Source organism: Prunus avium, chromosome 3 (assembly GCF_965620075.1).
Source record: "Prunus avium chromosome 3, drPruAviu1.hap1.1, whole genome shotgun sequence".
In the NCBI taxonomy this organism is placed as follows: domain Eukaryota; kingdom Viridiplantae; phylum Streptophyta; class Magnoliopsida; order Rosales; family Rosaceae; genus Prunus; species Prunus avium.
The window spans coordinates 4,098,768-4,207,453 of NC_142286.1; the positions used below are offsets into that span (position 1 = coordinate 4,098,768).

At 41.6% G+C, this 108,686-nt stretch overlaps 7 protein-coding genes and 2 pseudogenes across 10 annotated transcripts; 5 read left to right on the plus strand and 4 right to left on the minus strand.

Moving 5' to 3' along the window:
- The first annotated feature begins 1,992 nt into the window (after nucleotides 1-1,992).
- On the plus strand, nucleotides 1,993-4,806 carry LOC110769874 (transcription factor bHLH87 pseudogene; annotated as a pseudogene). The gene is made up of 3 exons (XR_015834653.1): nucleotides 1,993-2,250; nucleotides 2,453-2,645; nucleotides 2,837-4,806. The product of XR_015834653.1 is annotated as a transcription factor bHLH87 pseudogene (transcript).
- A 21,534-nt stretch (nucleotides 4,807-26,340) lies between these two features.
- LOC148295466 (homeobox-DDT domain protein RLT3-like) lies at nucleotides 26,341-38,584 on the minus strand (annotated as a pseudogene). Its single transcript, XR_015834694.1, has 14 exons — nucleotides 38,470-38,584; nucleotides 38,284-38,361; nucleotides 38,005-38,218; nucleotides 37,788-37,888; nucleotides 37,080-37,166; nucleotides 36,863-36,996; nucleotides 30,807-30,938; nucleotides 30,109-30,231; nucleotides 29,554-29,992; nucleotides 28,422-28,866; nucleotides 27,704-28,316; nucleotides 26,994-27,098; nucleotides 26,688-26,905; nucleotides 26,341-26,528 (listed from the first exon to the last, which is right to left on the minus strand). The product of XR_015834694.1 is annotated as a homeobox-DDT domain protein RLT3-like (transcript).
- A 109-nt stretch (nucleotides 38,585-38,693) lies between these two features.
- LOC110769908 (transcription factor bHLH87) lies at nucleotides 38,694-50,229 on the plus strand. The gene is given in 7 exon segments (XM_088250189.1): nucleotides 38,694-38,711; nucleotides 38,832-38,999; nucleotides 39,089-39,446; nucleotides 39,449-39,513; nucleotides 49,999-50,042; nucleotides 50,044-50,192; nucleotides 50,195-50,229. Coding segments are annotated over 7 exon segments (837 nt in total).
- Nucleotides 50,230-53,194: 2,965 nt separating this feature from the next.
- Nucleotides 53,195-54,843, plus strand: LOC148295467 (uncharacterized). The gene is made up of 2 exons (XM_088250163.1): nucleotides 53,195-54,375; nucleotides 54,666-54,843. The coding sequence occupies exons 1-2, from the start codon at nucleotides 53,388-53,390 to the stop codon at nucleotides 54,698-54,700; spliced, it is 1,023 nt and encodes a 340-aa protein (XP_088106289.1). The 5' UTR covers nucleotides 53,195-53,387; the 3' UTR covers nucleotides 54,701-54,843.
- A 12,408-nt stretch (nucleotides 54,844-67,251) lies between these two features.
- On the minus strand, nucleotides 67,252-71,471 carry LOC110769872 (LRR receptor-like serine/threonine-protein kinase IOS1). The gene is made up of 13 exons (XM_021973912.2): nucleotides 71,306-71,471; nucleotides 70,657-71,194; nucleotides 70,095-70,570; nucleotides 69,861-69,993; nucleotides 69,712-69,783; nucleotides 69,534-69,605; nucleotides 69,379-69,459; nucleotides 69,030-69,193; nucleotides 68,689-68,906; nucleotides 68,473-68,599; nucleotides 68,315-68,383; nucleotides 68,036-68,225; nucleotides 67,252-67,921 (listed from the first exon to the last, which is right to left on the minus strand). Exons 1-13 carry the CDS (start codon nucleotides 71,388-71,390, stop codon nucleotides 67,513-67,515), a joined length of 2,634 nt encoding a protein of 877 aa, XP_021829604.2. The 5' UTR covers nucleotides 71,391-71,471; the 3' UTR covers nucleotides 67,252-67,512.
- Nucleotides 71,472-72,819: 1,348 nt separating this feature from the next.
- LOC148295468 (putative F-box/FBD/LRR-repeat protein At4g13965) lies at nucleotides 72,820-74,631 on the plus strand. Its single transcript, XM_088250192.1, has 3 exons — nucleotides 72,820-74,025; nucleotides 74,124-74,306; nucleotides 74,407-74,631. The coding sequence occupies exons 1-3, from the start codon at nucleotides 72,820-72,822 to the stop codon at nucleotides 74,629-74,631; spliced, it is 1,614 nt and encodes a 537-aa protein (XP_088106318.1).
- Nucleotides 74,632-76,847: 2,216 nt separating this feature from the next.
- LOC148295469 (putative leucine-rich repeat receptor-like serine/threonine-protein kinase At2g04300) lies at nucleotides 76,848-78,462 on the minus strand. Its single transcript, XM_088249758.1, has 5 exons — nucleotides 78,304-78,462; nucleotides 78,089-78,215; nucleotides 77,935-78,003; nucleotides 77,656-77,845; nucleotides 76,848-77,541 (listed from the first exon to the last, which is right to left on the minus strand). The coding sequence occupies exons 1-5, from the start codon at nucleotides 78,349-78,351 to the stop codon at nucleotides 77,133-77,135; spliced, it is 843 nt and encodes a 280-aa protein (XP_088105884.1). The 5' UTR covers nucleotides 78,352-78,462; the 3' UTR covers nucleotides 76,848-77,132.
- On the minus strand, nucleotides 78,384-81,021 carry LOC148295470 (LRR receptor-like serine/threonine-protein kinase IOS1). 2 transcript variants are annotated; one of them, XM_088249760.1, is made up of 9 exons: nucleotides 80,906-81,021; nucleotides 80,261-80,798; nucleotides 79,708-80,174; nucleotides 79,487-79,619; nucleotides 79,338-79,409; nucleotides 79,160-79,231; nucleotides 78,992-79,072; nucleotides 78,643-78,806; nucleotides 78,384-78,521 (listed from the first exon to the last, which is right to left on the minus strand). In XM_088249760.1, the coding sequence occupies exons 1-8, from the start codon at nucleotides 80,988-80,990 to the stop codon at nucleotides 78,758-78,760; spliced, it is 1,497 nt and encodes a 498-aa protein (XP_088105886.1). In that variant the 5' UTR covers nucleotides 80,991-81,021; the 3' UTR covers nucleotides 78,384-78,521; nucleotides 78,643-78,757. The 2 variants fall into 2 exon arrangements, with proteins under 2 accessions (XP_088105886.1, XP_088105885.1); XM_088249759.1 differs by having other exon boundaries at nucleotides 78,387-78,524.
- Nucleotides 81,022-89,717: 8,696 nt separating this feature from the next.
- Nucleotides 89,718-91,379, plus strand: LOC148295471 (uncharacterized). The gene is made up of 3 exons (XM_088250193.1): nucleotides 89,718-90,773; nucleotides 90,872-91,054; nucleotides 91,155-91,379. The coding sequence occupies exons 1-3, from the start codon at nucleotides 89,718-89,720 to the stop codon at nucleotides 91,377-91,379; spliced, it is 1,464 nt and encodes a 487-aa protein (XP_088106319.1).
- The last annotated feature ends 17,307 nt before the right edge of the window (nucleotides 91,380-108,686 follow it).

Here is a 108,686-nt window from a genome sequence, read left to right on the forward strand (position 1 = left end):
TTCATCTGGGCCAGCAATCCATACACAAATAATACTCCAACGCAACGTGCATATAAATGATACAAAGTTTGGTTCAAATATAGTTGGTGGTGCGCAGCACTAATTTGACATCCTAAATAATTCGAACTGCCGAATTTCAAAGGCAATCTCTCCAGCCTATTTTCTGGCAGATGGTTATATCTTTTTCGCCTAAACGAGGTAGTCTCATGTCACTTCCCCTGCAATTTGTCATATTATTTTGTTTTTTGGCAGAAGTAGAAACCCTGCTTGTATCATGAAAATTATATATATATATATATATATGAATCATATATAATTTCTGTTCTATTATTATTATTATTTGTTACCTGTTGTGTATGTTTTACTTCATCTCTTACGGTTTCAATGATATCTTTCAAGAAATCTGATGTTTCACTTTTATATTTGCAACTGATAATCTGCAGAGGAGGTGAAGAAAAACATGAGAGTTGACAAATATATATAAATAGATATGAGAGAGAGAGAGAGAGAGAGAGAGAGAGAGAGAGAGAGAGAGAGAGAGAGAGAGAGAGAGAGAGAGAGAGAGAGAGAGAGATGTAGCAAATGCTATGGGCTATGGCGACCCATTCACTGAGCTGTAATGATGATGGGGCGCATGTGGGTTGGACTCAGAAGTCCCTGCTCCTCATTCTCTCTCTCTCTCTCTGTGTAACAAGAAGGAGAGAATTTAAATAGTAGTGAGCAGAAATATATGTAAGGGAAGGAAGTTTATATATATGTACTAACTAGGATGAATGTGATGAGACAAAATTCTATTTTGCAACTTGCTCTTTGCTATCTTCTCCCCTGATCTATCTGACTGTTTATATATGTATATATATGTCTAACTCTTGCGATTGCCTGCCAACAACTGTCATGTTCTAACCCACTACTAGTTTTTATGCATGCCCAACTAATTTTTTTTTTTTGGCACCAGTGTCAAGTAAAGTAAGAAAGAAGCCAACTATTTTTCATAATGAAAAGGTAAAAAAGTTACTACTTGCCATTCTTTTCATTAGGGGTGAGCATCGGTTCGAAACCAATGGTTTTTTACCAATCCAATCCAATCCAATCTTCCATTGGATTACAAATTTTACAATCCAATCCAATGTGTTTGGATGTCAGGATCCAATCCAATCCAATCCAATGTACATTGGATTGGATGATCGGTTTGTATGAAAAAATAATTATGATAAAAAAAACTTCATAATCTTTCATAACATTTAATTCAAAATTCAATATGATGAAAGATATGACATTAATATATTAATTTTTAATATAAATTAATATAATATTATATTTAATGTGTTAATGTTTTGATTTTTTCGAAAGTAAGATTAATATATTAGTGAGAAACAAGATGAAATGTAAATATTATACAATATGAAAGTATATTAATGTGTATATTGGATTGGTTCGGTTTAGGTTGGATTTTCAATTCTTGATCCGCCATCCGATCCAATCCAATTGGATTTCTATTTTTCTAATCCAATCCAATCCATCAATGTTGTCAAAACCAATGAAAATTGGATTGGATTGGATTGGATTGGTCGGTTTTAGTGGATTGGTTTGGATCCTGCACAGCCCTACTTTTCATGGTAGCTAGAGATAGAGACTACACAGCTAGATTAGAATTTAAGTAAGACTATCCATAAGGTTATCTTGGTGGTGGCATGGCACCATACCAGAGATATGACATGTATTTTTAGCAAGAAAAAAAGTAGACGTAGTAGAAAGTGAAAACATTAAAAGTTGTTATGATTAAAACTATGATTAATAGAAATCTTTTTAGAAAGACAGTGGTGTAAAAGATGCTCTGATCACTCTCTATTCACTCTCTCACTGGAATTAATTTTTACTGCAACTTTACAGTGCGCATGGAAATGGCATAAGCAATTCCAAAAGGGTGTCAGAGCTTTCCCACTAAAAGTCTAAAACAATACAAAAAAAACACCAAACAACAATAAACAATTGAATTAGTTAGGATTCAAAATGCTTCTCTCTCTGATATCTCATGCTCCCCATCTGCAAAAATATACTCTTACACCCCCACCAAACTGACCAAAAGCCTTATCTTTTCCAAACCCATTATACTTTCTTTTCAAACTCTCTTGAAACTATATTTTTTTGGTTTATAAAATTAGAGCTAGCCTTTGTTTCCTCCTATATATCTATTTAAGCATGCCACAACCAACTAACAAAACACTGTGTGCTCCATGGCTGATCATTAAGGTGGGGAAAAAAAAGGGCCTTCTTTCTTTGCTCTCATTCTTTTGTTCTTTGAATCTTTTGCATGTATGAATTTAATTGTGAGCTGCTTCTGCTTCTTTGAGTCTCTCTCTCTCTCTCTCTCTCTCTCTCTCTGTGGTGGCAAAGTTTTATAGTTGCCCAAAACTGACGTTAGATGGTTGTTTTGTTCCCCTGGTCATCACAGTTTTCATGATACAGAGCTGAATTCAAGATGGCAGTTATTGGAAGTGCCAAAATTGCACACAAAATATAAAGCTGAAGCTGAGGTAACTTGATTTCGTTTCTGTTGAGAGATCATCAGCTGCAACTAATTCCCTGGTCTTTGTTTGGCTCCTTCTTTGATATATCAATTTGGTTGGCAGCTGGATCTGAAATTGGTATGTCATCATGTAATTTCCTTTTATTTTACTTCAATATATAAAACTATATTCATCATCCTCTGCAATAATATTATTGGTCTCTGATGACATACATACACATATAAATATATTTGTTTAATATCTCATATATTTTGGATTTATGAAGTTTCAAGAATTATTACATCATTATTTGTACTCCTTCTGAACAGAAATCTGCAAAACTACTTACTTAAGGTTTTTAATCAATATGAACGGTTCGGATTGGGACGTTTCGGATTGGGACGGGTCATACATCACAAACACATCAACCTTATTATGGAACAACCATCAAGCACATGATCTTGAAGAAAGCTTGTTGGTTTCGAGCTCAGGTCCCAGTGCTTTCATTCCAATCCAAGAGTTCCAAAAAGTCCAAACATCGCATGCGATCATGAACTCAAATACCGAAAGAGCGAGCAAGAGTGCTCAAATTGTTCATCAGCAAAATCCTTGTTTGCTAGACTCAGTGCATGCTATGCCAACTTTGAGAGCTGATCAATTGTGTCAAGCCCCTTTGATGATCAACAAGCCTAATTATAATTTGATGGGTTCACTGAGCACTGGTATTTTCATGGCTGCTGATCATTATGGAGATACTGGGAAACATGTACAAACACAAGTCATTCATGGCTTACAAGATCATGGCAGGGCTAAGCCAGCAACGACACGCTCCGTTGAGTCCTTCGATTGCTTGCTCTCAGGTACTAATAGCAACACTGACACATCTGTGGAAGATGATGATGGAATTTCTATGCTTTTCTCGGATTGCAGAAGAAACTTATGGAACTTTGGAGCAGGCAATAATAGTGCAATCTCATCCGGAGAGTCTGAGAACAACGAAACAGTAGTCTCTCAAAGTTCATCAGATTTATATGTCCAAAGCCAGGGTAAGAAAAATTCCACAAAGAGAAGCCATGACCAAAGTGAGCTACATGGAGCCAATCATAGTCACTTTGGTCTTCTTCAAACAGATTCTTCTACTACGGAAGGTGGTTTTCGCCTCATCTCCGAAAACCCACCAAACCCGAAGAAGCCCAGATCAGATAAGCGTCCAAGCTCATCCAACATCAACTTTCAACAGCCAAGTTCATCTGTATCAGCTTCCTCTATTGAAGAGCCCGATCCAGAGGTCATTGCACAAATGAAAGAGATGATTTATCGTGCTGCGGCTTTTAGGCCTGTGAACTTGGGGATGGACATGGTTGAAAGGCCAAAGAGGAAGAATGTTAAGATCTCATCTGACCCACAGACCGTGGCTGCAAGGCAAAGGAGAGAACGGATCAGTGAGAGAATTAGGGTTTTGCAAAGGCTGGTTCCTGGTGGAAGCAAGATGGACACTGCATCTATGCTTGATGAGGCTGCAAATTATCTCAAGTTCTTGAGGTCACAGGTGAAGGCACTTGAAAATTTAGGCCAAAAAATTGAGTCCATGAGTAATTCTAATATTCCTCCTACAAGCTTTGCTTTCTCTTTCAACCCCTCTTTTCCCATGCAAACCCATCATCATGTCCCACTCCACAACCCTAATCATATCCACCAACCCCACAGTTGAAAAACTAATCCAAGACCATAAAAGAAGCCCTAACCCAAAGTCCTTTGTCCTTTAATCATTCTCATCATCATCATCATTTCATCCCCAATGATTAACTTCCCAAAAAAAAAAAAAAAATTTTAAGTAGCAAATTTTATATCCAAGATCCAAATCATTCTCTTCATCATTACATGTAATCCTGAGTTATTAAGGCTCATTCCATGCCATCATAACACCCACCACCCAAGAGCTCCACAAGTAAGACTTTTGGAAATGAAATTCTATTTCCACTACTATTTTTGCTGCTTCCACTATCCATATGTGCATGCTTAGTGAAGGGAATTTGTTATATTGCATAGTGGAAGTAGCAAAACAACGATTGGAAAGAGTGTAGCTGCACATGATTTTGCTTTTACACAAAAGGGATTAGCAAATAATAACACCTATGATTAAGATCAAGGGCTAGAAAGCGATTACCACTTTAAGCTTTTGTTGTGTAGTTATTTAATCTGTTCTTGTACTTGAAACTCAGCTTTCTTGGAGATCTTTGTATAGTGTAATTTTTTAATTTCATTGTTGGGTAACCAATGCAAGGGACATTCTCTTAAGACTTGTGAATCCTAGTCAGTGGTCCTGTCTCCTTGATTCAACCCAAAGCGTGCACTCGAAAATCACCCCAACCTCATTGCTTAGCACATGTTCTGGTTCTTTTCCTTTGGTCCTTTGGGCAGGTGGGTTTTTTACTTTGCACAAAACCCTTCCTTTTATCAAGAAAACTTGGCTATCCCAAGGATTAATTATGCAAGTAATGATATTCTTCATGATGACGCTGATATCGGTTATTCTGGTGATAATGATGTGTGTTTATGAATTTTACGATTTTGGCACCTTTGCAAATGGCTTATAATAGTTTGGATTGTAGGTAAAGTTCCTAAACCCAATGGTCAGCACCGTAATTTTATAGTTGCTTTTTAGTTACATAGAGAAAATTTGTGTATGCATTCTTTTATGCACTGCGTTGGATTCTCACACATTTTGTTTGAAGTTGCTAAATGTGTTTTTCGTGGCTATTGAACAACAAGCCGTGGTGATCCATGTGCCTTTTTATTCAATAGACATGGAAAACACCTTTAACAACCACCTATAAAGGCGCGGATGATTCATGGGAAAAAATTAAACTTCGATTTAAAACTACAAATTCTAGATTCATACCACTAATGATGTTGTCCTTGATGATGGTGATGATGATAGTGACCGTGTGATGTAAATTTGATTATAAGGAAGGGAAAATTCGAAAAGAGAAAAGGAAGTTCCAATAAAGAAGATAAAGAGCTGGTAATGCATTTTGTCATGGATATGAGTTGCGGGTATTATTTGGCTTCGTCTTGTAAGGAATGGAAAAAAGTTGGTTGTTGGAGAAGGATTTCTTTCAAGAAGAAATACGTCCATAGGTTCTTTATTAGAGCTGGACCCCAATTGGAAGTGTGCCAGTGAGAACGCTGGGCCCCAAGGGGGGTGGATTGAAAGACCCGCGTCTTGGGCACTACTACATTTTTTAGTTTGCGCGACAAAGATTTGCGCGACGAAGACATATTCGTCGCACTATGATGTTTAGCGCGACGAAAAAATCAATACGTCGCACAAACTTCCATGGATAATAATTTTATAATTTTTTACGATCGCGACTAATATATTTGTCGCGCAAAGTACACTTTGCGAGACAAACAGTTTTACGGTCGCGCAAAGATGCGGAAAAAAAACCCGGGAAAATCGCATTTGGAGGCAAAACTTGCGCGACAATATATTCGTCGCGCGAAATGTGTTTGCGCGACGTAAACAATCATAGTCGCACAAAATAAATAGCGGGAAAACAAACAGTGTTCTAGATGTTTCGTGCCACAAGTTTGCGCGACGAAATGGTGTATTAGTCGCGCAAGGTGGCTATCGTGGCTGTGTGCATGTCAAACTGGGCTTTTGCGCGACGGAAATTCACTTTTGCGCGACTAACATTCTCTTGCGACGAAACGCTTTGTTCGTCGCGCAAAGGTGTGATGTCGGCACGTCTTTGCGCGTCGCTGAAGTGGAATTTGCGCGACGGAATTTGTCTTTTGCGCGACTAATTTATTTGCGCGACGAATTAAGCCTTCGTCGCGCAAAGCCGTCTTCTTTAACAGATTCATTTCAGCCATTGCAGAGGCAAACTGAAAAATCAGTTTTGCTTATGCTTCTGCCCCTCTCTCTCTCCGTTCTCTCCATTTTCTCAGCTGCAAATCAGTTCAGGACATATTGAAGAAGGTATTTTATTTGTTTTATATTTATTTAAAATATCAATTTAATTTCTTTGTATATTGTTTTTGTGAAATTATATTTGTATTCTGTTGTTAAATTATGCACGGTAATGTACGAAGTTAATTGAAATTAACTTCGTACATTTTTTGTTGTAAAGCTTAGTTCCCGTTCGAGGTTAGTTGGACCGCGCATGGGTGGGTAAACCACGACTACGGTCCAATTAATTCTTGAATTGTCCCATATTTTGGACAGTTTGGAAATGTATAGTCGTGTCACGTGGTTTACAGCTACATGATTAGGTTTCGATTGTGGAGATTTCGGTGTCATCTCGGTACGTTCTTCGGGTGGTCCATAGGTATTTGATATCTACGGTACACCTCAAGAACTGTACCGAGATGCTGCCGAAATTCATCCACGTCGAAATCTAATCTCATGTAGTTGTAAATTACGTGGCATGACTATGCATTTCCGAATGGGATAGGGCCCTTGCCGGAGGCATAAGGTGACGTTATGATTTTCTAAGAATACAACATAATTGTTGTATTGTGATTGTGGTTCCAGGAATTATGAGCAGAAGGTGGATACAGAATCCTAACAGGTGCGTAGACGAATACTTGGATGAAATCGAGGAATTTATTCACTTTGCACGGTCACACAACCCGGGTGCAACTAGAATCAGATGTCCTTGTAGGAGGTGTAACAACATGTTGTGGGATACAATTGAAAATGTTCAATTTCATTTAGTAAGGAATGGAATGATTGAGACATACAGCAGGTGGAACCATCACGGGGAACAATTAGACATTGGTTCATCTTCAAGGGCCACAAGAGTGGACAATGTTGAACCTATTGTGGATCCTAATGAACAAGTCATGGATATTATACATGATGCTTTTCCATTTGCATCAACCAGCAGTAATCAGGAAGTGGAAGATGACGTGCCTATACCAATGGATAGTGCAGAGTTCGAACAGTATGAAGAACTGTTAAGAAATGCCAACCAAGAGTTATATCCGGGATGCGAGAGCTTTTCCGTTCTGACGGCGATTGTGGAGCTAATGCACGGAAAAATAAAGTATCGTATGTCGAACCTGTGTTTCGATTACTTTTTGGGGGTTTTCAAGAGAATGCCTTCGACGGACAATTGTTTGCCGAAAAACCACAGACAGCCACATAAGATGTTGAGTGGTCTTGGATTGGGTTATGAAAAAATCCATGCTTGCAAAAACAATTGCATGTTATTCTACAAAGAGTATGAAACATTGGATACATGCCCTATATGCAATGAGTCGAGGTTCAAACAGACGTCTCAGAATAGAATGACTAAGGTTCCACAAAAAGTCATGCGTTATTTGCCCCTGAAGCCAAGATTGCAGCGATTGTATATGTCGACGCATACTGCCACAGACATGAGATGGCATAAGGAAAAACGGGTAGACGACGATGTCATGCGGCATCCTGTAGATAGGGAGGCATGGAAAGAGTTCGATCGAACGTTCCCCGAGTTTGCTGCTGATCCTCGAAATGTTAGGTTGGGACTTGCCACTGACGGATTCAATCCGTATGGGGTTCTAAACCAACACCACAGCACTTGGCCGATTTTCGTATTCCCATATAATTTGCCGCCTTGGAAATGCATGAAAAAAGAGTACATGATGATGACTGTTTTGATAACTGAGGATCCTGGCAGGTCAATCGATGTGTACTTAAGGCCGTTGGTTGATGAGCTCAAGGATTTATGGACAAACGGTGTGCGTACGTACGATAAATCCACTGGGAAGATGTTCACTTTGCGGGCGGTAGTTATGTGGACTGTGAATGATTTTCCCGCATATGCAATGGTGTCGGGGTGGAGCACAAAGGGTTATATGGCATGTCCTGTATGCAAGGAAGATGTAACTTCTGGTTGGCACGCTGGAAAAGTGTGTTACCTTGGACATTGAAGATGGTTGCCATGGGACCACGAGTGGCGGGAAAAGGATAAAGAGTTCGACGGGAACAAAGAGCGTCACGCAAGACCTAGAGAATCGTCTGGTGATCAGATCTTGGAACACCTTAACCATTTGGATTTTGCTCCGTTTGGGAAAACAGTTACTCGGACCAGACCTGCTACACATATGAACTGGACGCACAAGTCTATGTTTTTTGAGCTTCCATATTGGTCGAAACTAAAATTGAGGCACAATCTCGAGGTTATGCATGTTGAGAAAAATGTGTTTGACACATTGATGGGAACGATTCTAGATATCAAGGAGAAGACAAAGGACACGATAAAAGCTCGTCTTGATTTGGAAAGAATGGGCATACGAAGGGGTTTATAGCTGAAAAGGGGCAGTGATAAAGCTATAAGAGATCTTGCATTTTTTTCCATGAAACCGAATGACAGAAAAGAGTTTCTACAGTTTGCATCGTCTGTAAAGTTTCCTGATGGATATGCTTCTAATATCGCACATTGCGTGAATGTTGACGAGGGTAAATTTACTGGACTCAAGAGCCATGACTGCCATGTGTTTATGCAACGCCTACTTCCTGTGGGGATTCGACACCTATTGTCGGAAGATGTAGTCAAGCCAATCATATTGTTGTCCAAATTTTTTTCCCAACTGACGGCAAAAACATTGCGAAAGACGGACATTGATCAGTTGCGCCATGACATTGTCCAAGTCCTATGCAAGTTTGAGATGATATTCCCTCCAGCTTTCTTCACAAGCATGATTCACGTGATGGTTCACTTGCCAGAAGAGGCATTGCTTGCTGGTCCCGTCAACTATCGCTGGATGTATCCAATAGAAAGGTATATAATTGTCATCATTTCTATTGTTGCTTCTTTATCACATGCTTGCTACTTGCTAATTTGCATCTTTTCATTTTAATTTGGCGGCTTCTCGGAGAGCTGAAAAAAAGCGTACGCAACAGAGCGAAGCCCGAAGGATCAATCGTAGAGGCTTGGGTTCAATATGAGGCACTTACTTTTTGTGGAATGTATTTAAAAGACGTGGACACGACTTTCAATCGACCTTAGCGCAATAATGACGGAGGTGTGAGAAATGAGCAACTTTCTGTTTTTGCCCAAAGTGCACGACCCTTTGGAGATCCTGTACGAGGAGAGTCGTTTTCCAGAAATGACATGGAGGTAGCGCATTGGTTCGTATTGAACAATTGTGATGAGATAATGGCATATTTAGATGAGCATGAAGAGATGATGAAGCGAGAACATCCATCGCATTTGTATTCCAAGAAACACCGTGAATTGTTTCCAAAATGGTTTTTGGAATATGTAAGTTATAAGTGTTTTGTAATTGACATATATATTGTAGTATTTAATTTTCTCAAACTAACATGTGAATGTTTTTGTATAATATTAGGTGAATAATATGAAATTAGATAATTCCCCCACTTACAGTGAAGAGTTGTATAACTTGGCATTCGGCCCAATTCGAGCTGAATTATTCTCGGGTTGTCATGTTAATGGCGTCAAGTTTTTAGGGACTGCACGAGATGACAAGTTGTGTACGCAAAACAGCGGTGTCCATGTTGCAGGTGGAGGGGAAAGTACGGACATTGATTTCTATGGCAAACTCACAACTGTCGTGCAATTGCTTTACAAAGACCGATACCAAGTCATCATGTTTAAGTGTCGATGGTTTGATACAAACCCAAATAGGCAGGGAAGTGTTAAAATCGATCAAGGGTTACTATCTGTGAACATGAACAGAACTTGGTATGATGACGACCCATACATTTTGGCAAACATGGCAAAACAAATTGTTTATGTAGATGACCCTAAAGCAGGGAGCGGGTGGAAAGTTGTTCAGCAGATGGATCACAGGAACGTATATACTATACCAGAACTAGACCCATCTGACGTCGATGTCGCTGACCAACGGTCAGAATCTTGCATGGAAAATGATGCGGAAACGCTTCGCGATACAAATGTTGTTTAGGAACCGTTTCAGCTCGAAGGAGTGTCTTCAAGAGAAATACCAATTCAATCCATTACAATTGACCTCGGTGATCTTCCTAGATACGATGCTGTAGTGGGCCCCAACAACGACGATCATGTAGTTATGGAGGAGGAGGAGGATGATGATTGAGAGACTGAAAGTGATGATAGCGAAGACAACGAAGGTTATTATAGTTCGGATGATGAATAATGCAATTTATTTGTGACTTACTATGTTTTAGTATAGGTAATTTCTTGTAATGTAATTACATTAGTGTAAATATATTGGCAACTCTACTTTTGTTGAATATATGTACTTATTGAGAAGTTTAATGTAAAAAGCAATGAAATCAAGTCATTCATACTTTTTAAATTAAATTATTTTACATTTGATTATGGCGTAAATGCAAATTATTACGGTTAGGAAATGAATCTCGTGTCTGAAAAGTTGCACATTTTCCCAATTTCATCATATACATCTCAAATTGAGAAAGAATCTCAATGCTCTTGCAAATGGTTTACTTCAAAAGGCTCTCAATGCTCATGTACTTGAGTTGTACTAAAAAAAAAAAAAAGTACTCTTGTCTAAAACGACCGGTCGTCATTTTTGCGGGACGGAAATCTTAGTCCGTAACGGTTTTTGACTTTTGGTCCGCGCTGTGTTCTTTTTTTTTATGTGCTGAATCCAACCGTATAAAGAACTCGAAATTTGAACATACGGTTAGGAAGTTATAGATTAAAAACTAAACAGAGGTCGGAACTGAAAAAAAGGGCCAAAGAATCTGTAAAAAAACGACCGGTCGTCGAAAATAACCGACCGGTCGCCAAAGCCTCTGTATAAAAACGACCGGTCGTCACTTTTAACCGACCGGTCTTATCTTTGCGCGACGAATAATACTATGGCGTCGCACAATGAGGTTTTGCGGGAGGAACAGTTTCGTCGCGCCAGTTAACAAATATGCAATAATCTTTGATTAATAGAAAATAATCTTGCGCGACGAAAATATTTGCCCGTCGCACGAGGAGGTTTTGCCGGACGACGAGTTTCGTCACGGTAGTTAAAACATATGCAACAAATTTTTGAAGTAATAGAAAATAATCTTGCGCGACGAAAAAATTTACCCGTCGCGCATAAGACATGTCCCAAAAAATATCAACTTATTGCGAAATAACAGAAATAACCTTGTGCGACGAAGACTATCGTCGTGCCGTTATTTGAGCGACGAAAAATAAGGCCTCGTCGCAATCCTTCGTTTAAAAAATAATCTTTATTAATTATTTATTATTTTCTGTTTCACTTTGCGCGACGTATATGTATATAATGTAACTAATCGTCGCGCAAAGTGTGTTAAAAAAAAAAAGTCAAAATTAAACTGTAAATATTTTTAAATGAACATCAAATTCAGTTATTATATTCATACGGGGTCAAGGTTTGTAGACGTAAAAAATCATCAAATTTGGAGTTAAATTAACTGTTAAAATTTGATTTTTCATTTGTAACTGTCGAAAATTTTGGTCCCGTTACATCATGTATGATTGTATATTTTTTCCAAATTTTGGCGTGTACGATCTCTAAGTATAAACCAACAACTCTACCGGTTGGATCGTTGAAACTACTTTCCTAGAAGAGTTTTTGTATATGTTTGTTAAATAGAACATACGAGTTTGTGGTATCCACTATTGTAAATATTTTTAAATGACGATCCAATTCAATCATTGTATTCATATACAGTAAAGGAGTGCACCCGTAAAAAATCATCAAAATCAGAGTTAAAAAAACCGTTAAATCGTGATTTTTAGTTTATAACCGTCGAAAATTTTGATCCCGTAACATCATCTATGAATCTTGCATTTTTTCAATTTTTGGTGTGTACAATCTCTAAGTATAAACAAACAAGTTTGACGGTTGGATCGGTGAAACAAGTATCGTAGAATGTGTAGCCCCATTAAAACAATATATTCACTAACATTTTATATTGTTTACTTTTTGTACTTTGCGCGACGAATATTTGTCTGATTCGTCGCGCAATAAACGATAGCGCGACGTAAGCACATTTTCCGTCGCACAATGTAATTCTCAGGATTTAGGGTTCTGAAAGGGTTTAGGGTTTAGGTTGCGCGACGATGTTGTTTATTTCGTCGCGCAAGTTCTCAAATTTTTGGCGGTTCCGATCCCGCCTATTAAAAATTTCTCGCGCGACGCCGTTTATTTTTTCCGTCGCGCAAAGTACGAAATTTAACTTTGCGCGACGGATGTTTTATTCGTCGCGCAAAGACGCAAACATTAAGGAAACGCGCAGTTGTGGTCTGTCTTCAACCTCTCTCAGTCTCTCAGTCTCAGTCTCGAACCCTAACTCGCAGCCCCTTCTCCTCCGATTCGAACCCTAACTCACAGCCGCTCTCTCTCCTTTCCCTCTATCTCATCCCTCTCTATCCTTCTCTCCTCGGACCCCTCTCATGCCTCGCATTTCGTGGCTCCTCCGGGCCGCTCTCTCTCCTCCGTCCCCACTCATCCCTCTCAGTGTCCTCCGTCCCCACTTATCCCTCTCAGTCCCTCTCTCCTCCGTCCCCTGTCAGTCTGTCGCCTCCTCCGTCTCCTTTTGTATAACAGAAGAAGGCCAAAGCAAATAAGGGCAATAGGCAGAGGAAGACTCTTCTCCATCATTCAGGTTCCAGGCCCTTCTCTTATAGGATGGAGGCGCGGCGCCAGGTAATAATAAAGTCATTTTTATTTATTTTTTAATATGTCAGTAATATTAATTTGTTTTTTTCGTACTAACATTTTTCTTTTCTTGCTCAATTTAAGGGGGGGGGGGGGGGTCCAAATTCCCAGAGATTGACGTCTTTGGCGACGTTTATGTTCGACCTGGGAATGAGTTGGCGGAGTCCCTTCATGTAAGTAGCCTTTAATTTAAATTATTATATAAGCGTTCAAGTTTTTATAGTTATTATATGAATGTTTTAATTCATATTTTATGTTATGTTCAACAGACGACGATGATTGAGAGGAGCCAGTTGGTTCTTCAGGAGTCTGCCTCCCAGCTTCCTCCCGAGACGCCGCTCGAGTCCGTGGTTCCTCCATCAGATGCAGGGTTTCAAATCCTGACTGAAACCTTGGATCAGACTCTCGGGAGGCGCCCAGGGACATATTGTCGAGGGATGGGGAATGCCAGGCAGCGGCCACCTAGACCCCGTGAATCATCGGAGTCAAATGAAGAGGTGACTGCTTTGAAGACAGAGGTGGCGGACCTCAAGAGTCATTTGTCTCATATTCTACAGTCCCTCGCTCACTCTGGCATTTCAATCCCGCCTTTTACTCCCCCGTCGACCTCCGAGCATAGCAACCACACCTCTCCCCCTGTCAACAATGTCCAGACCTCCGAGCTGCATTTGCCAGAATACAATGTAGATCTTGGAGGGTTGTTTGATTAGATTTTAACATTCTTAATTACATTTTAAATATTTCTATTGTACTAAATACATTATGTTATAACATTTTACATATTTCTCTTTATTACCTTTTTTAATTGCAATTTCATTTCATCAAATTTATTTTTGTTACCAAAATAATTAAATTTAATTTTAAATTAATAATAATATATTTATTTTTGCGCGACGATATTTTCCGTCGTGCAAATTTCCTTTTTTGAAAATACACAACCGTAAAAATAAATTTTAAAGAATTTATTCTATTTTGCGCGACGAAAGATTTTGTCTCGCCAAGTAACTGCGACAAATATATTTCGTCGCGCAAATATTTGAGTCACGAATACTCTCGTCGCACAATACCTGCGCGACGAAGGTTAGTCGTCGCGCAGTGTCCTTACAACGACTGTATTTCGTCGCGCAAATATTTTAGACATGAATGTACTCTCGTCCCTCTATTTTTGCGCGACGATTATTATTCCTTGCGCTATGTTAATGCAACGAACGTATTTTCGTCACGCAAAACTTTGACCGATGAAAAATCTCATCGTCCCGCGACATCTGGTGCAACGAAGGTTTACCGTCGCGCTATTTGCACGACTATTCGAATATTTTCGTCGCGCAAAGTCATTCTTTACGATCTTTGCGCGACATATTTTGCGCGACGAATCTTCTGTCGCATTACTATTTGTGCGACACAAATGTACTTTGCGCGACCAAAATGTCTTCGTCGCGCAAATACAAAAATCTAGCTGTGGGGGAATCAAGAACGGTGAGCAGTCCCACATCACTCGGGGAGGGAAAGGTGAGGTGTTTTATATGTGTGGGCACTTCTCTTCTTTGGGTTTAGCCCCACTTCCCTAGCTTTGCGCATCCCATCCTCGACTTCATGTAACATCCCGACCCAAAATATAACCTTCTGTTAAATTATTTAATTTAATTAAACTGAATTTTCAATTTTACCCTCAAGGGTAGGGGTAAAATGGTCACTCTTTGTTTCGGAGAGTTTTTGGGGCAACAAGTGGTATGTTTAGGAAGGTCGTACCAAGATGAGTTCGTAGACATGCGGTGGGTTTGAATCGGACTTGTAACGAGAAAGATACGAGATAAAAACCCCCAGTGGCAAAACTGTAAATAAATTGAAAATGGATTTTAATAAAATCTAAGAAATCTCTCTCTCTCCTCACTCTCTCCCCTGTTGCGCGATTCCCCCTCCCCCTTCAATTTTTCTAGCCGCTACTTCTCACCTTCATATCTGTCGTCATAGCTCACGGCCAGCCACCAGACCGGACCGGATCGCACTGCCACCTCTCCCTCTTCCTTTCCCAACCAACCCCGACGCTAGCTGTTGCCGTCAACTACTGGAAAACGCCGAAAAAGCCGTCGATTTTGACAGATTTTCCAGCCACTTGATCTCCGTCATCCGGCCACTGCTTCCGACGAGCAAGGTATGGAAATTCATCTACTCTTATAGCTTTAGCTGCCTGTTGGGTAGGATTTGGCTGATTTCTAGATTGAGTAACTCGATTTCGAACCCTAAGTTTGGCCGGTTTTCAAATTGAAATTCCGGCCACTTCCGTCGACTTTTTGGGGTACGTCCAAGAACAAAAGTGGCTCCAAATAGTGTCTTTTAGCTAGGGTAGGAAGCTTACCCGGCAGTTTGAAGTTTTTCCGACCGCCAGATTTTGATCAAGCCATCCACGCGTCAGCAGCGCGTGGGGCGGCGCGTGAGCTATATGGTGGGGTCACATTTTATCCTAAAATGATCCTTGGGTTGTCACGAGCGCGTATGTGTGCTCGGATCTCAATTTGGATATCGTTTGAACCCCGAACGGATTTTGCATATTGTGCAATTTCCAAGTTTGATATGTTTGGACCGTTGGATCAAACCCAAATTCATGTATGTTGTTCCCTGTATTCTTAGGATCGTGTAGGATTTCGCGGATCATGAATCGGAGCCCCGGATGTTCCGATTCAATGATTTAAAGTTTATGTTTTACGTTAATTGTCCGATTGTGAGCGATCCGACCGTCCGATTTGGACTAAACTTGCAAGACATATATCGTAGATCGTGTGGGACTCCTAGGAACTTCCGGATTGTAAAACTGGGGTCGTGGGTCCTCTGGGCCCGGTTGACCCAATTTGGGAATTTTGACCGTCCGGTTGACTGAGCGTCTTCCGAGACTATTCCAGCATTCGAAACCCTTAGTTGGACCTTAGGAACATTTCGTTCCTCGTGCTAACTTGAAACTCGGGAAATTAGGATTTTAATTTAAATTCCTCGTTTGAAGCGTTTGATTTTAATATCGTATTCGTATTCTAAAATAGGTAATCCGACTCAGAATACACAACAGGCGGGACCCTCTCAGGGTCAAGCAGCGTGGCACTACTTGTGAGTGGACTTTGTTTTCAAATAAATAGCATGATTTTTATGATGAAATTTCTATACATAAGAATTTAAGGGTTTATGAAAATTCACCTTATACTTTAAAGTTGAAACTATTATTTTTGGTAAAGTATTTGGGATATATCTGGGTTTTGACATATTTTAAGTATCTTGAGCGTATATAAACGATGATTGAGAAATGACTATCTATCTCGTGGTTTATATGTGGAGAGTACTGAGATATTGTTATGAGATGTGGAAAGTGGTGAGATTTAGAATGTCAGGTTGAAGTGCTATAAGCACTACATACCCTGTGTACCTCCCCTGGATTGAAACTTGATTATGGAAATGTGAGATACTTGGAAATGTTGGAACTCGGGGCATCCTTGACGGGATGTTACTGTAGACCCTTGATTGGGTAGTCTGTGCGTGTAGGACTGTTTACAAGCGTACGAGTCTTGATTCTTCGTCCGTACGTGCTGGCTGAGAGTTAGTCCCCTAGTTAGACGGCTCGTCCTTAGCCACATGGTCATTTGAGGGCTGTTACATGTGGACTAGTCAACAATCCCCAGTTGGATTGTTTCCCCGGTACAACTAGGTGTGTTATAAAAAAAAAAAAAAAAAAAAAAAAATATATGTGAGGATACTTCCTCGCTCATCGTGCTAGTGGGCACGTGTTTCGAGAGTTTGGTTTGGGTTTTATGAGGAAAGTTTCGGATGGGTTGATTTGTAAGTTTCACTGTGGATTTCTGATTTAGCTCTGATTTTTTAGCATACTATATATATATATATATGGCTATGATAGTTTTAAATGCATTGGTTTTCTAAATGGTGGGGTTATATTACTTTGGTTTAATTGGAACTAAACTTTGTTTTGTCCACTCACAATTTTTTCTGTTTTGCACCCCCCCAGCCAGTAGTTGACTGGATCGAGCAGCAGAGCTGTGTCGTGTGCCCTTGAATCGCGAGTTTCAGTACTCTAAGCCTTCGTAGAGCTTCTGTACTCTGTAAATTCGTTAAACTTCCTTTTCTGTTTGTTTGTTGAATTCTGTTAGATATGCTCTGTTATTGCCTTGTTGGGGTTTAAATTGTGAGGCCGAAGGCCATGGTTTGTAAACACTATGTTTTGTGTAATGCATGCTGGCTGTTGGGTTGTAAATGGTGTGTTTTTAATAGGTTGGAAATTTGGGATATGTTCATTTTACAGGGGAGATTCTGCCAAAATTTTGGTAGAAAGTCTCGGTTCTTAGTAAGTGGGTCCGGCATCTATAGGATGTCGGAATTAAGACGGGGTCCGTCCCGGTTTCCGAGGAAATCGGGGCGGGTCCTGTCACTTCATGGTAATGGGGTTCAGATGACCAGTATCTCCCTCGCTCCGCACTTCTCTTGTGGGAGGAAAGTTTGATCCTCCCATGTCTTTTAATCATAGCATACGGGTTAAGCCCACGTATTTTAATCATAGCATATGGGTTAAGCCATAACACGTGAGATTTGGTCCCACAGTGCCCCTTTTTTTTTTCCTCTTTACACGCTTCACGGGTGGAGAGGGAAAAATAATTTAAGTAGGGTTTGGATTCCTTCGGATTGAACGCATGATGTCATGATGGGCTCATGGCTGAGCCCAAAGAAACAATTCCTTTTTCTATCTTGGGCTTGCTGGTCAAACCCAAAGAAATAATTCTTATTGCACCATTGCCAACCCATGCACGTTGTTGACCTTTCATGCACTTTTCATGCACGCTGACCTTTCAAGTTTCGACTATGGATTTTTAGTGCTTTAGCCAGCCCCATGTGAAATATCCAAATATGGACAGCCAATCCCATGTGCAAGTAGACCCTTTCACTTTATTTTGGATTCTTGCACCTCTGCTGATCCCGCATGGTCTCGATTTTGAACTTTTCTCACTCCAGCCGATCCCAAATGGACCCCATGCAAATTTCTCTTTTTTTCCCTTTGCGCTTAAGCCGATCCGATGGGCTTATACGAATTTCTCTTCTTTTCCCTTTGCACCTCAGCCGATCTGGTGGACCCCATGACCGATCCCAGATGGACCCCAGCTTTTGGGTTTCTTCCTGCGCTTGAGCTGGCTCCGTGGACCCCAGCGCCTTCGGTTTTCCACTTTGCTCTTCAGCCGGTACCGAATGACCTACAAGTTTGGATAATTTTTTTTTTGGCACTTGTGCTTTAGCTGACCTTCTGGACCCCAATGCGCTTGAGATGACCTCCTGGACCTCAGCGCCTTTGGTTTCTCAGCTGATACTAGGTAGTCCATGACTTGTTTTTTTTTTTTTGCTCTTGCGCTTGAGCTGACCTTCTAGACCCCAATGCGCTTGAGTTGACCTCCTGGACCCCAGCGCCTTCGGTTTCTCAGTTGATACTAGTGGTCCATGACCTTTTTTTTTGGGTGCGCTTGCGCTTGAGCTAACCTTCTGGACCCCAATGCGCTTGAGCTGACCTCCTGGACCCCAGTGCCTTCAGTTCCTCCTTCTCACTTCTGCCGATCCCAAGCAGTCCATAACTTAATCTTTGCGTGGGAAAGTGAATAAGCCTAGCTCCATAGGGAGTACTCATTATCTAGCACCATTTATTGCTTATACATGTTGCATTTCTTTGTCTTTTGTCGAAGTGCATGCAGCTTTCTGTCAGGGAAACGCATGCATTAGGTAGGACAACCTTGATTGGTCAATCAGACCAGACTTTGTTGCGAGAGCCTAAGGCGAATATCTGAGTTTGGTCGTATCAAGTCTTATCTTTATTTTTGAAAAGAGCTTCTCCCCGTGACTTCTGTGACATACTTTTCTCTGATGCTCACACCTTCTGCTATAAAAGGCCGGGAGATAGATATACCTTTCATTTACAAAACCGTTCATATTTTGCTTGTGTCCTTTATATAAGCTCTAGTTGTGAAGGGAAATGAAAGTGTTCTGTGCATTTGGAAACTCTGTCGAAGGGCTCTCGTTCTTGCTACAACCCAGTAAGTATTATTTTCATCTTTGTTATTTTCATGTAAAGGCACGAGATTTGGCCCAAGTCTAACGGTGTCCCACAGGGCTACGAGGTCCTTAAGGCTCGCACTAAAGGATGTGTTCCCAACAACGTGGGGATCGATCTTCTTCCTTTGGGGTCGGACATGTACACTGGTGCCAGTATCCCTGAGGGCTCCTTAATTCTTTCGCCGGCCCATCTAAAGTACATTAGGTTTCCATTTCATCCCCTTTTTCATATGCTTCTGTTATTCTTGGATCTTCACCCCATGCAACTGAATCCAAATTCTTACCTTCTCATATCCGGCTTTCTGGCCGTTGGGTTGAAGTGGGGTGTGTCCCTTAGCTTTAAGGATTTCATCTATCTCCACGACTTAGCTTGTGTTAAGGGTGAAAGTCATTATTTCTTTTTTACGCTTGGGTATGGTAAAAAGTTATTTTATTGTAAACCTACTTTCACCAAGTATTGGAAAAACCAACCACTCTTAATTAATGGGGAGTGGCAGCGCCTGAGATGTCTCACATGCCTATCCCATTGGTGTTTGACTCGAAACCTGGTATAATGATTTGTGCCTTTGGAATACAGTTTATTGTGTTTTTGCGGGTCCCATCACTAACCTTTTCTCTTTGCAGCACTTCCTTCGGATAAAAGGTACCTCATTCTTGAGGACCGGATCGCTTGGTTGGAAGAGAACTTGGCATGTCAAGGTTGGGACATCACTCACTTCGCCGACCCTGTGACTCTTATCTGTATCTCCACTGCTCGTCGCACAGTGTCTTACTTTCCGTTCATTTCGGCTGATTCGAACCTGCACGGGATAGACTTGTTCAAGAACATTTGTGCTGTTGACGTCATGCTTTGTTGTACTGAGGATTTGGCGTCCCTTATCCAGGCAAGTTTCCAAGAAAAGGAAGTTGAGTTTGCTCAGCACAGCAGCTCCGAGAACTGTGCATTCGGGTCTGAGTCTGATCAGTCAGATATGTCGTCACCATGTTCATTATCAGTCCCGGGTCGTAGGGAAAGGAGACTGGGAAAAGAGTTCAAGCCCTCCGGGTCTACGAAAAAGTCCCGCCACGCTCCACAGGTTGTTTTGGGTTTGAGTTCGCCCAATGTTGCATCCGCCTTGAGTACCCCGTCCCGACCTCAGCAAGTCCCTCGTGCTCCTCCCACTCCCGCCATCTCACTGGGTGAGAATGACTTCATGGCCATGACTGACGAGCAGATGTGGGGCTACCAATCACATTGCTTGAGTGCGATACGACAACGTTTAGGGTTTGTGCTGGTTTCATCTGATTGTCATGTCCTATCATAGCTGTCTAATGCTCATTTTCTTATGTCTCGCAAATGATTGGAATTTGCAACGCGCAAATGGCGAGGTTCCAGGCTATGAGCCACGAGATATGCGAAAAGACGGCGACCCTCGAACTCAACGAGAAGCGCATCAAGGAATATGAAACAGAGCTTGAACAGTAGCAGGGAGAGCTGCAGAGCCTAAGAAGCGATCAAAGCATTGTGCTAATCGAGGTTGATCGCCTTAAGCAAGAACTGGGGTATGCTTCATGCGTTAGGGACGAGGAGTATCAAGCCAACACCAAGTAGATCAGGGTTGAGATGGCCAGACAATTCAGATACAGTTAGGTCCAAGGTCAGCAGCTCCCAGAGCATCGGTTTGTGGGGGATCCAGATGATTATAACGATGAGTTGGGATTTGATCCCCCTGGCTATGAACTATTTTAGGGTATGCATCTTGATGATCGTCCTCCAACGGATTACCTTCCCTATCTTAGGACCCCGCTAGCAGCTTTTCATGGGCCAGCCCTTTCTGGATCAGTTGGGACCGTTGTCCCTGGCACCGCTCCTAATGTTACATTGTCCATTGCCAGTACTGGGCCTGTCCTTGGATTTACGGGCTTCACCTCACCTGCTGGATTTTCTACCTATGCTGGGCCTACCTCGGAGGCTGTTCCTAATCCATTTGATGATGCATCCTAGGCTGCTTTTCTTTGGTCACTACTTGTTGTATTTATCTTTCAGCTCTATCTTTGCTGTTGTGTACTTAATTATCTCTGGTGCGCTCCCAAAATTCTGGACTCACTTTACCAGACTTCATGAGTTATTCCTCTGGTTTGAATTTTACCTCAAAAATGACTACTCGAAACTTAACGTCGTGGTTTTTCAAACTTGGCTAAGTGATAAAGCCTTCCAAACACACTCAGGATCTTCCCCGGGTGAATCGCCATTTTCAAATTCAAAAAACAAGGGATCAGATATTCTATCATCCCCGCATTACAGCTCTATCAGATGTCTCTCATTGAGCTACGTCTTTGGGTAAACCTATATATAAATGGTCATTCGGTTTTTAGGTGAACATACCTATCCCACACATGGCTCATAGGCGCAAGCTAAAACTCCATTTCCGCCTTTACGCTGATGTTCCAAAAAAAGGAGATTCTCCAAGGAGGAGGTCTTCGTCTTTGTCAAGGAGGGAGTCCCCGAAGCGAGATTCCAAGAGCCTTAACGGAATCATAGAGATATGCTCTCAGGATTCTTCTTCCAACTCCTCGACGAATGTTTCAGATTATTCGACGGTCCTTGATTCGTTCCGTGGGTCCAGGTCCCGATCTGGTGATGCCAGAGGTGGAGGGAAGGATACTCTGAGAAAGAGCACTCCAAGTGCGGGTCATCCTTGCTTTGTTGGAAGGGTGCGAGATGAAGCTGGTCCATCTCGTGTTCCTCGCTGTTCTTGTCGCTTTGATCATAACATGCTGTTGGTGGAACGCGACTTACTCAAGAAGGATCTGGCATGTGTCAGTGCCCAAGTGACCAGCCTCCGGAGTGATCTCGCTGCTACGGATCGTGTCGTATCAGCCGCTCATTCTGATGGCATGCACGATGGATTTAGACAGATTATCCACCACTTCCGCGCCAAGGCCAAAATAGTCTATCCTTACTTGAATTGGGATCGTCTCCCCTTGCCATAAGACTAACCAATGTTACTTATGGGTTCACACCTGTATTATCAGTAGTTTTTATGTATTTTCCAGCTTTGAATAATTCAAGGATATTCCTCTTATGAACATTTCATGTTCTTCCCTTTATGGCCATAAGGGTTCAATGTTATTGTTAAGTGTGATCATACGGTCTTTGACATTATCACATGCATATCCATATCATGTTGCTTGATCCCAACCATGTCATGATCTCCGATCATGTTGTGATCTCCGATCACTTCTCTATGCGCGATCTCCCATCACGTCTTTATTTGTGATCTCCAATCGTGTCTTTATGCGTGATCTCCGATCACGTCTTTATTACGATCTTCAATCGTACCTTTTAGTCTTTCGTAGGTTTTGATTTTGGTCAAGCACATTCTGTGCCCATGGATTAGTACATGTATTTTCTTATTTACAAGGTCTTCAACCACGTGATGTCAGGTGATGTTAATTTAAACACACGTGGTCCTCGACCAAACGTTTCGAATGTGAAGAAAACATGTGTTCCATTAAGCGTTCATCGAACGATGGACAATTTAGGGAAAATTCCAAAATGAGCGAAAACTATAAAATCAAATGTAATACTTCCTCAAATGAGTTACATTCCAAGGGCGTGGTACGTATTGACCACTCTCGATATGCCTCAACATATATGCCCTTTTTCCGTAAGCTTCCGTTATCTCGTACGGTCCTTCCCATGTTCGTCCAAATTTCCCTGCGTTCAAGTCCTTGGTGTTCTCCATGACCTTCCTGAGTACCCACTTGCCTACTTTGAATCTTCTTTGCCGTATTCGTTTATTGAAATAATTGGCTGCCTGGTTCTGGTAGTTTGCAAGTCATAATGCCGCGCAGCTTCTCGCTGTTCTTCGAGCATGTCAAGGCTGTGAGCTAGCTACTGCTATTATCATTGCTCTCTACCACCAATGTTCTGACTGTGGGTAGTCCAATTTCTGTGGGAATGACGGCTTCAGTTCCAAAAGCCAAGGAAAAAGGGCTTTCACTGGTTGGTTTCCGTTTGGTAGTGCGGTATGCCCATAATACGTTTGGCAGTTCCTCTGACCATTTGCCCTTGCTTTGTTCCAACCTTCTCTTTAAGCAATCAAAGATCGTGCGATTAGTTTTATTGGCTTGCCCGTTTCCTTAAGGGCAACTTCGGGACGAGAACTGCTGAATGATCCATTTTTCTGCGCTGTAGCTTCTGAATTTACAGTTATCGAACTGAGTTCCATTGTCTGTCACAATGGCCCTCGGTATCCCAAAGTGACATATTATATTGCGTTATACGAATCTTACCACATCCATTTGGGTCACTGTCTAGTAAACCTCGGCTTCCACCCACTTGGTGAAGTAGTCAGTGGCCAAAAGGTTGAACTTCTTGCCCCCCACTGTAGTGGGCAACGGTCCCACAATGTCCATCCCCCAGTGGGCGAATGGTCAGGGTCCCACAACAGGGTTAAATTCCTCAGCTGGCTGTTTGATAAGGGGTGCATGCCTTGGACATTTGACACATTTTCGTGAAAATTGTTCTGCATCGCGAGCTATGTAAGGCCAAAAATATCCTTGAGTCAATGCTTTGTGGGCTAAGCTCCTCCCACCCGTATGGTTCCCACATGTCCCTTGGTGTATTTCCTTTAGCACCCATTCGGCTTCACGTGGATCGAGGCATATGAGATATAGCCCTGAAAAAGATTTACGAAAGAGTGTATCATCTACAATGGTGTACCTTGCAGCCTTTACTCTCAATTTTCTCACCTCGATCAAGTCATCAGGTTGGGTTCCGGGTTCCCTTCGTGAAGTAGTTCATGATTGGAGTTATCCACGTTTCTTCTTCGGTGTCAATCTGCATAACTCCATGTTCGATTGGTATACTAGGATTCGATAAGAGTTCCACCGGGGCAACCCTCATGTCTTCCATCGATGTTGACGCTGCGTAGGCCAAGCGATCTTCCTGACTGTTCATCTCTCTTGGTATTCACTTAAACTCTATTTTTTCGAATTTGCTGGCTAAATCTTTTACCAGCCGTTGATATGCCCCCATTCGTTCATCCTTAGTCTCGTATTCCTCGGTTGTCTGGCCGACTATGAGGCGAGAGTCGCTATGGACAACTAAGCGTTTTACTTCAACATCCTGGCTAGTTGGAGTCCTAGCACTAGAGCTTCATATTCCGCCACGTTGTTTGAAGCTGGGAAGTCTAATAGGGGGGAGTACTCTAGCTCCACTCCCTTAGGCGACGAGAGGACGACTTCCACTCCGGCTCCTGCCTGATTAGATGATCCGTCTAAATACAACTCCCATTGAGCCTTGTCCAGGTTTGGTGCTTCCTCGATTTCATCACGGTTTTCCTGCTGTTTGTTAGATGGATAACATTCTAGTAGGAAATCGGCAATTACCTGGCCATTCTGGGCTGTTCAAGGTTGATATCTAATGTCGAATGCTTCGAGTTCAACGACCCACTTTGTAACTCTAATTGAAAGGTCTAGTTTGGACATGACCGCCTTGATTGGTTGGGTCGTCAATACGATGATCGTGTGTGCCTCGAAGTATTGTCGAAGTTTCCGTTTGGCCGTCACTAAAGCTAACACGAGCTTTTCGGCCAGTGGATAACTTTTCTCATCCTCAATTAAACTCTTGCTCACATAGAATATGGGCCGTTGGATTGAATTCTCCTCCCTTAGCAGTACAACGCTTATAGCGATTTCAGTGACAGTCATGTATAGGTATAAGGGTTCACCTTGTTTTGGAATAGTTAGGGCCAGGGGACTGGCAAGGTATTTTTTCAACTGTTCAAAGGCTTTTCTTTGTTCTGGCCCCCATATGTTTCCATTCATGTATAGGTATAAGAGCTGCTATTCGTCCAGTTAGAACCTGCACATCCCATTAAGGTCCTTTTTTTTTCTTCTTACCGTTATTTTATCTTTTGCTGAAGCAGATCTCTATAAATATACTTACCATTAATTGAAGAGTGATTTTTAACTTACATTTAAGCTCCAACAAAAAATAAATAAATAAACTTACATTTAAGCGTATATGCAGCTTTCTATATATTATAGGTAGTGACATGCCTTCTATAAGCCAATTAATTATGACATTTAATCCTTAATGTGTAAGGCAAAAAATAGACATTGGAAAGATAACTTACGACTCCAACAAAAGGACATGTACTATTTTTCACTTCTCATTGATTTTTAAATTGATTTTTAATTAGTAAAATAGGTTCCAACCAAAAAAAAAAAAATTAGTACAATAGGCGGCCCAAAAAAATTCACTACACACAACATATATGCTCTTTAAAATAAATTCCGTAAGTACATTTTATATATTTATTCAACTTTAAAACAAAATATACAAACCTCTCGAAACAAGTTGTAAAAGCTAGCAATGAAGAGAACTCATTTGAGATTATTCAAGGTGATAATTATTCAGTGCAAGATAAAGATATTTCTTCCTCTCCATATTTATTTCCTCCTCGGCATCATCCCTCTCAGTTTCTTCCTTCCTCTTCAACTGATAATTTTAAGGTTAAAGTGGCCACAAAGACTGAGGCATATATAAAGTTTGTTGCTCAAGGCACTGAGAATTGCTACCGAAACCCACAAGAAGGCTTCGAGGAATGCCTGGAGTTTTTCGTGAAATTATGCAGCAACTATTATCTTAAAAAACGCCATAGAAAAAGTACAGCCAAACCCTAAATGTTTTATTTATCTTGTGCTATTTCTTGTGTAATATAATTCGAGCATACTTGGTGAATGTTTATTTTTTTACCAATCAATAGCTACGAGAACCACAATGAAGAAATACAAATTTCAATAAACCAACAAGTCTTTGGCAACAAACTGTGAGGTCGAGGATATTCAACTACAATAAACATTGTTCTAGCAACAAAAGATTATCACAAAGATGACTTTCAAATCTTCTATTTTTAAAAAAATACAGTATTTTGTTTTTCTTTACCGCAATGTACATTTGACAACATTTTATTCCTGCTTTAAAAAACTAGAACAAGCATACATGAACAAAATCTGAATCCTCCATTGACTGAGACAGTAAAGAGGCTGCCATATTCTTCACAAGAGAATATAGGATAAACCTGAGGATATTTCTCTGGAGCAGGCTTCGGTGATATGAAACTCTTGTATCCATTAAACGTCCCCACTTTCCTTCATGCTGTACATCTAACGACCCAATAGCCATATATGGCAACTAAATAGAAAACTGGAAGCATAGCTTCATACAAAGCACCGCGGTTTCAAAGCCTGCAACAGTTCCACTGATCTGGCAGTACAATGGACATCTAAATGCTCCTCAATCTGTCAAAAAAATGTGGGATTGAATTTGGCTAATCTACCGAAAAAAGGCAGTGCTATTGCTTTGGAGCATTCTTCCCTGAAGGAAAAGAAGCTTTTAAGATGGCGAAAATTTGAACAATCAATTGTCAAGCACCAATCTGCATTATATTCAATCATTACCTCTGACACTAATTTCCAGCCTTTTCTGAGAATGGGCTCTTTCCAAGTATGGAGCAATTAAGGCATGCAATCTCACCAACCAGAGTGCAACTGCAGATGTTGTTTGGGGCATATATGCAAAGAACGCAATCAGTTCTTCACTAAAATTACAAGAACCTTACTATATTGCATTCGTATAATCGGTCCTCGTTGATGGCACCAACAAAATCACCAAGAACCTGCACGAGTAAACAATAAAGAAACTGATGGTTCCAAAGTTGAAAATAAACAAAAAATAGATAGTGTGAAATGAGGAAACTAGAAAACCTGCAAAAGCTCAGCCAAAGATGAGGTACGTCTTAGTCGTTTCACCCATAGCTTATGAGCAGATTTTTTCCAAGCACCCAACAAAGCATCTTCTGGCATGACTGACTGCACAAATCAGAGGGAGGTGGAGATCAATATAGCACGGAAAAACATTAAAAATTTTAGGGAGAATAGAAATGTCTTCGATATATAACCTAGAAAACCTGTTTTAAGCATCAAACAATCAAAAGGTTCAGGCCCCAAAATCCAACTAAAATAATCCCACTATTTAGGGTTAGCTACCAGAGGCCAGAACTAATCAGATAGGGCAGGTGGATGCTAATCAACCATTCTGCTCCATTCACAGCAGTATGCATTTTCATCAATCCCTTCCCAGTAACACATGCTAAATTCCTCTTTTGGCCTTGTTTTCCCGCCATCTCCCATCCCTTCATCTAAAATTTTATTGCATTTCTGAGATTTTCCCTTTTTTTATTTATTATTATATAAAAGCCATCGGATTTGATTGCACATAAATCTCAAAGTCACATTCTAATTATCAAAACCATGACCACTTAATTCATTCCTAGGTTGATCCTCAAATGAAGAACTATTTTCCTCCAGTCTATCAAAGATATGTGTGTAGCTTGAAATCTGTTTAACTGGAGGACATCTTACTATAACAAACAAATATCAGAAAATGCAAAGCTAAAATCCAAATGATGGGTTACCTCCATTGCATGCATTGCAGCTTTTAGTGATTAGATCTGTGATGAGAGGACCTTATGCTTAGGAAAAGTATCACTCGCTTCTTTCTCCTTACATGTGGCTACTTGGATGGCATACGTTTCTTCCAGATCAAAATGAAGCTCAAATGTTGTATGGCAAATCCTGCAGTGCTTCTCATCTCTCCAATACAAATCATGAAAACTTTCACATCTAGTAAGTTTATCAAAATAGGATCGTTCACCATGTTTGACAGCATTAAGATCTAGGTAAAAGGAATTCCACCTTGAATCAAATGCTTGGATTCGGCTCCATTTCTGTTTCTGTTGTTCTCCTTTATTTCTAACTTCAAGAACCACAACACCAGATGAAGGCAGAGAATCATTTGCAATTCCAGATAAGTTGTTGTCTACATCAGATACTGGTGAATAAGTGTCTTCTCTAACACTATTCAGCTCGGATTGATCAGATTGCGCAAAGTTGTCAATTCTATCACTATTTACCATTCTACTTGACATCGCTTGGCACAGAAACGCTATTCGTTTCTCTAGGGATTCAATAAGAAGAGCCTCTCGTTTACCGCTATCATCCAAAACTGACAACAAAGCACACAGAGCCCGCATTTGGTTTAAGAAAAAGCAAGTAAATATTATAACTTATACAAGGTCAAGCAATATGTACTACAATCACATTGATCGTATAACAAAAGTTCAGCATAATACCTCTTCTGTTTCAATCACCTCCCAGTGACCATCTTCTGAAGATTCGAAATAAACCCTTCTATGTCCAGGGTCATATGCATTACAAGGGCCCAAGAAAAGCCAGTATCTGTTGTATCTACGATCAGACCCCAAAAACACAGATTGCATTGGGTGTAAGTCAAACCGCACTTCTCTTTCTTTTCCATTTTTCTCTTTTGTAGAGAATCTCTCGTCAGAGAACTTTGAGATTGACCCTGAAGAATCTATAGGGTGAAACTTTAATGTATAATCTTCTTTTGCACCACTCGTATGTCCTGCATGGACCCAGGTTGGCCTGGGCATGCCATGTTGTTTAGTGGATAACCTCTTAATTTTCGCCCCTGAACCAGAATGAAGACTGCTAGGAATGCATTCAGCAATAGCATTTATAGGATCCAATAAAGAAATAAGAAGAAAAAGAGAGTTGGGTGCCGCCGTGATTTCATCCTAATCGTAAGGAGTAGCCGCCAGGGAGTTGGGCGCCGCCTAGGCCGCCTAGCGCCCGCCTAGCCCCCGCCTAGCGCCCGCCTAGCCCCCGCCTAGCGCCCGCCTAGGCCGCCTGGGCGGGTCTGGGCTGGGGTTTTGCCGTTGAGGCGTTGACCGGTTGAAGAGCGCAGGAGGCGGCGACGCTTAAGGTGGCGCTGAGGCGCTGCTTGTTATGAAGAAAGACCAAGAGAGAGAGAGATGAAGTCGAAACAGGGAGAGGAAGGAGCGTAGACTACGCTGGGAAGAAGAAGACATCTAACCTAACGGGTTGGGTTTTGTAAAATGGGCCTAAACATTTTATTAAAATGGCCCTATACTTAAAAAAGTAATTTTTTAGCTGTTTTTTTAAATAAATAAAAAATTTATATCAAGGTTACAGAAAATACAAAAGTAAAAGTCCGATAATATAAAGGTTCGAAAATGTTAAACTTATAAACCACCATAATAATTATGGCTACTTGAATCTCATTGAATATTCAAATAATATTTACTGTCAAATTATTTATATATAATGCAGTTTGCACAATTCAGATGATATTATCTTACAAAGGACTGAACACGTTCCATTTAATGGGGCAACCTCATAGTAGTGGGAAAAATAAAAATAAAAACAAAGAAAAGGTTTCAATGTCCATGAAGAAGATCAATTGGAGCCACTATTGCGCTCAACTTTTCTTCAATGCTTAAATCTGAATATTTGCCTTCCATCAATCCTAACAACCATACTTCTCCTGGATGGCTCTCATCAATTTCAGTGTATACTGTCACCATGTTATCTTTACTTTTTCCATGGTTCATATAAGTCAGCTTTTTAATTTTGGAATTTCCTGAATTGCACCCAGAATCATCATCACTGCTACATGTACCACTGTCATCGACACCATCATCAACTGCTCCAGAGTCTTCGGTATCTGATTGGAATTCCTCCACTTTCTTTTAAGAAGAATTAATATGCACACGATATGTGGATGATGAAATCTTTTCAAATAATGTAATATCATTTGAAAGAGTTGAACCAGTTAAAGACTCGAGTTCCTCTATTCCACTAGAAAGGTTCAATTCAGAAATCTGCAAAACAAAAACAAAGTCCATCACTAATTCAAGTGGAATGCTGTGCTTGGCTGGTATCAACTTAATGATTAAAACATGAGAGATTATGATAACAATATTTTCAAGAAAATTACTTGCAATGACTTCGCCAACTCAGAAACTTTCAACCCATGAATTCCTTCCTCCAACAGAACTCTGAACAATTCACCCTTCAAAGTACCAGGACGTAAACCATACTTCACCGTTAGGCTCATTTCCTAGATAACAGAAGATTCAATTTGAAAAACCAAATTTCACATTTATAGATAGGTTTTTGCAACAACAGATAAAGCTTATTAATTGTAGAACATAAATAAAACCACCATAAGAAAGTAAATAAGGCTCCTGCTCATGTCTAGTCATTAAAGCAAATAATTCCAGAGACAAGCGGAGACAAAGAAACATGTGCTCAACAGATGTTATTTAGGAATGCACAATAATGCAAACAAACAAAACTGAAGAAACTATTTCCTTTAACATTCAATCACTACATGTTATATGTAAAACCTAAAATTTCTGATTTTGGTCCTTGAGTATGGAAAATGAAACTATCCAACTAGGGCTCTGCCTCAAGGTAGAAACATAATATTCAGGGTATAATGACATATCTTAAATGACTATTGCCAATAAGGCTTTGAATGCTCAAGGTTTTGGGTGATGAACACATATTATTGGGCATCTATAGCACTTAACTTGCAGAATATACAGATGTGTTGATAATTAAATACATTTACTAGGGAGGAAATGGAGCTTAGAAAAATCAATTGCAACTATGGGAGTTAAATTAGAAGACCTTGCTAAGGGCATCCCTTTGCATTGCACCTTGCTTTGAACCAAAACCAGTGGCTTGACGCAGTATTTCTGTCCATGTTAAAGGGTTTAGCGATCCTTTCCAGAATTCCAAAGTGGGTTCTTGATTTTCAACCTGCCAAATCATTTGATAAAGATGCTTAGTTATTGAGTACTTCCATTCAATTTTTTCATAAAAATATGAAATAACAATTGATTTAAGAGATGAGCAAGAGTCTCAAATATTTGACAAAAATAAGTATACCACAAACGCAAGTGGATCGTCTAAAAGTGCATATGGATGGACTACTAATAGTCTGATTATGATTTGGTTCAGAAAATTTCTTGTCGCCTAAGCTTATCTATCAGACATTCTGGAATGGACACCTTCTCTGTAGTCACACCAAACTTTTGATTATTTGCTGATATCCTCTTTACTATATTCTTTAAATGTATCTGATATCATTTTGCTACTTTCAGCGGTATTTAACTTCCCTGTAAAGAAACATGTCAACAGTCTTATAATTGCATTCACTTTTTGTTACCAACAAAGTTCCAAACATATGAGCCTTTAGAAAACTGTTGTGACATATATATGTACCCAAATGAAATGGTCAATATGACTATATACAAGATTTGCCAAATATAGTGTAATTGAGAGAGTTGAGAATGTATAATAAGAAGAACAAGATAGGTTTTGCAGAGAATTCAAATCTGCCAATTGAGTTTCTTACTTAGTGAAGGGTTAGATATACAAGTATACAAGGTGATTATTAGTTACAAACAATGCACAAGACATGGAGGGAAACATGGAGAGTTTCCATCCCTAAAACAAGGAATATGAAAACAAGGAAAAGTAACAAGGTGGTAGACAAGCCATTTAGGGATGTCTATGTTTTGTCTTTGACTTTACTAACACTCCCCCTCAAGTTGGTGCAAAGATATCACGCATGCCCAACTTGTCCAGTGAGTCATGGAAAACTTTACTTGATACGGCCTTCGTCAAGATGTCAGCAAGTTGGTTTTCCGAGTTTACAAATGGAAACTTGATTATACCCCTTTCTAGTTTCTCTTTGATGAAGTGTCGGTCGACTTCCACATGTTTGGTACGGTCGTGTTGTACTGGGTTATGTGCTATCTCGATAGCTGATTTATTGTCGCAGTACAAGTTTGTAGCTTTCAATGGTTTAATTCCCAGATCCTTCAGTAATTTCCGTAACCAGAGCAATTCACAAACTCCTTGAGCCATTCCCCTAAATTCTGCTTCAGCACTTGATCTAGCCACAACTTTTTGCTTCTTACTTCTCCAAGTGACTAAGTTGCCCCCCACAAATGTAAAGTATCCAGAAGTAGAACGTCTATCTGTGATGGATCCTGCCCAATCCGCATCTGTGTATCCTTCTGGGTTCATATGTGTATGTTTGGAGAATATCAACCCTTTGGCAGGGGCAGCCTTCAAGTACCTCATGATCCGAGTTACTGCATTCATGTGTGCCTCACTTGGTTGATGCATAAACTGACTCACCATACTCACAGCATAAGCTATGTCGGGGCGTGTGTGTGATAGATAAATCAGTCGCCCAACCAATCTTTGATACCTTTCTTTGTCAGTGGGTGCTTGGTCTGGATACATCCCTAACTTGTGGTTCTGCTCAATAGGTGTGTCAGCTGGCTTACAATCAAGCATTCCAGTTTCTGTTAACAAGTCTAACACATATTTTCGTTGGGATAGAAATATGCCATGTGTTGATCTAGCAACTTCTATGCCAAGAAAATATTGTAACTCACCTAATTCCTTCATCTCAAATTTACTAGCAAGGAGCTTCTGCAGATTCTTCATTTCTTCATTGTCATTACCGGTAACCACCATATCATCAACATAGATGATAAGGGCCGTAAGTTTGTCACCACGACGCTTTAAGAATAAAGTGTGATCCGAGTGGCTCTGAGTGTACCCAAAGCGCTTCATAGAATCTGTGAATTTTCCAAACCAGGCTCGTGGTGACTGCTTTAGCCCGTATAATGATTTTCTCAGCTTGCACACGGTGTTGGGACCAAGTGCCATGGAGATCCCTGGTGGTGGTTCCATATACACTTCTTCTTGCAATTCCCCGTGAAGAAATGCATTCTTTACATCATACTGCAATAGTGGCCAATCAAGGTTTGCAGCCAATGACATGAGAACACGTACGGTATTGATCTTGGCAACAGGTGCAAATGTCTCTTGGTAGTCAATTCCATATGTTTGTGTATACCCTTTGGCCACTAATCGAGCTTTGTATCGATCTATGGATCCATCAGCTTTGTATTTAATGGTGTATATCCACCGACATCCAACTGGTTTCTTCCCTTGTGGCAACTGGACCATTTCCCATGTAGAATTCTTTTCCAGAGCTTCCATTTCAATCGCCATTGCTTCAGCCCATCTGGAATCTGTTATAGCATCCTGCCACTTATTTGGAACACATACAGTAGATAATTGATTGACAAATGATGCATATGACTTTGACAATCTATGAGTTGAAACATGGTTATTAATGGGATATTTAGATTTGGCAGTAAGGTCAGGACAATATTGAGGCTTGGGTTTTCCTCTAGTGGTCCTAGGTGGGAGAGTGTATGGTATAGCATTAGGTGCTTCGGGAATTACCTCAAGTGTTTCCTCATCACGAGACGACTGGTCCGATGGTTGAGAAGAAGGGGTTGTATTTTGTTGTTGATCGCAGCAACCATTTGAATTGTCTCCTCCGGGATCTTCACCAAATAAGAACGACAATTTTCCAATACCTTCATCGCTGTCCAAATTTTGAAGTTCACTGGTGCTTAGCGACCGGTCGCTGGATTCTGTGCGACCGGTCGTTTTGTCACGACGACCGGTCGCTTCTGGATTACGACCGGTCGTTTTGTCACAGAGTCGATCTTCATCATCGCTGGAGCAAGGCGACCGATCGTGGTCAGTGCGACCGGTCGTTTCAGGAAAGCGACCGGTCGCTTCTGGGTTGCGACCGGTCGTTTTGTCACAGAGTCGATCTTCATCATCGCTGGAGCAATGCGACCGGTCGCTGTGGTCAGTGCGACCGGTCGTTTCAGGAAAGCGACCGGTCGCTTCTGGGTTGCGACCGGTCGTTTTGTCACAGACTTGGATATTTTCTTCCTTTTCTTCATTCTCTTCATTCCTTCTCTCCCCCTGAAGAGAAGGGGGCATAGCAGCTTTAAAGTAGGATAAATCTTCATGAAATGTGGCATCCATAGTGACAAAGAGCTTACGAGTAGGAGGATGGTAACACTTGTATCCCTTTTGAGTTGATCCATACCCAACGAACACACATCGAATGGCACAAGGGTCCAGCTTACTTCTTTGATGAGATGGAACATGAGCATATACAACACAACCAAATATGCGAGGAGGCAGCTTGAGGACTGTAGGAAGAGAGACATGACGAGCCAAGGTGTTCAGTGGAGTTTCAAACTTCAAAACACTACTCGGCACTCGATTAATTACATATACTGCAGAAAGAAGGGCATGTCCCCATAAGTAGTGAGGGACCGATTTATCCAGCATGTAAGCACGAGTAACCTCAAGTAATTGTCGATTCTTTCGCTCTGCGACACCATTTTGATGCGGAGTGAAAGATGTGGAGGTTTGATGAATGATGCCTTGGTCTCGAAAGAAATGTGCCAAGACATTGTTCACATATTCCCCACCATTATCAGACCGGAATACTTTGATGGAAGCTTGGAACTGTGTGGTAATCATAGCATGAAATTCACGGATTGCAGCAGAAACGTCACTTTTATGAGCTAGTAAATATACCCAAGTCATGCGAGTACAATCATCAATAAATGTAATAAACCATCTTTTGCCATTGGAAGAAACTTTAGCAGGACCCCAAACATCAGAGTGAACCAAATCAAAAGGGAATTCCGTTTTATTATCACTTAAGGGAAAAACAGTTCGATGGCTTTTGGCCAATACACAGGTTTCACACTGAAACTGAGAATGATCTAGGCCACGAAACAAAGACGGAAACAAACGTTGAAGATAGCCAAAGGATGGATGTCCTAGACGACGATGCCAAAGCCAAATCTGATGTTGATTGCGAGCTTGTGAGCTGGAACCTTGAGTATGAGCTGCCCTTGGTGGTGAAGAGACCGTCACGGAATACAACCCCCCTCTTCGTTTACCATGCCCAATCGTCGCGTGAGTCGTGAGGTCCTGAAAAAGACAATGGGAAGGATAGAATGTGGCATAACAGTTATGTGAGTCAAGTAATTTTCCAACAGACAGCAAATTGCAATTGATGGAGGGAACAAGTAGTGTATGAGATAAAGATAAGGAAGGGGAAAGTGATATAGTTCCTTCACCAGCAACATTAGAGGGGACTCCATTGGCACTAGTGATGTAAGGATGACGAGACTTAGAAGATATTGTGGAAAACATAGTAGAGTCAAAAGTCATATGATCAGTGGCACCTGTGTCAATTATCCATGTAGTGGGTTGTGTACCTGATTCGGAGTCGGAGAGTAGGGTGGAAGATGGAGAGGCATCGGTAGTTATAACACATGCTGCCTTGGGTGTTTTGTTGCGGGATTTGAAAGCATCCCACCACTCAGGATAACCATGAAACTTGAAGCACTTCTCAACAAGATGATCACCACCACAATGAGTGCACTTCTCAGTTCCCTTTGCATTGTCAGTTTTGGGACCCCGGGGGGGAAGTCCGGAGGACGTACGGTGTGGTGGCCGATATGGCTTGACCGCCATTGCACTCCCACCGCCAAGCATGGAAGATTGGCGATTATCTTCTTCTACCACTAGTGCATAAGCTTCAATGACTGCTGGAAGCGGATTCATGGCAAGAATCCGACTACGAACGGAATCAAAGTTGGGATCGAGTCCTCCCAAAAAATCGTACACACGTTCCACCTCAAGTGCTTGTTGGTGAAGAGCCACATCATCGGGATTGGTATGTTTGCAGGGACGGAGGCTGTCAATTTCCTGCCATATTATGTGTAATTTTTCGTAGAATACATTCACAGGTTCACCACTTTGAGAGGTGGTGACTGACTGACGACGGAGTTGGTACAACTTGGAGCTATTCTGTGTGACAGTATATGTCTTCCGAGCTGCGTCCCACACCGCATAAGCCGTTGAGCAGTGATCAAATAAGGCACGTACATTTTTGGTCATGGAGTTGAGGAGCCATGACTGCACCAAACAGTTGTCTTCATCCCAAGCTTCATAGCTAGGATCATCAATGGCAGGGGCAATCTTTTTACCATTAATGAAACCAGCCATACGACGAGCAGTGATGGCCAAGCGAACACTACGAGACCATGCAGGATAGTTGGACCCATCCAACTTATCAGGAGTAATTGGAGAGTAGTCATGAGAGGACCGGGGTGGTGGTGGTGTTGTGGAGTCGATCTTGGTGGAGTCGATTTTAGAGGAGTCGTCCGTGGAGTCGTTGATGGAGTCGTTGGTGTCACCCATGAGGTAAGTATATAAAAGGATGTAGAGGAAGAAATAGCTTAAAACTTCAGCAAACAAGAGCACAAAAAGGGCTTGTGATCAAGACCAATTTTGAGGCAAGGCAAAGTATGAGGTAGGAATAATATAACAGCAAATTATGGGCAAGGATAGGTAGAGATTTAGGCAAGAACAAGGTTATGCAGAGGCAACCAAAATCGATTGCTCTGATACCATGCCAAATATAGTGTAATTGAGAGAGTTGAGAATGTATAATAAGAAGAACAAGATAGGTTTTGCAGAGAATTCAAATCTGCCAATTGAGTTTCTTACTTAGTGAAGGGTTAGATATACAAGTATACAAGGTGATTATTAGTTACAAACAATGCACAAGACATGGAGGGAAACATGGAGAGTTTCCATCCCTAAAACAAGGAATATGAAAACAAGGAAAAGTAACAAGGTGGTAGACAAGCCATTTAGGGATGTCTATGTTTTGTCTTTGACTTTACTAACAAGATTATCATAAGTTAAATGAACTGTAAATGTCTGTGATCTGCATGATTATATGTTGTTTGTTCATAACTCACCGAGTGAATAAATGCAAGAAAATTGCATGATTTGCTCAAATGAGGTATATAGACCCACAGCCAAGCTCGGCTTCAACATTAGATAGAAGAAGCTTCAGAAGGGCCACATGAATTTTTCCAAGTAGCAAGGAATCCTAAAAGGCATTTTACGAAACAAAGATGTTGAGCAAGTAGAAGACACAATAAATCCGATGTTGGATCAAAGATAAGATATAACCTTGTCCTAAAATGCTTGGCCAAACTCATCAATAGTGAAGGAGCTTATATCTACCATAACGGCATAAGTATAAAGGAAATGGAAAACCTGCCAAAGAAAGTGAACCCAGAATATATTTGAGTACGACAACTAAACAAAATGTAGCAATCTGAATTGATGACCCCAGACACATTTGTTAATAAACCCAACGAAAAAAAAACTGCAGCAATCTAGAGTGCTTTAACACTGCACATCTTTTCACTCGCCAGTTTCCATAAGGAATTTTAAAGTTGACAAGATAATAATAAATTCCTACACTAGGTACAAACTACACAAAAGAGAGTTACAACTTACAAGTAGATTCCAATATCAAATTTAGACCACATTCCATATATCTCTAGGACTTGATATATCTTTTTCTTGAGTATATATCATAGTTTGCATAACATCTCTGCAAGAACAACCTATGAGTTCAATCAATGCAATGAGAGCATTGACGAAAAAGATTGGTAAGAGTAATGAGAGACCATTAGGTAGTATTAGCGAGCACAAAATAATTATTCCAAGCTTTTATAGGTCGTATAATCATGAATAATAAAACAGACCTCATAAATAAGAAAAAGCAAATGCAACAATAGATGGAGTGTATGACATCTTTCGCGAACGATGTCCTATATTTGCAAAAGAACTTAACAAAATCAGGCCACAAACAGTTTGCAACTCACATACCTTGAACAGTTTCTTGACAATCTTTGGAGAAGAATCCCAAGGTTGCATACAGAATGGCTGCTTCATCTTCACAGAATTTGGAGGAAACTTGGCTAGCAAATCTGAAATCCCAAAAATTCCTTATCCACAGCACAAAATACTATACATGCAGGCACATACATATTACAACATTTCATTTTAGAGTGGAAAATTTGTTCCGTTCTTCCTTCAAACCAACCTTTGCAAAGTGAACAGGCATGATCTCCATTAGTAGTAAAATGATCAGAGCACCCCAGTGCATTTGGCCTTCCTTGTAATTCTCTCAGCTCCAGCTCTTCATCATCCACAAGCATTGCAATCTTATCCGAGTGTTCTTGGGAACCTGCTCCTTCCAAAGCAAGTTCACATTTTTCTTCGCTTGGCAGAGTCTGATTCTCATTGTTAGATTCCACCTTGCATCCAAAAGCAAAATGAATGTTGCTAAATCTGCTAACTTAAACCATATATTTGCAAGAACAATTTTTTCACTCATCTCTCTTCTTTTGACGAAATGTTTCCTCTTATCTTGTACCTTATTTCGTACCCGTCCCTGTTTCTGTAAAGGCAACAAATGTCAAACAACTTTCTAAAGGTTACCACTCAGATCGACCTTGAAGATGATCATTCCGAAAGACTTTCTCACATATCTGCAAGCAAAACAGACTAAATTACATTTTTGTTGTTGCAATCTTCTTTTCCGAGTTAATGGTTTTCGCAATACACATGTTAGCAAAACCCATGTCAACAGAAAAATCTCTAGCATTAGGATTGGCTGCCCGCCAGAGTATAGCCGCCCGGCTATACTACGGTTTGTATTATAAAAATAATGGCTATACTACGGTTTGTATTATAAAAATAATGGCTATACTATTTTTGACACGTGGTGAAATGGGCGCTGGAGGACAGGCGGGGCCTTTGTTTTTATAAATACTATGGCCGAGTAGCGATACTCGGTTTTTGTTTTTTTATAAAAAAAGTGTAGCCGGGCGGTTATACTATGGTTTTTTATTATAAAAAATAGTATAGCCGCAACAAGATCATGGCAGGGCTAACCCAGCAACGGCACGCTCCGTTGAGTCCTTGGATTGCTTGCTCTCAGGTACTAATAGCAACACTGACACATCTGTGGAAGATGATGATGGAATTTCTATGCTTTTCTCGGATTGCAGAAGAAACTTATGGAACTTTGGACAGGCAATAATAGTGCAATCTCATCCGAAGAGTTTGAGAACAACGAAACAGTAGTCTCTCAAAGTTCATCAGATTTATATGTCCAAAGTCAGGGTAAGAAAAATTCCACAAAGAGAAGCCATGATCAAAGTGAGCTACATGGAGCCAATCATAGTCACTTTGGTCTTCTTCAAATGGATTCTTCTACCACGAAAGGTGGTTTTCGTCTTATCTCCGAAAACCCACCAAACTTGAAGAAGCCCAGATCAGATAAGCGTCCAAGCTCATCCAACATCAACTTTCAACAGCCAAGTTCATCTGTATCAGCTTCCTCTATTGAAAAGCCTGATCCAGAGGTCATTGCACAAATGAGAGAGATGATTTATCGTGCTGTGGCTTTTAGGCCTGTGAACTTGGGGATGGACATGGTTGAAAGGCCAAAGAGGAAGAATGTTAAGATCTCATCTAACCCACAACCGTGGCTGCAAGACAAAGGAGAGAGAGGATCAGTGAGAGAATTAGGGTTTTGCAAAGGCTGGTTATGACAGGACCGGCCCCAAAATTCCTCGGAACCCGAGATGAATCCTTTGGAAATTCCGACATCACACCGATGCCGGGCCCACTTACTAATACTATAGCCTCTTGTCCAAATTAAGAAAAAGAGGCACGAGACTTTCTGCCGAAATTTCGGTAGACTCTCCCCTGAAAAACGGACATTTACCAAATTGTTTCACTTGTAAAAATCACAGTTATAACTCAACCGGCAGCATGCACAAGTTAATAACACGCGATTTACGTAATAGGCCTCTGGCCTTACAATTAATCCTAACCAAAAACATTTTACAAACGGAACGGAGTTTAACATAAGTAGAAATAGATAAAGATTGCCTTATACAAGCTCGGGCTTTAGGTCATCGATAAAATCCAAAACTAAACAACTCTAGTAAATAGGATTCAATCCCAATGACCAAATTAAAGTCCATGCAAAAAAAATGGTTTACCTTACGGCTGGACCTGGGTGAGAACCCAGGCTACCTACGTACCCTTACTGAGATCAAACTGTAACATCCCACATCGACCAACGGAGATGGGGTGATGTGCCTTATATGTACATGCCCACCTCCATCTAGCATGAGGCCTTTTGGGAGCTCACTGGCTTCGGATTCCATGGGAACTCCGAAGTTAAGCGAGTTTGGGCTAGGGCAATCCTAGAATGGGTGACCCACTGGGAAGTTGCTCGTGAGTTCCCAGAAACAAAATCGTGAGGGTAGGGGGCCCAAAGCAGACAATATCGTGCTACAGCTGAGCCGATCCGGGATGTGACAAATGGTATCAGAGTCACTCTGCCGTGTGGTGTGAGTGTACCGACGAGTTCGTCGGGTCCATAAGAGGGGTGGATTGTAACATCCCACATCGACCAATGGAGATGGGGTGATGTGCCTTATATGTACATGCTCATCTCCATCTAGCATGAGGCCTTTTGGGAGCTCACAGACTTCAGACTCCATGGGAACTCCGAAGTTAAGCGAGTTTGGGTTATAGCAATCTAGGATGGGTGACCCACTGGGAAGTTGCTCGTGAGTTCCCAGAAACAAAATTGTGATGGCAGGGGGGGCCCAAAGCGAACAATATCGTGCTACGGCAGAGCCGATCCAGGATGTGACACAAACCACACGTAGTTCTTCAGTCAATAACCACGAACCAGATAACATACAATTATTTTCAATAATACCCACAAGTTTAATTTTGGAATCATATTTTCCCTTTAAATAAAATTTCCGGGTCTCCGCCCATGAACAACAGAGCCATTTTTCTTAACTCACTCCGTACTCAAGACTCATGACCCAATACCCATATCCCTTTAAATATGCACATATGCTAACCACAATTCTTTTAAACATTACTCTTTTTCCCGACATAGTATAATAATCATTAGTCCTGTCCCCGTTACTTTACTACATGCTGGAGAATCCAATGTCATGCGTAGTAAAGTAACAGTAATCAAAATGTCTGCATTCTTTGCCATACACCGGAATAATCCAATGCCACGTGTGGTAAGGTAACTAGTATCCAAGTGAGCACACACGCCGAAAAATCCAACACCACGTGTGGTTATGCCAAAACATGTTCTACACGCTCAGACAACTTTATCACATGCCGCAATATCCAACGTCATGCGTGATAAGCTAACAATATATTCATATATATGCCCACACGCCGGATAATCTAATGCCAAGCGTGGGTACAATAACTAAGGGAGGGTACTTAGCATTGTGGGAACCGAATTAAATCAAAACCCTAGGTCAGATAATTCCTTCCATTTGGGGATTATTTGACCTAATTGGGAATTGCTCAACCTAATTGGGAGTTACTCAATTTAATTGGGGGATATCCAATTAAATTGAGAATTACCTAATTAAGTTGAAAACTAATTTGATTCTTACCACATTTCCCAATTAAATGAGGAGTTACCTAATTAGATTGGGAATTGATTGGATACCTACCACAATTAGGGATTTGATTTAAATCCCTAATAAATCAAATCCCTAAATACACCAACCTCACCAACCTCACCAACCTTGTCGAGGCCCCCTATAAATACTTGGCTACGCACAAGGATTGAGGTACGTTTGAATTTCTACTAAAACTCTGTAGAAATCTTCCCCTCACAAATCCTAGCCACCTCCTCTCTCTCGCTCTCTCTCTCTTTTACATAAGGCTCCGCCCGCCCAATTTACACATTACATATATGTCTCCGTACCCTATTTAGCTATCGGTTTTTACCTAAATCAATTGAACTAACTTAGGCATCGGAGGGCCTTTGGCCAACAGCCCCCGGGTGCGGTCCTCTTATCCAATTTATTTTGCAGGGAGAAAGAGGCAGCGAAGAAGAAAGGGGAATCTTTCCAATTGAATATTCTTGTGGGGAAATTTGCTCCCACAAGCATGGTGTAATCCCATATTCACATAGCCCAACAACAAAGTACCCCAAACTCGTATTTATCTCTTGCCCAATCATATAATCAGAAGGTGAATAACAATATCTCAACTTATAAAATCCATATTCCGAAAAATCATAACTTCAAATATCAACATAGAAGAAGTATTCAAAATTCAACGATATAACTATATATTGTTGTGAATTAGAACCAACTCACTCCCTTTAGACCTTGTTGTTGATGGACTTTGGACAAGACTCAATGATGGATGAATCTTACACACACTCAGAAAATAATCAAGCACAAAAGACACAAGTGTTTATAGAGGTTCAGCAATTTGCCTACATCCTCTTTGGTGATCCCCTTGAGAAATTTCACTAGTGAAGATAGGTTACAGCTTTGGTTTACAAATGGAAACCCCCTTAGAACACTACCCTCACAATTTGTTTCTCTCACACCCTTGCTCAACACCTTGATACACTTGAGAATTCTCTCCTCTTCTTGACTCACTAGTTCCCAGCTACTTTTCTTCCAACTCTCTCTAACTCTCTTCAAATTTCAGACTTGCTCACTCTTTCCTTTAATACATGAGCCTCTAGACTTGAGAGGAGACCCTTGCTTTGTCTCCCACGTTCTGCCCTTGAAACCTGACATAGAGCACAGGTTAGGCCAGCCACAAGCTATGTATTGATGGTTACTTGTGTAGCCACCCTATATAGAACCATAGGGTAGCTACACCTTGAAACAAGTCTTCCAATGTCCTTCAATGCTACCTGCAACCTCCCAACTGATTTCCAACGTTCTTCTGACTTAGAAGTGACCCCTAGAGTCCTTGCAAGTAGGTAGGAGGCGATAGCCCTTGAAAATGGAGTCCAAAACTCGAGAAATCAGAAACAGCACGTGCTGGGCGACCGGTCGCATGCACTGAGCGACCGGTCGCTTTTGTACAGATCCTCCAGTCTTCGACTCTGCCGGAAAACGACCGGTCGCAAATAGCTGACGACCGGTCGCTAGTCAATCTTAGCTTCAGACTTCGACTCTGCCAGAAAACGACCGGTCGCAAATAGCTGGCGACCGGTCGCTAGTCAACATAGCTTCAGACTTCGACTCTGCCTCGAAACGACCGGTCGCTAATAGCAGGCGACCGGTCGCTAGTCCGAAAGTTTGTATCCTTTATGCGAGCCAATTTTCCAACAATCTCCACATTGGCGAGCCTAAAGCTTCTTGTGGACATTATTGCCTTCCAGGACATCTGTAATGTCTTTGAGAGTCGTCCTGATAACTCTCAAGAACTCCACCTCAATCTTTAGCATGTAACAAGATTGAGCAAGTTCAAACAATGCTTGAACTTTGCTGTTGTGACTGGCTTCGTTAGACAATCTGAAGCGTTCTCATTTGTATGAACCTTCCTTACCATGATGTCTCCATCGTTCACCGAATCTCTTATCCGGTGGTACCGAACATCAATGTGTTTTGATCTTCCGTGGAATGCTTGATTCTTCACTAGGTGTATAGTACTTTGACTATCACTTTGTATCACCACCAAGTCTTGGGCAAACCCGAATTCCTTTGCCAATCTCTTCAGCCACACCGCTTCCTTTGAAGCTTCCGTTAGCGCCATATACTCCGCTTCTGTAGTAGACAAGGCACTAACCGATTGTAACACCGCTCTCCAACTAATCGGTCCTCCACCACAAATGAAGACATATCCTGTGGTGGATCTCCTCTTGTCTAAATCTCCTGCATAATCAGAATCCACATAGCCCGACACACATGCTTTTCCTTGTTGTCTTTCAAACAATATCCCAATCCTCTTGGTGCCCTTCAAGTACCTGAGAATCCACTTCGCTGCTGTCCAATGTTGTTTGCCCGGATTCGCCATGTATCTTGACACAACACTTACGGCTTGGGCTAAGTCGGGGCATGTGCACACCATTGCATACATTAGACACCCTACCAAGCTTGCATATGGAACTTTGCTCATTTCTTCTTTCTCCTCATCCGTAGAAGGACAATCCTGCGCACTTAATTTAAAATGCTCCGCCAAAGGAGTAGACACCGGCTTGCAATCCATCATATTGAACTTTTCTAGTACTTTGGAAATGTACTTACTTTGTGACAGCCATAGCTTGCCTCCATTTCTGTCTCTCCTTATCTCCATACCTAGGATCTTTTGTGCAGAACCAAGATCCTTTATGTCAAACTCCCTTCCAAGCAATGTCTTCAATTCCTGGATTTTTGACATGTCTTTACATGCAATTAGCATGTCATCAACATAAAGAAGCAAAAGGATGAAATTACCATCCTTGAATGCATGAGTGTATACGCAGCAATCTGATTCACATCTTCTATACCCAATCTTCATCATGAAAGAATCGAAGCACTTGTTCCACTGTCTTGGAGATTGCTTCAGCCCATACAAAGACTTCTTCAACCTACAAACCAGATTTTCCTTGCTTGCTTCAATGAACCCTTGAGGTTGGCTCATGTAGATGTCTTCCTCCAAGTCACTATGGAGAAAAGCAGTCTTCACATCCATTTGTTCCACCTCCATGTTCTCTTGAGCTACTAAGGAGAGTAGTAGCCGTATAGAAGTATGTTTCACCACCGGAGAGAAAATTTCGTCATAATCAACTCCCTCCTTTTGCAAGTATCCTTTAGCCACCAATCGAGCTTTGAATATGGTGGCTCCCTTCCCATGCATATCTTCTTTCTTCCTAAACACCCATTTGCAGCCAATAACCTTTCGACCTTTGGGTTTAGGAACTAACTCCCAAACTGAGTTTTGGTGTAGAGATTCCATCTCTTGCATCATAGCTTCCATCCAACTTTCCCGTTCCTTGTTCTCAACAGCCTCTTGGAACGTGGTTGGTTCTTCTTCACTAGCATTCAAAGCATAGTGAACTGCATCCTTGTCCCATCCAAACCTTTGAGGTGGTTTGATGGTTCTCTTGGGCCTGGACCGAGCTATAGATGATGGCTCCAGCTGTTCTTGAGCCTCTTCTTCCTCTTGAGTTTGTTGTTGTTGTTGCCCAGCATCTTCCTCCTCAATGTCGGACTCCACCTCCTCCTGAACGTCTTCAGTTGGCTGCTCTTGTGAAGTATCCCTAAACACGTTCTTGAGTGGAACTTCAATGGTTGTTTCCCTCTCAACAACATCCTCCTTTGCCTCTGAATTCTTGACTTTGTTCATAGGCATGGTCTTCTCATCAAACACAACATCCCTGCTTAGTATCTTCTTGTGGTTCACCGGATCCCATAGCTTGAAGCCCTTCACACCGCTCTCAAATCCGATGAAAATGCATTCAAGAGACTTTGGCTTCAACTTGGATCTTTCATCACTAGGAATAAGTGCGTATGCACTGCATCCAAACACTTTAAGATTAGTATAATCAATTGACTTATTAGACCATACCTCCTCTGCACATTTGAACTCAAGATTTCTTGAAGGCGATCGATTAACCAAATAGGCAGTGTGGTTAACCGACTCCTCCCAAAATGATTCGGGCAATCCCGCATGAATCCTCATACATCTCTCACGCTCCATGAGAGTTCTATTCATCCTTTCCGCAGCTCCATTTTGTTGGGGCGTTTTCTTCACGGTGAAGTGCCTCTTGATGCCTTCATTTCTACAAAACTCAAGGAACTTGCTGTCTTTATATTCACCACCATTGTCACTCCTTAGAATCTTGATTTTTCTTCCGGTTAGGTTCTCCACTTCCGCCTTCCACTCTTTGAATTTGGTGAAGACTTCAGATTTCTCCTTCATGAAGTAGACCCAAATCTTCCTGAAAAAATCATCCAAGAAAGTCACAAAGTAACGAGCTCCACCTTTTGATTTAACCGGTGATGGCCCCCATACATCCGTGTGAATATAATCTAGCACACCCGTGCTTCCCTCCTCTTTGTTTCGTTGCTTGAAAGCTACCTTTGATTGCTTTCCCATGGTACATGATTTGCAGAACTCAAGCTTGCAACTTTGAACACCTTTCAACAACTTTCTGTTGTGTAGTTCCAGCATGCCCCTCTCACTCATATGCCCTAGCCTCAAATGCCAAAGCTGAGTTTCATCCTCCGAGTCCTTGCTTGTGGATACGGCTGCTCCACCTGTAATTGTTGTACCACACAATCTATATAGACAATTAGGTTGAACCTCCCCTTTCATAACCACAAGTGAACCTTTTGAGATTATGAGTTTCCCTCCATTAGCTCTAAATGAATAACCATTCTTATCAAGAGTTCCAAGGGAAATGAGATTCTTACGCAATTTTGGAATGTATCTTACCATTCCAAGCGTCCTAACAACCCCATCATGCATCTTCACCTTGATTGAACCTATGCCTTTGACTCCACAAATTGAGCCATCCCCCATAATAACTTCACCACCTTCTTCTTTCTCATATGTATCAAACCACTCCTTGTTTGAGCACATATGATATGAGCATCCGGAATCCAAAATCCAATCGGAAGAGGAACACCTTGAAGAATTAGCAAATGCATTAGTTTTAACATTGCTATTAACACATAAAAGCTCACCATCACTTTCTGTGACTTCCTCAGCTGTGTTTGCTGCATTCTTTCCTTTGTTCTTCTTCTCCTTCCATATGGGGCAATTCTTTTTCCAATGCTCCTTTGACCCACATTCGAAACAACCTTCTTTTGCCTTGGATTTGGACCTTCCTCTGTTGCCTTTCTTGCCTTCACGCTTCTTTGAACGGCCTCTCTCTCCGGTCTTTGCAACTAGACCTTCGCCTTGAGAGTTTTCTCCCGAACGTTGAGCCATCCTATGGTGTGTCATGATGTCTTGCACCACAGGCTCAAAATCCAGAGTAACCTTCCCGAACATAAGAGTGGTTCGGAAGTGCTTATAGGACGGAGGTAAGGATGTCAACAACATAAGAGCCTTATCCTCCGTACTATAATTAACTTCCATTCTCTGCAAGTCAGCAACACATCTATTGAAACTACTTAAATGTTCCATTAGATTACCTCCCTCCTCCATTTTCAGATTTAGGAGTTCTTCCTTGAGGAAGAGTTTGTTGGACAACGACTTCCCTGCAAACATCTCTTCGAGCTTCTCCTATGTTTGCTTCGCTGTATCCTTCATCACGTTGATGAGCACCTCATTGGAGAGGTAGTTTTCGATGGCTCCTCTAGCTAACTCGTCAAGAACACTCCATTCATCATCTGTCATGCTAGTTGGCTTCTTTTCCTTTCCAACTAACACAACATGGAGATTTTGTTGCGTAAGGGCTGACTTCATCCTTCGTTGCCAAAATGTGAAGTTCTCCTTCCCTGTGAAAGGCTTTAACTCCACCTTCATGCTTGTTGCTTGTGGTTGCTTCAGCTGCTGTGAGCTGCCACCACTCTCAACTTCCTTGTCACTTGCCATCTTCAACACACTAGCACTCCAAAACAAGAACTAGCACAGCTGCCAACACAGCTCTGATACCAGTTGTTGTGAATTAGAACCAACTCACTCCCTTTAGACCTTGTTGTTGATGGACTTTGGACAAGACTCAATGATGGATGAATCTTACACACACACTCAGAAAATAATCAAGCACAAAAGACACAAGTGTTTATAGAGGTTCAGCAATTTGCCTACATCCTCTTTGGTGATCCCCTTGAGAAATTTCACTAGTGAAGATAGGTTACAACTTTGGTTTACAAATGGAAACCCCCTTAGAACACTACCCTCACAATCTGTTTCTCTCACACCCTTGCTCAACACCTTGATACACTTGAGAATTCTCTCCTCTTCTTGACTCACTAGTTCCCAGCTACTTTTCTTCCAACTCTCTCTAACTCTCTTCAAATTTCAGACTTGCTCACTCTTTCCTTTAATACATGAGCCTCTAGACTTGAGAGGAGACCCTTGCTTTGTCTCCCACGTTCTGCCCTTGAAACCTGACATAGAGCACAGGTTAGGCCAGCCACAAGCTATGTATTGATGGTTACTTGTGTAGCCACCCTATATAGAACCATAGGGTAGCTACACCTTGAAACAAGTCTTCCAATGTCCTTCAATGCTACCTGCAACCTCCCAACTGATTTCCAACGTTCTTCTGACTTAGAAGTGACCCCTAGAGTCCTTGCAAGTAGGTAGGAGGCGATAGCCCTTGAAAATGGAGTCCAAAACTCGAGAAATCAGAAACAGCACGTGCTGGGCGACCGGTCGCATGCACTGAGCGACCGGTCGCTTTTGTACAGATCCTCCAGTCTTCGACTCTGCCGGAAAACGACCGGTCGCAAATAGCTGACGACCGGTCGCTAGTCAATCTTAGCTTCAGACTTCGACTCTGCCAGAAAACGACCGGTCGCAAATAGCTGGCGACCGGTCGCTAGTCAACATAGCTTCAGACTTCGACTCTGCCTCGAAACGACCGGTCGCTAATAGCAGGCGACCGGTCGCTAGTCCGAAAGTTTGTATCCTTTATGCAAGCCAATTTTCCAACATATATAACTATATATAAATCCTTTCAAAAATCATGAACATGCTTGGTAATTTAATCAATAAAAATAATGTTATTTCAAACAATGCCCACTCACTCCTAATAATTATAGCCGAGACCCACGACTCACCTTCACAACCTATCAATTGAGTTCCATGCTCAACTATTCCATAACTTCAATTATCAAAATAATATCCAAGAATTCCATAAGAATAAAACAATCTCATAATTGCAACATAATCAAAGTAACTCAAATAACAATCAAGGCATGTTTATAAGGCCGTTCTAGTACTTCTCAAAGGGTGAAACTACCTCGGAAGACTCACGGTCAATCGAGGGGTCAAACGGCCCAAACTTGGTCAACCGTGCCCGCGGGGCCCACGACCTCCGATTTTCAATCCGAAGGCTCCTATGGGTTCAACAAAGTTTACTATACATCTCCATCAAGTTTGGTTTGAAACGGATAGTCGGATCACTCGCGATCGCACAATCGGATCGTTATCGTTTAATGCAAACTTTAAGTCATGGAATCGGAGCATTCGGGGCTCCGATTCACAATCCTAGGGATGTCTAGATCAACATAAATTAAATTGGAGTCGATCCAACGGTCCGAACATATCGAACCCAGATAATGCCTAATATGCGATATCCGATCGACAGTCAAACGATAACCAAAATCATATCCGAGCATACCATCGTGCTCGGGACGACATGGGGATCATTTTAGAACCAAGAGCAAACAGTGCCCATGCGCAGTCACACGCACCAATAGCGCGTGGGTGTCTAGAGAAATTCCGGTGACTGGAAAATCTCAAAATCGTTGGTCAAGACCGATACCTACATGATTAGGACATTAAGTGGAGCAACTTTTGTTCTTGGACCAACCCCAAAAAGTAACCGGAGGTGGCCAGAATCAAGGGCCGAAACCGGCCAAAACTTCTATTGTTTAATTGACAATCAAAACGTAGAAATCAATCCTAAACAACCCAACCATCAGCTAGAACACATTGAAAGGATGAGAAAACATAGCAAGTTCGAAGAAATTGGTGGCCGAAATCGCCAGAATAAGCGATGGAAAATTTGGGTTAAAACCGGCCAATCTTTCACGTTTTTCGGCAATAGGCGGCCGTGGCTGGGGAGGCTATGGGGCGGGGTGAGTAGAGGGGAGCTGGCCGGTCATTTTGGGACTGGTCCCAGCTCCGATGGCGGCTGAAGGTGGCGACGATAGCCACAAAACCAACCAGCCCGACTGTTTGAGGGAGGGGGTGTTGCGTGAAGGAGAAGACCGGAGAGAGAGAGAGAGAGAGAGAGAGAGAGAGTGTGTGTGTGTGTGTGTGTGTGTGTGTGTGTTTTATGATTTTAATAAACCCACTTTGAAATAATTACGATTATCCCACTAAGCTTCTCTTGATTGTAACTTTTTCGTTACAACTCCGAATCGAGCCCACTACATGTTTACGGACTCATCTTGACACGATCTATGTAAAAGCATTGGTCATTTCCCCAAAATCCTTACAGATTAAAAAGTGACCATATTACCCCTACCCGGGGGCAAATTTGTAATTTCATATTTAAATTAATTAAATAATTTAAATGGATAAATATTAAATTAGGGTCAGGGTGTTACAGGTTCCTGCTGGAAGCAAGATGGACACTGCATCTATGCTTGATGAGTTATCTCAAGTTCTTGAGGTCACAGGTGAAGGCACTTGAAAATTTAGGCCAAAAAATTGAGTCCATGAGTAATTCGAATATTCCTCCGACAGGCTTTGCTTTCTCTTTCAACCCCTCTTTTCCCATGCAAACCCATCATCATGTCCTCTCCACAACCCTAATCATATCCACCAACCCCACAGTTGAAAAACTAATCCAAGACCATAAAAGAAGCAATAACCCAAAGTCCTTTCCTTTAATCATTCTCATCATCATCATCATCATTTCATCCCCAATGATTAACTTCCAAAAAAAATAATAATAAAGTAGCAAATTTTATATCCAAGATCCAAATCATTCTCTTCATCATTACATGTAATCCTGAGTTATTAACGCTTCATTCCATGCCATCATAACACCCACCACCCAAGAGCTCCACAAGTAAGACTTTTGGAAATGAAATTCTATTTCCACTACTATTTTTGCTGCTTCCACTATCCATATGTGCATATGCGTGGTGAAGGGAATTTACAGTGGAAGTAGCAAAACAATGATTGGAAAGAGTGTAGCTGCACATGATTTTGCTTTTACACAAAAGGGATTAGCAAATAATAACACCTATGATTAAGATCAAGGGCTAGAAAGCGATTACCACTTTAAGCTTTTGTTGTGTAATTATTTAATCTGTTCTTGTACTTGAAACTCAGCTTTCTTGGAGATCTTTGTATAGTGTAATTTTTTAATGTCATTGTTGGGTAACCAATGCAAGGGACATTCTCTTAAGACTTGTGAATCCTAGTCAGTGGTCCTGTCTCCTTGATTCAACCCAAAGCGTGCACTCGAAAATCACCCCAACCTCATTGCTTAGCACATGTTCTGGTTCTTTTCCTTTGGTCCTTTGGGCAGGTGGGTTTTGTACTTTGCACAAAACCCTTCCTTTTATCAAGAAAACTTGGGTATCCCAAGGATTAATTATGCAAGTAATGATATTCTTCATGATGACGCTGATCGGTTATTCTGGTGATAATGATGTGTGTTTATGAATTTTACGATTTTGGCACCTTTGCAAATGGCTTATAATAGTTTGGATTGTAGGTAAAGTTCCTAAACCAATGGTCAGCACCGTAATTTTATAGTTGCTTTTTAGTTACATAGAGAAAATTTGTGTATGCATTCTTTTATGCACTGCGTTGGATTCTCACATGTTTTGTTTGAAGTGGCTAAATGTGTTTTTCGTGGCTATTGAACAACAAGCCGCGGTGATCCATGTGCCTTTTTATTCAATAAACACGGAAAACACCTTTAACAACCACCTATAAAGGCGCGGGTGATTCGTGGGGAAAAATTAAACTTCGATTTAAAACTACAAATTCTATATTCATACCACTAATGATGTTTTCCTTGATGATGGTGATGATGATAGTGACTGTGTGATGTAAATCTGACTGTAAGGAAGGGAAAATTCGAAAATTCGAAAAGGATTCCAATAAAGAAGATAAAGAGCTGGTCATGCATTTTGTCATGGATATGAGTTGCGGGTTTTATTTGTCTTCGTCTTGTAAGGAATGGAAAAAAGTTGGTTTTGACTGGATAAAAAGATGTTATTGTGGTTGCAGATATTTAGCTAAATTTAGACTTTCTGACGTTCTCAAAGGAGCCCCGATCCCTGGCTTTGGGATTTGTTTTTTGGTTGCTCGAGCTCATATAACCCACTACTAGCAAGTTAGCAACATTGATCATGTCCCCAACTTAACCAATATATTGTTAAATTTCAAAAGGATGGACCCACGACCCACTACTTGTAACATTGATCATGTCCCCAACTTAACCATATGTGTTAGTAGGTGTGGCTTTTTATACAAAACGTCTCGATGTTATTAGTAGTGGAAGCTAGTAGGTGTAGCCATTCATTATATGGGGTATTTGATTTTATTAAATTTCCGATGTGAGACTTCAATATTCTTCAACATATATAATACATTAATTATTATTCAGTTGGCAAATTTTGTGCAGGTCTCAAAATAAAAAAAATTGCGTTGTAGGAACTAATTTGTTAAACAAAGATAGATTGAACAATTAAGTTAAACAGTTGTGATGTAGCTGTTGGTTAAAGAAACAATGACTAAAGATAGATTGAACAATTAAGTTGCTGGAACTTTGTAAAGGAAGAACAAAAGTTTCACAAAACAAAAAGAACATTTAGAGGACGAGTTGAGCAAATTTACATGTATATGAATGCTTTCTTCAACACACAAGATGAAATTTTTCAACACAATTAATTTTAAATTAATAGAGAAGTACTGCTACCTAGCTAAGGGTCTCATCTCAGTGGTGAATTTTACTGGCCTCATTTCAATTGAATCTTCTGATTCAGTGTCTGGGTTTTTTCGAGCCAACTCTACAGCCAAGGCCAAGGCTATTTCAACAGCTTTCCAGACAGAGTTGCTGCCAAAGTTTCCATTTAGCCATGGATCAACTATACTTTTGATGTCCCCTTTCTCAACCATGAAACTAACCCATTGACAAATGTACATTTCCTCATGTATCATTGATGAAACAGGTCGACTTGTGATAATCTCCAACAGCACAATCCCATCACTTTTCTCATTTAACGTGTTTGCTAGGTTGTACCTACAAACCAAACGATGTAACTCAAATCAAGTCTGTGCCTAAGCATCAATTTGTCCTATTTTTCTCATTCTTCTGGTTGCTTATGATTTATTTTATTTAAGTTTTACTTCATTGACAATAATTGGAATTCTAGAGCTGAAGTTTAAACTATAAAAACCGAAAATACTCACTTGGGGTCCAGGTACACATGAGTCCCATCTTCAGCAGAGAAAATTCCAGATAGGCCAAAGTCAGATGGTTTTGTTAGTAAAGACAAAGACAAAACATAGACATCCCTAAATGGCTTGTCTACCACCTTGTTACTTTTCCTTGTTTTCTTCTTCCTTGTTTTAAGGATGGAAACTCTCCATGTTTCCCTCCATGTCTTGTGCATTGTTTGTAACTAATAATCACCTTGTATACTTGTATATCTAACCCTTCACCAAGTAAGTAATTCAATTGGCAGATTTGAATTCTCTGCAAAACCTATCTTGTTCTTCTTGTTCTACATTCTCAACTCTCTCAATTACACTATATTTGGCATGGTATCAGAGCAATCGATTTTGGTTGCCTCTGCATAACCTTGTTCTTGCCTAAACCTCTACCTATCCTTGCCCATAATTTGCTGTTATATTATTCCTACCTCATACTTTGCCTTGCCTCAAAATTGGTCTTGATCACAAGCCCTTTTTGTGCTCTTGTTTGCTGAAGTTTTAAGCTATTTCTTCCTCTACATCCTTTTATATATTTACCTCATGGGTGACACCAACGACTCCATCAACGACTCCACGGGCGACTCCTCTAAAATCGACTCCACCAAGATCGACTCCACAACACCACCACCACCCCGGTCCTCTCATGACTACTCTCCAATTACTCCTGATAAGTTGGATGGGTCCAACTATCCTGCATGGTCTCGTAGTGTTCGCTTGGCCATCACTGCTCGTCGTATGGCTGGTTTCATTAATGGTAAAAAGATTGCCCCTGCCATTGATGATCCTAGCTATGAAGCTTGGGATGAAGACAACTGTTTGGTGCAGTCATGGCTCCTCAACTCCATGACCAAAAATGTACGTGCCTTATTTGATCACTGCTCAACGGCTTATGCGGTGTGGGACGCAGCTCGGAAGACATATACTGTCACACAGAATAGCTCCAAGTTGTACCAACTCCGTCGTCAGTCAGTCACCACCTCTCAAAGTGGTGAACCTGTGAATGTATTCTACGAAAAATTACACATAATATGGCAGGAAATTGACAGCCTCCGTCCCTGCAAACATACCAATCCCGATGATGTGGCTCTTCACCAACAAGCACTTGAGGTGGAACGTGTGTACGATTTTTTGGGAGGACTCGATCCCAACTTTGATTCCGTTCGTAGTCGGATTCTTGCCATGAATCCGCTTCCAGCAGTCATTGAAGCTTATGCACTAGTGGTAGAAGAAGATAATCGCCAATCTTCCATGCTTGGCGGTGGTAGTGCAATGGCGGTCAAGCCATATCGGCCACCACACCGTACGTCCTCCGGACTTCCCCCCCGGGGTCCCAAAACTGACGATGCAAAGGGAACTCAGAAGTGCACTCATTGTGGTGGTGATCATGTTGTTGAGAAGTGCTTCAAGCTTCATGGTTATCCTGAGTGGTGGGATGCTTTCAAATCCCGCAACAAAACACCCAAGGCAGCATGTGTTATAACTACCGATGCCTCTCCATCTTCCACCCTACTCTCCGACTCCGAATCAGGTACACGACCCACTACATGGATAATTGACACAGGTGCCACTGATCATATGACTTTTGACTCTACTATGTTTTCCACAATATCTTCTAAGTCTCGTCATCCTTACATCACTAGTGCCAATGGAGTCCCCTCTAATGTTGCTGGTGAAGGAACTATATCACTTTCCCCTTCCTTATCTTTATCTCATACACTACTTGTTCCCTCCATCAATTGCAATTTGCTGTCTGTTGGAAAATTACTTGACTCACATAACTGTTATGCCACATTCTATCCTTCCCATTGTCTTTTTCAGGACCTCACGACTCACGCGACGATTGGGCATGGTAAACGAAGAGGGGGGTTGTATTCCTTGACGGTCTCTTCACCACCAAGGGCAGCTCATACTCAAGGTTCCAGCTCACAAGCTCGCAATCAACATCAGATTTGGCTTTGGCATCGTCGTCTAGGACATCCGTCCTTTGGCTATCTTCAACGGTTGTTTCCGTCTTTGTTTCGTGGCCTAGATCATTCTCAGTTTCAGTGTGAAACCTGTGTATTGGCCAAAAGCCATCGAACTGTTTTTCCCTTAAGTGATAATAAAACGGAATTCCCTTTTGATTTGGTTGACTCTGATGTTTGGGGTCCTGCTAAAGTTTCTTCCAATGGCAAAAGATGGTTTATTACATTTATTGATGATTGTACTCGCATGACTTGGGTATATTTACTAGCTCATAAAAGTGACGTTTCCACTGCAATCCGTGAATTTCATGCTATGATTACCACACAGTTCCAAGCCTCCATCAAAGTATTCCGGTCTGATAATGGTGGGGAATATGTGAACAATGTCTTGGCACATTTCTTTCGAGACCAAGGCATCATTCATCAAACCTCCACATCTTTCACTCCGCAACAAAATGGTGTCGCAGAGCGAAAGAATCGACAATTACTTGAGGTTACTCGTGCTTACATGCTGGATAAATCGGTCCCTCACTACTTATGGGGACATGCCCTTCTTTCTGCAGTATATGTAATTAATCGAGTGCCGAGTAGTGTTTTGAAGTTTGAAACTCCACTGAACACCTTGGCTCGTCATGTCTCTCTTCCTACAGTCCTCAAGCTGCCTCCTCACATATTTGGTTGTGTTGTATATGCTCATGTTCCATCTCATCAAAGAAGTAAGCTGGACCCTTGTGCCATTCGATGTGTGTTCGTTGGGTATGGATCAACTCAAAAAGGATACAAGTGTTACCATCCTCCTACTCGTAAGCTCTTTGTCACTATGGATGCCACATTTCATGAAGATTTATCCTACTTTGAAGCTGCTATGCCCCCTTCTCTTCAGGGGGAGAGAAGGAATGAAGAGAAGGAAGAAAAAATCCAAGTATGTGCAAATCCGACCGGTCGCAACCCAGAAGCGACCGGTCGCTTTCCTGAAACGACCGGTCGCACTGACCACAGCGACCGGTCGCCTTGCTCCAGCGGTGATGAAAATCGACTCTGTGACAAAGCGACCGGTCGTAATCCAGAAACGACCGGTCGCACTGACCCCAGCGACCGGTCGCCTTGCTCCAGCGATGATGAGGATCGACTCTGTGACAAAACGACTGGTCGTAATACAGAAGCGACCGGTCGTCCAGACTCCAGGGAGGAAAATCAAATCTGTGACAAAACGACCGGTCGCTCAGAATCCAGCGACCGGTCGCCAAGCACTAGTGAACTTCAAAATTTGGGCAGCGATGAAGGTATTGGAAAATTGTCGTTCTTATTTGGTGAAGATCCCGGAGGAGACAATTCAAATGGTTGCTGCAATCAACAACAAAATACAACCCTTTCTTCTCAACCATCGGACCAGTCGTCTCGTGATGAGGAAACACTTGAGGTAATTCCCGAAGCACCTAATGCTATACCATACACTCTCCCACCTAGGACCACTAGAGGAAAACCCAAACCTCAATATTGTCCTGACCTTACTGCCAAATCTAAATATCCCATTACTAACCATGTTTCAACTCATAGATTGTCAAAGTCATATGCATCATTTGTCAATCAATTATCTACTGTATGTGTTCCAAATAAGTGGCAGGATGCTATAACAGATTCCAGATGGGCTGAAGCAATGGCAATTGAAATGGAAGCTCTGGAAAAGAATTCTACATGGGAAATGGTCCAGTTGCCACAAGGGAAGAAACCAGTTGGATGTCGGTGGATATACACCATTAAATACAAAGCTGATGGATCCATAGATCGATACAAAGCTTGATTAGTGGCCAAAGGGTATACACAAACATATGGAATTGACTACCAAGAGACATTTGCACCTGTTGCCAAGATCAATACCGTACGTGTTCTCATGTCATTGGCTGCAAACCTTGATTGGCCACTATTGCAGTATGATGTAAAGAATGCATTTCTTCACGGGGAATTGCAAGAAGAAGTGTATATGGAACCACCACCAGGGACCTCCATGGCACTTGGTCCCAACACCGTGTGCAAGCTGAGAAAATCATTATATGGGCTAAAGCAGTCACCACGAGCCTGGTTTGGAAAATTCACAGATTCTATGAAGCGCTTTGGGTACACTCAGAGCCACTCGGATCACACTTTATTCTTAAAGCGTCGTGGTGACAAACTTACGGCCCTTATCATCTATGTTGATGATATGGTGGTTACCGGTAATGACAATGAAGAAATGAAGAATCTGCAGAAGCTCCTTGCTAGTAAATTTGAGATGAGGGAATTAGGTGAGTTACAATATTTTCTTGGCATAGAAGTTGCTAGATCAACACATGGCATATTTCTATCCCAACGAAAATATGTGTTAGACTTGTTAACAGAAACTGGAATGCTTGATTGTAAGCCAGCTGACACACCTATTGAGCAGAACCACAAGTTAGGGATGTATCCAGACCAAGTACCCACTGACAAAGAAAGGTATCAAAGATTGGTTGGGCGACTGATTTATCTATCACACACACGCCCCGACATAGCTTATGCTGTGAGTATGGTGAGTCAGTTTATGCATCAACCAAGTGAGGCACACATGAATGCAGTAACTCGGATCATGAGGTACTTGAAGGCTGCCCCTGCCAAGGGGTTGATATTCTCCAAACATACACATATGAACCCAGAAGGATACACAGATGCGGATTGGGCAGGATCCATCACAGATAGACGTTCTACTTCTGGATACTTTACATTTGTGGGGGGCAACTTAGTCACTTGGAAAAGTAAGAAGCAAAAAGTTGTGGCTAGATCAAGTGCTGAAGCAGAATTTAGGGGAATGGCTAAAGGAGTTTGTGAATTGCTCTGGTTACGGAGATTACTGAAGGATCTTAGAATTAAACCATTGAAAGCTACAAACTTGTACTGCGACAATAAATCAGCTATCGAGATAGCACATAACCCAGTACAACACGACCGTACCAAACATGTGGAAGTCGACCGACACTTCATCAAAGAGAAACTAGAAAGGGGTATAATCAAGTTTCCATTTGTAAACTCGGAAAACCAACTTGCTGACATCCTGACGAAGGCCGTATCAAGTAAAGTTTTCCATGACTCACTGGACAAGTTGGGCATGCGTGATATCTTTGCACCAACTTGAGGGGGAGTGTTAGTAAAGACAAAGACAAAACATAGACATCCCTAAATGGCTTGTCTACCACCTTGTTACTTTTCCTTGTTTTCTTCTTCCTTGTTTTAAGGATGGAAACTCTCCATGTTTCCCTCCATGTCTTGTGCATTGTTTGTAACTAATAATCACCTTGTATACTTGTATATCTAACCCTTCACCAAGTAAGTAATTCAATTGGCAGATTTGAATTCTCTGCAAAACCTATCTTGTTCTTCTTGTTCTACATTCTCAACTCTCTCAATTACACTATATTTGGCAGGTTTGGCTTGAAAGTTTTCATTCAACAAGATATTTGTAGATTTCACATCTCTGTGGATTATAGGACGTTTGCAACAATAGTGAAGATACTCCAATCCTACATTTCAAAATTTTCACAACACATATCACACAAGATAAAAAATATATGGAAGTATGAAGGGATTGTGAAATTTTTACTTGCCGACCATGCGCTGCGTCCATTGCAATTGGAAGTCTGCCTGCCCAACTCAATATATTTGAACTGTTATCTGCATGTGTACATAATAAATCAGTCTTTTCCCTTCGTGCTTGTAACTAAGGGAACATCAAATCATGTGGTGATGTGAAAAAAATTTCTGTTGAATCACATTTTACTCTTCACTCATTCTCTTAAATGTGAAAAAAATTTCACCAGTATCTACTCAATCAGTCTTTTCCCTTCTTTTAGTCAAATATAAGGATATATGGGAATTTCTGATATATTTCTTCTCTCAAAGGAGGTGTATATATAGTGTACAATGCCGAGAGCCACATAAAACACTTCAAAAGTGTCATGATCCTCCACAAAGCCGACGACGCGTTAATGTGCAAGGTGTTTGTGATGACCCTGCGGGGAGCAGCTCAGGACTGGTTCCTCACCCTACCATCTGGGTCGATCAGCAGCTTCAAGGAGTTGACATACGTCTTCGCGAAAGAATACACGTCTTACCGGACAATCAAGAAGAACCCCGACCACCTGTTCAACCTACGCAAGAAGTCCGACGAATCCCTTCGAGATTACATCAAGAGATTCAAAGCAGAAAAGGCCAACATCGTAGGATGTGACGACCGGATCGCGTCCTCTGCTTTCAAGAAAGGCCTTCCAGCTGAACACGACTTATACCGCGAGCTGACTATAGCTCCCAGCCAGACTCTAGCAGAGGTCTTCGCAACCGCGAAACGTTATGCGCTCTGGGATGACGATCGAATCGCCGCAAAGAAGTCTACTAAGCAGGAAGATCAACCAACCAAGAGGGCAGGCCAAAAGAACGACGGGTTCGGCAACAAAAACAAGGACAAGCACAGGTCACACCCAAAGGAGGGCGCCACGGTAGGAGAGAACTACACTAAGTTCTCCATCCCCATAAACCAGATCTTGGCCCAAGTGAAGGACAAACCTTGGGTAAGAAGGCCGCCACCCTTGAAGGGAGATCCGGACAAAAGGGATACCAGAAAATACTGCGCCTTCCATGGGGCGCACGGGCACACCACAAACAACTGCTTTGCTTGGAAAACGCACCTTGAAGAACTCGTGAGAGAAGGTCACTGCACGGAATTCATTGCGAAGCAGGCCATCCAGCGGATTGAGGATCGCGACATCGCCAAGGAGCCACCTCAGAAAGTCATAAGGATTAACACGATCCTAGACGACTCCGAAGAGTCTGGGCTGACCAGCAAAGAGAAGAAGAGGAAGATCAAGCAGGCCACGGTGGTCTCCCAAGTCTCGACTGACCTTCCACCGGCGGAAGACGACCCAGTGATCGGCTTCCAGAAGAAAGATTTGATTGGCCTCGACATGCCACACAACGACGCCCTTGTCATTAGCATTCAAATCGCTCAGGCCATGGTCGACCGAATCCATGTAGACGAAGGCAGCGCAGCCAATATCCTGCAGTTGACTGTCATCCAACAGATGGGCTTGGAAGCAAAGATCAACAAATCAGCCAGGTCGCTGACTGGCTTCAATGGCTCAACGACGGTTACCATGGGCACCATAGATCTCGACGTCTACTCCCCACCTGTAATCAGCTCACAAACATTCATGATTATTGACGAAGTCTCACCCTACAATGGCATCCTGGGCAGACCATGGATTGGTAAGATCAACGCCATCACCTCCGCCACTCATCAGAAAATCCGCTACCCAATTCCTGGGGGCGGTGTTGGCCAGATCAACAGCGACCAGGCAATGGCGAGGAAATGCTCAGCTCAAGGGCTGAAGAAAAGCAAGCCAACACAGTTCCTCCCTGTGAATCAAGCAGACCTGGAGGGAGCAGAACAGCCAGACCCCGTTCCTAGCAACCGAGCAAGCCAAAAGGGGAAGGGGATAGCTATCCCCTTATAGCAATCAAAGCATCAGGACCAAGTCGAGGAAATCCGTCCGGAGGTCTCCCCTGAAGAAGGATGGAAACCCGAAGAGGACGTGGAGCTAATACCCTTGGATCCTGACCAGCCAGACAGAAAAGCGAGGATCGGCTCGCGCCTAAGCCCAGATGAGAAGGCGGAGCTGACCACCTTCCTCCATAACAACAAGGACATGTTTGCATGGTCGCCGTCAGACATGCCAGGCATCGACCCAAACATCATCTGCCATCGACTCCACGTCAACCCTGCCAGCAAGCCAATGGCGCAGAAGAGACGCAACTTCGCTCCAGAGCGGGTCGCAATCATTGAAGCCGAGATCGACAAACTTTTAGCAGCCGGCTTCATTGAAGAGGTCTCCTACTCGGAGTGGTTGGCCAATGTTGTTCTGGTGGCGAAACAAGAGAAGGGCAAATGGAGAGTTTGCGTCGACTACACTGACCTCAACAAGGTATGTCCTAAAGACAACTTCCCACTGCCGAGAATCGATCAACTCGTGGATTCCACCTCCGGCAATCAGCTGCTCAGCTTCATGGACGCCTACTCCGGCTACAATCAAATCATGATGCACGAGGATGACAAGGTGAAAACTTCTTTCATCATCAAGAGAGGGACCTACTGCTACAAGGTCATGCCCTTTGGACTAAAGAACGCCGGAGCAACATACCAAAGGCTCGTGAATAAAATCTTCAAGGAGCAGATCGGCAAGACTATGGAAGTCTACGTGGATGACATGCTGGTCAAAGCCCCAAAACGTGCAGATCACATCAAAAACCTCACCGAGGCATTCAGCTTGCTACGCCAGTACCGCATGAAGTTGAACCCAAGTAAATGCACGTTTGGTGTATCCTCCGGTCGATTCTTGGGATACCTAGTCACGCAACGAGGTATCGAGGCACACCCACAACAAATCAAGGCCATTCTCGAGATGAAGTCACCTTCCACAATGAAGCAAATACAAAGTCTGACGGGCAGAGCAGCAGCCCTCAACTGATTCCTCTCGAGATCTACCGACAAGTGCAGACCATTTTTCAAAGCTTTGAAAAAAGGACAAAGAGACAAGTGGGATGAGGAGTGCGAAGTAGCTTTTCAGAATTTGAAGACTTACCTCACTTCACCTCTCCTGCTCTTAAAACCAGTCCCAGGCGAGAACTTGTTCGTATACCTGGCAGTGTCCAACTCGGCCGTTAGCTCAGCTCTCATTCGAGAAGAACTAGGGGCCCAACATCCGGTATTCTACACATCAAAAGCTCTCCTCGATGCAGAGACTCGCTACCCGAAATTGGAAAAACTTATTTTGGCCCATGTAGTTTCCGCGAGAAAGTTACGACCCTACTACCAAGCTCACCGAGTCATCGTCATGACCGACTTTCCTTTGAGATCAATACTTCACAGCCCTGACGCTTCCCAGCGACTCATGAAATGGGCTATAGAACTAAGCCAGTATGACCTCCTCTACCGGCCAAAAACTGCAATAAAAGCCCAAGCTCTAGCAGACTTTGTGGCAGAATTCACCTCACCAGCCGAAGAAGAGAAGTTGGTCAACAATAAGAAGGAAAAATCAAAAGCAGATGGCACCTCCGATGAACCTGACGAACCCACAGACATGTGGCAATTGCGCATAGACGGAGCGTCGAACCAAAAAGGAGCGGGAACAGGCGTCGTCATCATCACCCCGGATGGGACCCTATTAGAGCAAGCCATCACGCTTGGCTTCCCAGCCTCGAACAACGAGGCAGAATACGAGGCATTGCTCGCTGGCCTGCGCTTGGCAAAGGAGTTAGCAATAAAGAAGCTAGCCATCTACTCAGATTCCCAGTTGATCATAAATCAAGCGTCAGGTGAATACATGGCGAAGCACCCAAGGATGATCTTGTACCTTGACAAAGTCCAAAAGCTATTGAAGGCGTTTCCTACATTCACCATCCAACAGGTGCCTCAAGCAGAGAACGCGCATGCAGATACCCTGGCAAGCCTAGGGTTCGCAATGGATACCCAATTCAGACGCTCCATCCCAGTCGAACACTTAGACTGACCAAGCATTGAAGAAATAGAGCCAATCGACGCAATGCAGATTGACGAGGACCCCAGCTGGCAGGACCCCATCATCGACTACCTGAGGAATGGAAATCTACCAAAGGACAAGTCCGAAGCCAGAAAAGTCCAGCAGAAAGTCGCGAGATACTACATGCACGGCAACAAGCTCATCCGCATATCATACTCCGGCCCTCATCTTACCTGCATAAAGTACCCTCAAACACTCGAGATCCTTTGCAAAATTCACGACGACGAGTGTGGCAACCACTCTGGGGGCAGATCACTAGCCCAGAAGGCTCTAAACGTAGGCTACTTCTGGCCTACCATGCGCCACGACTCCACTGAATATGTCAAGAAATGCGATCGCTGCCAGCGATACAAGCCAATTCCTAACCTGCCTGCCGAAGTCTACCATCCACAAAACAGTCCATGGCCATTCATGCAATGGGCCATTGACTTAGTGGGTCCTCTGCCGCCGGCGCCCGCCAAAAAGGACATAATGATCGTTGCCACTGACTACTTTACTAAATGGATCGAGGCCGAGGCTCTATCATCTACTAAAGAAGCCGATGTGGAGCGATTCATCTGGAGAAACATCATCTGCCGGTTTGGCTGTCCACAGTCACTGGTGACTGACAATGGCTCACAATTCATCGGCAAGCACATCACCGCCTTCTTCGCAAAATACAAGATCAAGCAACACCTGTCCACCCCGAGGTATCCACAAGGAAATGGACAGGCTGAGGCATCCAACAAAGTCATATTAGACTGCTTGAAGAAAAGGCTAGAAGGCGCCGAAGGGAAATGGGTGGATGAACTCCCAGGAGTACTGTGGGCTTATCGCACCACCAAACGAAGATCGACTGGCGAAACCCCATTTTCCCTCGCCTATGGGACGGAAGCGATCATCCATCCTCACATCACTGTCCCCACCATAAGCCTTGAGGTAGGCAGTGTTGATCAGAACTCCGAGCAGATGAAGCTCAACCTCGACTTTCTTGAGGGCGAACGAGAGAAGTCTATTGTCCGAGTCGCCTCCTATCAGCAACAGTTGAAGTCTTACTACGACAAAAGAGCCAAGGTCATACAGTTTCAACCAGGCGATCTCGTGCTCAGAAAGGCTTTCATCACTGCACCAAGGCAAGGGTCCAAAAAGATGAATCCTCACTGGGAGGGCCCTTATGTAGTCAGTCGGTCCGGGGGCAGGGGGAGCTACACCCTAGACACCATGGAAGGGACGGAAATTCCACGACAGTTGAACACTTACCATCTCCGAAAGTATTATCCATGACATTTCCTCCTCAGTCTCAAGCAGATGACTGAGCCATGCACACCTCTAAAGAAGAGAAGCAACTGCTAGAAGATTCTGGTTTTTGTATCAAGTTATTTCCATTCTCGAATAAAGCACTGTAACCTTATAAACATCAATATAAGTTCAGTTTCTCATTCTAGAATGTCTTATCTGCGTACTCATTCCAGAACATCTCTATATAAGTTGCCCATAAGTAGCGTCCTTCGGGAGACGCAGGGCGACGACTAAAGCGTCCTTCGGGAGACGCAGCCCATAAGAAGCATCCTAAGGGAGACGCAGGGTGCGCCATGAATTTCCTAAGGGAGGTATCCAGGTTCCTATCCGTTTCCTAAGGGAGGCAGGATAGTCACACAGTTGCCCATAAGCAGCGTCCTTCGGGAGACGCAGGGCGACGACCAAAGCGTCCTCCGGGAGACGCAGCCCATAAGACGCGTCCTAAGGGAGACGCAGGGTGCGCTAGGAATTTCCTAAGGGAGGTATCCAGGTTCCTATCCGTTTCCTAAGGGAGGCAGGATAGTCACACAGTCGCCCATAAGCAGCGTCCTTCGGGAGATGCAGGGCGACGAGCAAAGCGTCCTTCGGGAGACGCAGCCCATAAGAAGCATCCTAAGGGAGACACAGGGTTCGCCATGAATTTCCTAAGGGAGGTATCCAGGTTCCTATCCGTTTCCTAAGGGGGGCAGGATAGTCACACAGTTGCCCATAAGCAGCGTCCTTCGAGAGACGCAGGGCGACGACCAAAGCGTCCTTCGGGAGACGCAGCCCATAAGAAGCGTCCTAAGGGAGACGCAGGGTTCGCCAGGAATTTACCTACAACGACTAAAACATCCTACGGGATGCGCAGAACACGCCCGGAGTCCCTCAAGGGGGACCCTGGCCCTCGCCTATTTCCTGAGGGAAAACATCATACAGGATATGCAAAACATGCCCGGAGTCCCTCAAGGGGGACCCTGGCACTTACCAAGTTCAACAAAAAGAAGATGGTCAGACAAGACCAATTATTCTAAATAAGAAAGCAGACTACAAGGTGAAAAGAAATAAAGGAGTCTTCATTTACTCTGAGACGCCAGCATGAGATCCTTGATCTACAGCCTCTTCAGCGTCCGCCTGATCAGCCACGTTCTCAGCAACTCCACCTGCTTGGTCCGCGACGTCTGCCACTATCTCATATGCTACATCCTCCTCTGCTTCACCTGCTCTTCAACTACCGCTTCTTCGGCCGCCTACTCTTCAACTCCTTCCATGTTCACAGCATTAACCTGCTCACTTTGCACATGGAGCAAGTCAGAACAGAGCATCTCGATATCTCCATCTCCAATGGCATAGAAGGGATCATTTCCATTTGAACAGTCTAAGTAGCCCAACTTGTACGCATTCATGGTAGCTTAGAACCTGGACTTCTCAACAGACTTATGATATGCGCCAAATCTAGCCCAAAGCTTGTCATGACTAAAGGAGATGTCAGCATTCTTGTGCTCAAGACGGAAGTAGGCATCTTTTCGACTAACCAAGTCAGCAACAGAAGAGGGGGCAACAACAGACGAGTTTCGGATAGTTTCAGCAACAAGAACTACTCCTTTTTGAAGCAGATGAAATGTTGCTTCATTTTGTTTTTCCAAGGAAAGACTCGAGAATGTGCCAAGATCGCCGGCCTGACGGATGTGATCGACCAACTCAACACAGGAGGCCGAGTTTGATAGGAAGTTCGTCTTGAGCAGATCAGACATGCATGCATCCCCTGCAGGGCTAGACTTGTTCGCCTTGGGATCAACCGCCGACGCTGAAGAAGAACCCTTCGCCTAGGCAGATGACTCTCTCATCTTCTTAGCCATCGCCAACCTCACCTCCAAAAGAGTCAATGATACTGAATCAACTCCACGCTTGACTGCCTGTGACTCAACAGCTAGATCATGAGCAGACCTCCCGCTCCGATCTCCATCTTTTGACAGATGCAGACGACTCGAACTTCGAGGAGGAATGTCTGCATCTATTTGACGCTCGGCAGAACAAGATTGGGCACGAGCTGCTTCATGAAGCAGATCATGGTTTTCAAGATTGTCAGCAGGAGGCTCGGGCAGAACACCCCGAACATCGCACATGCCACCAACCTTCGTACTATATGCGTCCATGAAATGTTTGGCCCTGGCAGATGATGACGGAGCAGACCCCATTGGAGTCTTCTCAGCATAAGGGAACCTTGGCTTCTTCCTCAATGGAGACACATTCTCTGCTTGCGAATGAGTAGCTTCATCTCTTGAAGACTTGGCAGTAGCCTTTCTCTTTGGGGGAGATTCAGCAGAACACTTCTCCTACCCAGCTGGCAGATCATCATAGTCTGGACCATTTAGCTTCCATGTCTCAACATCCTGGGCAGGGGGCAGACCACCGACTTTCTCCCAATACTTGCCCAACTGATGACGCCCGCAACGCATAGGCAGTGGCTGGTCCACATGCGCACCTGCTCCACCACAGCTGCTGCCCACTGACAGCCGTCACCTGTCACGACGACATCTAGTCGGGCTGTCCCTAGCTGATCCTCGAAGCACAAAAGAAGAAAAAGAAATACACGTGCTCGACTTACCTTGGGATGCACGACGACTCCTCTCTTCGACAAGCAATACAAATTCTCCAAGATCTCTCTCAAGCTAGAAAGTAGAGAAGTTAAGTTTGCAATGTGAAGAAGAGTGAAGAGAAGCCCTGCATTTACACATGTTCGGCATCCTAGGTCAAGAAAGAATCGCAAGCCCATTCCTACTGGGAACCGAACTCCAAGTGCAAGTCATATACTTCCTCCACTCAGGAGCCCAAATCCAAGAAGGAAGCCCAGTTACAGCTGGACAGCCCAACAGATGATTTACATCTCCCACATGCCACCACGCGCCATGCAGAAGCTGGGGGGCATTTGTGGGAACCGAATTAATTCGTAACCCTAGGTCAAATAATTCATTCCATTTGGGGATTATTTGACCTAATTGGGAATTATTCAATTTAATTGGGGATTACCCAATTAAATAGAATGTTACTTAATTAGGTTGAGGATTGATTTGATTCCTACGAATATTCTCAATTAATGGAGGAGTTACCTAATTAAATTAGGTATTGATTTGATTGCTACCCTGATTAGGGATTTGATTTAAATCAAATAAATCAAATCCCTAATTAGTCAAATCTCGCCAAATTGGGGAGGAATAATTCCCTTCCATTTACGGAATTATTCCTCTGAAACCCTAGCCCCCGAGACCTCTATAAAAGGATGGCCACACACAAGGGTTGAGGTACGTCTAAACTCCTATTGAAACTCTGCAAAAATTATCTCTCAGAAACCCTAGCCGCCACTTTCTCTCTCCCTTTTTACACAAGGCTCCGGCCACCCGGCTTTTACCACACATACATATTCCCATACCCTATTTTAGCCATCGTTTCTCTTCAGATCGATTGAACTGACTTAGGCATCGAAGGGCCTTTGGCCAACACCCCCCGGGTGTGGTCCTCTTATTGTTATTCGTTTTGCAGGGAGAAAGAGAGGTGGAGAAGACGAAGGAATCTTTAGACGAATATTCCCGTGGGAGGAAATTGGCTCCCACAATAATGATAATATATCATGATACAGATACAAATCCAAATACCATACCGGTACATTTTTTACAATTACATAGTTGCAGAGCCTTACTGAAGACCCCCACAACCACAAAGCTTCAACACAAGATGATATAACAAATACAATTACAAAAGCATTGGACAATGAATGAAGCTTAAAACAGAGGAAATGGAAAATGAAAACTACTCCGCTTTCGAAATTCACCTTCTGGACACAAAGAATTACCTTGCAAAAGGACTGAGTTCAGTAGTCACATTCATAGAGTACACAACTGAATCTGTTGATTCAGTCACACGGCTCACGTTGGTTCGAGCCAACTCTGCTGCCAAACACTCCTTCAACCCTGTCACTACCGCACTCATGTTTGGCCTTCTGGTGGATGTTTCAGACACACACTCCATTGCTAGTTCAACAGCCTTCCAGGCAGAGTTAATTTCGTAATCTCCACGTAACCTCGGATCAACGATAGTTTTGATATCCCCTTTAGCAAGCATGGAGCTAACCCATTGACTGACATGAACTTTCTCTTGTGTTCTAGATATCGCATGGCGGCTAGTGATGATCTCCAACAGCACAACTCCGAAGCTATAAACATCACTTTTCTCATTCAGCCATCCTGTTGTGTGGTACCTGCAAGCCAAATATGACTCACGTGTAAAGTTGCCATTCTTCTATATAAAGTTCCACATTGCCTTAAAGAAAATTGAAAACCATGCATAAATAAATGACACAGAGACTTCTTACTCAGGGTCAAGGTATCCAGGGGTGCCAGCTACAGCTGTGGACATATGAGTGCCTCCATCAGTTGGGAAAATTCTGGACAGGCCAAAGTCAGCTAATTTTGCTTGGAAATTTTCAGCCAACAAAATATTTGTTGCCTTCACATCTCTATGGACAATAGGCGGCTTACAACCGTTGTGGAGGTACTCCAATCCTACATTTCAAATCCATTGTTTTGTTACTGCAAACAAAATAGGAAAGCATTGAATAGATTTTGATTGCCCAAAGTCTCCACTAGCTAACCTTGTGCTGCATCTGTTGCTATTTGAAGTCTACCTTCCCAAGTCAACACGTTTGCATTACTGTCCTCACCTATACAATTAAGTGTCAAAACCCAGTTTATTTTTTGTTTAATATTTGTTTCAAAGTAGGTCGAGTCCCAATTTAATTGAGATCCCTACCTAGAAGATGTGATTCCAAATCTCCTTGGGCCATAAATTCATAGATGAGTGCCATGTTGGTTCCTTCATTGCAGTATCCAACAAGGCTAGTCAAGTTTCTATGATGAACTCTGATAAGAAGTTTGACCTGCAAGTTAAGCTTCAAAGTCATATTTTGGTCCTAAAAATATAAATGAGGTCATTATAATTTTATCCATGAGTTCTTAGAGTACATGCCTCTGCTTGAAATTGTTGGTATCCTTGACCTGATGTTGGAGAAAGCATCTTCACAGCTACTTGAGTATCATCAACATAACCATGGTAAACTTTTCCGAATCCACCTCTCCCAAGTACTTTTGTCTGAAAGTTATTTGTGATCCTCAGGACGTCTGAGTATGTGAATTGGCGTTTTTTGGACTCGAATGAATCAACTTGATTATTGGGTTGTTGTGGAACTGCAGAAATAGATCGTCAGGAGTTTCATAAGCATAGGAATACAATTTCTCTGTGTTTACTTCAGAACATGTATTCTTGATAACCAAATTTTCAATCGTTTAGTCTTAAACTTTATAGTTTACCTCCTTGTTTTCTTCCTCTTTTCAGGCCCATGAATATAGCCACTGCTGCTACCACAAGAATAGAAAACCCACCAATTGATGCTATTATTGGAATTACTATATTTTTCTTCTTCTTCTCCTTTTTGCATGAAATTGATGCACATAGGTCTGCATTTTCTCCCACGCTATCATCAACAAGGTTGATGATCAATAGTCAGTCATGGAAATTGGAATTGTAGCCAACAACATAATAGTCAATGTGGCATGAATAGGTCTAGTAACTCCTACAGATTTTTATACTTCTTTTCGATAAAAGAACAGAAGATTGTAATGGAAATGAAAAAAGAAACTACTATGGCCAGAAGCAGACCTCAATGATAGTGAACCACTTGTTGATCTTTGAATAAGGTCAGCTGGAACGGAACCATTGAGCTTGTTTCTTTCCAGGTTACTGCAAAGGAATAGAAAATTTATTGATCCCCTGCTTTCCTAATTTATCAACAGCTTTGCAGTCAAGGTACTTACAGGACTTTCAGGTTTGGCAATTTAGACAAAAATTCGGGTACTGCTCCAGTCAAGCTATTGTTTGATAAATCCCTGAGTTAAGCAATATGCATAGATTTAGTGCTGATGACCAGATCATGAGGAAACTATATGTATATACCTTGCTAACTTGTTGAGCTTCTGATCGTGAGATACTTACAGAGATTGTAACATGGCAAGATTGGATATATATGAAGTTATCTCCCCAGTCAATCCACTCGAGGACAGGTCCCTATATTCAAAGTTCAATAAATTCATTCATGATGTTGAGGAAAAGAAAAACCAAAAAGAAAGCAGGCATAGACTTACATGGATATGATTCTAGGGGATCCGCTGTAGCTACAGTTAAGACCTTCCCACATGTAGCCTTGGGGAGTACATGGGTCTCCCTGCCAATCTTTGTCCACTCCATATGTTGACTTTACGTTTATGATGGCAGCCACTATTTTTTATCACAAGCAAATTCATACAGCAGTCAATTTAATCATGCAATACTTGAATACTGAAAATAAATTGACAAAAAAGATTTTGAAATGATCATACCATCATCTCCATCGGTTTCTGGTTGAGATAAATCGATCAATGTGTAGATCTCCATGGCATTGAGGATTGGTGGGAGAGTTGAATTCTCAGTTTGAACAAGTGAAAAACTATAGTTGCCTCCAGTTAAGGATGAGGGACTGAACACAGTGATTGTGGACAAGTACTTTGGAACAAAAGGTCCAAACCAATAATCTCCATTCAGAGTGATATTGAATGCTCTGGACTGGTTGGCTTCAAGCTGCTGGAGTTCAGCAAAGTGCAGGTACACATAGTATGCAGTCGATGTATCCGGGGATTCCCAGCTGAAGTCCATGGAAGCACTGGCATCAATCGGCGTGCTGGCAGTTCTCATTGCTATAGATGGTGCTTGGTAGTCATTGTGACTTTGAGCATCTACGGTAAGCGAGGTAGTTAACTGTGTCCACTTATTGAAGGTGTAAGGTACCCAAATCCGATCCAAAGCATCATAATCATACCTTAAGTAATAGTACCACTTGTTATCAGTAGCTAGAAAATAGAATACATTTGAAACCAGTACTACTTCAGATATGAAATAGCTCACCTGTATGATTGATTGGATGATGAACCAACATCTAAGCGAAGGAAGAGTTCCAATGAACCTGTTGGAGTCACATAAGTAGTGTTCTTCAAAGGCCTCAACTCCAGTGCTGAAATGAATGGTGTTCCAGTGCCCTTGTTGACTAGACACACGTGTATATAGTCCAATGTGGGAACATGAACAAGTTCTTTGATAGTACTCGAAGATGCATCAACAAATGCCACTGAGTCCCAAGAATTAGCTCCAAAGAGAAGATCAAACTTTGGCAGCTTATTTAAACCGTCATAGTTGCCATACACGAAACTTGCTCGGATCAAATATTTAGTCCCTTGTGTAATGTTTACTCTGTAACAGTTCTTGACCCCCTGAGGAAAGCTCCTGACATAAGCTGCTTGCTGTTGATGAGTAGCTTTGTACTGAGGGGCAATACTTTTGCTTACACCAGTGGATATGAAGGCTGCATCTGAAATGTAGTCAAGACCTGTTGTTGGCTCAGAGTAGCTAGAATTTGTAGGCAGCCCACAATCCAAGCTGATGAAGCCTGAGTGATCAGAGAGATAGTACATTAGCTAGCCAAATTGTTAGTGAACAATGCATTTATGATCAAAATTAATAATTTTTCAAGTTTTAAATGATCAATATATGAACATACCTGATTGATCATCTTGTGCATGAACTAGAAGTATAAGAGCAAAACCACAAAGCAATGCAGAAAGAAGATGTTTGAACATCTCCATTATGCAGAAAGAAATTTATTTCCAAGAGAAGAAATGAAGCTGCAAACTAACATCTTCTTCTTGAATATTCTCTTGTAATATATATTGAAAAAAGAAGTAGAATTGGAGCAAGAAATAAATAAACATGTACGTAGTCAATTTTTGCGTCTGAAAAGGGAATCTTTTGCAAGTTGACACTTCATGAATATCAACTTGTAGTATATATTGCCAAAGCAGTGAAATGAGAAACTAAGAAATTTTTTGCAGTTTTTGCGTTGACAATTTGATAATTTATAATCCACAGAATTGTTAAATTTGATTCAACGATCCTATCGTGATCAATACTACATCCAATTGGTACTTCATTTCCAAGTGAACACATGAGTTTACTTTGACTTAGACTAACCATACAAATCAATCAGGGAACCCAAATTTGCTGTCACCACAAGTTGAAGAGAACCCAAATTTCAAAATTTGTAATATGTTTTTTTTTTTTTGGCAATCAGAAAAACAACCCAAACTTAGCGAGCGTCTCCAACAGTAGAGCATTTATCTTCGCACTCATTGTGAGATCTACGTGTATCTATATAGGAAAGAAATACCCACATGCGATTGAATATAACACTAATTGAAATAAACCCAAAATAAAAAATAAATAAAAAACTTAGCAACACAAAACATATTTATCAGTGTAAAATTCTTATAAAGGGCATGAGCATATATATGATTCAGGCTTTGGATCCGAACGACCAAGTCATTTTCATCTCTTTTGTTTTTAATTTCTGTTTCTTTTTCCAAATTTATGAGGTTGTAAATATAAGGTGGTGTTGTGGTAGGTGCACCAAAGTCTCTCAAGTCAGCCGATGACCGAAAAAGGGTCTAAAGTCAATCGATACCGTGTCGCCGCACTTTGAGGCAGCTCTTTGTAATTTCACTACCAACCTGCACAACAAAGGAACATTCATTAACGTTTGACCCCCAAAAAAAAAACAAGGAACATTCATTAACGTGGAATATATATTTCTATATTTTTTATTATCAAAATATATCTATATATCTAATTATTTGTATAAAAAAATATTCTAATTCTTGAAAGGTTCAATAAAGTCATTGCCTAAGTTGGCGGAATTCTTCAAAAGGTTCAATATTCTAATTATTTTTTTATGGTACAGAGAATGAATATTGGGCCCAACGTTAAGGGCTAAAAATAAAGAAGGAACTCTATAGTTTGGGGATGGCTTGGTTTGTGGCAGGAGCCCAATATCACATAGGAATAAAACTCCTTTATATAATATATATATATATATATATATATATATATATATATATAGGGCTAATTAAACTACAGCTAGGGTTCCAAACATATGTGCAGGGAAAACCGCTAGGGTTTAGTAGCGTACAATAATTTCTCTTTTTAGTTTCTTCAGAAAACATTCATCATTCATCTAGTATGGATCGACTATCGCAGTTGCCGGAATCCATTATGCAACAAATCCTCTTTCGCTTGCCTGCCCAGGATGCAGTCCGTATGAGCTTCTTGTCAACAACATGGAAAAGTCTATGGAACTCACTACCTGTCTCTGAATTTAATTTTTGTATGGAAAGTGAAGATGGTCTGGATCGAAAGAGGAAAAGGTCAGAAGAGGAGTCTGTAACTTCTGTGGACGAGTCCTTGAGAGTTCTACATCAACATGAAGATCAGAAAAGGATAATTAATTTTAGGCTGAGAGGGACACTTCACAAGAAAGAGCAAGCCTCTGATATCGACCGTTGGATCAAGTTGCTCATCAAACACTATGTCCAAGTGCTGGACCTCCACATAAACAAATTATTCAATTCTATTGATAAATTAATCCCAAGGTACAGTTTTCCTCCTGCTAGTTCTGATCTTGAGTCATTAGTTGTATTGAGGTTAAGTTATTATTGTGATATTTCCAAGGAAGCCTTAAAGCAAGAGGGCATGAGATTTAGCTGCCTAAAAGAGCTCAGTTTGTCATATGTGGATTTGAATGGATTAACCAATGAGCTCCTTTCTAGATGTCCTTCTATTGAGAATTTAACTTTATATTTATGTGAGAACCTAAAAGATCTTCGGCTCTGTGGATTTTCCAAGCTCAAGAATGTTTACCTAGCCACTATTAGAGCTCATAGCTACAAGATTGAAGCATCCAATCTTCAAACTCTTCGTTATTACAATTTTTTAACGCAAAAATCCCATTTGGACCTTGAAGCAATCAACTGCAGTAATTTAAAGGAGTTGATAATGGAAACTCCTAGCGGTGAAATTAGCCTTCAATATATTGAGACACTTCTTTCGAAATTTCCCTTTCTTGAGAAGATAAACTTGTCAGTCTCTTATAAATCAACAGAGCTGAAAATCTTGAGTCACCAACTCAAGGCATTAACATTGAATTTCCAAGATGACACTATGATAAAGAAGATCAGCATAGAGACTCCCAACCTTGTTTCTTACAAATACATCAGTCACGAATTTCCGCCGTCCTTTTCTTTGAATTCTATGAAGCTGGAAAAAGTTGATCTTACCGTAAAACCCAGGAGTGCTATTGGCACTTCATGGTTTCTTCATCTGCAAGAATATCTTGGAAAGTTCGCGCCAAAACAAGGGTTGAGCTTAACAGTTTTCTCTCCCCCAGTTGTAAGTCCACAAATACAGCTCACTTCATTCTTCTTCATGATGCATTTATTGTATATTTGTCACCTTTATTAACTTATTTTTCTAAAATATGCATACAGATCAGATTTGCTCGGGAAGAATTAAGAGAAGAAACAAGTTCTCCGGTTTCGAAAATCAAGTATTTGCGGGTTGGTCTTATTAGGTCTTCCATAGATCATACAGCTCTCATTGATGGCTTGCTTTGGATTTTTCGTCCAATCACCCTATACATCTTCTCAGTTGAAAAAAACCTGGCGATAAAGGTAATAATTTGGTAATCTTATAGGACAATATTGGCTGCTTAATTTCTTATGTGTGTGGGTTCCATAACTATTCACTGCATGTGACCTTCGTACGTTTCAGGATTTATACAAGAAGTTAATGTCGTATAGGGAAACAAATCTCCTCTGTTGTAAAGAAAACCATATCAAATGTTGGCGGCATGACTTAAAGTCTGTTAAGATTGAAGGTTTTGATGGTATTAAAGATGGAAGACGCGTGATTGGTCGTGAAGGTCTAGCCCGCCGTGGATTATTGAGAAATCTTGAAGAAGTTTCTAGGATCACTTTAAAGCTACAGTGGTACTAGCATTAGGGTAGCTATTTTTATTGACAATTGTAGTTTGTAGTTTCAGTGATAGCTTCCTATTATTGTTTGAAAAGAATCTGCTTTCCTTTTATATAGAATTTAAGCACTACATGGATGGATGCTGCTTGTTTTGTCTAAATAACTATGTTGATTATTCAAAATTATTCAAAATTTTACATTGCTAATTATCAAGAAGCATATGTTCATCAGGTGATCTTATTGATGCTGTTACATTCCTTTACACCCAGTTACTCAATGACACAGATATATACTATCACGTGTGTTAGTATGAAAATTGTATTGTCATTTCCTATACTCTAGCATAGGTTGAAAATTAGTGTGTGAAGAATTGTTACTAGACGTTTTGGCACAACTCATTCAACCCCATTCATCCGAGGCATGACTTGACCGATATGAGAAACTTGACTTCAGGTAAATCATGACATAATCATGCATTCATTATAGGATTCCTAGTTTGAGTTTTTTTTCAATCAAGTATTTTTAATAGGATTAAATTTTATCTCTTAAGATTACTTTTCTAGTTGGACTCTACTTTGATTTAAGTTAAAATATTATCTTTTCCTATTATGTCTTGCACGTTGAAATCATCTCTTACTTGATTGGTCTAATTCTTTTGTTTTAATAGATATTGTTTTTCTATTAAAAATTGGCTGGTTGGCGTTTTCACTAAAAATCCATATTGAACTAATATTCATGTTTGAATATACTATTTGTGGTCTCCTATTTGGGGTCTTCACAAGAGTCCAGATTGAGTTAATATCTTATAGTAATAATTGAAGTGGGTTTGGTACTCGGGTGCTGCCAGCTGACTAGGCATAGGAAGCTTTGAATAAAAGTAGCATGCCTCTCCTTGGTTTTTATATAGCTTTCATATATTCGTGTTGAGCTGATAGAATTCTGAAGCAAAAGCTAATGTGCATTTATTTGAGATAAATCATCAAGTGTTCGATGTTCATTCGGTGATTTATCAAATCTTTTTATCATTCATATTGAATTCATATGCATGTCGATGACTCATACGGTTGAGGGCACCAAGACCGTGGTGGCGATTTTCCTCCAACGAGCTTGAAGCAATCGTGACCAATATTGTGTTCAATATAAGGAGTGTCGAAGATCATCCCGTGGCAGAAGTTGAGTTATGAAGAAGTCGGTAAACATTATCTAGAATGTGTCTAGGATAAGTGTGTGAGTACTTCTTGTAATCATCGTTCTATAGTGGATTTGTGTTGGACAGAGGAGTCCCGTGGATTTTCCCCAGAGGTGGGGTTTTACCACTTAAATTATTCTCTTTGTGTTCGTTTATTTAATTCCCAACACGTTCCAGTTTGCCAATTATTTTTACTTTCCCTATTTTTAAGTTCCTAGATTTCGTACTTCCCCTAATGCTAAGTTTCTTGATTTCTTTTAGTGCCAGCTGGAAAATTTACTTGTGATAGTATACAAAACATGAAAATTGGGCCCAAAATTAAGGGTTAAAAAATCAGAACGAACTTGTTGCACAAACCCTAATCCAAATATCGCACAGGATTGGATGATCCTATTTCATTTAATTTCTTCATTTTCCTGCTATTTTTGTGTTTGGGAGCTCAACAAAATCGTCCTCTTTGAGTCTTGACCAGGTAAACTCCTCAATTTTCAGTATTCAGTAGATTTTCAGGAAAGTTCCTAACTTTAAACCCCAGTTTGTAGATTAGGGTAAAAAAAAATTTTGATTTAGTTTCATATTTTATTTTGGGATTCTTAGTGTTGGTGTAGTTGGCTCTATACAAGCCATGATGCGTAAGCCCTGCATTGGATCAATACAACAATAGGTGGTCCACTACTAATTTGCACCAAGACTTTTTGAGTTTGGAAGATCTCCTTGATGTTGTATTGATTGACATGCTGTGTCGACTTCCTTGCTATAAATTCATTTTCTCTAGTAATACACACTCTCATAATTTTTTTTTTTTTAATAGATTGCTGTTACAATTCTTTTGTTGGTAGTCATACAATATAAGTTTCATGAAATAAACCACACCGACTATCCAGGTTTTGGGAGTAAATGTGGATCTTCTGTATCTTGTTGTCCAAAAGCTATTCATTTACCAAGTGGCAAGAACATGGTTCCTGCAAATTGCAAATTCTATGTGGTTTTCAAAAGTCAACCTCTCAATATGTTAAATCTGTTACCAGCATCGACTTCTCTATGCATTGTTGTTTATGTCTTTTAAATTAAAAAGGGAAAGGATCACCAACTATAATGATATTACATCATGATTCATGATACAGATACATATACAAATATCATACCAGTACATTTTTTACAATTACATAGTTGCAGAGCCTTACTGAAGACCCTCACAACCACAAATCTTCAACACAAGATGATATAACAAATACAATTACAAAAGCATTGGACAATGAATGAAGCTTAAAACAGAGGAAATGGAAAATGAAAACTACTCCGCTTTCGAAATTCACCTTCTGGACACAAAGAATTACCTTGCAAAAGGACTGAGTTCAGTAGTCACATTCATAGAGTACACAACTGAATCTGTTGATTCAGTCACACGGCTCACGTTGGTTCGAGCCAACTCTGCTGCCAAACACTCCTTCAACCCTGTCACTACCGCACTCATGTTTGGCCTTCTGGTGGATGTTTCAGACACACACTCCATTGCTAGTTCAACAGCCTTCCAGGCAGAGTTAATTTCGTAATCTCCACGTAACCTCGGATCAATGATAGTTTTGATATCCCCTTTAGCAAGCATGGAGCTAACCCATTGACTGACATGAACTTTCTCTTGTGTTCTAGATATCGCATGGCGGCTAGTGATGATCTCCAACAGCACAACTCCGAAGCTATAAACATCACTTTTCTCATTCAGCCATCCTGTAGTGTGGTACCTGCAAGTCAAATATGACTCACGTGTAAAGTTGCCAGTCTTCTATATAAAGTTCCACATTGCTTTAAAGAAAATTGAAAACCATGCATAAATAAATGACACAGAGACTTCTTACTCAGGGTCAAGGTATCCAGGGGTGCCAGCTACAGCTGTGGACATATGAGTGCCTCCATCAGTTGGGAAAATTCTGGACAGGCCAAAGTCAGCTAATTTTGCTTGGAAATTTTCAGCCAACAAAATATTTGTTGCCTTCACATCTCTATGGACAATAGGCGGCTTACAACCGTTGTGTAGGTACTCCAATCCTACATTTCAAATCCATTGTTTTGTTACTGCAAACAAAATAGGAAAGCATTGAATAGATTTTGATTGCCCAAAGTCTCCACTGGCTAACCTTGTGCTGCATCTGTTGCTATTTGAAGTCTACCTTCCCAAGTCAACACGTTTGCATTACTGTCCTCACCTATACAGTTAACAAAACCCAGTTTACTTTTTGTTTAATATTTGATTCAAAGTAGGTCGAGTCCAAATTTAATCGAGACCCCTACCTAGAAGATGTGATTCCAAATCTCCATTGGCCATAAATTCGTAGATGAGTGCCATATTGGTTCCTTCATTGCAGTATCCAACAAGGCTAGTCAAGTTTCTATGATGAACTCTGATAAGAAGTTTGACCTGCAAGTTAAGCTTCAAAGTGATATTTTGGTCCTAAAAATATAAATGAGGTCATTATAATTTATCCATGAGTTCTTAGAGTACATGCCTCTGCTTGAAATTGTTGGTATCCTTGACCTGATGTTGGAGAAAGCATCTTCACAGCTACTTGAGTATCATCAACATAACCATGGTAAACTTTTCCGAATCCACCTCTCCCAAGAACTTTTGTCTGAAAGTTATTTGTGATCCTCAGGACGTCTGAGTACGTGAATTGGCGTTTTTTGGACTCGAATGAATCAACTTGATTATTGGGTTGTTGTGGAACTGCTGAAATAGATCATCAGGAGTTTCATAAGCATAGGAATACAATTTCTGTGTTTACTTCGGAACATGTATTCTTGATAACCAAATTTTCTGTCGTTTAGTCTTAAACTTTATAGTTTACCTCCTTGTTTTCTTCCTCTTTTCAGGCCCATGAATATAGCCACTGCTGCTACCACAAGAATAGAAAACCCGCCAATTGATGCTATTATTGGAATTACTATATTTTTCTTCTTCTTCTACTTTTTGCATGAAATTGATGCGCATAAGTCTGCATTTTCTCCCACGCTATTATCAACAAGGTTGATGATCAATAGTCAGTCATGGAAATTGGAATTGTAGCCAACAACATAATAGTCAATGTGGCATGAATAGGTCTAGTAACTCCTACAGATTTTAATACTTCTTTCCGATAAAAGAACAGAAGATTGTAATGGAAATGAAAAAAGAAACTACTACGGCTAGAAGCAGACCTCAATGATAGTGAACCACTTGTTGATCTTTGAATAAGGTCAGCTGGAACTGAACCGTTGAGCTTGTTTCTTTCCAGGTTACTGCAAAGGAATAGAAAGTTTATTGATCCCCTGCTTTCCTAATTTATCAACAGCTTTGCAGTCACAATTCAAATCCAAGGTACTTACAGGACTTTCAGGTTTGGCAATTTAGACAAAAATTCAGGTACTGATCCAGTCAAGCTATTGTTTGATAAATCCCTGAGTTAAGCAATATGCATAGATTTAGTGTTAAAGACCACATCATGAGGAACCTATATGTATATATCTTTCTAACTTGTTGAGCTTCTGATCATGAGATACTTACAGAGATTGTAACATGGCAAGATTGGATATATATGAAGTTATCTCCCCGGTCAATCCACTCGAGGACAGGTCCCTATATTCAAAGTTCAATAAATTCATTCATGATGTTGAGGAAAAGAAAAACCAAAAAGAAAGCAGGCATAGACTTACAAGGATATGATTCTAGGGGATCCACTGTAGCTACAGTTAAGACCTTCCCACATGTAGCCTTGGGGAGTACATGGGTCTCCCTGCCAATCTTTGTCCACTCCATATGTTGACTTTATGTTTATGATGGCAGCCACTATTTTTTATCACAAGCAAATTAAATGCTGAAATACTTGAATACTGAAACTAAATTGACAAGAAAGATTTTGAAATGATTCACATACCATCATCTCCATCGGTTTCTGGTTGAGATAAATCGATCAATGAGTAGATCTCTATGGCATTGAGGATTGGTGGGAGAGTTGAATTCTCAGTTTGAACAAGGGAGAAACTATAGTTGCCTCCAGTTAAGGATGAGCTGGTATACACAGTGATTGTGGACAAGTACTCTGGGACAATTGGTCCATACCAATAATCTCCATTCAGAGTGATATTGAATGCTCTGGACTCGTTGGCCTTAAGCTGCTGGAGTTCAGCAAAGTGCAGGTACAAATAGTATTCAGACGATGTATCTGGGGATTCCCATTTGAAGTTCATGGAAGCACTGGCATCAATCGGCGTGCTGGCAGTTCTCATTGCTATGGATGGTACTTGGTAAACTTGATCAACTACGGTAAGCGAGGTAGTTAACTGTGTCCACTTATTGTAGGTGTAAGGTAACCAAATCCGATCCAAAGCATCATCATCATACCTTAAGTAATAGTACCACTTGTTATCAGTAGCTAGAAAATAGAATACATTTGAAACCAGTAGTACTTCAGATATGAAATGTCTCACCTGTATGATTGATTGGATGTCGAACCGACATCTAAGCGGCGGAGGAGTTCCAACGAATCCATTGGAGTCGCATAAATAGTGTTCTTCAAAGGCCTCAACTCCAGTGCTGAAATGAATGGGGTTCCAGTGCCCTTGTTGACTAGACACACATGTATGTAGTCCAATGTGGGGACATGAACAAGTTCTTTGATAGTACTAAAAGATGCATCAACAAATGCCACTGAGTCCCAAGAATTAGCTCCAAAGAGAAGATCAAACTTTGGCAGCTTATTTAAATCGTCATAATTTCCATACAAGAAAGTTGCTCGGATCAAATATTTAGTCCCTTGTGTAATGTTTACTCTGTAACAGTTCTTGACCCCCTGAGGAAAGCTCCTGACATAAGCTGTTTGCAGTTGATGAGTAGCTTTGTACTGAGGGGCAATCCTTTTGCTTTCACCAGTGGATATGAAGGCTGCATCTGAAATGTAGTCAAGGCCTGTTGTTGGCTCAGAATAGCTAGAATTTGTAGGCAGCCCACAATCCAAGCTGATGAAGCCTGAGTGATCAGAGAGATAGTATATTAGCTAGCCAAATTGTCAGTGAACCATTTATGATCAAAATTAATAATTTTTCAAGTTTTAAATGATCAATATATAAATATACCTGATTGATCATCTTGTGCATGAACTAGAAGTATAAGAGCAAAACCACAAAGCAATGCAGAAAGAAGATGTTTGAACATCTCCATTATGCAGAAAGAAATTTATTTCCAAGAAAAGAAATGTTCTCTTGTAATATATATTGCCAAAGTAGTAGAATTGGAGCAAGAAATAAATATGGACCTAGTCAATTTTGCGTCTGAAAAGGGAATAAGTAAACACGATAATACATGAGTTTACTTTGACTTATTCTAACCATACAAATCAATCAGGGCACCCGGAAAGAGACAACATGCACAAAACACAAACCTCAAAAACATATTTATTAGTGTAAATTTCTTATAAAGGGTATGAGCATATGATTTAGCCTTTGGATCCAAACGACCAAGTCATTTTAATTTCTGTTTCTTTTTCCAAATTTATGAGGTTGTAAATAATAGGAGGTAGGTGCACCAAAGTCTCAAGTCAACCGCTCACAGAGAAAAGGTCTCAAGTCAATTGATGCCGTGTCGTGGCAGTTTGGGGCAGCTCTTAAGGAACATTCATTAACGTGGAATATATATTTCTATATTTTTTTTATATCAAAATATATCTATATATTTAGAGTGCTGTTAAACGAATCTTAAAATTAGAGATTTTCTATTTAAACCCCACACTTCTCTTAGTTCACCCCATGTTCTAAGTTCACCCCAACTTTTAATTTAAATTTTCACAATTTCTAAGTAAACCCCACTATTTTCCCAAACTACCCTTAAATACACCCAAAGCTGAAAAAATAAAAAATAAAAACAGATTTTCTATTTAAACCCCACAATTAAGCAATGAATTTCAGTTAAGCAATGCTTTTATATTAGATGAAATACACGATTAATCTCCATGAGCTTCTGGAAAGCATTGGGATATTTAAATGGTACTTGTCAAGGTTAAGCAATTGGTCAGTGTTTTTTATTTTTGATTAGCTAAAATAGTATCTTTTGAGGAAATTTACAACTGTGAGAGAGACTTCATGGGAATGTAAATCATAAATGATTTTATATGCTGCCGTTGACCTGTAGACAATGACTACATGCTGACCTTTTCCAACTTTGTTTTTTAAATCATATTCTGTTTCTTTCAATCTTTGTCAAGAGCTTGCTGTTTTTGATACTCAATCTCAGTGAAATTTCGTATGAAGGGTATATACTTGGAATTTATGTGATCATTGGTATAATATTTTATAAGATTCAAGAAACTTACTTGGCAAAAAGAATGAAAGGAACTTATAGATACTCTAGAGTTGCAGTCTCAACTTAAGAATATCTGCTTAATGTTAATATCTACATGGTTTTAGCCTCATCACTAAATATGCAGAAAAATCAGATGTATCAAATGAGATTTTTCTGCACTTGTATCTGTCATAATACGCAGGTGGTGCTCAGACTCACAGGTGGTCGCCTAAAATCAGATTTTTCTAGAGAAAGAGAAGAGCTTTATCAAAACATCATGTATACATTTTAAATCAAAAATCAAAACAACCAAGCAATCAACAGCCAAGAGTACCAAAAAAAAAAAAAAAGCAATCAACAAAGGGAAAAGAATAAGATCATTACAGCGAAACAATCAACAAGTCTTTCTATCAGCTCCTGCGCAGATTTCAAAGAGGTAGGCTCGTCAATGTTCTACGTCTTTAAAAGAGAAAAGTAATCTGGCAATATGATGTAGAAGAGTTTGTATTTTTCTAAAACTTAATTTGAAGAGTTGGGGGGTGTGTGTATAGTTTGTATTTTTTAAGTTGGATGACTTTTCTTGTCTTTTTACACAATAATAAAACTTACAGCTTAATGATTTAAGTATTGGGGTGAACAAAGAGAAATTCGGGGTTTAAATAGAAAATCTCTAAAATTAACTGAGTACATCTTACTACTAAATTATTTATTAAATTATTAATTTACCTTAATATCCCTCCCTTTGATTGTGTTATAATGCTATTTTTAATAATTAAATATATTCAAGATCAGGAAATCAAGTCATACAGCAAAAATGAGTATACATATTTTGATTTTTTGTTTTTTGAAGTAGTTTGTATACTAATTCACTTTGTTTCTCTCTTTTGAGTTTTCCTATATACCCAAAAAAAAAAAAAAGGGATTTATGAATATCTTTTGCAGCTTATTACCACTCCGAATTTCAGTAATTGAATATATAATGCTACATGCACAAGAGCAAATATCAAAATATATTGCAGATTCAAAAAAATACCAACTAGAGTTTGGGTTTGATCAATCAAGGACAACAAAGTCATTGCCTAAGGGGGTGTATTTAATTGGGATTTTAAAAGACTATTTTGGGATAAATAAGTCTTGTGGTATTCAATTAAGACTTTTAAATAATCTAAAAAGTCTTGTGGTATTCCATTAAGACTATTAGGATTTTTTAAATAGGGTTACCAAATCTGGTGGTATTCAATCAAGACTTTAAACAAGTAACAAAAAGTCTTATGGTATTAAAAAAACTTGCTAATTTTGAAGAATTTTTTTAAAATGCGGAATGTGTGAAATTTTTTAGTGAGAGGTATAAATACCAAACCCTATCTCAAATCCCACCTTAACCCATCAGATTTTCACATGGGAATTTTTTTATTCATTCCTTCCTCACCTTGACCTCCACCCAAGCAGTTGTGCACTGGCCTGACGACCAAACCACCAATACCTAGAGCTACTTGCTGTTGGGTGTAAGCAACGACCTTCCTTCCATCCCCATCTCCCTCTCTGTTGCATAATAAAATCTTGTGAATTCTCCATCACCTTCAACCCCCCAATTCACCAATAAAAATCTCAACTTTGTTCTCCGATTTTTCTGTGGTGGGGCAGTGGGGCGGTGGTGGGCTGACGAGATAGAAGACATATGGAGGGGCACATAGAGAGTTTTTTTGTTTTTTTTTCCTCTGATTCTAATTCACCAATAAAAATCTCAACTTTGTTCAATGACATGTTTGATTCTAGCTCTGTTGATTCTCCGTCATGCATAGAAATAAGAAGTGGGTTTGTTGCCAATGTGTATGCCTATAGGGCGTTTGATGAAATGCCTGTGAGAAATGTGGTGTGGACATCCATTATTTCAAGGTTTTCACAAGAGTGGCAGGTTGATGTGTGTGTGCAGCTTTTCAGTGAGATAAGGCATTCTTCAAAACCCGATGATTTTACGTATGCAAGTATTCTGAGTGCTTGCACAGGCAGTGGAGCTCTTGGGCATGGCAGAAGTGCTCTTTGCCAGCAATTAGTGATAGGGTTGTCATCTCAATAAATAAGTCACTACCGACAGTCACAAACTAAGCCATAAAAGTTGAAGTCAACTAAGAAATCTTTTAGAGCACTTTAAAAGTATTGCTCAGTTGTTTCATAATCAAGAATGCCCTTCATAAATTTAAGCAAAGTGGACCCTGAAAAGTCACCAGAGCCAAAACCTACTTAATGAAAGAACTACAACTGGGTAATGTATCTTGGAAGGCAAAGATAATGTATCTTGGGGATGTCAAAGATGCGCTTTACATATTCAAAAATTTGGATGGCAAAGATTATGTATCTTGGGGATGTCAAAGATGAGCTTTACATATTCAAAAATTTGGATGGCAAAGATAATGTATCTTGGAACTCCATGATTGCAAGGTATATATGCCCAGCACAGCCTTACGTCGCAGCCTTTCGTCCTATAGGGTTCATGGAAATGTGTGGATTGGGATTGAGGGTGCAGATAGCGTGGCAAACCTGCGCAATTGGAGCTAGAGTGTGGTTCTACCCATGTGCAATTGGCAAACCTATATGCCCAGCACAGCCTTATTTCTTATTTTTGTATTGAGAAAGACATACAAACAATGAAATAATATTAGCTTTTAATTTTTACGGGTCTGTTTCTTCTAAAAAAATCTTATGTCGAACCCAGAAAAAATCCATGTGGTCCTTTCAAATCTTATAAATCCTATTATAGAAATCTTGAAAATCCTTAATTAAAAAATCTTTATTATATAAATCCATAAATAAAATCCTATAAGTCATTATATTCTGGTTAAATCCACTAGACTTTTTTATCCTCAAATAGTCTTTTAAAATCTTAATTGAATATTCTAATTATTTATATAAAAAAAATATTCTAATTATTTTTTTATGGTACAAAGAATGAATATTGGGCTAAAAATAAAGAAGGAACTCTATAGTTTGGGGATGGCTTGGTTTGTGGCAGGAGCCCAATATCACATAGGAATAAAACTCCTTTATATAATATATATATAGGGCTAATTAAACTACAGCTACGGTTCCAAACATATATGCAGGCACTAGTAAAAAAAATCCCTTGCGCGACCAAACTTTGCGCGACGAAACACAATTTGTCGCACAAAGTGACTTTGCGCGATGAAAATTAAACTTTGTCACTCAAAGTCTTACGTGACTAAATTTTGCGCACCGAAACACAAATCGCCGCACAGAGTCACTTTGCGCGACAAAACTTTGCGCGACGACAAAGCATCGTGGCGAAAAGTAACTTTGCGCGACGAAACACTTAAATTCGTCGCTCAAGGTCTTGCGCGACGAAGTATGGTTCGTCTCGTAAAGTCTTTTAAAAAATAAATTAAATAAAAAATTATTTTTAAAAATCTATGCATGACTTTGCGCGACGAAAGGAAAAAATTCGGTGCACAAAGTCTTGCGCGACGAAGTGTCATTTGTCTCGCAAAGTCTTTACAAAAATAAATAAAATAAAAAATTATTTTTAAAAATTTTTGGATGACTTTGCGCGACGAAATAATAATCTTCGTCTCGCACAGTGTTTACAAAAATAAATAAAATAAAAAATTATTTTTAAAATATTTTGGATGACTTTGCGCGACGAAATAATAATCTTCGTCTCGCAAAGTATGTACAAAAATAAATAAAATAAAAAAATTATTTTGTTAGAAAAATATATTATTGTAGTTCGGATTGGGTTTTTGTTAGAAAATATATATTTTAAATTGACGGTCGAATTGGTTCATTCTATTCATATGGGGTCAAGGAGTGTAGCTGTAAAAAATCATCAAAATCGAAATTGAAATAACCGTTAAATCGTGAATTTTCGTTTATAACCGTCGAAAAATTTTGTCCTATTACTTGATCTCTGAATGTTTATTTTTTCCGATTTTTGGCGTATATGATCTCGAAGTATAAACAAACAAGTTTGACGGTTGGATCGTTGAAAATAGTTTCATAGAATACATATGCCATCAAAACAATATATTCACTAACAATTAAGAGTTTATTTATACTTTTGTTAAATGTAACATAAGATTTTGTGGTATCCACTAGTGTAAATATTTTAAATTGACGATCAAATTGGTTCATTGTATTCATATAGGGTCAAGGAGTGTAGCTGTAAAAAATCATCAAAATCGAAATTGAAATAACCGTTAAATCGTGAATTTTCGTTTATAACCGTCGAAATTTTTTGTCCTATTACTTGATCTCTGAATGTTTATTTTTTCCGATTTTTGGCGTATATGATCTCGAAGTATAAACAAACAAGTTTGACGGTTGGATAGTTGAAAATAGTTTCATAGAATACATATGCCATCAAAACAATATATTCACTAACAATTAAGAGTTTATTTATACTTTTGTTAAATGTAACATAAGATTTTGTGGTATCCACTAGTGTAAATATTTTAAATTGACGATCGAATTGATTCATTGTATTCATATAGGGTCAAGGAGTGTAGCTGTAAAAAATCATCAAAATCAGAGTTGAAATAACCGTTAAATCATGATTTTTCGTTTATAACCGTCAAAAGTTTTGTCCTATTTCTTGATCTCTGAATATTTATTTTTTCCGATTTTTGGCGTATATGATCTCGAAGTGTAAACAAACAAGTTTGACTGTTGGATCGTTGAAACTAGTTTTGTAGAATGCGTATGCTATCAAAACAATATATTCACTAACAATTAAGAGTTTATTTATACTTTCATTAAATACAACATAAGATTTTGCGGTATCCACTAGTGTATATATTTTAAATTGAAGATCAAATTGAGTCATTGTATTCATATAGGGTCAAGGAGTGTAGCTGTAAAAAATCATCAAAATCGGAGTTAAAATAACCGTTAAATCGTGATTTTTGTTTATAACCATCGAAAAGTTTTGTCCCATTACGTGATCTCTGAATATTTATTTTTTCTGATTTTTGGGGTATACGATCTCGAAGTATAAACAAACAAATTTGACGGTTGGATCGTTGAAACTAGTTTCATAGAATACATATCCCATCAAAACAATATATTCACTAACAATTAAGAGTTTATTTATACTTTTATTAAATATAACATAAGATTTTGTGGTATCTACTAGTGTAAATATTTTAAATTGACAATCGTATTCATATAGGGTCAAGGAGTGTAGCTGTAAAAAATCATCAAAATCAGAGTTGAAATAACCGTTAAATCTTGATTTTTCTTTTATAACCGTCGAAATGTTTTGTCCCATTAATTGATCTCTTAATGTTTATTTTTTCTGAATTTTGGCGTATATGATCTCGAAGTATAAACAAACAAGTTTGACGGTTGGATCGTTGAGTAGCTTTAAATTTGTTTATTTTGAACGTATAACACTTAAGAAATTGAATAGTATATATATTTATTAGTAGCTTTAAATTTTTTTAAAAAATTTGGGCAGGCAAAAAAATGGGAATTTTTTAAAAAAAAATGTACAACTCTGCGCGACCAATATATAATATTTCGTCGCACAAAGTATACTCTAAAAATTTGGGCGGGTACCAAAAATGGGAATTTTTTTTTAAAAAATTTACGACTTTGCGCGACCAATATATAGTTTCGTCGCGCAAAGTATACTCTAAAAATTTGGGCGGGCAAAAAAATGGGAATTTGAAAAAAAACAAAATTTACAACTTTGCGCGACCAATATATAATATTTCGTTGCGCAAAGTATACTCTAAAAATTTGTGCGGGTACCAAAAATGGGAAATTTAAAATTAAAAAAATTTACGACTTTGCGCGACCAATATATGTGTTTCGTCGCGCAAAGTTTGCTCTGAAAATTTGGGAGGGTACCAAAAATGGGAATTTAAAAAAAAAAAATTACAACTTTGCGTGACCAATATATAATGTTTCGTCGCGCAAAGTAGACTCTAAAATTTTGGGCGGGCACCAAAAATGGGACGCTGGAATATTTTGGTCGCGCAAAACATTGAGCGACCAAAAATTCGTCGCGCAAAACCCTAAACATTTGGGCGCGCACCAAAAATGGGAAAAAAAAATTTAAAATTTTTTCGAGACTTTGCGCGACCAATATATTATTTCGTCGCGCAAAGTGATACGGCTTTTAAAACCAAAATAAGTCCTCCACCATTTTCTCAATGTCTTCTACTCTTACCTCTCCTCTCTCTTTCCCTCTCCCCAAATCCTACCCTTTCTCTCACACTCATTCCTCTCACTTAATCTCTCATCTCTCTCTTCACTATCTCTCACTCTCACTCACTCTCTTATCTCTCTTTTCATCATCTCTCACTCTCACTCACTCTTTCATCTCTCTCTCACTATCTTCTCAAATTCTCTCACACTCACTTCTCCCTCTCTCATTCTCACTCACTCAAAATCTTGCCAAAAGGTATATTCTCTCCAAATTTTAAATTTTGTTCATTAATATGTGTTTTTGGAGTTAGTTTTGAGTTTATGCCAATTTTTTGTTATTATTTATGTTATTTTTTTGTTATTTGACAATATTTTTTTTTTTTTTTTGTAGGGAATCGTCGAGACTTTTACGGCTAAAGTTGAGGAAAATTTGGGAATCCTCCGCCACTACCACCACAATAGGCTTGTAGATTTTATTATTGTACTTTGTTAATTTATGTGTACATTTTGAATATTATATGTATTGGATAATTTGACCAGTATTTTTCATATGTAATTTTATTTTGAATATGTCAATTTAAATTAAAGTAATTAAAAAAAATAATATCATACAATTAAATTAAATTTAAAAAGTAAAAATTTGAAAAAAAATTAATATAATGAAATTGATATAAGAGAAATAATAAAACAAAATGTCAAAAACCTTGCGCGACAAAATATTTAGTCGGCCCAAACTATTAAACTAGTTTATTTTAATTAAAAAAATTTAAAAAACAAAAATTTAAAAAAATTGAATATTTCGTCGCGCAAAGATTTGCCCGACATTAGGATTCATCGCGCAAAGTATATTTGGCGACGTTAATTTTCATCGCGCAAAGTAAATAATATTCGTCGCGCAAAGTAGATCATATTCGTCGCGCAAAGTGTTAGTATTCGTCGCACAAAGTAGTTAGCATTCGTCGCGCAAAGTGGTTAAGATTCGTCGCACAAAGTAGCTTTGAGCGACGTTAGTGTTCGTCGCGCAAAGCCTTATCATTCGTCGCGCAAAGTGGCTTTGCGCGACAAAGAATATTTTTCGTCGCGCAAACCCTTTCTTGACGATCTTTGAGCGACAGAACTTGCGCGACCAAAATTTCGTCGCCCAAACTTTGTGCGACGAAATTGTACTTTGCGCAACAAACTTATTTCGTCGCGCAAAGTGTTTTTTTTGTAGTAGTGAGGGAAAACTATAGCTAGGGTTTCAGTAGCGTACAATAATTTCTCTTTTTAGTTTCTTCAGAAAACATTCATCATTCATCTAGTATATATGGATCGAATATCGCAGTTGCCGGAATCCATTATGCAACAAATCCTCTTTCGCTTGCCTGCCCAGTCCGAATGAGCTTCTTGTCAACAACATGGAAAAGTCTATGGAACTCACTACCTGTCTCTGAATTTAATTTTTATATGGAAAGTGAAGATGGTCTGCATCGAAAGAGGAAAAGGTCAGAAGAGGAGTCTGTAACTTCTGTGGACGAGTCCTTGAGAGTTCTACATCAACATGAAGATCAGAAAAGGATAATTAATTTTAGGCTGAGAGGGACACTTCACAAGAAAGAGCAAGCCTCTGATATCGACCGTTGGATCAAGTTGCTCATCAAACACTATGTCCAAGTGCTGGACCTCCACATAAACAAATTATTCAATTCTATTGATAAATTAATCCCAAGGTACAGTTTTCCTCCTGCTAGTTCTGATCTTGGGTCATTAGTTGTATTGAGGTTAAGTTATTATTGTGACATTTCCAAGGAAGCCTTAAAGCAAGAGGGCATGAGATTTAGCTGCCTAAAAGAGCTCAGTTTGTCATATGTGGATTTGAATGGATTAACCAATGAGCTCCTTTCTAAATGTCCTTCTATTGAGAATTTAACTTTATATTTATGTGAGAACCTAAAAGATCTTCGGCTCTGTGGATTTTCCAAGCTCAAGAATGTTTACCTAGCCACTATTAGAGCTCATAGCTACAAGATTGAAGCATCCAATCTTCAAACTCTTCGTTATTGGACCTTGAACCAAAAATCCCAATTGGACCTTGAAGCAATCAACTGCAGTAATTTAAAGGAATTGAAAATGGAAACTCCTAGCGGTGAAATTAGCCTTCAATATATTGAGACACTTCTTTCGAAATTTCCCTTTCTTGAGAAGATAAACTTGTCAGTCTCTTATAAATCAACAGAGCTGAAAATCTTGAGTCACCAACTCAAGGCATTAACATTGAATTTCCAAGATGACACTATGATAAAGAAGATCAGCATAGAGACTCCCAACCTTGTTTCTTACAAATACATCGGTCACAAATTTCCGCCGTCCTTTTCTTTGAATTCTATGAAGCTGGAAAAAGTTGATCTTACCGTAAAACCCAGGAGTGCTATTGGCACTTCATGGTTTCTTCATCTGCAAGAATATCTTGGAAAGTTCGCGCCAAAACAAGGATTGGTCTTAACAGTTTTCTCTCCCCCAGTTGTAAGTCCACAAATACAGCTCAATTCATTCTTCTTCATGATGTATTTATTGTATATTTGTCACCTTTATTAACTTATTTTTCTAAAATATGCATACAGATCAGATTTGCTCGGGAAGAATTAAGAGAAGAAACAAGTTCTCCGGTTTCGAAAATCAAGTATTTGCGGGTTGGTCTTATTAGGTCTTCCATAGATCATACAGCTCTCATTGATGGCTTGCTTTGGATTTTTCGTCCAATCACCCTATACATCTTCTCAGTTGAAAAAAACCTGGCGATAAAGGTAATAATTTGGTAATCTTATAGGACAATATTGGCTGCTTAATTTCTTATGTGTGTAGGTTCCATAACTATTCACTGCATGTGACCTTCGTACGTTTCAGGATTTATACAAGAAGTTAATGTCGTGTAGGGAAATAAATCTCCTCTGTTGTAAAGAAAACCATATCAAATGTTGGCGGCATGACTTAAAGTCCGTTAAGATTGAAGGTTTTGATGCTATTAAAGATGGAAAACGCGTGATTGGTCATGAAGGTATAGCCCGCCGTGATAGATTGAGAAATTTTGAAGAAGTTTCTACGATCAATTTAAAGCTACAGTGGTACTAGCATTAGAGTAGCTATTTTTATTGACAATTGTACGTAGTTTGTAGTTTCAATGGTAGCTTCCTACTATTGTTTGAAAAGAATACTGCTTTCCTTTTATATAGAATTTAAGCACTACATGGATGGATGCTGCTTGTTTTGTCTAAATAACTATGTTGATTATTCAAAATTATTCAAAATTTTACATTGCTAATTATCAAGAAGCATATGTTCATCAGGTGATCTTATTGATGCAGTTACATTCCTTTACATTACATCCAGTTACTCATGACACAGATATATACTAGCACGTGTTACTGATTTCCTATTGTTTTTTTCATTCCTCTGAAATGCATTGTTAAAGTTTTTACCTTTAGATTACATTTTAGTGAGGCGTCATCTCTATTTTTAGAGTCAAGGAGATCCTAGCACAGAAAATTTTAGCACTTTCGGATCAATCCCCCAAACATTATGTGCAATACCCAGATCTTTTTTTTTTTTAATCTGAAGAGCGTTATCTAGAATAGAATAACAGATTGTGTCACTTTCTAAGACATGACTAACTTGGGAGCGTTGGTTAAAGATTGCTCAGCAAAACATTGAAATTGCCATGGCCAACACAGTCAAATTTCTTTGTCTCTACATTCTATTAGCAACTCTCTGTTGTAACCAAGAGTCACCACTGCAAAACCTGGATTGACCATTAAGCTCATCCACCGTGATTCCCCAGAGTCACCCCTCACACAAGAACAAAGAATCCAAAAGCTTATTCTCCTATCCAAAGTTCACGCCAAACACTTACGCAAAGCACAACAATTCCAATGTTAATGTTGTGCGTCCCATAGTTGATCATAAACTGGGATCTGCATACATTGCTAAAATCGGCATAGGCACAGCGTCACCCATTTCTTACTTTCTCCACATGGACACGGGGAGTCGCCTTATTTGGATCCAATGCCAAGGGTGTAGGGATCAAGGGCACCATTGCTTTTTACCAAAGACAACCAATTTTTTTTCTATCTCCTTTCTCACGTCCCCCCTTTCCAGCTGTGTTTCTCTTCTTTCTTTCTCTGCAGCTTCTTCACCCAATTGCACAAGTATTTTTATTTTTTATTTTATTGGAGAAAATGCAATTCTCCTATTTTGTTGGTTTGATTAAAGACAACCTGCTTTCGTCGTTTGTTTGCTGTAATCCTGAGTCTTTTTTTTTGGTCTAATTAATCCTGGGATATTCTATTTCTTTCTCTTTTTTTTTTCATATCAGAGAGTGCAAGAGACGTGAGACAGGGATTGACTCAAAAAAAAAAAGTGAGACAGGAAGAAGGAAGAAAAGAAAGAGGACATGATGTTAACTTTGCCGTTAGTTGGATTAAGGTTTTTTTTCTTTTTTAATTAGGAGTAAATTGGGTTTTTGTTAGAAAGATGATGTGTCAATTTTTAAGTCCCTTAGATTAAATTTTAATGAGGTGGTGTATGGAGAACAAAAGTAAAGTAAATCATGGCAGAGAAAATCAGAGCAGATCGAGGATCCGGATCCAGTTTGCCAATTATTTTTACTTTCCCTATTTTTAAGTTCCCAGATTTCGTACTTCCCCTAATGCTAAGTTTCCTGATTTCTTTTAGTGCCAGCTGGCAAATTTACTTGTGATAGTATACAAAACATGAAAATTGGGCCCAAAATTAAGGGTTAAAAAATCAGAACGAACTTGTAGCACAAACCCTAATCCAAATATCGCACAGGATTGGATGATCCTATTTACGTAAGAAGCAAGGAAAAAGAGTCCTTTATATATACGGCTAATTAAAGTACAACTAGGATAGGAACTTGTAAATCTGAGAGGGAGGAGGTTCTCTCTTTGCTTCTCCATAGATCATTCGTCATCTGTCATTCATCCAAACAAACTACACATAGTCAGGAAAATCAACCTTATGGATTTAATATCGCAGTTGCCAGAATCCATTATGCAACAAATCCTCTTTCGCTTGCCTGCACAAGATGCAGTCCGTATGAGCTTCTTGTCAAGAACATGGAAAAGTGTATGGAACTCACTACCGGTCTCTAGATTTTTTTTTTTCATGGTTGATGAAGATGGTCAGGGTCGAAAAAGGAAACGGTCAGCAGAGGAGTCTGTAACTTCTGTGGATGAATCCTTGAGAGTGCTACATGAACATGAAGATCAGAAAAGGATAGTTCGCTTTACCCTGCTGGCAGGGAAACTTCACAAGAAAAAGCAAATCTCTGATATTGACCGTTGGATCAAGTTGGTCATCAGACACTATGTCGAAGTGCTGGAGCTCATGTTCAAATGCAGTAATAAATTAATCCCAAGGTACAGTTTTCCACCTGCTAGTTCTGATCTTGGGTCATTAGTTGTATTGAGGTTACATTATTGTGATATTTCCAAGGAAGCCTTAAAGCAAGAGGGCATGAGATTTAGCTGCCTAAAAGAGCTCAGTTTGTTAGAGTCTGATTTACATGGACTTACCAATGAGCTCCTTTCTAGATGTCCTTCTATTGAGACTTTAAAATTCAATTTCTGTAAAAACCTAAAAGATCTTCAGCTCTGTGGATTTTCCAAGCTTAAGACTGTTGAGCTACTCTTTACTAGAGTTTATCGCTACAAGGTTGAAGCATCCAGTCTTCAAACTCTTCGATATTCCTACCTCAATGACCCGTTGGACCTTGAAGCAATCAACTGCATTAATTTAAAGGAGTTGATAATGCAAACTCCTCTGCTTGCAATTACCACTCAATATATTGCGACACTTCTTTTGAAATTTCCCTTTCTTGAGAAGTTAAACTTGGAGGGCAGTTTTGTATAAACAGAGCTGAAAATCTCGAGTCACAAACTCAAGGCATTATCTTTAAACTTCGACGGTAACACTACAGTAAAGAAGATCAGCATAGAGACTCCCAACCTTGTTTCTTATGAATACAGTGGTGGTGACAAATTTCAGCCTTCGTTTTCTTTGAAATCAACGAAGTTAGAAAACGTTGATCTTTCCGTAAGTCCCGTGCGTGCTATTGGCACTTCATGGTTTCATCAACTGCAACAATATCTTTGGAAGTTCAAGCCAAAAGAAGGGGTGGTCTTCAACTTTCACTCTCCTTCTATTGTAAGTCCAGAAATACAGCTCAGTTCATTCGTCTTCATGATGTATTAATTGTATTTTTGTCACCTTAATTAGCTTATTTTTCTAAATGCAGACCAGATATGCTCGAGTAGAATTAAGAGAAGAAACAATTCGTCCAGTTTCGAAAATTCAGTATTTGGAGGTTGTTGCTACTAGGACTTCAATAGATCGTGCATCTTTTCTATTGAAAAAATCCTGGGATAAAGGTAATAATTTGGTAATATTTTGAGATAGGGCTATGGCTGCACGTGGTGTAGCTTGTATATGTGCTCTTTATAACACGCGGACAAGTTATACCACATGACCATACTATCGTATTGCACTATAATTACTCTTTTAGTTTCTTATGTGTAGGTTCCATACCTATTTACTGTATGTGACCTTTTCGTATGTTTCAGGATTTATACAAGCAGGTAATGTCGTATAGGAAAAAAAATCTCCTCTGCTGTGAAGACAACCATATCAAATGTTGGCGGCATTACTTAAAGTCCGTTAAGATTGTAAGTTTTTGTGGTATTAAAGATGGAAAACGCGTGACTGGTCGTGAAGGTTTAGCCCGCCGTGGATTATTGAGAAATTTTGAAGAAGTTTCTACGATCAATTTAAAGCTACAGTGGTACTAGCATTAGGGTAGCTATTTTTATTGACAATTGTAGTTTGTAGTTTCAGTGGTAGCTTCTTCCTATTATTGTTTGAAAAGAATCTGCTTTCCTTTTATATAGAATTTAAGCACTACATGGATGGATGCTGCTTGTTTTGTCTAAATAACTATGGTGATTATTCAAATTTATGCACAAGTTGCTATATATCAGGAAGCATGTTAGTGTGATTTTGGCAATAAAGGTCTAAATTTTACATTGTTCAGTTACTCAACGACACAAATATATACAAGTGTTACAGATTTCCTACTGTTTTTTCATTCCTCTAAAATATATCGTTAAAGTTTTTACCTTTAGATTACATTTTAGTGAGGCGTCATCTCTGTTTCTAGAGTCAATAAGGAGATCCTAGCACAGAAAATTTTAGCACTTTCGGATCAATCCCCCAAACATTATGTGCAATAACCAGATCTTTTTTATCTGAAAAAGCGTTATCTAGAATAGAATTAACAACAGATTGTGTCACTTTCTAAGACATGACTAACTTGGGAGCGTTGGTTAATGAAAAACCTAATTAAAAAGAACTCATGATATCTCTGACTTGATGAAGCTTAATTACCAAATCTCTATTGTTGATTAAAGGTTTCTTTTTTGCCATTAATAAATCATCTGATGAGTGTTTGAGTTTCAAAAGTTAAAGATTGCTCAACAAAACATTGAAATTGCCATGGCCAACACAGTCATAGTTCTTTGTCTCTAAATTCTATTAGCAACTCTGTTGTTACCAAGAGTCACCACTGCAAAACCTGGATTGACCTGAAGCTCATCCACTGTGATTCCCCAGAATCACCCCTGTTGGCGCTAAATCTTGAATAGATAGAGATGAGTGCAACTTACAAATGGGATGGACGATCAAGAGATCGATTGAATATTGGATGCCGATTCTTCCTGTCCTTGGATGCTGATCCTGAATAGAAAGAAGTCGAGACTCGTAAGGTCTATGGAACCGGTGTGGAACCAGCCTAAGACCCTCCGATGCTGAAGTAAGTTTGTTGTTTTAAGAGCTCTTGCTGTTGACCATATAGAAGTATAAAAGTCAAGCTGAAAAGTCTTACCCCTGTATTGTAGTGGGAGGGGCATATTTATAGAGGGCATTTAGTATGCTCTTAGTGCTCATTTTCGATGTGGGACTCGTGGGAGGGCCCTATGAGGTTGACACGAGTCCTTAGATATTTCAGGCGGGTGCTTCGAGGTTGATTCTGCAGAATTGGTAGGGGATACCGATTGTAGGTTGTGTCCGGCTTGTAATGATCTTTTGCTGCTTTGAGACAATATCATCAGTAGCATATGCCGATTGTCCGAGGCCTTGGGTGCTTGGGCGAGTTTATGAGATCCACGTGTCGTTGTACGAGTGGAGGGTCAGATATGGTACAAACAGTAGTCCCCCAAGTTGCCGATTGAGAAGCTTCTCGGTTGGGGACTTGAATGTGTATTCGGCGTTCTGACCCGGACACAATGGTCCCATAATTGCCGATGGTGGTATGTAGTCCCCCAAGTGCCCAAGGGAGTGAGCTTGGATAGGAGACGGCATGATGTGCCGGTTGTTGCAAGGGGTGAGTGAAAACTCATGAATATGCGGCTGCCGTTCGGCACGAGAGGTGAGTGGGAACTGATCAATGTACGCCTGCCGTTCGGCACGAGAGGTGAGTGGGAACTCATCAATGTGCGCCTGCCGTTCGGCACGTGAGGTGAGTGGGAACTCATCAATGTGCGCCTGCCGTTCGGCACGAGAGGTGAGTGAGAACTCATCAATGTGCGCCTGCCGTTCGGCACGAGAGGTGAGTGGGAACTCATCAATGTGCGTCTGCCGTTCGGCACGAGAGGTGAGTGGGAACTCATCAATGTGCGCCTGCCGTTCGGCACGAGAGGTGAGTGGGAACTCATCAATGTGCGTCTGCCGTTGGTTAGTGGAGTTGTGCTCGAAGGTGGCTAGATCTGCCACGTTCGGGAAGTTGAAGCGTCTCCGAGGATTGGAAGCGTTGCAACTGACGTTTGGTCTCTCCCATGCATGCGTGACACGTGTCGGCATGGCTGTGAAGAGCCGCGTCGTTTCGTATCCCGATGCGTCGCTTCGCTTCCCGATGCTAAATCGGCCTTATAAATGTGAGGAGAAGACGAGAGTACAAATACTTGGAAATTTTGAGAGCAAAGAGAGCTTGTGAGAGGCGATTTCCGGCAACCGTGCTAAGGCTGAGCAGGCGATTTCCGGCAAGTTTGAACAAGGCGGAGGCGATTTCCGACGAACTTGAGCCACCGTGCAAACAAGGTATGTTGCCGTGTTTTCGTATTCCCATGGATCAAAGTGTTGAATTGCAAGAATTTATGTTTGAACAATGTATGAACAAGCATGAACACGCATGAACACGTATGAACGTAGTGTTTTTAGGAGGTAGAATAGGATTTGGATTCTAGCACAGCCCTTAGTGTACGTTCGTGTGTTGTTTGTAGATGTCAGATACCGAATCCGAGCGTAGGCGTAGTCCGAGGGCATACGAGGATGAGTCGTCCTCGGGGAGTTCTGCCGAAGAGAGTGGGAGTTCTGAATCTGCGAGCTCTTCGAGCTGTGAGATAGTGGAGGGGGCAGGAGGGCGTGCCGAGGCTGGGGGTACTTCAACGAGGGTGCCTGGGGGTGATGAGCCTTCGACCTCGGGTCGTGAGGCCGATGGGGGTGGTGTCTCTGTTGCCGTTCCAGGGGAAGGGGTGCTGAGGGTCGTCAGGGGTAGGCAACGGATCCCGATGGCGAAGCCCACGGAACCTGTGTTCGGAGTAGATGACTTAGAGCCGAACACACTGACCGAATCCGAGTTGGCGAAGATTCGGTCGGAGTACAACATTCCGGAATCGGTAGGGATGCGAATTCCGGAGCCCTTAGAGTCGCTAAGTGACAATGACAAGGGGTGGTCTTCTTCACGGATGTGTTTAAGCATGGCCTTCGGCTGCCGTTAAAGCATTCGGTGCAGAAGATCCTGGCGGCGATCGGTTATGCGCCAGGGCAGTATAACCCAAATTTTTGGATTACGCTGCTCGGGACGATCACGGCGTTCAGCTTGGCCGGTGAGGGGGAGCCAAGCTACGAACAGTTCGCCCAGCTGTACAGTGTGACGAGGGGGAAGAGTGCCGATCATGGAGGGTGGGTTCAGTCCAACTGTCTCTCGGCAGGGCAGCGTGGGCACTTTGTGGTGGGGGTGCCGAGCTCTCAAAAGACGTGGCGCAAGCGTCGAGTGATTGTCTCCGGTGATTGGGAATCGGCACCCGGAGTTATCGTTGAGAGGAGGATTCCTACGTCCTTCCAGACAGTCGGTAGGGTAGAACCTGCCGTTCGGCAGGGTTAATAGTGGTTTTTTTTTTTTTTTTTTTTTTTTTTTTTTTTTTTTTTTTTTTTTGTACTGACCGTTGGTATTTTGGTTTCAGTGTCCTTGAAACGGCCGGCCGCACCGATCAGAGAGATTGAAGCAATCGAGAGGGTGAGAGCGAAGATTGCCGAAGAAGATCGGTTTTGTAAGGAGCTGCTTTACTTCCGGAATCTGTTCAAGGCAGGCCTGATCGGTAGGGCCGAACACGATCGGAGGGTGAAGGAGGAAGAGGAAGAAGAAAAAAAGGCAAAGTAAGAGATGCCGTTCGGCAGGGTCGGTGTTTTCGATTTACCGATGCTGCCATTTCCTTTCTGACTTCGTGCTTTTTCTGTTTTGCAGTGGCAGGAAGGAGGCCTATGAGCGAGGCGACGAGGAGGCGTCTGGAGGGGCAAGGGGCGCCAAAGACGAAGAAGGTTCAGTCCCCCGGGCCGAAGAAGAGAAAGACGGCAGGGCCAGCGGGAGGGACGTCGGCTGATGAGCAGACGGTGGCTGACCGCCGGAGGGAGAAGAGGGCGGCGGAGGCAGAGGTCGTTCGGGAGGCCCACCTCCAAATGACGGGCAAACGGCAGATCGAGGGTCCCATCGATGTGACGCCGTTGCCGAAACGGCCAAGGGGCCCGAACGAGGGGACATCGGTGTTGATCCCTGATGATGAGGTGGAGGGGGAGGAGGGACCGGTTAACATCGCGTGTCCTCGGAAGGCTGTGCCGTTCATCAACTGTATGATTGACGGTGCCCAGATGGAGCTGGCTGAGCTGGAGCAACTGTCAACGAAGACGTTGCGTGAACAAACCGGTCGGGCCTTCCGTCTCCAAGCAGCGGTAAGTGTAGGATTTGTAGCTTAAGGATACTTTGATTCGGCATGTATTAATGTGTCCGTTGGTGTGGCAGGCTAATATGGACATGTGGCTCTGCGCGAAGCGAGCTGTGAATGCTGCCGAACGGTACCAAAAGAGATTTGAAGAGGGCCGTTCGAAGATCGCTGATGCCGGAAAGATGCTGCAGGAGGCGGACCAGCGTGCCGAGGAGAATGCGGCGAAAATTGCTGAGCTGACGTCGAAGCTGGCGGCGACCGAGCTGGACGTGGTGGCTGCCCATGAGGCGAAGGCAGCGGTAGAGGTGGCGATGGATGCGGCCGAGCGGTCGCATGCCAAGGAGCTGGTAGAGGAGAAGGTGAAGGCCGTTACGGACTACCGATCGTCGGAGGAGTTTACGCGTTTGGTGGATAGAGAGGTCATGGAGCAATGTGACGACTTTCTCTATCGAGTCAAACGGTACAATGCTGACAAGAAGCTGAACCTGAACTTCCTCCGGGATCCACCACCGCTGCCGGAAGGGGTGACCGAAGAGATGGTGGAGGCCTACAAGGGCGAGGATGCCGAGGCCGAGGAAACCGACGACACCGATTCAAGCAGTGGGGAGGAAGAAGGTCATCCCGGGCCGAGGGCTGCCGTTGCGTCTACTGCCGAGCCGTCGACTGATTCTGTGCCTGCATCAGCTGATGCCGATGTTGTAGCGACCGAAGCCGATCCACCCACCTCGTAGACTTTTTGTTTTTAACATTTTTGAGCGTGCCGAATGGCGTATTGTAAAGACAGATGGCCCTTCTGTGGCCTTTTATTTATCAATGTTCAGTTTGTTTCGGGTTAATGTGCTATGTCCCTTAATTCTGTATGTGTGCATGTCGTATGTAGAATATGTTTGATATAATATTGCTGAATGGTAGTGCCGTATGTATAGAATAGGGAGTTCCAAATTAAACCGATTACAAAAGTGGATGACCGAAGGTGACGACCGAAGGTATGATACAGAGGTGATGACCGAAGGGGCGTTCACTTGTAGTAATATTTGAGATGTTCTACATTCCAAGGGTGGCCGAGGGTTTGACCATCGGTACCACGCAAACGGTAAGTGCCTGGGCGGCAGATGGTGACAACTTCGTAAGGACCTTCCCAAGATGGACCAAGGGTGCCGTCGTTGGAGTCCTTGGTGGCGAGGGAGATTTTGCGTAGTACCCAGTCCCCTACTTTAAACGATCGACGTCTGACGCGCGAGTCGTAGTAGCGGGAAGTCCGTTGTTTGTAGGCGGCATTCCGAAGCTGAGCCTGGGAACGGTGTTCCTCAATGAGGTCCAGGTTGAGAGTGAGCTGGGCTTCATTTTGCTCTGGCTCGTAAGATGCCGTTCGGCACGAGGGTGCGTTGATCTCGACTGGAACAACGGCTTCGGAACCGAAGGCAAGGGAAAATGGCGTCGCGCCAGTCGACCGTCGGTAGGAGGTATTAATGGCCCATAGCGCTTCCGGAAGGAGATCGGGCCATGCTCCTTTAGCTGTCCCAAGCTTTTTCTTCAGCGTCTTCTTGATGATCTTGTTGATCGCTTCGACTTGGCCGTTCGACTGCGGATGTGCTGGGGAGGCGAAGAACAGGTTGATGCCAAATCGGTGGCATAGGTGCCGGAACTGAGAGGAGTCGAATTGTTTTCCGTTGTCGGTGATTATTGCGTTCGGGAGGCCGAATCGACAAATGATATTCTTCCATACGAAATGTTCAACCCTGGCTGCAGTGATTGTTGCCAAAGCTTCGGCTTCGGTCCACTTGGTAAAGTAGTCGACGGCGACGATGGCAAATTTGACCTGTCCCTTGCCCTGGGGCATAGGGCCGATAAGATCTAAACCCCATTGGGCAAAGGGCCATGGGCTAACAATCGGAGAGAGTGGTTCGGCAGGCAGCTTTGGAACGGAGCCGAAACGCTGGCATTGATCGCACTTCTGGACCAAGGTGGTGGCATCGGCATGGAGAGTCGGCCAATAGTACCCTTGCCGAATGGTCTTGAAAGCCAATGATCTAGCCCCATAATGGTTCCCACAGGCCCCCTCGTGAATCTCTCGTAGGACGTAGTTTCCCTGCTGCGGGGTCATGCACCGAAGCAATGGTAAGGAGTGACCACGCCGATAGAGAATCTGATTCAGAAGGAGGTATCGTGCCGATCGGCGGCGGATAGTCGTTGCTTCAGGTTTGTTGTCAGGCAACGTGCCGTTGGCGAGGTAGGCGTGGATAGGATCCATCCAACTTGGATCCTGCCGAACGGCATGTACTTCGAGGTCGGTGGTACTGCGCCGAGTGAGGACCTCGATTGGCACATGGCGCCCTATGTTGTCGTCGATCGCCGATGCAAGGCGTGATAGAGCATCGGCGTGGCTGTTCTCGGATCTGGGGATCTGTTGAACTTGGTACGCAGTGAAGTGGTGCAGCAATCGGCGAGCGTGTGTCAAGTAGGCAACCATCGAAGTGTCCTTGGCTTCAAATTCAGTCAGTATCTGGTTCACGACAAGTTGTGAGTCGCTACAGATCCTGAGTTGCTGAGCGCCCATTTCTTTAGCGAGCCGAAGGCCTGCCAACAGAGCTTCATATTCGGCTTCGTTGTTGGAAGTCCGGAATTGGAATCGGATGGCATATTCGATGGTTGTCTGGTCAGGGGCCTTGAGTACCAAGCCGGCTCCGCTGCCCTGTCGGTTGGACGAATCGTCCACGTAGAGAGTCCAAAGTGGAATTGACGGATTAAAGATTCCTTCGGTCGGGTGGGCGACTGGTACCGTCGAGGATGAATCGGATGCGGCGTCCTTCGGAACTGGCCCCTCGGACGCGGTTAACTCAGAGATGAAATCGGCTACAGCCTGTCCCTTCTCGGCAGGACGAGGGTGGTAGCGGATGTCGAATTCGCTGAGCTCGATGGCCCATTTGACCAGCCGACCGGATGTCTCCGGTCTCTGGAGTATCTGGCGCAGAGGCTGATTGGTGAGGACGGTAACACTGTGAGCCTGAAAGTATGGCCGAAGCTTGCGTGCTAAAAGGACGAGAGCGTAGGCGAGTTTTTCGAGCTCGGGGTACCGAATCTCAGCGTCTTGCAAAGCATGGCTAATGTAGAAAATGGGGAGTTCGATGCCGTTCGGCTTGCGAATGAGCACAGAGCTAAGTGCCGTTGCCGAAACCGAGAGGTAGAGGATGAGTTCTTCGCCAGGGAGAGGAGTGGATAATAGGGGTGCTCTGCTCATGTAGGCCTTAAGATCTTGGAAGGCGCGATCGCATTCGGCAGTCCAGACAATCTGCCGTTTGCTTCCTTTGAGGGCCTTGAAGAATGGAGCGCACCGATCGGTAGCCTTGGAGATGAACCGGGCTAGAGCGGCGACACGCCCAGTCAGACTCTGAATGTCCTTTTGTGTCTTCGGGACCTGCATGTCGAGTAATGCCTTGATTTTTTCAGGGTTGGCCTCGATTCCTCGTTGGCTGATCATGAAGCCGAGAAATTTGCCCGAGGAAACGCCGAAGGCACACTTGCTCGGGTTGAGGCGCATGTTGTACTTTTTTAAGACGCCGAACATGAGCGAAAGGTTGTGGAGATGAGAATCGGCCGTTCTGCTCTTGACCAGCATATCGTCCACATAGACTTCCATCGAGGTGCCAATGAGGTCGGAAAAAATTTTGTTGACCAATCGCTGGTATGTCGCCCCAGCGTTCTTCAGGCCGAACGGCATGACGTTGTAGCAGTAAAGTCCCTTGTCGGTGATGAATGCCGTGTGTTCGCGATCGGTAGGGCTCATGAATATTTGGTTGTAGCCTGAGTATGCATCCATGAAGCTGAGAAGTTCATGGCCTGCTGTGGCATCCACCATCTGATCGATCCGTGGCAGAGGAAAGCTGTCCTTTGGGCAAGCCTTGTTTAAATCGGTATAGTCTTGACACATTCTCCAGGCGCCGTTTGATTTTTTGACTAAAACCGAATTTGCCAGCCAAATTGGGTAGGTTACTTCCTGGATGAAGCCGATGGTCTTCAGTTTGTCTACTTCGAGCCTCATTGCCTCATACCGTTCGGCATCGTAGGCCCGCCGTTTCTGCCTGATGGGTTTGAAAGTGGAGCAGATGCTGAGCTTGTGGCTGATGACACTCGGGGCGATGCCGGGCATATCGTCGTATGACCAGGCGAAGACTTCTGCATTGGTTTGCAGGAAGGTGACAAAATCGGCCCTCAGTGCCGGACTCAAGGTTGTACCGATTCGAACTTGTCTGTCCGGTTGTGCTTCGGAGAGGGTGACTGATTCTAAATCTTCGGCGGGTTGCGCTTGCGGGGTTACAGCCTCATCTCGGGGGTCATCTGGTTTGTCCATCCCCCTGCCGTTCGGTACGCCCAAGCTGGTGGCGACCGAGTATGTTTCGCGAAGCGCAGCCCTTGCCGATTCCTTGGTTGCCGAAACGTAACACGTCCGTGCACTCAATTGGTCCCTTCGCACTTGGCCGACGCCAGCGTGTGTGGGGAACTTGAGGAGGAGCATGTGTGGTGACAGCATGGCCTTCATTTTTGTGAGCGCCGTCCTGCCGATGATAGCGTTGTATGCCGTTGGGCAGTCGACCACTAGAAAATGAGTGTAGAGGACCGTTCGTCTGGGGATGGTACCGACGGCGAACGGGAGCTGGACACTGCCGATTGGTTCAACCACGTCGCCAGAGAAGCTCAGGAGAGGGGTGATATCCTTGTTCAGATGCCGAGGGTCCACGCCGAGGGCGTTGAAAGCGTCGGCGAATAGCACGTTGACCGAACTGCCGGTGTCGATGAGGATTCGGCCTACGTCGAAATCCGATATATCAGCCCGTATGATCATAGGATCAGAGTGGGGGAAGATGATGCCTCGCTCTTCTTCTTCAGAAAAGGTGATAGGTTCCCAACCGTTTCGTTGAATTTTGTCATTGCGTCCTCCCGCCACGCTGAGGATCTGTGGATGCCGTACGGCACGAACGTAGTTTTTAACGGATCGGTTGCTGGCTTCGGCAATAGGCGCCCCTCCACTGATCATATTGATCTGCCGATTCAATGAGTTATCCGTTGCTGGCTTGGTGTTTAAATACTGATCCAGCTTTCCGTCATTGATGAGGCGTTCAACGATTTTGCGCAGCGCGATGCATGATTCCGTATCATGGCCGTTGTATTGGTGGTACCGGCAGAAGACACCGGTGTCTTTTTCGCTCTGGCGAGGGAGTTTCCGATTGTTCGGCTTCGGTATCATATCCCCTTCGGTCAGGAGAACTTGCTCATAGGTGGTGTTGAGCAAAGTGAAGATTTCGTCTGGCCGATTCCCCTTGTGGTTGCCCTTCTTGTTGTTGTCCTGCCGTTCCCGGAAGTTGTCCTTCCGCTTGTTTCGCTGAGTGGAAAAAGCAGGGACAGGGGGTGCCGTTCGGTAGGGGGCCTGGTTTGCCGATCGGTCGATCGGAAATCGGTCGTAGTTCTGCGTTGGAGGCTGATCGGTCAACGCCGTTTTGTTTATTGGGGTCGAAGCCGATCCCTTGGAGTTGAAATGCTCAGCCTTGGCGTGGATAGCCGCCTGTTTCATTAATTCGGAGTAGGTGGTCCAGTTGCTGCTGTGGACCAAATAACGAAACTGAGACGACCGAAGGCCGCTTTTGAAGGCACCGAAGGCCGCCCTGTCGTCAGTTTCCGGACATCTGGAGTACTCATGGCTGAACCTAGCCGCATATTCCCTCAACGGCTCATCGTCTTGCTGCCGAACGGTATATAGATCATCGGCGGAATATAGGCGATCGGTCTGAATCATAAAATGGTTGAGGAAGGTTTGCTTCAACTGATTGAAATTGTCGACCGTGTCTGGCTCCATCCGATAGAACCAATTCAGAGCGGCTCCGGTCAGGGTGGAGGGGAATAGCAAACATTGGCCTTCGTCCGTCAGTCCTTTGCAACCCAGAGCTGATTGGAAGGTATGAATGTGGGTAACGGGATCTTCGACCCCCGAATAGAACGATATGCGGAGTGCTTGGACCTCCTTCTCGTGTCTGAATGTCCGGATTCGATTGGTGAACGGCCCTGGCTGTACTGTTCCCCATGTTGGTGTCCGAGCCTGGTCTTGCTCCTTCTCGATGCGAGTCATCTTCTGTAGGAGGAGACGAATAGTCGGATCGGTAGATGGAAGATCGTCACCAAAGGGTTCGACCGCTCGGTTCCCTGTGCGTTGGTCAGTATTGTGACCTCGCCTTCCTTGGTCTGCCGTTCGGCTGGGGCTTCTCTCGTAATTTCCTTTTCGCCGATCGTTGTCTTGGTTTGATCGGTGGCTGTGGCGTCGTGCAGAGGGCCCTGCTGATGAGATTGTGGTTCCTGGGGATGTTGGAACATAATCTGATTCGTCCGTCTCTTCCAGGCCGATCGCACCGTACCTCTGGCGTAAGGGGGATTTTGGTCCAAGTACCTCCAGGCGTGGATCGTCTAGCTTCGCCCGGACCTGGATGGGCGATGACTGCCGTTCCCTGCGCCGATCGTTGATCCGCTCGCGGCAATCAGAATAAACGCGATATTCGGGATGGCGTTCCTTCGGAGTGGGCACGAACAGTCTTCGGGAGACAGTTGGTCCGTTCGCGGCCTGCTGCTTCCCTCTATCCTGGAAAGTGGGCTTTCGTACGCTTTTAAACGATTTCTCCTGCCGAAGCTGTGTGGTTGGTTCCCGATCGTTCTGCAACTGGGCGGAGAGTGTTTGTTGTTGATGCAGTTGCCTCTGGGTGTCATCCAGTTTGGAGGCGAGAACATTGTTGTGCTCCTGCATTCTTGCCATATCCTGCTGTAGGGTCTCCATGCGAGCCTCCAGGGTGGTCGGTCGAGCAGGTGTCTGAAGCAAGGGAGTTGGATTTGGCTCGCCAACGAGGCCGAGGATGGGGCCATCGGTAGGGAGGGCCGAAGATGGATTCATTTTTTGGTCTCAGAGTTCTTTGTTTTGAGATATGGGTTGATCGATAAGCGATTCCCACAGACGGCGCCAATCTGTTGGCGCTAAATCTTGAATAGATAGAGATGAGTGCAACTTACAAATGGGATGGACGATCAAGAGATCGATTGAATATTGGATGCCGATTCTTCCTGTCCTTGGATGCTGATCCTGAATAGAAAGAAGTCGAGACTCGTAAGGTCTATGGAACCGGTGTGGAACCAGCCTAAGACCCTCCGATGCTGAAGTAAGTTTGTTGTTTTAAGAGCTCTTGCTGTTGACCATATAAAAGTATAAAAGTCAAGCTGAAAAGTCTTACCCCTGTATTGTAGTGGGAGGGGCATATTTATAGAGGGCATTTAGTATGCTCTTAGTGCTCATTTTCGATGTGGGACTCGTGGGAGGGCCCTATGAGGTTAACACGAGTCCTTAGATATTTCAGGCGGGTGCTTCGAGGTTGATTCTGCAGAATCGGTAGGGGATACCGATTGTAGGTTGTGTCCGGCTTGTAATGATCTTTTGCTGCTTTGAGACAATATCATCAGTAGCATATGCCGATTGTCCGAGGCCTTGGGTGCTTGGGCGAGTTTATGAGATCCACGTGTCGTTGTACGAGTGGAGGGTCAGATATGGTACAAACAACCCCTGTACCAACCCAACCTCACACCATAACAAACAATCCAAAAGCTAATTTTCCTATCCAAACACTTACGCAAAGATATTCAGGCCAAGCACAACAATTCCAATGTTAATGTTCTGCGTCCCATAGTTGATCATCAACTGGGATCTGCATATATACATTGCTAAAATCGGCATAGGCACATTCAGGAGAGCGTCACCCGTTTCTCACTTTCTCTGCATGGACACAGGGAGTGTAAACATGTCTTGGTTCCTAGTCAGCTAGCTAGAGAGTGCTAGCTACTCATCAGGAGTTAATATCAGTTATATATCAAGTAATAAAATAAATTTCAAAGAAAAAATTAACGTCATTGCCTTCAACATGCATATATCTGTGACTTATTTGTTTTCATATTGTTACAATTTGAAATTCATTGAGATGATGTGATATGCAGGGTAAAACGTGTAGGAGCAGATCTTCTTAGAAAATCTCAAGATAGACATATTGGTCTTTCCATTTTATGTTCATGTAATTGCATTTGTGAAGTTACCTTAATTTTTCTAAAATAGGTAATCAAATTTTACTCTGAAAAAATGAAAGATAAAATCAAGCAATTCAGGAATACAAACAGATTCGAAAAAATATCTCAGTTTCTCTCTATTTCTTGCTTGCCAAACACTTTTCCAAATTACCAAGTAGTGTATATATACATGCTTAACCGATACGATCTTTGCACATAAAACAAACACACAAATTGTGATCTTACCTTATTGAATAATACAAACAAAATCAATAACAGTAAACAGTTAAACAAACATAAATTGATCATTAAAGCTTATATACTTGTATTGAACTAAAATCCAAAGAAAATCATAGAATCGAAACAAAAAGCAAAAACCACCCAAAACCTACTCCAACACTTTTGTGAAGTCCCAAAACTTATGGGGTGCTATGCATAAATTAAGACTCATCAAAACATCGCCCCCCAATAATAGAGTCAAACTTATTAGCTCTTCTGCTATTTATCTGAGCTAAATATGATAATTTACATTTGCTCAATCGTTAATATTTCAAGTAGTAACTCAAAACTGGATAACAAAATTGAGTTCAAAATTCAATGTTCACCGTCTTGATCGGTTTTGTAAGATTACCAAGTTGAGTATGCTGAGTGTTTTCGCACCGGTAGAATTCCAGTGTTTCAAGTGAAGGGCATCTAGAAAGGAGGTCCGTGACTAGCCCATTCAAATCAACATAAGAAAAATTAAGCTCTTTTAGGCAACAAAACCTCCTCTCCTCTTGAACCAAAGCTTGGTCCAAAACACAATGGCTTAAACTCAACACAACTAATGACCCAACATCAAAGCTTGCAGGAGGAAAACGATACCTTGGGACCCCGGCAACATAACTGAAGCGGAGATGTAGCTCTTTGACAAAGTGTTTGGTTACCAGCTCGATCCAACGGTCGACATTCCAGGCTTGGCTTTGCAAAGGAACTCTCCCTCTCAGCCTAAAGTAATTGATTATCTTTTTCTGATCATCGTCATACTCATGGAGCATTCGCATTGATTCGTCTAGTGCGGTGGAGGCAGACCTTTTCCTTTTAGGATACCGGCCTGCTTGATAATAATAAGAGATGGGTTGTCCCGTATCAGAATTGAAATCAAAATGGCAGCCTGGTAGTGAGCCCCATAGGGTTTGCCATGTTTTCGACACGAAGCTCATGCGGACAGCATCTTCATAGGCAGGCAATCGACAGAGGATTTTCTGCATAATCGAATCCGGCAAATCCGATATTCGATTCAGAGGAT

Coding starts and splice junctions, on each gene's coding strand:
- LOC148295467 (XM_088250163.1), top strand. CDS start 53,388: ATGGGTGACACCAACGACTCCATCAACGACTCCACGGGCGACTCCTCT. Junction 54,376..54,665: donor ACTCTCCGACTCCGAATCAG/GTACACGACCCA, acceptor TGTCTTTTTCAG/GACCTCACGACTCACGCGAC.
- LOC110769872 (XM_021973912.2), bottom strand. CDS start 71,390: ATGGAGATGTTCAAACATCTTCTTTCTGCATTGCTTTGTGGTTTTGCT. Junction 69,194..69,378: donor AGTGGTTCACTATCATTGAG/GTCTGCTTCTGG, acceptor TGTTGATGATAG/CGTGGGAGAAAATGCAGACC. Junction 68,600..68,688: donor ACCAACAATTTCAAGCAGAG/GCATGTACTCTA, acceptor CTTAACTTGCAG/GTCAAACTTCTTATCAGAGT.
- LOC148295468 (XM_088250192.1), top strand. CDS start 72,820: ATGGATCGACTATCGCAGTTGCCGGAATCCATTATGCAACAAATCCTC. Junction 74,026..74,123: donor CAGTTTTCTCTCCCCCAGTT/GTAAGTCCACAA, acceptor ATATGCATACAG/ATCAGATTTGCTCGGGAAGA. Junction 74,307..74,406: donor AAAAAAACCTGGCGATAAAG/GTAATAATTTGG, acceptor CGTACGTTTCAG/GATTTATACAAGAAGTTAAT.
- LOC148295469 (XM_088249758.1), bottom strand. CDS start 78,351: ATGCTTTCTCCAACATCAGGTCAAGGATACCAACAATTTCAAGCAGAG. Junction 78,216..78,303: donor ACCAACAATTTCAAGCAGAG/GCATGTACTCTA, acceptor CTTAACTTGCAG/GTCAAACTTCTTATCAGAGT. Junction 77,846..77,934: donor AGCAACAGATGCAGCACAAG/GTTAGCCAGTGG, acceptor TTTGAAATGTAG/GATTGGAGTACCTACACAAC.
- LOC148295470 (XM_088249760.1), bottom strand. CDS start 80,990: ATGGAGATGTTCAAACATCTTCTTTCTGCATTGCTTTGTGGTTTTGCT. Junction 79,620..79,707: donor AGAAACCGATGGAGATGATG/GTATGTGAATCA, acceptor GATAAAAAATAG/TGGCTGCCATCATAAACATA. Junction 78,807..78,991: donor AGTGGTTCACTATCATTGAG/GTCTGCTTCTAG, acceptor TGTTGATAATAG/CGTGGGAGAAAATGCAGACT.
- LOC148295471 (XM_088250193.1), top strand. CDS start 89,718: ATGGAAAGTGAAGATGGTCTGCATCGAAAGAGGAAAAGGTCAGAAGAG. Junction 90,774..90,871: donor CAGTTTTCTCTCCCCCAGTT/GTAAGTCCACAA, acceptor ATATGCATACAG/ATCAGATTTGCTCGGGAAGA. Junction 91,055..91,154: donor AAAAAAACCTGGCGATAAAG/GTAATAATTTGG, acceptor CGTACGTTTCAG/GATTTATACAAGAAGTTAAT.